Consider the following 144179-nt stretch of genomic DNA (forward strand, 5'->3'; position numbering starts at 1 on the left):
ATAGCAAGCAGAAGAGAAACTGCATGTACATTAAAAATGTCAAAAGGAAAAATTAAATTTAATATACTATGTATGCATGAACTAAGAACATGAAGTTGTATACCTTTTCTTAAAATTATTTTTATCTAAACAGATTAAGATAAATTGAATAATCCTAATAAGTATCTGTTGCTATGAGTAAATACAGGACTGTAATGTCATTAAAGCAGACAGGAAAAAAGATGCATTTAAAAGTGTCACTACCAGAAACATACTTGTAATTCTTATTCAAATATAAATGTAATCCACATTAAATATATCACTATTTACAGTAAAACATATGCTTGTAAGACTTTTTAGATAAAAAAATAATTGCTAAATGAATGAGAACATAGTTCAAATGATCATTCTTGAATCTGACTGGCTGTTAGGGTTCATTGAAGAGAAACAGGTTCAGAGGTTACACCAACTTCCTGGAAGACAGCACAGATTGTTTCTACTGAGGCTATGAGCTAAATTAAGGCTTTAGAAGCTATAGCTTGTCATACAAGTTGTCAGAATCCCATCAAAATGTAAGTAGGCGGGAATTTTCTAGTGAAGTGAAGCTTTTAAGCATTACTTGTAAAATGATGAATAATTAAAATAAAGGCTCCAAATTAGCAACCATACACATCTATAAGATATATTAGCTAAATAGAGCACATTGCATAAATTCAGTTAAGTAGTAAATGTATATATAACAATAAAATGTTTCCATTTTCTTTTTAATTACTTAACAGTAACACAGTAAGCATCACTCTCTCCTGGAGTGATTAAATACTATGACACTAGGACTATAACAAAAAGAAAAGGCACAAACATGAAGAAACAAGTATAGGATATAAAATAAATATATATATAAATATATGAAATGAGTAAGTGATTTTATACCATTTCACTACTGCTGCTTCTTTCGGCTTCTCTCAGTTATGGGTTGCAGCAGCGGATCACCTGTCCGCTTGTGATTAGCAGTGGAGTTTTTATGGTGTTGAGTTGCCAGCCCTGTGCCCAACCTTTCTTAGAAGGCACACACATGCACACACTCTTGCCTAGGGCCAACTTAGTGTGTCCAATTCACCTACAGCAGGTCTTTGGGTTGTGGGAGGAAACCGGAGCACCCGGAGGAAACCCACCTGACCACAGGGAGGACATGGAGACACCGCACAGAAGGCGCCCCAGCTGAGTAAAGAACCATAAAACCTCTTGCTATGAGGAGACAATGCTAACCACTGCACCACCGCAGCCGACCATTTCACTAGTGCTATGCCATGTATGTAAAGATATACAATTATAAAATAGTAGTTTGCAGTTGGATACAATTTTGATTTACTTGAATTTTGTGTAATATATATTATTTATAAAGTTAGCATTGCTGTGGGAAAGATAATAGGAGAGAAATAAGTTACATTACCTTCTGTGTATTGCTCCACATTATTTAGAAAGGAGAAAACAAAAACTTGCATAAAATGTGATGCTATGTATAATCATCTGTCTCTGGGTTGCTTTTTTTCTTTAATAGTCCACTCATTTTTTGAAGCCTGTCTTTTTAAGTTCATTGAAGAATCCATGGGTTCAGGTTGACTTAAAAGATTATTTTTTTGAACAAATGTGGATGCTTCTTTGAGACAGTCAAAAGTTTATTTCCTTCTGGCAGGGATAGTCTTATTCCTGCTGGGAATGTGAGTTGTGCTTTGATTCCTTCCTTTTTTAATGATTTTATTAGAGGGACACATGCTCTTTTTTTGGACATTACATGGGGTGAAAAGTCACCGTCAAAGCTGATAGTTGGGTCACCAATTTTTAATGGAACGAGGGACCAGGCAGTTCTTAAATCCAAGTCTTTGTCTTGAGTGGAGATAAATCTTACAATGACAGGTCTTGGATGGCTGTTTTTACTGGATACAGAAGTTCTATGTAATGATACTAGCACTTTTAGCCAGAAGTTAGCTACTGCATCTGGGCTTGGGGTTTTCCATTTAGGAGCTTTTCTTAATTTTGTTTCAATTTTTCTGGCTGTTAATTCATCCCATTTCATATCCTGTACATTTGAACTTCTTGTTCTTTCGTTTACTTTTTCTGTCCATTCAGCTGCATAGGGTTGCTATCTTTTCATGCCAAAAATTCTGGACATGTATATGAAAGCAAAATGCGGTACCCCCCCACGCATGCTGTACCCCCACACACACGCGCAGCCATTCCAGTGTCCCATTACTTGGCTATCTCTCCATTTCTCCCCAGTTGCCATAAATACTGTTCAAAACTCTGCGTGCATACTGTTTTCTGCTTTACTTCTATAATGATTACAGATATATGGATTTAATGTAAAACTTTAATTTCAAATTTTACAGCACAAATACTAATAGACATTTGCTAAACAAGCAATACAGTCTCTCATGAACAGACATAGCTTTAATACTTACTTGCCTTTAAAACTCACATTCACTGAAACAGCATAGGCCCCTTGCACACATTTTTAAAGCCATGCAAAAGTTATTTGATTCACCTTCCTGATTGTATTAAATTTTAATACATAACAGCTAGCAGACATGATTTAGTAGCCATCGCAGCTTTAAGACTGGTACGCTCATGCTCATGTAGAATCTCTAATGAAACAGAACTGGCATATTACTGATATACTTAAATAGCAGAATTGCTCTAATCATAATAATGTCAAGTTATATGGAACTGCCCCAGTGTAAGGAAGGAATTAATATGGGTGCCAGAAGCTGCTGAAGGGTGGGAAGGGACAGAGGGCAAAAGGAGCACTTACTGATTTAAAAAGCGTAGCAATTTTTAAGTTATTTGCTACCATAACAAAAGCCTATAAGAAGCTGTATAATGTCAGTATGAGATGAATTAACAATGACAGCAACATAGAAATTTCATGCAAAAATGCAAGTAAAGGTAGTGCTGAACCTGGTTGGTGTATTATCCAGTAGCATCAGTGATGACATTAGCACAGCATGGCATTTGAAACAATCCATTGCTTTAGCCTATATCATGGTCTGCTGCTGAAAGAGGTTTATATAGCCTTCCTCAGTAAGTTTTGAGTTTGAGTAAGCCAGTCATAATATCATAATTTACAATTTGAAATAAGGCAATTAATCCAGACAGAAATGTTTAACACAGAGTGCATCTTCGCAAAAACTAACTAAAATTCCCAGAAGCACACAACTTTGAGACCTGAATAAGCTGCAGCCTAGTGATGGAGATGAGCTAAAATTTCAGGCTGTAATATGATCATAGATATTAAAAACACTTTTTTGTTAGGCTGCCCATCACCTGAACCATTACATACTTGGTAGAAATGACTTGCAGCAAAAACACACTTTGTACTGTGCAGCTCTATATTCCTCTTATGATGTCTGTAAACAACCAGTGCCTAACTGCAGCAGCACAAGCTTTCTGAAACACTGGATTTACTAGTAAGAGTAACGATATACTCTTGGATGATGATATAAAAATGTAATGAAGACCTTTTGCAAATATATTTTGAACATTAGTCTCACCTGGCCTTGTGCGCAGATGTTAAATACTCACAGCCAGAAAACAGATACTGTGGCTTTCTGACAGGTCTTCTAAAGAAGTTTACAATAAAAAAAACAGGGAATTCAAATAGACTTTTGGGGAGACACACTTATTAATGCCATTCCAACTCCAAGTATTTGAATGCATTTCAGCTCTAAAGTACATGTCAGAACAATGTTTGCATTGGCAGATAGAGTCCAGTGCTCTCATACACACCCTGTATGCAGTAACAGTGCTCTCATACACACCCTGTATGCAGTAACAGTGCTCTCATACACACCCTGTATGCAGTAACAGTGCTCTCATACACACCCTGTATGCAGTAACAGAAATGTTGTCTTGAATGGTGAAAGAAAATTATTTTTTACTTCTGGTCTAATAAGAACTTGGTGCACATATATATTATGAATATGACTTTTGTACTGCCTTGTGAGTAATGATCACCTACCCCCCAAGTAAAAACTGGGTATATTGCCAGGCTGTGGCAACACAATCCTCTAAAATGTTGTATATGTTAACCGTATGAAAATGGCCATATGTTAGTTCCCTTAAACCAATTCACACTAAAAATCCAGAGAGTTCTAATAGGGTACTTGAGTACAAAACACCACATACATATACTGTCTCAGATGACTATGCATGCCCCTTTAGAGAGGGTACATCAGATGAGATGTGACAGTGAAGTCTTCACATAAATAAGATAGCCGTATTGCTCTTTGACAGACACTGCTGCCCAACAAGCCTCATCAGTAATCAGGCAGAAGTAATGCTATAGGTGCTCTTTTCATATATCAACTACCCCTCAAAAAATGGTAGATACTTTTGTGTATACTTCAGATTTCTCATTGATAAGCGAATGAAAAACATATGGCTAACGTTCAACTTGCAGCTTTTAGACATACACACAAACACATTGCCCTCAGCAAGCCTTATTATTTTTGACAGTGATGATGTGATGACAGTAACAGCACCACTTGTTAGACTGTTTGTTAAATGTATAGTTGTAAACATTTTGCCAATAAGCATTGAAACAAAACACATGAACCAGTAATGACAAAACTGCCCAATTCAGAACATTTCAACCATAAATGGCCACTCATACTTTTGTCACTAAAATCCACCAATATCAGTCAATATGCACAATCTCTGCAGAAATAAAACATCATCTAAATAATTCCACATTAAAGAGATCTGCAACTAATGAAAAGTTGCTGCTAGCAAACAATTTTATATTTCAGTGTTTCATCTACAAATCAATGCATGTTGCCCTTGAAGAATTGATTGCCTATGTTACGTTAAAAAATGGTAAGCTGGTAATATTGCAATAGGAAATGGATGGCAAACTGAAAACAGGTTCATAGTTACTACTAGGCATCATAGGAGGACATACTCAGGACTGCAGCACCCTGCCCCATTAAAATGCAACACAGTATGAGCTTGAGCAAACCATCTGTGTGCTGTGGGATTAGAGCCCACACCCACAGCCTTCTAGATCAATATACAAGTATGCTTTGAACAGAGGAGTCTTACCTCAGTTAAAGGTTAAAGCTGAGGGAAAACAAAAAAAAAAACAGAACTTGCATGTGCCGCAGTTGGATTAGAGAAAACTCAGAGCAAACACCAGCCGGACTCGTGCTTTGCCTGGGGCTTTTCAGCTTACAGTCCAAACATCGTCTTTATAATTCAAATTCCGCAAGTGCGGAAGACAGTAGACAGATGTAAACAACAGTGGCAAAGACACTGTTTTTGTCTTCTGCACTCGGATGCAAAGGGTGTTCTTAAAGAAGAACACCCCTAAAAAAAAAATGTAATTTTTTTAAACTAAAAGAAAATGTGCACAGTGCACCATTTTTACCGGACAACACAGGCATTTTCCATTCTTCCGGACAGTGTCCCTTAATTCTGGACAGTCCAGAAGAATTCTGGATAGTTGGCAACCCTAATTCAGCATCTTTATGTTCCACAGGATGTTCATAGATATTTTTTCCAAAACATGTCTCTTTCTCCTTTTTTTGGTGGTGTTTAAATTCCTTTTGCCTTGTTTCCCAGTTCTGAATAAAGCTTTTTTGTGTTATCAATAAATTGCTTATTTTTTACTTTCCCTTTATACTTATCTGCATGTCTTGTGAGTTTTTCTTGCCTCTGCTGATATCTTTAGTTTATTTACAATAGTGTACGACAGATCTTGATATCTTCTAATACTGTGCTTTGCGTTTATCATGTCTCTCCTTCTAAGTATTTTCCTTCATCTGTTACCTATTTCATACTCTTGTAACAGGGACACTTCTTGTCTTAATTGCTTTAAAAATGTCTCTGTTTGATACTTTCTTTATGGTATTTGATTTCTCCCCTTCTTTTCACTTACTGCCCTGTGTTTTTGCGGTAAGACTTTGTATTAATAATTTAGTTGCATAGTGATGTATCCTATTTACTTCTATTATATTCATACATTTCTATGAACAGTACTACTTACGGTGTTCAATTTTTTATCAGACTTCTAAGATTTGTGGTTTTATTGATTTTCTGTAGTCTGTTTCTTTCAATGATTTTAATATGTTTATCCATCTTTATTAAATCAAGCAAAACTCTTCCCATTATCTTGTAAACTGAGGGAACATTCTTTGTTCTGCAATTCCTGTGGGCATGCTACGGAAATTTCCAGTGCGTCTTCCTGTGCCACATTCTCTTCATTTTCGTCCTGTGTCGTCTGTTGCTCTTCCACATGGGAACTCACTATCCTATCACTCCACAACATCGACTGTATCACAGTTGCCACAGTTGCCTGTTCGTTCACTTGCAGTGCAACTCCAGCTTTTATACTGGGTTCCTGTTGAAGGCTTCAGAGTATGATTATATGCTACCTGATCAGGTGGTTCGTGCTCCACTCATTTCTACTTAATTTGGGGATGCACTGATGTATCCTGCTGTGGTGTTTTCTGAGTTAGATGGTCTACACTAAATCCGTCACCTTGCAGGTAACCCATAACCTCAGTTTCTATTTCTTTAACTTCTCCTCTTTTCTAAGTTCCTTCTTTGTTTTCTTCTTCTTATTATTTTTTTGTATTATAACATTTTCCACATTTGGGTGCCTTTGCCTCTATTTCTCTTCATTTAACTTTGGTGCTGCTCTTTTTGTATTGATTAGTTTTGCTTTCTCCTTTGCATAAATATTGCACCGTATTAAATCTCTTTTGATATCCCATGTCCATATTTCTTCTTCAGATATCTCCCGCTCCTTCTGTTTCTCCTTACTTGGGGGACCCATTGTTCAATCTTACAATGATATAACTCGCTGGACTTTCTGCACTAAATCCTTCACTTCTCATGTATTCCATAACTTTACCTTCTATTTTTCTTTTACTTCTACTTTGCTAATCTTCTCTTCTGTGTTCCCCCTTTGTGATCTTATTTTTAGTATTGTGAAATGTTTCATATCTGAGTGCCTTTGCATGTATTTCTCTGAATATCTTTGGGGCAACTTTTTTCTACTGATTAATTTGCCTTTCTCTTTTACATAAATATTGAACCGTATAAGAGGTCTTTTTTCTGTCACATGTTCATAATTTCTTTTTTTTTAACTTTTGAAAATTTCTAGATTTTTTTTCTTTATATTTTTGCACTTCATTTGCTTCTTCTTCCAAATGGCCCAAGGCTTCTTGGTCTATATAATGTTTTTCATGAACCTGTTGTACTAATTAGCACAAATTTGCATTTGAAGCTTTTGACAGTTTTTCTTATGCAAGTTTTTTTTCTTTCCTCTAATTTCTCTCTTAATCTTTTTGTATATCTTCTATCTGTAAATTCTGGGCTTCTTGCATAATAGTAACAACACCAGTGGACCAAACCGGCTCAGGAAGACCAAAGGAAAGCAACGATTCCAATTGATGTAAAGTAATCTTCTTAACGCAGAATTTATTGAAATAACAAGCCAGGCGTTTTCGCTACCACAACTGTAGTAGCTTCCTCAGAGAAGAATAAAACACCAATTCAGAGTACTAACATAAATACTAGCATTTGGCGCCACAATTGCAAATTACAATTGAGCTAATTAATTAATAAAGTTAATAAAAGAACGTCATTTCCTGCTTTTCTAGACTAACAAAAATAATTGGCATTATCTCACTAGAAAAATAACAATTAAGTATACGAACACTAAACGTCACTTACTGCAAGTGTGCCAATTAAAAGGTCAGCATAAGAGACCTTACAGGAAAAGTACGGTGTTTTTAAAATACAATTTGTTATTTAAGATACCTTGACAAATGTGAGTTACAATGTTAGATGTGCACTGAAAGGTATCTGTGCAGTAAAAATGTTCACAGGTCAACAGTAGTATCTTCAAAAATATTTAAAATACATTTAAGAATACATATAAAAGTCCTATAAAGAAAAGACTCATAAATAATAAATTGAAACATATAATGTATTGTTGACAACTACACATGATTATAATACAGATGCTAATAATAGTAACAACACATAATTTCTTTCTTATCCTCAGTAGTCCACTCTGTCGTCTTTATGGCTCTTCTTTAGCCTATCAGTTTTGGTGTTGTTTTATGTTGTACTACTTCCTTCTACAACAGGAGGGCCATCCTCCACCTGACCCTGGTGTAACCCCATTGTCGGAATGCTTCCATGTCTTGAGGATTCTATACTGTCATTTTTCCAGTCCTGGCACCAGTGTGCCTACCAGGATTGGGCACTTTTTTATCCTGGGACTTGTGCACCCAGCTGCCTTTTTATTTTTTAACCTAATTCTGTCCATGATATATGCTGTATAAAATACATACTATATATCAGAGGCATCTTTGTGAGATTTTGTAAAACTGCATCTACCTCATGAAGGTACTCATCAAGACTTGAGGATGAATTCAGTTCCAGCAATACTACTCTCCTTTGCTTGCTGATTTTATCATTTCTCCATATGGATCCCATGGACATAGTAGGATATTTCAAGCGTTAATACATATTTAAACAAGCGCATGCTAAGGACGTACAGCATAACCCTCAATCTCATAGAACAAGAACTCCGGACACAGCCAAAAATAATGGGGAAACCAAATGCCCAGAAATAGGGACACATTTTAAATATTGCTCTTATAAATTTAGTACATTGCTAGAATAAAAGGTTTTCTGTTTTCATGCATTTTTTATGAACAAAGTGAAGTCTGAAAAGCAAATGTCTATTGATATTTAGTGAATTCAATCTTTACTGATTTGGTAGAAAAACAGTTTTTATGTGGAACAGACCAAATACACGAGGCAAAATTCTGAATAGCTGACAGTAGAAGTACACAAGTGAATGAGATGCCTTCCACACAGGTAACCAAGAACTGTCTTGTGTCTTCTCTATCTAGATTTTCTATGTAGATTTTATCTAGCTCTTCTGTATCAGCATTGAATAAATCAAGACCCAGCGATCAGAAGCATTATACGATTAGTTGAAGCCACTGGTAAGCATGGAAAAAGTAGTGAGTGCAGTATTCTGTCTTGAACTGATTTTAATACTGTATATAACTGCAAGTATTTATAAAGGATGGTAGTGGAAGGCTTGCAGTACTTTCAGTACATCGCTGCAAGCAAAATATATGTCAATGTATAAACGCAATATGCTGTTATTAACTAATTTTATTAGTTAGAAGTATTTCTAAAGGGTGCTTTGAGTACAATATTCCAATCTAATGCATATCAGACACAGATATGAGATTTAATTATCATTAATATTAGTACAGTAGACTGCAAAATGTAAACCCCTCCAAGACTTGATTGCATTACACTTCTTCCCAAGTATGCATAAACACTTCCCATATCATTGTTCCCATATATGCCTAAGCACTTCCTATATCGTTGTTCCCATATATGCTTAAGCACTTCCCATAACATTGTTCCCATGACTAAGCACTTCCCATATCATTGTTCCCAGGCATGCATAAGCACTTCCCATATCATTGCTTCTGTGTATGCTTAAGCACTTCCCATATCATTGTTCCCAGGTATGCACAAGCACTTCCCATATCATTTTTCCCATGTATGCATAATCACTTCCCATGTATGCATAATTGCACTTTGTGCATTATCTTTTACTTCAGTAAAGATTTATAAAAAAAAGTATATTGATTGCTGTGTGACACTTTGTGTATTTTCTCTTTGTCTGCCCCTTTCTCTCTCTTTTTTATTTTAATTGTTCATTCCTTTGTCCTTTTTATTTTCTTTCTCTCCCATTTCTGTTGATTTTCTACAGATCAAAAATCCATAGGAGCAAACCCAGCTGTGTGCCTACCAGGTAAGGGAGCATTCACCCTCTGCCCATTCAGTGGTGTCCTCACAGGGTCAAGGCAGTGGCAGCAGTCCTTTAGTCAGACTGGCAAGCTTCATTGGATGGGTGCTCTGGGACTTGTTTGAGGATGTGATGAAGCAGGCTTTGGACAGATGCCTTCAGCCAATTGAGGCTTCTTTTCATTGGATGGAAGACTTACTCCCTCGGTCAGCACTGACCACCATGCCATCACAGGCTCTTATCCCCTGATCGTTGATGCCTTCCACTGTAACACCTTCTGGCTGTGGAACAGTTTGAGGCCTTGTGGACTGGGACACTTGCTGGACACCACTTAAAAACACCCCCTCTTTCCCATACCCTCATACCTACTTCAGACCTGAATTACCCTCTTATAAGTTTTTTTTTGTTTAAAAAATAAGGACAGCTATTCCCAACCAAAAACTTAGAACCTCTCATCTCCCACCTGCACCACCAAAACCATCTTGATGGTTTTATGCTGCCTCCCCCTTTCCATTTTATAAAGCAATGAACAGGGTGCCCATATAATATCCCTACATAAAACATAATAAACCACCTTTTTTAAATATTAATAATAACAGCCGCATGGCCCATCACTTACTTAAGTCTTTCAAGTATGATTACACATAGCCACTTCTGTTCACAATATCTGAATGCATACAAAGTCATACGATGCCTACAGCTTTCATGTAATCCTTTGTATATAATTAATGCTTATCTGTAGGTTCTTTATGCTGTTTCTGTAAGTAGGTGTATTTTTCAAAATGCCTCCACATTTCCATAGTGCAAATAGCATGCACTAGGTTTATATGCATACATGTGTAGTGGCACTGTTCGCAGAAAACCAGTAAATAGTTCCAAAATCCAGATCCATCTGAAGAAATTTATGTTTCATAAATGAAAGTGGTAATCCACCATTTTTGAACTGTTTTGCATTTTACTGCATATTCACTGGCTGTTGTAACTGTCAGAGTCTCTGTGGCCTTCTTATTTTTAATGATTCAAAATTACCACCCTTAGGATTGCAGTCTATATAATCAAGCACAATAACCTTTTTAAATTAGTACAGTGAAGTTGTATATCTGTTTAACGTGTTATTAGTGTCTCAGTTCATGTTTCTTTGCTCCTGATTACCAATAAAGGTTCTCAAATTCTCTAAGTCAGCCCTTTGTTTTCATGACATGCAGTGAACTATTTTTGTGACAAGTAATAAGAAAGACAAGAAAGGAACTATTACAGTTTAAATGTCTCTTTACTGCTACTGCTCTGTGCTTATTAGCTAAACCAGTGTAAGTAATATCTAAAACGAGCATTGAGTAACTACAACTTCCATGTTTAAACATCACTTTTTTCTTACTGGACTGTTGTGCACTGCACTGGCATTCATAGCATCATAGGTATGTACTAGGCTAGTGACTGCTAGGGCCTTTTTAAGCCTTGTTGTGCATCCGAAATCTCTTACATGCTTGGCTACCCTTGATAAGTATAAGCAAGGACTTGGGAGATGAAACAGAATATGAATGTTGGTCACTTTCTTGTACACAAATTTTGTCTCAGTGCTAATTCATTTTGACAGCATTTTATTATCTAAAATGAATTCACATTTGTTATTAGTAGTGTTCCTACAAAATCAGTGTCAGCTGCATAGGTCAAAGGCATAACCATAGCCATATAACTGCATTCTGTTACATTACACCATGTCGCAGGATCAAGCAAGGCATACTAGGACTACTACTACTAACGCTCAACACTCTAGCTTACACCACTTCCATACAATGTAACATACCAACAAACGCTACCTACCACATAACACACACACACAACCTCACACAAATATAGTAATATGCTCCACACTATTTAACAACAACTCATTACTCTACATACACAAAACAGCAACCACACTACCTCACAAAAGGCTAACAGTACCCCAAAAACACATAGATATAACCTATGCCATAAAACTCACACTATGCCTCAGAAAATGGCTAATAATCTCAGGTGACATACACACCAACCCAGGTCCAAGCAACCCAATCCTATCCCAGAAACACAAGTCAGACCTACTTATTATCAATATAAACACACGTAGCATATCCAACAAATTACATGACTTTCACGCATTCATATCCCACTACTCCCCAGACATACTAACTGTTACAGAGACCTGGCTAAAACCTCCCACACAAAACAAAGACATTCTTCCCCCAGGCTATAACATCCTAAGGCAAGATAGAGGTACCAAAAAGGGAGGTGGAGTTGCAATCTTATTTAAAAATACACTCAACCTCCAACCACTAAAAGCCCCACTTCCCAAATTCCAGAATGCAGAGACATTAGGCTCCGTTTTGTCCCTTAAAAACAGAAAGAGAATCAACATCCTCTGTAGTTATATTCCTCCAGGAAATAACTCACCTATAACAGAAGAGATACTACAATAGGCCGCAATCAACCTACCCAAGAAACCATCCTGATATCAACATCCTCTGTAGTTACATACCTCCAGAAAGTAACCCACCTATAATAGAAGGGATACTACAATGGGCCGCAATCAACCTACCCCAAGAAACCATCCTGCTATCAACATCCTTTGTAGTTACATACCTCCAGGAAATAACTCACCTATAATAGAAGAGATACTACAATAGGCCACAATCAACCTACCCCAAGAAACCATCCTGCTATCAACATCCTCTGTAGTTACATACCTCCAGGAAATAACTCACCTATAATAGAAGAGATACTACAATGGGCCGCAATCAACCTACCCCAAGAAACCATCCTGCTATCAACATCCTCTGTAGTTATATTCCTCCAGGAAATAACTCACCTATAATAGAAGAGATACTATAATGGGCCACAATCAACCTACCCCAAGAAACCATCCTGATATCAACATACTCTGTAGTTATATTCATCCAGGAAATAACTCACCTATAATAGAAGAGATACTACCATGGGCCACAATCAACCTACCCCAAGAAACCATCCTGCTATCAACATCCTCTGTAGTTATATTCCTCCAGGAAATAACTCACTTATAATAGAAGAGATACTACAATGGGCCACAATCAACCTACCCCAAGAAACCATCCTGCTATCAACATCCTCTGTAGTTATATTCCTCCAGGAAATAACTCACCTATAATAGAAGAGATACTACAATGGGCGCAATCAACCTACCCCAAGAAACCATCCTGATATCAACATCCTCTGTAGTTATATTCCTCCAGGAAATAACTCACCTATAATAGAAGAGATACTACAATAGGCCACAATCAACCTACCCCAAGAAACCATCCTGCTATCAACATCCTCTGTAGTTATATTCCTCCAGGAAATAACTCACCTATAATAGAAGAGATACTACAATGGGCCACAATCAACCTACCCCAAGAAACCATCCTGCTATCAACATCCTCTGTAGTTATATTCCTCCAGGAAATAACTCACCTATAATAGAAGAGATACTACAATGGGCCACAATCAACCTACCCCAAGAAACCATCCTGCTATCAACATCCTCTGTAGTTATATTCCTCCAGGAAATAACTCACCTATAATAGAAGAGATACTACAATGGGCCACAATCAACCTACCCCAAGAAACCATCCTGCTATCAACATCCTCTGTAGTTATATTCCTCCAGGAAATAACTCACCTATAATAGAAGAGATACTACAATGGGCCACAATCAACCTACCCCAAGAAACCATCCTGCTATCAACATCCTCTGTAGTTATATTCCTCCAGGAAATAACTCACCTATAATAGAAGAGATACTACAATGGGCCACAATCAACCTACCCCAAGAAACCATCCTGCTATCAACATCCTCTGTAGTTATATTCCTCCAGGAAATAACTCACCTATAATAGAAGAGATACTACAATGGGCCACAATCAACCTACCCCAAGAAACCATCCTGCTATCAACATCCTCTGTAGTTATATTCCTCCAGGAAATAACTCACCTATAATAGAAGAGATACTACAATGGGCCACAATCAACCTACCCCAAGAAACCATCCTGCTATCAACATCCTCTGTAGTTATATTCCTCCAGGAAATAACTCACCTATAATAGAAGAGATACTACAATGGGCCACAATCAACCTACCCCAAGAAACCATCCTGCTATCAACATCCTCTGTAGTTATATTCCTCCAGGAAATAACTCACCTATAATAGAAGAGATACTACAATGGGCCACAATCAACCTACCCCAAGAAACCATCCTGCTATCAACATCCTCTGTAGTTATATTCCTCCAGGAAATAACTCACCTATAATAGAAGAGATACTACAATGGGCCACAATCAACCTACCCCAAGAAACCATCCTGCTATCAACATCCTCTGTAGTTATATTCCTCCAGGAAATAACTCACCTATAATAGAAGAGATACTACAATGGGCCACAATCAACCTACCCCAAGAAACCATCCTGCTATCAACATCCTCTGTAGTTATATTCCTCCAGGAAATAACTCACCTATAATAGAAGAGATACTACAATGGGCCACAATCAACCTACCCCAAGAAACCATCCTGCTATCAACATCCTCTGTAGTTATATTCCTCCAGGAAATAACTCACCTATAATAGAAGAGATACTACAATGGGCCACAATCAACCTACCCCAAGAAACCATCCTGCTATCAACATCCTCTGTAGTTATATTCCTCCAGGAAATAACTCACCTATAATAGAAGAGATACTACAATGGGCCACAATCAACCTACCCCAAGAAACCATCCTGCTATCAACATCCTCTGTAGTTATATTCCTCCAGGAAATAACTCACCTATAATAGAAGAGATACTACAATGGGCCACAATCAACCTACCCCAAGAAACCATCCTGCTATCAACATCCTCTGTAGTTATATTCCTCCAGGAAATAACTCACCTATAATAGAAGAGATACTACAATGGGCCACAATCAACCTACCCAAGAAACCATCCTGCTATCAACATCCTCTGTAGTTATATTCCTCCAGGAAATAACTCACCTATAATAGAAGAGATACTACAATGGGCCACAATCAACCTACCCCAAGAAACCATCCTGCTATCAACATCCTCTGTAGTTATATTCCTCCAGGAAATAACTCACCTATAATAGAAGAGATACTACAATGGGCCACAATCAACCTACCCCAAGAAACCATCCTGCTATCAACATCCTCTGTAGTTATATTCCTCCAGGAAATAACTCACCTATAATAGAAGAGATACTACAATGGGCCACAATCAACCTACCCCAAGAAACCATCCTGCTATCAACATCCTCTGTAGTTATATTCCTCCAGGAAATAACTCACCTATAATAGAAGAGATACTACAATGGGCCACAATCAACCTACCCCAAGAAACCATCCTGCTATCAACATCCTCTGTAGTTATATTCCTCCAGGAAATAACTCACCTATAATAGAAGAGATACTACAATGGGCCACAATCAACCTACCCCAAGAAACCATCCTGCTATCAACATCCTCTGTAGTTATATTCCTCCAGGAAATAACTCACCTATAATAGAAGAGATACTACAATGGGCCACAATCAACCTACCCCAAGAAACCATCCTGCTATCAACATCCTCTGTAGTTATATTCCTCCAGGAAATAACTCACCTATAATAGAAGAGATACTACAATGGGCCACAATCAACCTACCCCAAGAAACCATCCTGCTATCAACATCCTCTGTAGTTATATTCCTCCAGGAAATAACTCACCTATAATAGAAGAGATACTACAATGGGCCACAATCAACCTACCCCAAGAAACCATCCTGCTATCAACATCCTCTGTAGTTATATTCCTCCAGGAAATAACTCACCTATAATAGAAGAGATACTACAATGGGCCAATCAACCTACCCCAAGAAACCATCCTGCTATCAACATCCTCTGTAGTTATATTCCTCCAGGAAATAACTCACCTATAATAGAAGAGATACTACAATGGGCCACAATCAACCTACCCCAAGAAACCATCCTGCTATCAACATCCTCTGTAGTTATATTCCTCCAGGAAATAACTCACCTATAATAGAAGAGATACTACAATGGGCCACAATCAACCTACCCCAAGAAACCATCCTGATATCAACATCCTCTGTAGTTATATTCCTCCAGGAAATAACTCACCTATAATAGAAGAGATACTACAATGGGCCACAATCAACCTACCCCAAGAAACCATCCTGCTATCAACATCCTCTGTAGTTATATTCCTCCAGGAAATAACTCACCTATAATAGAAGAGATACTACAATGGGCCACAATCAACCTACCCAAGAAACCATCCTGCTATCAACATCCTCTGTAGTTATATTCCTCCAGGAAATAACTCACCTATAATAGAAGAGATACTACAATGGGCCAAGATCAACCTACCCCAAGAAACCATCCTGCTATCAACATCCTCTGTAGTTATATTCCTCCAGGAAATAACTCACCTATAATAGAAGAGATACTACAATGGGCCACAATCAACCTACCAAAAGAAACCATCCTGCTATCAACATCCTCTGTAGTTATATTCCTCCAGGAAATAGCTCACCTATAATAGAAGAGATACTACAATGGGCCACAATCAACCTACCCCAAGAAACCATCCTGCTATCAACATCCTCTGCAGTTATATTCCTCCAGGAAATAACTCACCTATAATAGAAGAGATACTACAATGGGCCACAACCAACCTACCCCAAGAAACCATCCTGCTATCAACATTCTCTGTAGTTATATTCCTCCAGGAAATAACTCACCTATAATAGAAGAGATACTACAATGAGCCACAATCAACCTACCCCAAGAAACCATCCTGCTATCAACATCCTCTGTAGTTAAATTCCTTTAGGGAATAACTCACCTATAATAGAAAAGATACTACAGTGGGCCACAATCAACCTACCCCAAGAAACCATCCTGCTATCAACATCCTCTGTAGTTTTATTCCTCCAGGAAATAACTCACCTATAATAGAAGAGATACTACAATGGGCCACAATCAACCTACCCCAAGAAACCATCCTGCTGTCAACATCCTCTGTAGTTATATTCATCCAGGAAATAACTCTCCTATAATAGAAGAGGTACTACAATGGGCCACAATCAACCTACCCCAAACACCATCCTGCTATCAACATCCTCTGCAGTTATATTCCTCCAGGAAATAACTCACCTATAATAGAGGAGATGTTACAATGGGCAGCAATCAACCTGCCCCAAGAAACCATCCTGCTATGAACATCCTCTGTAGTTATATTCCTCCAGGAAATAACTTACTTATAATAGAAGAGATACTACAATGAGCCACAATCAACCTACCCCAAGAAACCATCCTGATATCAACATCCTCTGTAGTTATATTCCTCCAGGAAATAATTCACCTATAATAGACGAGATACTACAATGGGCCACAATCAACCTACCCCAAGAAACCATCCTGCTAGGTGCCCTAAACCTAGCCTGGCTAGTCTGCAACTCCAACAACCCCTCAAACCATATTAACTTATTTGGATTCTCACAACTAATCCAAGAACCCACCAGAGTAGACAAAAATTTCAATAGAACCTCCATTCTAGATTGGACACTAGTAAATATCACCACAGAAAAGTATCATGTGGGCTGCTTACCTGATGCCTTGAGTGACCACTGCCCCACATTCCTCCTTCGTAAACATGCAAAAATACCCAAACCCATGCTATTGAAAGAGACTAGGGATGAGCACAAAGTCAATCCACAAACTCTTAACAGTATGCTCCAGCAACAGGACTGGAATCCACTAAAAACTCTACCTTTAGACCACGCAGTTGATTTTTTTAATACTACTTTTATGACTATTCTAAATGTACTAGCTCCCATCAGGAAACTCAGGACTAAATTTAACTATGCCCCATGGCTAAATAGGACAACAAAAGCCTTAATAAAAGCCAGAGACAATGCCTGGAAAAACTGGAAAAAGAATAACACTATCCAAGACAGACAGAAATATCAAGAACTACGAAATAAGGCCAAAACCCAAACAAAAGTAGATAAAAAGATCTACTTCTAGACATCCAAAACAAGCACTCTAGAAACCCCCAAAAGTTCTGGCAGGCCATCAATACCCTTCTAAAACTGGGCAAAACCAACACCCCATCTCCCAACAACAATTCTGATAATGATAGCATAGCTTCAAAATTCAACCATCGCTTCACAGAATCTCTCCTCACACTATCTATCCAACTATCCAACAAGAGCACTAAAACCACCCCAACTGTAGAACAACCTAACATACCCACCTTCACACTCAGCTGTACCAACCGCTTTAGTTAAAAATCTACTGTCTAAACCAAAACCCACCACACTCGCAGCAGATGGTTTACCCACAAATTTTCTAAAATTAGGTGGAGAATCACTAGCCTACCCTGTCTCAATTCTTATAAACCACTCTATAAAAGAAACCTACGTACCCCATCTATGGAAAGTGTCACATATAATTCCCCTTCACAAATGCAGAAACTCCTATGAACTATCAAACTACCGGCCAATTGCTATCTTGTCCCCCCTTTCCAAGCTTCTGGTGAAATGTATTCACACCCAGGTAATGCACTTTTTATCCTCACATAACCTCCTCTCCCCCACACAGCATGCTTTCTGCCCAAACCATAGCACAACCACTGCGCTACTCTCCTTTACCAATCAGATTAACCATCTAAGAAATGACAACAAATTCATCTCAGCCATATTCCTAGATATATCAAAAGCATTTGATATGGTCTCCCATAACCTACTCTTAAACAGTCTGTCAACCGCATCCTTCGCCCCCTCTACTACTTCATGGTTTAGCAGCTCTCTCTCTGACAGAAAACAACCAGTTAAATGGCAAAGTACATGATCACCTCTGTTACCAACTACTATAGACACCCCACAAAGATCAATACTGGGTCCTCTACTATTCACCATTTTTACTTACAAACTACATACTTCCACCCTACATGTATCACTTATACAGTACGCAGATGACTCCACCCTAATCTGCTTAGCCCCAACCATAACCACTCTTCAAAAGCTTACCCAAGAATCCTTCTGCTCCATGGAACAATGGATTAACAATATCCAACTCAATCTAAACCCCAACAAGACCAAATTACTCCTTTTTACCCCCAAATAAATCCAAATCCACACCTCCTACCTTCACTATCACCTCCAAAAATGGGACCACAATCTCCTCCTCCCCTCACACTAAGCTGCTCGGGGTTGAAATAGATAACAATCTAAACTTTCATGTCCATATCTCACAAACCATCACAAAGGTACATTAGAAACTAGGAACCCTATGCAAACACAAACAGTTCCTATCAGATCAAGCTAGTATCTCCTTAGCCCAAACCCACCTCTTGTCTACCCTAATGTATGTGTCACCGATCCTAATTCATATCAGGAAAACAGGCCTAAACAAACTAGAGTCATGTTACAATAAAATTTCAAAATTCGCTAACAACTTCACTTTTAGAAGTCATCACTGTCTTGCCCTGAAGCAACTACAGTGGTTAAAACTCCCTCAGCTAATTAGCTATCACCAATTAGTCCTCACCTTTAACATAATAAGGAGCCATCAGAAAACCCCAGCCTTAAACGAACTTCTAAATCAATATTCTGCAAATTGCCCTCTATGCTCATCCAACAAAACCCCACTCTGCATAACCAAAGCCAATAACACTGCAGGGAAATGTCTGTTCTCCCAAACCATTGCTAGCGAATGGAATAACCTCCGCCAAAGTATCTCCTCTGCACCATCCATCTCACTTTTCAAGACATCACTAATGTCACACCTCTTGCAGTCATGGCTCTGTCCTTGTATCAGATAAAATGTTTTCTGCTCTCCTCCTAACTTGCCACACCTCATCTCCTCACTGCTTACCTCAGCTATTCTGTACTACTGAAATACTCCCTGTCAGGAACTACTATCCTACAAACTATTTCTCACGCTATGACATAGCTCCCGAATAGCATTATTTTCCAGATTCCATTCCTTCATTTTTATGCTTTGTACTACCAATACAGAATTCAAAGTTTTGCTATCTATATACCAAGCTTGCTCAAATCAAACTAAGGTACGAAAAATCTTCTTGATTATATTTATGCCACTGTATAGAAATTTTCCATGATTCGTGGATTATGTGTTGTCATATAAAGACATGGAGCTCTGACTGTATATATACCTCTGTACAGAATTTTTTTTGTCGTTTGTTGTATTTGTGCTATGTTCTGGTGCTTTTCTCCCCGGGACTCCACTGTAAATGGATCTTGTTCCAGTCGGACTTTCCCGGTAAACAAATGAAAAATAAAATAAAAAATAATATAAATAAGATGAAATTATGTTGTATTCAGTACAATTTTCCTTAAGCAAACCTGGCTAATTCTTCAGTAAGGACTGCTTATGGTTTCTTCACTTAACATACCACACAGACGTTTGCCTTCAGTTTTATAAACTTGTATTCAGGGACATGCCTGCCCTGTACCACTCGCAGCTACCATTATATATTCTAACACAGAGATGCCACATTTGTTTATCTGAGGCAGGCAGCACAGAATATATTTTACAATATTCTCATTTTTTTCATTTCTACTTGGCAAGTTGACATGAATCTGTGTAGAATGGTGTGCTGCCTGTACATGGTGTCCTTTAGTGGTGCACATATTGGGGTATCCTACAATATACAGTGTTATGAGATCCTAAGAAGTAGTATTTCTACTGTCTTGAGGTGGTCAAAGGGTTCAGGTGCTATAGGCTTACACTGTGATTCAGGAATATCTGAGTTCAGTTACAATGCAATTGCAGAACAGTGAGGGTAGTAAAATTTATCCTTAGAAACATACATGTTAGTTCTCTGTGTTTTAATATATAGTGGCAGGTGCTAGTTGTGCAGCAAGGAAGACTTGCCCCCATCTGCAAAAAAAAAAAAAAAAAAAAAAATGACTTTCGGCAGTACATGTATTTTTGCTACATTGGCTTTGAATTTTCTCTGTCTTGATGAATTGTCATTAACTCAACTCAAATACGGTGTGCGTGACAAAAATGATGGCATGATATACTTAATAAATACAGCAGTTTTAAAATACTTCAAGAAAGCTAATGAAAATAAAAGCAAAATAAAATATTTAAAAGAAATGTGAATAATGTACACATATATTGCAGAAGCAAAGATAACAGCCGTGTCTTCTCTTGATTAGAAAATGGCCTCTTTTTGGTGTAGTCTACCCTGCTGAACTAAGATCAGGTGTTTTGATACAAGATCATAGCTTCACGAACCATTATTCCCTGTTGTATATGGTGAGCACTATCCTTCACTTTCATAGCTCCTTTACACTCTCTCTGTTTCTTTCGTTCTCTCGCATTCTCGTTTATTGCCATATGTGCATGTGATTCCTTAAAGTTTTCATAGCCTCTCTAAGTACATAATTCTGGACCTACAAGTACAAACACTGGGTGTTAAACATTTTGAAAGATAACCTGCAGAACATGGGCCGGATGCATGTAACATAAACACTACAATATCTTTTAATCAAAATATCAGCACTACAAGTTTCTCAAGCGTCCTTGAATGAATCAGGCTGTGTGAGGGTCCAGTCAAGCTGATTTGGTACATGAAGTCCTGAGGATGATTTATGAATCTTGTGTTTGTATGGTTGACATAAGCTCTGACATTCATTCAAATCTTCAAGAGGGATCCCATTGTTATACTGTCCCTCAGAAACTACAGCTAAGCACCTACAAATAAAAGTGAGCTAATCACATATTCCAAATTCTTAGCGAAGGCAGAGATCTGAATCTCCAGGTATTCTTCAGAGTCTGCTGCGTTAATGTTCTCAACCAGCTGTTGCATTTGTCTACAATAAACCCATCAGTACTTAAGTGTATAGTCATTTTTCTCTTTAAATACATCCAAGCTGTTTCACACCAATGATGTGTTAACAATTTAAATGTTCTCTAGAGTAACTGGTAATTACAGAAATGTATCACAACTGGCAAGCATGCAGTTCTTAAGGGGGACATCTTTCTTCCTAAACAAGTTTAGGCAGACAAGTAAGATATGCTTGTTCTGAGGAAATCATTGCAATAAACGTAAAGGCTTTTGTAAATGCAGGAATGGCCTATTTGGTTGTTCTGCTCTATGCAATCATCTTTTGAGCTCACTACTGTATTGCAGTATTAAATTGCTACTGTTTCAGAGAAGAAGTATTTCTTTAATTTGCTGATCATTATACATTTAAATGAGCTCAAATGATTGACCAAAGCTATTACAGATAGGAGGCAAAGATAGAAAATGTAACTCTGTGGCTTATATTTAAATTATGTTTATTTGCCATAATATTTCAGTGGCTTGAATTAAGAGGAAAAAAAAAAAGGCAAAACAAAAAGATGTTGCGTGTTGTGGTATGAAGCAAAATAATACACATGTGCCAGGGAAAATTAGCAGACGAGTACTGCTGTCATTTTATCAGACAGCGAATGTAGAAATCATGAATGTGAGTGCCTTACATGACAACAGACCAAGGAGAAGCATGTGTTTATTATGTCAAATATAAGTCTGTAGTTGACAGAGACTGAAGAAAAGGCAAACCAGTATAAATGTAATGACCTAATAGTGAAAATTGCCAGATTTGGGAACGTATGTTTAAGGGAAGGAAAAAGCTTCATAAGCCTGATGCTTCTCTTTGGTAATCATACACCAGCATGTTTTGATCCTGTGAAGCATTCAAAAGTAGCCAGATTTTTTGCTCAGCCCCAGAATCAAGAACTGTAAAAATTGAATGCGAATGTTTGATTTCCTTGACATTTTTTAGTCTGCATATCATGAGTGACAGGTTGTAATGCCAGAGGTCATTTGTTAAAGTGGTTCTGCTGTAAATCATGGGGACTGCTAATCATCAAACACATGATGTGAAGTAGCACAACTTGCAGCAACTCTGAGTTTACCAAGAATTTTGAACTTAATTATATTAAAGCACATATTCATAGTCATTGTGCAAACTCATTAAGGCCACCATCCACGCTGTCTGCGACTGAGTGCAGCTAAGCTGTGATCTACAGAGGCCCCTTAAGTTAACATGCAATTGCAAAGGATAAGCATAAATAATTTTACTGATAATGAGTTGTAAATGAGAAATGACATAACCTTGCATATGCTAGTGAAGCTATCACTCACCTAATTGAGATTCAAAGTAAATTATTTGTGCCATCAGTGCAGACTTGCTCTTGGACCCCAACCCCATAATTATATACAAATGCAGAGTCCAGCCAAGTAAAGTTATCCTAAAATATCCCAAAATAATGCTTGCACTACAATGAATAGATTCACAATAGTATTTCAATAACCCCTACAACATTCTTGTAGTCATAATATTGTCAGTGACCCTCAGGAATATTCTAGTAAAGACACGTTCAGCCAACAAAACATCCTTTCCACGTCAGTGCTTCAGATTTTAATCACAGCATTTCTATCATGTATGCACATTCACTAAAAGGCACTAAAGTACATTTTCTCAGTGATCACTAATCATTAGTAATTTCTACCTCTGTAAAATCTTAGAATATATAAATTTAACTACTGCATGTGTATAAATGTAAATAGAAATAAACTACTCTGTGTTTAACTGGAACTAAGTATAATGCAATGTTAATAAATGGAGCTTTTCTCCCCGGACCTCTACGGAAAATACCCAGTCAAGCTTTTCCTGATAAACAGAGACAAATAAATTAAATTTCTGCTGCTGTTGTAATGATTTCTCATTGACAAATGACAGCTTACAATATTGTAATATGTCCATCATATGATTTAAACAAGCATTTCTTGAAGTGAATTCAGTAATCTTACCTCATTTTAAACTGTTTGATATTAATTTCAGATATTTCTATTATTTTTTTCTTACTTTAAAAATTCTGTGATTGTGTAATTAATTTTTTGCATAACTCCAGTGATCCTAAGGTAATATGTTGCTGTTTAACCTACTGTCATAAATTCAGGGTGCTTTACACATTTTGTATACAAATGATGCCTTTTTATATTTATCTTTTTAAATTGCAGTAATATGTCAACATAGCAGGTCTCCTCTTAACACTTATGTTCATGTAATGGTTTTCGCCTTATGTAGGCATGTTAATCAAAATGCCTGAGCATTTCTGTTGTCATTCTGAATAACCTCCAGTGACCCTATATGCGCACTTGTGTAGCGCCGCTATCTGAAACCCTTGACTGTGAATATTGCCCGGAGTCGCCATCCTATACATAATTTAATAAACGTTTTTTAGAAACTCACTGAAGTTGTAGAGATCAGATATGCAGTTCATGTACCATTCCTGGATCTGAGCAAGGCTTTTGACAGTAATGATAATAGTGAAGTTAAACAATCTTAATGGTCATAAGTGTAAACCCTTATGTACACAACCATTCATCAAAGTGCAAAAGTCATCAAACACAAGCTAATTAATGCTTATATTTTGATAAATGAAGTTAAGAAATCCAATGAAGTGAACATAAAGGATTACAAAAGCAAAACAGTTTCCTTGTATGATCCATAAACTAAAACCCTACTACTACAACATAACTGCATCACTACAGTCAGACCAAACCTGTCTGAACAGAGGTAGTGTTACAGAAAGGGTATCAGGGTACCGTGCAGTGCTAGAGTTAGGGACAGACACGGGATTAGGTTTAGGGTTAGGAATAGAGTTAGCATGCATTTGTAAGTTGGATAGGTTATGAACCCATGAATAGACTCAAGGTAGGGATGATAGAAGAGGGTTCCATTAAGGTATCCAAGAAGGCATGGGACAGGGGCTAGTGAAAATGAGGGCAGAAGACAGTGATAAAAAGGAAGTGGAATGTTAAATATATTAGCAAGGCAGAACAGATATGTTTTTTCTGTCTTGCTGCTACCAAATGAATTTACTACAAAAGCAATCTGTTTCAGTATTACTTCCCACCCTAGGACCGGCTATTATGATACTAAAACAGTAGGAAGGACAAGGCAAAGAAAAAAAATGGACTTCACTTTCAGCAACTACAGAGAGAATAGACCCAAGTGATCCAACAAAGCTGGTTCTGTCAGACACTAATCTCTGCCCCCGCATGCTACTTGATGAAGATTCCATGAGCATGATTTTTAAATCCTCTTAAATGGAGAATTTACATTTTCTTCTTTCATTACAAGAATTCTCCTTAATTAAAATATGTTTAAGCTTTTCATTGCTTTGTTATCAAAATATTGAGAAGATACATGACCAAGAGAAAGTAATGTCCTTTGTTTTAAAATGTTATTAAATGTAATCTCCTATGTGCTAAAAGTCTAATAAATCTCTAGTTAAAACAAGGGTCACTGGGGAGCAGCAGAGTTACAAACCATAAACCGTACCATGTGTCTTCATAATCTGAAAACCCTTTATAACAGTGTTGAGCCATAGGGAAGACAGCCTTGTAAATTAGCATGGTAAAGGTTTGTATGTTTTTACCAGGCAGTTGATGGGCTACATCATTTGTAGCCAAGCCTCTATAAATCCTGCTACTTACTATCTCTTTGCATATAAGGGACCGATGGACTAAACCAGAGGAGAGCATTCAGTTGCCTATCCATTCCTATAGATAGTGTTTGGAGGGATCTCCTTCAGAATCTTGAAGTTTCAAAACTTTGAACTTCAAATGTCTGAGACCATAAGATCAAAGTTTTGAAACTTTGAACGTTTTGAATGGAGATCACTGTACAAGGCAGAATGGAATAGTTGCCATTTTCCTCACTGTAGTGTGATCTTGTAGTTGGTATATTTATTTAACAGGAGGTGTGGGGGGGCACAGTTGTCACTGTGGAGGATGCAGACGGGCTTGCCCCCTGCAAAAACATCTTTTTTTTTTTTTTTATTATTATTTTGTTTTCGAAGTTTCAAAACTTCGATTTTCTGGTCACTGCCGTTTGAAGTTTGAAGTAGATCCATTTAGAGTGGGTTACTGTGTTTAATGTTAAGGAAAAGTCCATTCCAGAAGACAAGTATTCCTTAGAACATGTGCCTGTCCATTCAGCAAATTCTGTTGCAATATAGCCTTAGACCTTATATTGGTGCTCATGCTGTCAACATTTTTTGTACATATAGGAAATCATGCAGATGTGGGTTATCTTAAGACTTATAAGCTACATAGAAGTCATTCCTTAGTAGTCTGTATGAGATGAAAAGATATAAAAACAGGCCGGGCTTTGCTTTAAGGTATTTTGCATAGCTCACAGACCTCTGGCTTTTGATTTTCTTTGTGAAGAAATGTTGGTGTTTATCTTGCTGCAGCAGGTTGTTGAGTAGGTACATGCCAAAGGGATCATTATATTCTTCTAAGTGATATGATAATGGAGACGTCTAGAAGGATCACAATATCCTAGATCTGGAACAGAGAAATTTTAGTAATGATTCTGCAGACTTGGAGCTTCAGAGTTAACCAAAAAGTCCTCATAAAGTATCTCAGCAAGAACAATAAACCCAGCAGTAGATGTCAGTGAAAATGAGACTGATGTCATGGGGCATGTGTAACTGAAAACACTAGAAGAACACTATACTATCTGCTTGTAGCTATGGGGGACAGCAATGGACAATAAAAAAACCTTGTGGAGGCATGTCAAAAGAGGTATTGCATTCCAGGACCATATGTTGAAGAATAGTTACAGTATGCAAATGGGAAGAGAATGTATCTAGCACTAAGTGAAACTGATAAGTAACTGCATAAAGCAGAAAAACTTGTGTCCATGGGTGCAGTGAAGAAATAGGGGTGAGCTGTCCATAGCACTAAGTGCACTTGAAAATTACTCGCATAAGGAGGACCGTGGCTTTGGCCATAGTTATGTGCATCATGCAGCATACTATTCTCACATACTGGCTGATGTGATTTATTCACAGGTGTACCTGTACTGACATAATTCGGAGAAGCAAGTGCTGCTAGAGGCCATCTTCACAATTCCTGTAATTCCTGGGAAGAATGCCAGAGACAACCATTAGCTGGACCAGGTTTTGCCAGTGCCTGACATCCAAACATGAAAGGACCCTATTCTGTCCCCATCCTGGTGTTTTCCTTCCCTTAATAGTTATCTACAGCAGGTTGAGTAAAGTCACTGATAGGATATTTCATGTAAATGAATAGTTTGGGATGTTACAAGAGTCATATAAACCACAAGGAGTGACCACTCAGTAAATTAAGTGGTTCACCAAGGTTTAAGTGTTTCTGGTCTCACTCACTGGCAGAGGGAACAACCCTCCATGCATGGAGGTGGCTTGGGTGTGGGAGCTGGACAGACAGATACCACCCATTTCTTTGTAGCAGAAGAATGGGATTAGTAATGGTGATCACAGTACAGTATAAAAAACTCAACTGGATATTTGATGGGAAGGCTTGACCAAGGCCCAACTGCATATCTGTCCTTCCAGGAAGTTCTAGTCTGCAACTGCTTCAACTACATAGTAACGCATGATTATTACATGTATGTTATATCTGTAAATTAACATGTAGAAATATTCATGTGTGACGATAAGAGGTACTGCCAACCATGTTAGAAGAAGTAGGGCAGTGGATGTATGACTTGTGCCAAAATAATCTAGCTGGAATTTTGCAAATAATTATTATGTTATTTATTTGCACAGATGTTTCTGCTGAAAATGTATTTGTGAGGTGTGCTTGTGTTAAAATGTATCAACAGTGCACTCTGTTGGAATGAAGAGAAATGTACATGTATTACTGCAACTGAATTAAATGTGTATGTTTTAATAGAGGACACTAGGACAGCAAAGTTTAACCAGCTACCTTACTTTAAGAAAAATAAGGGAAATGTAAATGAGATGTGAAACCATTAAAATGGTACAACACAGTGCTGAATAGGACTGGCGATGGTGGATCTGGAAGAAGCCTTTGTTCATTAGCTCAGTAAAACGAGGGAAAGCCCTAGGCACTGACATAAACATTTTAGATGTGTATTGCAGCTGTTGGTGCTAAATTCCTGTCTCAGCTTCAAAGGGAGTTACTGTGAGAACCTAGAATCAGGTGACCAGATGAGGTCATTCTGCAAGCCATCGTGGATATTATATTTTACAGAGAGTAATCTCGGAGGATGGAGTATTCTGTTTTGGGGAACCTGACTAGAAAGACTGCTCAAGTATTTCATTGTGCCTTGCTCTATTAAGTAAGGTATTAGGGGAATAATAATTCTCCTAGATTCAGTCAGGAATATAGTGAAGTTCAGTCTAGATATTATTTTTCTTTATTTGTCTGAGTCTGTCCATCAGTGTTCTTTTCAATATTTCCTGTGATTTGAACTCTGTGGTTTACTGTGAAGATATATATATATATATTCAGTTTTTTCATGCTATTTTATTATGTATTATTAAAAATATTTAAAACTTATTGTGGCTGGTCCTTGTAGAAAGTATTTAACCTTTCAGAGTACTTATATTTATTTGGTGACTCTGGGCCACTCCAGAAGGCCTAGCTGTCTTGGTCAACTACTAACATTTGTATTAGTATTACTATTCACAATATAATTGGACACCCTTTGTTAAGGGTCTTAGAGTAGCTAATTGTGGAGTGTCTGGTGGCAGTGATACCTACCTTATACTCTGGGCATAAGGAGACACAACTGGTGCATCTGGATCAGCCATTCCTGCGTGTGTGTGCAAAATGAAATTTCTCAGTGTGTGCTATTTGGGGCAGGGGCATGAAGCACTGGGTTTACTGAGAGGGTGCTGGAGGACTTGGCTTGGACACTCGGCTGAGGATCTAACCCTACTGTACCAGTGGAGAGTTTTATTGGGGACCTGGAGGGAGACAGATATAGAGAAATCCAGACCCTGCGCTGAGTGTGGTCCCTGTGTGCTCTTAAGGGAAATCATGCTTGATGCAGAGAGGTCTCCATCTGGAAATACTGAGTGTATCTATTTGTATGCCAAGTGCACATCCCTCTCCAGTGTCAGTGGTGAGGATTTAGGTTCCTTGATTACTGGTCCACTGTGGGGACATCACCTATTGGTTGGCAGTGGTGGGGCCATCACTCATCACATATTGGTTGGCAGTAGTGGGACCATCACTTTTCACAACATTCTACAGGAGAATATAGCAATATATGTTTGGGGGCAGATGGTGGGCAATGTATTTTCTTGCTTTCACAGATTCCACTGGTAGAGAGTCCAACACAACAATATAAAAAAGTTGATATCCTCATGGGATCTATGAGTTAGGATGATGTCATTGTGCAAATGGCATGATCCAGTGACAATGTGTCACTGTCTGCAGCATTAAAGATGGGAGGACTTATCCACATCCATCATTACAGAGTCCTCCGTAGAGACATAGGTTGAGTACAAGGTGGTATTATGTATGTCTTGTATGTATCAGTCCTTTATGGGATCTACCTTTGTTCATAGCACACTCAGCATCTGAAATGTGCACTAACTCAGAGTTGTGCATACTCACCATAGGAGATAGATGCTGGGGATTAGGTGTCACTGTGACTCCAAGACCATTCTGATTTGTGACATTAGTTTATAGATGTGTAGATAAGTGTTCCAGGCACAAATGGCTGCAACCTACAGCATTTTGGAGATTGGGTGTGCTCCATGGTTTGTGGGATGACATGCACCAGTTGTGCAGTAAGATGGTTGTCCCATGGTTTGTCAGATGACATGCACCAGTTGTGCAGGAAGACACATAGTCCATTGTTTGTGTGATGACATGCACCAGTTGTGCAATAAGATGGAGGTTCCATGCTTTGTCAGATGACATGCACCCATTGTGCAGGAAAACCGATGCTCCATTGTTTGTGTGATGACATACACCAGTTGTGCAATAAGATGGAGATCACATGGTTTGTCAGATGACATGCACCAGTTGTGCAGGAAGACAGATGCTCCCTTGTTTGTGTGATGACATGCACCAGCTGTGCAGTAAGATGGAGACTCCATGGTTTGTGGCATGACATGCACCAGTTGAACAGTAAGATAGAGGCTCCATGGTTTGCAGGATGACATGCACCAGTTGTGCAGTAAGATGGAGGCTCCATGATTTGTAGGATGATATATGTCAATCTATGGCTCACAGTACTTCAGGGAGAATGATGCTGGGTTTCTCTGCTGTTGTACGCATCTGGATATGCTGTTCCACATACTGTAGCATAATCTTATAGAACTGGTTTAAGAATCATTAGGCTGACATCTCAACTATTTCTAATGTGTGCCCATAGGTTGCTGAAAGTTCCCTGTAGTTAAGATGGTTGAGGTGGCTCATATCTTAATATCCAGAGGAATGGCCGTTTTCATATATCACCCTCAGTAAAAATAAATAAATTTAAAATAAATACCTTGGCCCCTGGCTCAAAAGGTAGATTTTGATACAAAATCTGCTTCAGCTACTGCTGCACAGTGTGTCTGTAGCTTCATTTGTAGCCAGTGACCACAAAGTGTTCATGTAATTAATTTGTGTGTATGCATTTATTTATGTAGTTATGCTTTTATTTTATTAATTTCCTTTGATGACAGGCAAAGGCTGACTGATCAAATCAAGACAAATTTTCAACAACAGCTTGAAGAGAAATGCTCCAAGCACTGAAATATAGAGCAGTACTTGAAACTGAAATACAGAAACAGGATACAGTCTCATCGTGTATGCCATGAACCTTGGTGTAGACCTCAGTACAGTACAGCATTTTATGCATTTTAGATGCATTGCTTCCATATTCTGCATGGCTGATTTACATGTCATTCCTCATTTCAGTGTCATGATGCACTCCTTAAAAAGCATTGCATATTGTGTCATTTCCCTTGTGCTCTACTCTGCTGTCTGTATCTTAGAATCTTCTGCACCTCAAGTGTTATTACTTTATATGTTTTTTTATGCAGGGGATTGTGGAAGTCACCTGTCATTCCCACTCTTGATATGCAAATTTTTGACTCAAAAGTCAATTTAAAAGAAATGCACATCTCCTTGTTTAAGAGTATCTTGCTGCTTACAGTTCTTTCCTAACCTTTCCTCAGCTTATCTTTCTGAAACCTGAATTAAGCTATTGCCTTTCTACAGTAAGCCATTGTGTGATAAATGTCATGCAATCACTGAGACTGCATGATGGCCAGTGTCTCTCAAGTATGGTATCAAAGCCTGTTTTGTTAAATCATGTCTTCAGTATGTCCATATAGTATTTTACTTGACCACTGCAGGATCCGGGGCAATGAATAAACTGGAAACGAGGAATCCATTTGCGGAGCTGGGAGACAGAAATATCTAAATAAAATGTCCAGCCTAGCTGAACTGATGTCAAAAAAACATGTCAGTATAGTTTACTTTGGAAATATCAGCAACACTGATATTAATACAGAGATCTTCCATCTCAGTGTGGAGGATCTTTCATAAGAATTATTAGTGGTGCAAAATGGACGCACAGTGGTGCAGTGGTTAGCACTGGCACCTCACAGCAAGAGGTTCTTCAGTTCGATTCTTGGCCGGGGTGCCTTCTGTGTGGAGTCTGTATGTCCTTCCTGCATTTGTGTGAGTTTTCTCCCATGTTACAAAGACATGGCTTCATTCCAAGTCGGACTTTCCCAGTACACACATGTTAAATAAATAAATAATCTTCAATCCTAATTTATGGTTAGAAGAACATATTGTCTATTAAGGAAAAGCATTAAAATTAATGGAATGATATAATGCAGAAGATAATTTGTAGAAGCTCTTTATTTAGGCACAGATCAAGATCTTTGTCATGTACAGCCAACAAGTGATGCAGTCAGAGTCATATGAATGTACAAGAGACATTTATGGAAATAAAAGATGAAAATGGAAAATATTTTGAAGAAGAAATATTCTAAAGAGACGATAGTATATAATTGGAGGATGGTGTATGTCTAGTTGTAGATGAGGGTACACGTGACAGGGTCTGAGGGGATCTAAAGACGTATTACTACTACTGTAAAAAGATGGTGAGTATGTGAGACATGATGTTCAGTGCAGAATAAGTCTATTGTGGTAGAAAATGTAACAAAGGTACAAAATGTGAACTTGGGGGAGAATACAGCTGCTTAGATGCCTGTATGGGGAATATGCTTGTTCATCAAAGAATAGTCCAGTGAGGACTAATCAGGAATATGGAAAAATATTTTGGCATGTTAGAAAGGTTAACTGGCTAAGTTAACTAATTCCTACCAATGGAGCACTGTAGGTTTTCACCGTTCCAATGGGTGGAGCCTAAGCTTTTTGATAGAATCAAATTGTGTCCCCACATTTCAAGCAAATGTTCATATCTCTGGAACCATAGGGGTTTCTAAAGAATTGTAAATGGCAAACGTTTCAGCAAAAAAAGATTTTTATAGTGGTAATATTATTTAGGTTCTAGGTCTTAAACTGGATTAAGTCACTGTAAACAGAATAAGGGAGATTCAATAAACCTACATGTTCTGCTAACACTATGTGCACTTCATGGCGTGACGAGCACACGATAACACACCATTTTGGATTCTGTAAGTGGCTCTACAAGGCATGTGGAGCTGCAGAAATACTGTAAACACTGTGGTATGTTAATTACAGCATAAGTAGCTCCATTGTATGCTAATCAACCAATCCAAGATGAAGGAGCTATTCAACAAGCTATAAAGCAACTGTGTAGGCTCACTGTGGTTTTCCCTGTGAATTCCAAAACCTATTGGAATGCAGCAATGGAAAGGAGTCTACACAGAAAGAATATTAGGAGTTGCTGTTGCTTTAATTCATGTGTATGTGCAACAGGCTGAAGGATATGCTACTGCTGCTAATAAGCAATGTCCAAAAAGGAGGAGTTTTTAGACCCTGATTAACTTATCACAATCTGCATGAGGTGGAAACTGTAGAGCACTACAGGGTAGATAGAGACACACTATAGGAACTCTGCAACCACTGTTGCCCTCATCTCAATCCCAGTGTAAACTGAGGGCAGCCCATACCAGTGGAGGCAACAGTATGTGTAGCACTTCGAATTTTAGCTCCAGGAACCTTTCAAAGACCAACAGAGGACATGTCAGCAGTATCACAGACATCAGCATCCATGATCATCGATCAATTCCTGAATGCTATGCTCCAAAAGGACAGAGACTACATATATTTTCCCTATGCATGAGGACAGGGCCACAAATATTTAGGAGTTCTACCCTGTAACACACTACCCTGAACTATTGTGTGCCATAGACTGCACAAGTATAGAGATCAAAGAACCACCTGGGGCACAGGGAAGGGTATGCATAAATAGAAAGGGTTTTCACTTCATTAACTGCCAAGTTGTGTATAACACTAAGGGAATCATCTTGAATGTGTATGCTGGCAATCCAGGCAGTTAACATGACTATCTGTCACAACTCTCAACTGTATGACATGTTCACTATGGGTGATATCCCATGGAGTCATTTCCTGGGGGATTCAGGTTATGCCCATGAGAAATGCAAATACAGCAACTGAAGAACACTATAATGAGGCACACAGTCAAACCAGAAATATCATAGAGCATGTATTTGGGCTGCTGAAATAACAGATCCGGTGCCTAGATACATCTGGGGGAGCTCTGCAATACAATCCACATACATGTACTGAAATCTTCATAGCCTGTGCCATGCTCCACAACATCATCCTGAGAAAACAGAGACAAGGACACTCATCCCACCACCACTGGCAAGGTCACCACAGCCACATGCAGGCAAGGAGTCAGAGGGGGAATCAGTGAATCAGCAGCTGCTGTGAGTGAAGGCAGACAAAGGCATTCTTAGTATGCCCTTACATTGACTAAGAGGTAATGCACAGCACACTCACTCATTACCTAAGAGGCTAAAACCTTCATCCTATGAACATGCATATATTTACATTGATACCAGGCAATGCTCACAACCTTTATCTACCCATGTAATGACTGTGTACCCCCTAGTATCAGACTCAGCCCTGAACTAAAACTGTAACAACTGCTAGGTTTACAAGGTATGTGCTGAACTAGGAGTATTAAAAATGTGTAATAATACAAATGAATGGCATATCCTTGTACTGTTACATGGTAATGCAAGTAAGTCTCCCTGTTGTTCAGCCTTTGTCCCACTTTTATTTATGGCTTGGTGCAACTTTGTTGCTGTAAGAGTGTGGGAGGCATGCACACATTACAAAATTCTTTAAGAAAGCAGTACAATTTGCAAAAAAAAACCTTCACAAAAACAGTTAAACTAAACACTACGTCAGCTATGCACACTGAGCATCAAACACAAAGCTTATGTATCCCTGAATCCAAAAGATAGAAAACAAGGCTATGGCACAGTTATCATCATTTGCACGGTGTGTTGTGGGGGTGGAGGGCAGGAAGCCTGGACTGATACAAAAGGTAACTGAGTGTCTCTGAGTAAGAAAGAGAAACAGGTAGACATTTGGATAAAGTATCAGATGGCACTGAGACAGAATCCGCTTTAAGCCTCACTGTGTGTGTGTGTATGTATGTGTCTGTATGGGCATTCCAGATGAAATTGGTGTGTGAGTGTCTGCAAAAACACAGCCAAGCTCTGCAATAGCTCTACATCTTGGTATGTTGGAGAGGTGTGGGCCATACATGGTAGAGGTGGCATTTAATCATCCTTGTACCTGACCACAAGAACTGGCTCTACCAGGAGTTGCACTAGCACATCCACACCCAAGGATTCACTGCTGCTATCTGAACATAACTGATGTCTATTGGATGAGCTGTCCTCATGGGTACGAATAGGACCACGACTCCATGGCATGCCATGTCTGGATGTGGATACCTCAATCACTGATGGAGCAGTGGAAGTAGTGCGACTATGGGAGCGTGATCAGGCAAGGACACATTGGCTAACATCAGATCATGTGGCTGACTTACACTCACATGGATGCTGTCCCCCTTCAAGCAGATGTTCCATCAGACACCGCCTGTTCCATGTCATTCTTCTGACAAATTGAATTGGCAATACAATGGAAGCAATCACATGTCAACCTGTGCCACATCTACAGCTTAAGCAGTTCCTCAGAGGCCTTTTTAGAATGTGCCTGCTCCTCCATGATGGCCTTAAACATACGTTGAATGGCACGGAAAGACACACCTGGATCAGGTGAAGGATGGACAGCAGACCTCTTCCTGTGTAGCACATTGCCCAAATTTTGGCTATGGCCAGTCAACAGGCACTGAAACCACAGTAACTGCATTACCCTGATCGAGTATCTCAACCTCCACCTATCCAATACCTGAGGGCTCACTGGAATGGGTTGGCATAGGCCTACTGGATGTGTCTGATGGAATTTCAGGGAATGGCTGAACGTCAACCTCTGAGTCATCATATTCAACCTCTACACACCCTGACTGTACCTCTATTTGACCATCATCGTCATCATCATCATCAGAGTCTGCTGATACTCTGATATAAGTGGTAAGAGTCCTACACTTCCACTGTCAGGATCACCTGTGATAATATGCAACAAACACAGGAAAGAAATTAATAGGTATGCTACTACAGTTCAATATATGCTAACAAACTAACAGTGGTGCCACTATTACAGATGATACAGCAATACACACACAGTCTTGACACCCACTTCATACATATGGATAAAATAAATATTTCTGTGGACTGTTCATCAGTACTGAAGTAAAAATGGTTGGCTTACTATGTACAGATCACTTCACACTTACTAGGGAGGAGGGTCCTGGAAGAAGTTAAGCAAAATGAAAGGACACCATCATGATAACAGTAATACAGAGTGAAAAATTCCTGCCCCTTTATATGTCCTTTAACAATAAATTTAACAGAATCTTGGATGACATGTCTACCCAAGCCCATGTGTAATGAACCAGAATGTTTTGCTAACTGTATCAATCAATAACTAATCCACCCACCAAAAAAAAAAAAGATAATATTTGCTAATCATAATTATTGCTGTCAGTGTTATACTACACAATAAATATTTAACAACTGACATAGGCAAGCCTGCCTAGAAGCTCCTCCTGGGACATACTTGTCTTCCCTGAAACAGCAGCACCAACAATAATCGCATGCTCTTGTGCACTTTCCACTGAGCTCTCTGGATCTCTGACAGTGGACACAAACTCTTCATTTGGTGTCAGTGGTGGCTCTGTATGAGCCCCCATACCCATATGTAAAGAGGCCACTGCAGCTGCTCTCTTCTGGGCTGAGGAAATCATGTCAGTAGCCCTATGATGCAACTGATCCTATGTCCTGCTGCATCCCCAACAGCATTTACATAATCCACTATTTGCTGCCACGATTGCATTCTTCCAGACATACCTCCACATCCTCTCTCAAGTAGAAAGGCACCATGATGGCTAAATACTCGAGCAATTAATTTATTTTTAGGGTCACCGAATGGGGGTTTGCAGGGCTTGATACACTTGAGTGACATAGTCTTAGGTAACATAAAACACAAAAGAAGGATACTACACATAAATATAACATAAATAAAAGCCCTGTTTAGATATACCATATAAGTAGTTCAGCATCATCCACTGGAGAAGTAAAAAAAAAAATCAAAATATTCAAATGTAAAAAAAGGATTTATGTGGTTGTAACACACAAAACAAGGTTTGATCTGAAAAAGGGGAGTAACAATAGCAAAGAAAATTTCTGTACAAACAATTTTATTTGTACCAACACAGACATTAAACTTAGATCCCCACCCCAAAAACAACAGGCAAATGACATTTTGCAACCAAACAAAGCAATAAAACATCAGGAAATTGTAATAAGTGTTATCAAAGAAACTGTCCCAAAAATATGTGTACACATTTACTACAGAATATTCATTTGTATGCAATTGACAGTCACCTCTACCTGTGAACAGCACTCCCCTAGAGATGTTTATGGGGCATCCTGGAAGGTACCCCTGTGTCATTGACAATATAAACCATTTACATTTCACTGAAATAACAATAGAAGAGTGTAATGGGAAACAGTTGTAACATTAACACTTGTGATGAAAGTTAATACAGCTGTGCATCTGAGAAATAAAAATGCCATGACCAAAATGCCTATGCCATAAGTAAACTTCTAAGAAGTGCATACAAATAAAAGTAGCATTTGGTAACAAATAAGTAAAAATATTTTTTGGTGACATCTGAGCATATCCAGTATATAACTGAAACATGCAATCATAACTTGCCTTGTCAAGATCAGTAGTATGCTGTGCAAATATATCCAAAGTAATAGTAATAGCAGTCTTCTTCTGTGTTATCCACATAAGCAAGTCCTTCAGGTTCTGTAGCTACACAGAATGAATGATTACTGGAAGGGAAAGGAAAACATAACAGCAATTCAGACTTGTTTGCCTCCAGTGGGTGTGTCAGCCAGGCTAGACTTACAAAGTGTAGAATTAATTGTATCAATGTTTTAAATGTAAGCAAGCAGCACACATTTCACAATTTTTGTTCAGTAACATCTAACCTCCCATGCATTTGTTGAAAACTGTATATTATTGCCATTTAAAAATCTCACACATTTTAAGGACAATGATACAAAATGCCTTACAGACTGCATGTCTCAGATTATTGCTCAAATAATAGATTGAACACCATACAGAGATAAAACAGAGCTGCATTTCTGCAAATAATAGTAATAAATGGTTGTGTGATTACTTATTGCACTACATCTGAAATTAATACATGTACAAACAAATCAGAAGTGTACAAGTGCCAGATGTCTTGGTTGATAACTGTGGATAATTTTGGACTTCCTTTTAAGCAGAATGTTTTCTCTGCTGCAAAGCTGTTTCTGTGACAAAGAAGGATAAGACACCCTTAACGTGTTTTGAAGGTTAACTGATGTGAAAGTTCCAATCCAGACTTATGTAAAAATATTTCATGTCTACTAACATATAGCTTGCAGTGCTGTTTGTTTTATAGATTTATTATTTTAAAGCCAGCATTTGTGCGATATGTGGCTTAGCACAAACACAGAAACCTGGTAAATACAATAAATGTCATGTAATGTACTTCTTTGACAACCAATGCATCAACTACACCTATGAATTACTTGTGTTTAGCACAAATGCTAAACATATTGATCCACACAGCATGTAGTATCTGTAAATCAGGGTTCAAGCCCACATTTGTATTTTAAGACTGAAACCTAATAAGCACTACTCACAAGGCTAAAACATTTCAGCTTTGCTTGTCTTGTTTTCGCAACACTTACCATGGTGCAAATTTGGAATAATGACCCAAATGCAAAGCCAACAGAATGCCTGAAGACAGGATGCAGACATTCTTGAATTCAAAAAAGATACATTGTTGCATTTTTTGCCTTCTATCTTGCAACACCACTTAGAGACATTGCACAGCAGTTAGCAACCATTCCCAACACCTGCAGGTCCAGAAAACCTGCAGAGAGGAAACAGTCAAATATTTCAAAAAGGATGCATTCTATCAAGTATATTGTGCATCGTTGAAACATACTAAGTGGTGTCAGGCAGTTAACACACACAAGTTAATAATGAATAAGGAAATATCCAACTGTTATCTAGCTATTCCTGTGGCAGCAGGTGTAAGTGTAGATCTGCAATGCAGATGGTCCTGGCATCTAATACAGGAAATTCCAAATTTTTTTTTATTGTTGTTTCATTTCATTTTATATTAAATATCACTGAAGGAAATTAAAACTTAGTTATAAATAATGATAACTATGTGTATGAGCTCCACTGCTATTCATACTTATTGCTATAAATAACAGTAAGGATATATAGCAGTGGAGCTCATATGAATTATATGTTTGGCTGAGGGTATACTGACTACTATGTTTCTGTAATTATAATTGTGGTATCTGGCCTTTGATGGCATTCAGACTTTAACAAGACCCATACACACATGAGTATATAAACCAGGACCTTGTCAGGTCACACGCATACATGGTTAACCCCTCAATCTGTCATGTATATTTATAGGTAATTCATGACTATGTCTGAGAAACTCTTTTTCTGTGGCAAAGATGGAAAATCACTGCCGTGGAAGAAAAATGTTTTATCTCTTATGCACAGGTTTGAGTCCCACAATGTTAAAACCAGTTTTACCATTGTATAAAGCCAAACCAAACATGTGTCAAGTCATGAAATTATGCTCCAGAACATGTCTGCAAAGTGAAATCACCTAAGATTTCCAGCAGCAAACAACCCTCAAACTAATGCCAACTGTCAGGTTACCCTTCACATTAATAAAGCTGCTTTCCTCTCTGTTTGGCACTGTTGCTCTCCCCTTAACATTGCAAAAACATGACTGGCATTGTTGTTTGGGTTTCTGCACTACCAGTAAATGCAATAGAAGGAATTGGCAGGAAATCATTATTATCTTTTGCTTTTCTCTCTGGTTAGATATGTCTTGTGGTCGAAGGGAATGTGCTCAATTTAGGGTGCAGAAGTGGGGTGTTGAGTCCAGAATCCTTACTGGACTCCTTGTATTGTGCCACAGATGAAGATTTTTGCAGGAGGGCTATTCCAGCTCCCAGTACAAGTCTTAGGCTTTCAATAGTTTGGCCAAGGCTGTCTCCAGTGTGACTGGTATTCCTTGTCCTGGACAACAGTGTAGGCAGCAGTTTAATGACCTGAAAAGATGTAAGAGGGATACAATCAACCAGTGGCCAGATGAGTTTAGCACTAGTAACATCACACAGTTGTGTAAGTATACTAATAAAGGCAATTTATAATAGAAAGCTAAATATAGGCTAGACTGATATGTATAATACTCATCTATTCTCTTCACTCCACAGCTAATGCAGAGATTACTGAATAAAGAAGCCCATGCTGAGCATCTAGAGAGACTGAAGGAAGCAAGGGATATGTATGCAGCACAAGAGAAGCAATATTGTAGCTTTTAAATTAAACATTTTCTTTTCTATACAGTCGTAGAAAAGTAAGCATGCATATCCTAACTGTAAAAGCAAACATGCTTTCTTCAGTCTGTAGCGCAAACCAACTGTAGGATTCCATTTGCTGTCAAAATGCTGCTAATCTCCTCATTGAGTCATTATTTACCTGAACCAAATGAGCAAAAATGACATCCATTGAGTCCTCACACTACAGAACGCTGTAAGGTCGATAATGTTGACTTCGACATTATCAACATTACTCAACTTACTTTTATGACTAGATATGCCCTACACACGTTTTTCCGGGGTACAAGCCATCCTGCACCCCACATGTGGGAGGTTGTGCCCCCACATCCCCTGCTTATTATATATTCCAACTCAGGTCACACTACAGTGAGGAAAAGGGTAATTTTTCCTGATCACCACTGTAGAGCAATCCAGTTGTAAACAGCAACACTCATGATGACAAATGCAAGCTGTGTTTCAAAGTTCTGGAGGTGGCATGATTTCGAAACAGGATTTTCAAATTTTGCACCTTTACTCTCAACCATCTGAACAATGGTAAATTACCTTTCTAACTTTTGATAGTAAAGCTAGGAGTTAAGTGTAAAACTGTAGTCAGATGTTGTGGGTTCAAATACCATAAGTAACAAGTATAAAATAGTATAATCCTTCAAAAATATTACATTAATGTCTACACAAGTGGCATAAATGCCCTGCTGCTAACATAATCAGTATATTTGGACCAAGCATATGTGCAATATCGGCACATTGCAAGGATTATTTTGAGCAATCCTTAATTATAGTTTTTAGTTAAGAAATATACTTAAATGTAAAATTTCAGATAAAATACTTTTATTATTCTGATAATGCATTGGATGTGACATATGATGGTACTAATCTTTTCCCTTTTTTTTCTCTCACCCTACCCCTTAACTGTCTTTTTTTCTATGTGTTATCAAAACTTTTCCATGTCATCCACCTCTAACAAATCAAACTTTACACCAGAGGGAAGAAGGCCAACCCCAGTGGCTCAGCCTGCCCCCACTGCACTGGCTGCAGAACTGACACCCAGCAACTCTAGGACTCAACTTGGCAGTACTGCCTCTACTGCCCATTCACTACCTGTGCCCTGGGGTAGCACTACCCCAGCAGCTGGTGCTGTGGTATCCTCCAGGAGTACTGGTGGAGGTGGAGATTTTATTACCCACCAGGAGATGCCATGGTTGGTGTGTCATGCACACCACCACTGGTACATGTCTACACTGGAGAGAAAGGCTGCTGTCCTTCATGGTTTGCAGGAGAAGACATCAAGCACTCGGGCAGCCAGTGGGTAAGGGGGTGGTGATAACAGTCCAGTGGATGAGGACTAGATTCTCACTGTCCCTGTGTTTGAAGGGCATGGTCATCTGTTGTCCTCTCCCTAACCCCGATCACTGTGTGCCCCAACTTTTTGTGTTCCTCACTGTCCCTCTGTCTTGTCTTGTTTTTTTTTTTTCTGTTTCTTTGCATCTGCTTCCTTACCCTACCTTACATACCTGACCCAGAAATACCTACATCCCTTAACCAACATTCTTCTCTTACTGAAGTTAAAAAAAATGGGCACCTGTCCCCAGAAAAAAAGAATATTGTGCCATACATAGCTTTCAGTTTTGCACACGTGTCTTCTTGACACACTTGATTTTATCCAACTGACTGTACAACATGATTGTATTGTTACCACCCTTCTTTGTTTTGGTGAGAGGCCAAATTCAACTAATATTCTGTACCATATTTTCATTTTACACTGCTGAAGAAGGGGATAGCTATGGTTCATTCCAACCTCCCTTCTGCACATCCCTGTATTACTTTCCTTTTGTTCTTCCCCCTGCTTGCCACCTATTTCACCACTTTCCTATCTACCCCTTTTAACATTTTTAATCTTGTCAAAAAATAGAATCATGCACCTGAGTAAAAAAAAAAAAAGCAATCTAGCCATCAACTTTTTGGCCTCTATGTTTGTGCAGAATTTGGCATCAAACACCAATTCCAAGTGACAGTGAACAGCTCTTCCTTGGTGCAGTTACCTTCACACAATGCCATTGAAGCATGCTGGACTAAGGTAACACAAAATAACACACAATGAATTTAATATAAATATTTATTTCATTATATTATCAATACTTATTTAAAACTATTCCATACACTTGGATTTGAACCCTATAACATCTGAGCCCCCAAAGAAATGTGTCAATGCATTTACACATGCTGCCACAGTGTCAGCTGAGCAGCGGGTGTATTTCTTGCACTCAGAACTGAAAACTCACATAATTGTAGCAATGAGGCTCATATTTAATCATTGCTTAACAATGCACAAACTGGGAAAGCAGTAGAAATGTATATCCTGCATGAGCACGCACTTTGCCATCATCCGTTCTAACCCTCTGCTTGGTGGTGCACTGTGGAAAGTGAACAATAGCTTGTTTTACTTGTGTTTACTATTCCTTTAGTCTACATCCTATAAAGGTGCACATAGAACACAAAAAGAAGGTGCTTTCTTTTAAGAAAAGAGCACATATTTACATTGCAGCAATCTTCTACCTTTCCCAATGCACTTCAAATTTGGTATCTCAGTACTTGTTCACAGATATATGAACTACACTATAGAAATATATAACAAATGCTTTCTTATATACCATACACATGTTTATAATGATGAGACACAAATCAGATTTTCCAGTACTTGTAGTAATGTGGATAGCTGTTTGCATATAGTTTGTAAAGCCATATTTTTAAGGTGTGCCTGTGCATTGGAATACAGCAGCAAATACTACACTTTGTACACTTATCAATCTGGTAACATGCAGATCTTTAGCAGTCTTGATCTTGGCAGTCATACATGGTTAGACATCCATTTCATACAGGTCTCCCAATATCTTCTGTCCAACATCCACTGCTGATGTCATCCACCATAAATTGTCCTGTACCCTTGTAAATTAAACTGCTGCTATTAACAGTTCAAATTAATGGAACCTTGAGTTAACAACACACAAGCAATAGAAACCAAAATGGGGGGGGGGGGGGGGAAGAAAGTTTCAACAGAGATGTGAGGAATCAGAGTGCAAATTATAAACCAAATAAATATATACTGATCTCTGTATATTTGAGAACACTAAGACAAAAGATACCTAAGCAACAATTTAGCTCTATAATACAGAATAAAACAGAAAAATATACTCGGCTCTATATATTTGCAGATAGTCTTGTAACGCTGTCTCTCAACACACAGGTTCCACTTTAAAGCACAATCCAGGCATTCTTTAAAGTATTCAATTGTATTTATTACTGCTTGGTAGTAACTTGATTAAAGTGTAGCTATCATTCTAAGTCTTTTGGATTAAGCACTTGGGCTTCAGACCAGTTGTTTTACATTAGGAAGGTTTGTGGCCTGCACTGTGGTGGCAGGACAGGTAGCTTACATCCTTCTAAGTTGTGAACTGCTGATTGATGGCTCAGTGTCTGTTATTCTAAAAGTGTATTAGTTCTGGTTTAAGCATTTGGGCTTCAGGCCAGTTATATTACATTAAGAAGGTTCGTGGTCTGCACAATTGTGGGAGGAGAGGCTGGACTCTGCCCTTCTGAGCTGGGAATTTCTGGTTAAAGGCTTATAGTGCCTGCATATTTGAACTTTTTCTTACTGAAATTGGTACACCTTGTTTGCTGTAGCATAGACAAGATCCAGGCCTGCTGAATCTAACTTTATTTGTATGCTTGTTGTTTGTTTGCTTGTTATTTCCCTGAAACACTAATTCGACCTAAAACATGGCTTTTCAGTGCTTCTCTGGATCCCTAGTGATATCTGCATTGCTTACTGTACTTATTTCCTCGTTTCACTTGAAAGAAAGTTACTGTTTGTTGTTTTTGCATTTAAGTTACCTGTAACACATTGCATTTAAGTTACCTGGCACTTGCTCACTAAAGCAATTATATAAGTCAGCACTAAAATATTAAAAGCACTAGACCCTCACAAACTCCCCTTGAGTACCTCGTTCCCCATTGGCCCTTTTTTTTCAATTATAAAGGAATTCCCAATACTATTCTAGCATATCCAAAGGTCAGTTGTCAATCTCCTCTCCGGTCCAGCTGGTGAATCTGGGAATCTTGAGGCAATGTTACAACTGCCTCATGTACACAGACAACCCTCTCCTCCTCCCAACAAATTCCAACACGTGAGAGAGGCAACCATATAGCCATACTGGAAGCTAAGCTCTCTCAACTCAGTACTGGTGAAACCAGTCAGGAGGAGAAGGAAACCACACTCACTACAATTCCAGTCTCACATAGACCTACCATGACAGCAAACAAAACACATAAAGACACAAAAACATACTCGGAGGCTCTAAATAAAAATCTGCCTAAGCAGCAGAGACCTCCAAAGCAGACACCCAAGCAACTGCTACCCCAAAACAAAACACGTGCAACACATAGCTCACAAAGACAGTGTGCCGAACAGTCAGAGCCCTTAAGACTAAACAACACACCTGATACACTTGTAATAGGTGACTCTATCGTCAGGCACACTGACGTCCCGCTCACCAGGCTGAACAAGGAGAAGGTCATGGTGAGCTGCCTGTCTGGCGCTAGGATCCGCCACATAACACAAGCACTCAGGTCACTCCAAGGCAAGTACAAATATGACTCAGTCATTGTCCATGCTGGTGTGAATGACCTGAGATGTACCTCCCTGGACTACATGAAAAGAGACATAGAGGAGCTCTCTGAGCATGTAGCCCAGGCCGGTATGACCCTGACCTTGAGTAGCATCTTACCCTCACCAAGAATGATGCCACAATATGAAGACAAGATGATCAATTTCAACAATTGGCTTAAGTATTGGTGTAATTCAAAGGGGATCCAATGCCATTCAGCCTGGGATGACATGCTCGACAAGCCACGATGCTTCACTAAGGACGGCTTGCACCTGTCACCCCTGGGCTTTCAGATATTGGCAAAGGCTCTTGCTACCCCCATAGTGCCTTTTTTAGGCAAGGCTCAAAAGACAAACCCACCTCCATAGGTATCACAAGGGATAAGAAACTAAGAGGTAATGCTACTCAATGCCAGAAGTCTAAACCTCAAGATGCATGCAATCGAAACTCTCCTTAGCATGGAGAACATCAATATCTGTGCAGTAATAGAAACCTGGTTCAAGGCTCCTGAGAGCACACCTGCACTACCAGGTTATACCTCATATCATGCTTTTCGGCCCCAAAACTTGGACCGTAACACAAAAGGAGGGGGAATATCAATATTTATCAAAGATACCCACACCTCCAGGTTGGTGGCACAGCACAAAGCATCAGAGACTATCCATGTGCAACTAACAGTGGGTAAAACTGCCTTCCAGTTTATAGGCTGCTACAGACCACCCTCCCAAACCCAGGAACCCCACTCGGCCTTCCTGAGAACACTGGAAAATATGAAGGTCTCTCCAAACACCATTATATTGGGCGACTTCAACTACCCAAACATAGACTGGGAGCATTACTCTAGCTCCAACACCCTAGCCCAAAGGTTCCTAGAATTTATAAACTCAATTACTATGGAACAACTTGTTACCACTCCCACAAGAGGGGAAAACATACTGGACCTGATCATCAACAACATGAGGACTCTATGCTCCAGACCAGAAGTGTATCCCTCACTGGTAAGATCAGACCATAAACTAATCTCACTGGATATTCACATCCCGACTCCACCCCCTGCCCTGAAAACCACAGTGAAAAACTTCTCTAAAGCAAATTTCACACTCCTCAAAACCAAGGTGGAATCCTTCAAAGCCCCCCGGCCTGTGGAAAATACGGCCCAGACCACGGAATCCTTTATAAAGGCATTCTATGAACACCTTCAGGAATGCATGGATCATGCAATCCCAAATAAAACCAAGACCCAATCCTCCAAAGGCAGATGTCCTGTCTGATGGACCCCAGCCATAAACAAACTGTACAATAGAAGGAGGAAGCTACTATATGATAGAGCAAAATCACAAAAAGGGAAGGCATCTCTGATCAGTATTAGCAAAAAACTACAGGCACTCATAAAATCGTCTAAGGCCAGCTTCGAGAGAAAAATTGCACAGGACACTAAGGATAATCACAAGGCTTTCTTTAGTTATGTTAGGAACCTGGGTGGGAATTCCCAGATATGCTCAGAATTAGTCCAAAATGACAAAAAATACACCGAACCCACAGACATTGCCAACATCCTAGCTGACAGGTTCAGCGCAAACTTCTCCCCCCCACCAAAAGGACAGATATCTATCCCAGCAGAGTGCTGCCCCCCTGACATCTCAGATGCTCAGGTAAGAGCTGCCCTCTCTAAAGCAAAAAGCACTGCATCAATGGGACCTGACGGTGTCCCGGGCTGCTTCCTACATGAACTCCAAGAAGAGCTAAACCCAAACATAAAACTACTGTTCAATCTCAGCCTTACTACAGGATATGTACCCAAAGAGTGGCATACAGCAACAGTGGTCCCTCTCCACAAAGGTGGTGCCTCAACGGATCCTGGAAACTATCGCCCCATAAGCCTGACTAGCTTGGTCTGCAAAGCTATGGAAAGGATCATCATGGACCTCATAAATAAAGTTATTGGGGACCTACAGACACTGGATCCTACCCAGTTCGGCTTTGTTAAGGGCAGATCCTGCCTCTTAAACCTGGTCGATTTCTTTGAAACAGTCATCAAGGCCATTAACGAGGGGAAGGTGGTCCACACAGCCTGCCTGGACCTTGCAAAAGCCTTCGATACAATACCCCACTCGGGCATTATAGATAGGCTCACCAGCTTAAATATAAACCCCTATGTCACTAGATAGGTTGCAAACTGGCTCAAGGACAGAACCCACATGGTTAGAATTGCTGGAGCCATGTCAGACTCCAAACCAGTTACAAGTGGCGTCCCACAAGGCTCAGTCCTGGGATCTCTCTTGTTCGGTATATATTTCTCGGAGGTAGAGGCCAACACGGAAGGACTGTAGCTGACCAAGTTCGCAGATGACTGCAAACTGGGCTCCATAATCGACTCTCCAGCCAACATAAGCTTCCTCCAAAAGGGCCTCATAGAAACATGCAACTGGTGCCAGAGCCATGGCCTCAAGCTAAACGCCAAAAAGTGTATAGTCATCCCCTTTGGCAAAAACAAAGTGCCCTCAAATTACCACATAGGTGGTAATCCATTAAGTACAGAAGAAGTAATTAGGGACCTGGGGACCCAAGTTGATAGCAATCTTTCATTTGACAACCACGTGGCCAAAGTGGTTAGAAAACCATTTTATATAGCCCACCTAATCATGAAGGGATTCACATCTAGATCAGGGGAGGTCATCGTGCCTCTTTACTCATCCCTCATCAGGCCCATCATTGAGTACAATGCCCCTTTTGGGATGTACCTTACCAGACACCTGCAGCACCTGGAAAGACCCCAAAAGTACCTCACCAAGAGGATCAAAGGGCTCAAACAGATGCCATATGCTGCCCGGTTAAAGAAACTCCAGCTCTACTCAGTGGCATACCACCTGCTCAGAGGGAATCTATGCCTGACGTATAAAGCCATGTCCAACCCAGAATTAATGGACATGCTGCACCTCAGAAAATCCAAATCCCATCAAGCTACGCGCTCAGGAGACTTGAACCTCAGCACTGAAATAAATAGGACATGCTGGAGGGACAGATTCATAACCCAGAGGCTCCCTTCACTCTGGAATAAAATCCCAGTCCAGGTTAGGCAGAGTCCCTCATTTACTCTCTTCAAGAGGAATCTTGATGAGTGGATGGGAGATTGTAAGTTTACCCCGGGTATCACTTCTGCGTCACTGTTAGACAGAGGCACAGTATACTAACCTCGAAAAAGGGCATAGCAAAATTAATTTAAAATGGGTGGCGAAAGCCAAACACACTCTGGCTAGGCTTATAAATGCCTTAGGGCAGATAGCCTAGTATGAACCTATGAACCTAAAAGGCAGACTTGTGCAGTGGCCCTTACGTAAAATGAGTTCTGTAGTCCATGTACCTAGATAGGTAGAGGTTCTGTTTTCACTGCAGTCAACTGCTGTGTGTGTGTGTCTAGTCAGAAGATCATAAATGAGTATCCTGCTACAATTCCATGGAGTACCACTATTTTGACAGTTGAACATGCCTACAAATCCATTTCATGCAGGCCTCCCAACATCTAGTGCTGATGACATCCACTATAAATTGTCCTGCAGCCTGGTAAAAGTCAGACTTGTGCTGTGACACTTGCAAAAAGTACTGAGTTCTCTAGTCATTGTACTTAGGTGGGGGTTCAGTTCTCACAGCAATTAACTGATATGTGTGTGTGTTTGCACACTTCCTTGACAATAGAGAGAACACTTTACACCAACATGTTGGACACTGCTATTACCATCTTCCTCTCACCAGACACTACTGATGTCACACTTATAAAATGTTGTCCAGTGCTCTCCAGGTCAGATTTGTGCTGCGGTGCTTGTGTCAAATACAGAGGTCTCTAGTTGGTGTACTTAGGTAGGGGGTCTGTTCTCACTGCAGTCAACTGTTTTTGTGTGAGTGTGTGTGTGTGTGTGTCTGTCAGTGTTTGTGGTTGTGCACTTGCTTGTTGTGACAGCATTTTACAACAGCATGTTGGACACTGCTATTTCCATCTTCCTTTCACCAGACACTGCTGATGTCATCAGCTATGACTGTCTATCAAGCATGTTCTGTTAATGTCAAAGGCTAGATTGAGATCCCTAGAGTGAGTGACTCTTATGCCATTAGATTTTCAGATGTGCAGTATTTCCATCAGGGCAGAGTCAGAGAATGGCATGTAGGTCAAGCACACGTCATAGAGTTAGTACAGTTAGTCTATCCACTTACGTCATGGCATGGTTTTTAGGCCCTGTATTTTCTTGTTGAGAAAACCCTGTGGTCACACCAGCTTCTGCAGGTACATGCAGAAGGGAGCATTGTACCCTATTAGTGTTCTGATGAGGTCAAGTAGAGTGTTGTTATAACATCCTCAGACCTGGATAAACTTGCTTGACTTATGAGGTGTATGAGGTGCATGACTTAGAAGGCTTTCCTTACAACTGGGCAAACTTGGTCAAAATTCAGATTGCTATCTACCTGTGTTCCCAGGTCTTGCACCACTGGGTTTGAGCTTGGGGGTGGTGTTGTCAATGCTTTAATTAGTACGGAATTCTACTTTACAAAATCCTAAAATAATGACACTTTTCTTCATTTATTTTCAGACCATGTGGCTTTAGCATCAATCATTTGTCTGTGTTAGCCCATCCTGTAATATCTTTACATTGTTGGTGGACTCATTTATTGGACCAAGTTTGAAATCATTAGCAAACCTGGTATGCCAAAGGTTGCATACTTTAGCATGGACTTCCAAAACATAGATTCCAAACAGTAAAGGGCCCAGTACAGATCATTGTGGTACAACACTGGTGATGGCTGTGCTGGTACAGGTTGAGTCACCAACTCTGACAGTATGTGTTCTGCTGGTGAGCCAATTGGCTAACCATCTAGTGATGTAAGGGATAATCCCCAGCTGGGAGAGTTTCTCAGTGGTAGCTGAGTGGGGGATTGTGTCAAACCCCGTGACCAGATAAAGATACACGCTATTCACTGTCTTACCTGCATCTAGGGCTTTGGTGACTTTCTTGAAGAAGTCTACTAGGTTAAATAGCACAATCTACTATTAACAAAGCCAAACTGGGTTGGGTCTAGAGTGTGAAGGTTACACCTTTCCTTGTTGATAAGGTCCATGATGATTTTTTCCATTGCCTTGCAGATGAGACTGGTTAGACTTATAGGTCTATAGTTCCCAGAGTTGGTTGATGACCTCACTTTGTACAAGGGGATTACTGCTGCTGTTTTCCACTACACTAGAATAAAGCCAATTCTCAGTCTATAGTTAAAGAGGACACTCATTTGGTTCACTATAGCCTGTTTCACATTTCTTAGTAAGCATGCTGGGATGTTATCTGGTACCATTGAGTTTTTTAGCCTAGGAGAGTGCAGATATGACATCATGTCTACAGATACTATGCAGGAGAAGTGTGTTAGGTATGCTTTGGGGTATGTCCAGTGAGTCGAAGTTTGTACCAAAACTGACAGCTAGAAGGTTGGCCATTTCCTCTGGTGCAGCTTAATATGTAGAATCCTAGCATTAAGCATCAAAACTTTGATTTTGCCTACAGTGGATGTTATTACATCAGAACTTTTGTTGCTTTCATATTGCCTAAAAAAGGCACTATGGTACAGGCAAGTGCTTTTCCCAGTATCAGACAGCCTAGAGGACACAGGTTCAGGCCATCTTCGGCAAAGCAGAATGATTTGTCATCCATGCAAGTCCAGGCTGAGAGAGAATGGATCCCCATGGATTGACATCAGAAGCTAAGCCAGTTATAGAAGTCCATCATCGATTTTGTTTATATTGTGGCATCATCCTGGGTGAAGGTAGAGTGCTGCTTAGGGATAGGGTCATGTTTGCCTAGGATACATAATCTGACAGTTCAGTCATGTGTCTCTTTATATGATCCAGAGAGGTATGTTATGAAAACAAATGCACAACTCAATGATAATTTATATATCACATCCCTATGAGAAGATTAAGTGGTATGTGACGTGTTCTGAGGTAGATGGTATGCAGAATGTCCACTAGCATGTGCCCACAGTGGTGACCACTCCCTTGTATGTAACATATCTCCTGCGTATGTGCAGTACATCTACAACAAAGGCCATATACTTCACAGTTCACAGACTTTATTACACCAGTAACTGAGTATAATGTACCCTTTTTTGTGTATCTTCCTAAACATTTTCCAGGGATGCGTAACTCATGTCTACAACCTTTGCTACAGTAAGCGCCCACACATCCTATTGGCCATACCTATGTATTCTTTTGTTGCATGCCCTTTACTGTCTGATGGTGCAGAACCCCCATCAAAGCGTTATCTCAGATGCATGTGTGATACTTGTTTGGGTGATGCACACAGCACATACATAGCTGTTTGACAACATTGATGGAAAGGGTTACATCCCTGGCAGTGTGGATTGTGCCATATATATGCCATGCTCAGGTGTTAAGTAGTTTGGATTGATCATAATGTTATATACAATTATAATAGTGTCCCTCCTAACTTCACCAGCAGATGTTACAGTATCAGGACAGTGTGCTTCATTACCCTCATAGATTGCTTATATCTCATAATAGTTGTACAGGTGTGTTTGCACAGAACCATCTTTGATCACTCACAATCATATTTGTTATGTCATAGACATGGGATTACTGGTGGTATTAATCTGATATTGTCCATGATTGTGCATATTTCTTTTTACTGTTGTCCATGAGCCTGTGACTATGTGACCTACTTGGTAGAGACCTATGCTGACATTACATTCATATTCAGACAACTCATTTTGTGCAGCTTTACAGTATGCAGCTAACCCCTGTTGTATATAACATCCCTGATAGATGTCCCCTCCATTGTTTATGTCAGGATGCTTCTATCACAAAGGCATCTTCTCCATTGTTATGTCACCTTGTGTGAAAGTCACATAATATGCATTTTCACTGTGCAGTCCATACTGTATTATGTTGATAAGTGATCAGTGCTCCTGCTACAACTGTCTTCATTTACATGTCCACATCTGTTGTACATTGTGTTTCACCTGTCCTCTTTCCCTTTGTTTATTCCTACAATTTATCTGTGTGTCCATATTCACTACAAACACTTCCCCTGACTGTTTATTTTAAATGGCAGTACATGTACAGTTACGGATTTTTTGCACAACTTTTACACAGAATGCCTGAAATGGGATTCCACAATACTCCGTACTGTATACACTGTCCTGTAATGAGTATGACCCATATACATTGCTATATTATTAAGCCTTGTAATTACTGTAGCATTCCATGCAATCCTGCAGACCTAGTTTGCCTGTAGGTAAACAGTTCTACATATCTGCTGCTTTCTGTGCTGTGTTACACGGTTTCCTGGCTGGCAACACTGTTGCTAGCCACGAAACCATGCCTGTTTATGTTTAAAAGCAGTGGACGGCATGATTATGTAATTAGCTCTGCTGCTCACCACGTATACATGTAAACTCTGAATCCTCAGGAGTAACTTTTATGTTTGTAATACTTTGGAAACAACTTACAATAACTCAGCAGCCACTCAAATTGCACACACACTGTCAGTAGCATTTGCTTACTCAGCTGCAAGCTTTTATATGAGGCTAAGCAGTACTGTCTGTGCTACTTGATTGTTGAGATATTTAGATAAACATGACCTTTATGACAATATAAATAAATATATAAACAAAAATTAAAATTGTTTACCTGCACGAGACAGTGGTCAATTATCATTAGAGCTGTGTTTGCTGTTGTGATGCTTTAAGATGAAATATTTTAATACTTTGCATGTTATGTGGTTTAGGAATTATTAATGCAATTATGATCAAGCAGCATTTGATGCCTAGAGATGTTAGTAGGATATAACCTCAGAAACACCTGGAGGCATCCCTTGACCAAAATGGGTTAAAAGACTTAAGTGGCAGGACAGCAGTCTTTTTTTCCTACTGTGGTCTAAAATACAGGATCATTCTTTTATTGATGTAAAACTCACCAAGACTGAGGGGCAGATTTTTGTAAACATGTTGGTGGTGTGATACATAGATGTTGCCGTTCAAGAAAAACAAAAACTGAGACATTGCCTTAAATCCTTTTTGTGCAGGACAGTAACTGTGGTAAGATCTCTGCTTCAGATCTCTGGGACACTACGTTCATCCCATACTTCTGTTCATTGTTTTTGTAAAGCTTTACATCTTCTTTCAATGTATATGAAAATTTCCTGTGGAAACACCAGTGACCACCCAGAAGCATGCTAGTTGATTAGGTACACTTAATTGTTTATATACACACACACACACACACACACACACACATATATATATATATGTATATGTATATGGATCTACTACTTTTGATCAACAGCACATTTGATCGAAACACATTTAATCGACAGCACATTTGATCGAAAACCAGTATTCATGGCAATTAACAGGGATTTGTCCCCCTCCCCAAAGTCATGCAACCCTGGAGTTGATATATAAAGGTAGGGGGGTGTGGGGGGGTGAAGCCTCCCACCTAATTTCCTTTAAAAGAAGAAAATAAAAGAAAATAGGTGGGAGGCTTCACCCCCCCCTCATCCCCCCAATGTGCTGTTGATCAAAAGTAGTAGATCTATATATATATATATATATATATATATATATATATATATATATATATATGTATATGTTGCTATTGCTCTTCGTTTTAGACAGGCCAGGAATGAATGGAGTTTGAAAAAGATCAGTTAACTTACTATATTAACAAATAAATAAATTAAGCTAAAAATCATTCAATTCATTTTAATATATAGTTTTTGAAATTGATAGAAAGCTAATTTGCGGAAAACCAGTGATAATTCTACCACAGAGTCAGATTAAAAGTAGTGTGTGGTTCATATTCAAGATTTGGGATTTTGAAAAAAAGCTTAAACAGAAATATTAGTATCAATTCTGTTGACAAGTATGGATAATTCCTTGACTTTGTCTAAGATAAATAAGGGTAAGTTATCCGGTCTTGTCTATGGAATTGCTTACTGAGTTGGGTGGAATCTGAGGTGGCTGTGGTAAGTCTCCTCGTAGGGCTCAACAAATGCACCTGTACAGAGTTTATCCTACATTCAAGGGATGCATGTACCCCCCCCCCAAAAAAAAAGCTGATATTAGCATAACTGGAGGAGTTCTGAGGAACGGACCATTCCCATCAGAATGACAGCCCATGTACACAGCCAGTTCTCACCCCCACTGAAGAATGAATGGGCCTAAAATTTCTCCCCCAGACCATGGAATTGAATGGGACATGATAGACATGAATGGATCTATTACTATGTCACAGTGAACAAATGGACTGATTAGGTCAAGACATTAGGGCATTTAAGAAAAAGAGAAAAAAACTGTACTGGCATTACACAAACATGTCTTACCGATACAGTGCAGACTTAATATCTTGCAACATTTACAGAAAATGATCATCCATATGGCGTTATAGAGCCTCTCATTTAAAATTACTCATCACTACAGCCTAATACAAGTATAATTCGGTGCAACTCAATAAAGGACTTAATTCAAATGTTTCATTAAGTTGGGATACTACAGTATTTGCAGCTTAAAAATGTAACAACTTTCTTTTATTTAACAGCAAAATGAACATCAACATTGGAATTTAAAATGAAGTAAACAGCAGCAGTGAAACCAGTTTAACACAAGTTACCCTAATATGCTACAACAAGGCATCACTGTCCCATTAGCTTGAATATTTAAAATGTGTTTTGTATTGTATGAAATGTAATTGTATAACCTCCCTCATGAAATGAAAGAGCAAACATTCCAATATACCACAAAGTATACAGTCAAATTCTGTTCCCTTATGGAGGAACTTAATAGCTATTCACCTTTGCACCTGCTGAATTACTGGTAGCCAACCTTAAACACAATGACTATACCACCATCAGAGTAGTAGCCATATACATCTCACAAGGTGACAACATTCCCCTACTGGAAAATATACTCTCTTACCTCTGTCTAAACTTCCCCAGTGAAACTATCCTTCTTGGGGACGTCAACATTAATTGGCTAAACCTCAACAATCTAAACTCACCACAACACATAAATCTCTATGGATTTACACAACTAATCACTAAACCTGCCCATTCTAATTATTCCCATTCTCAAAGGTCCCTGACAGATTGGATACTTATATAAAATCCTAGCAAATATCATAACCCTGAAACTCTACCTGACTCCTTGAGTGAAAGGAGGTAAATCCACAGAAATCTCTAACTTCAGACCTATCGCTATCCTCTCCCGTCTCTTTAAAGTCCTAGAGAAATTTATACACAAACAAGTTATGCATTATCTCACCCAGGAAAATCTACTCACCCCCACACAGCATGGCTTCTGCCCCAAGCACAGCACAACCACAGCTCTACTATCCTTTCTCAGCACTATAACTCTAGCCAAAGACAACCATAAGCTCATCTCCTGCCTATTCCTTGACCTCTCAAAGGCTTTTGACACTGTCTCCCATGCTCTCCTTCTAAAAAAAACTTACAGACCTATACTTCTCCCTTGATACAGTCACATGGTTCTCTAGCTATCTCACTGAAAGACATTACTCAGTAAGATGGGAGTCTGTGCTATCCAACCCTCTATCAATTAAAACCGTTGTCCCCAAGGATCTATTCTTGGGCCTCTGCTTTTTAATATTTTCATTAACTTACTTCATACCTCTTGTTCTCAGTCTACCCTCATACAATATGCTGATGACTCCACAGTCATCACCATTTCTGACTCACCCTCTGCTACGCAAACATCCTTCAATGCTGTAGAGACATGGCTGACTAATAACCATCTCATCCTCAACCTCCAAAAAAACAAAACTGCTACTCTTCCTGCCAAAATCTGCAAACCATATCTAATCTTCCTTCTCTATAACTTCCCTACGCAATACCCATATAGAAGGCAAAACTAGCACAAAACTACTTGGCATTACCATCAATGACCAACTAAAATTTGATCAACACATTAACTATTGTGTCAAAAAAACCCCACCAAAAGCTAGGTTTCTTGTATTGAAACAAAAATACCTCACCCCTAAAGCTAGAATCTCTCTTACTCATTTCTACCTTCTACTCTGCCTAACATATTGTTCCCAAATACTAACAAATTTGAACACTAGCCTACTAACCAAATTAGAATCAACCTACCATAAGATTGCTCGATTCGCAACACAACCATATAAATCCCACCACTGTCTCACTTTAAAACACCTGAACTACCTCATATGTTACTACAATCTCAGCTCCAGATCATACACTCCATTCTATAGCAGCCTGAATTCTTCCCAAGTCTATCACCCCTCATCTCCCACTATTCCCCTACCAGACATCACTGAAGTGCTTCCCAAGACATATTAAATGTCCACAAACCAAAATCCAGGACATGATGCAACTTATATAGCTACCACCCCTTTACTGCATGGAACAAACTTCCACTCAAAATAAAAAACCTAACCCACCCCAAGCAATTCAAATTAGCCACCAAATACTACCATAAAAAACACTGAATCTGCCAATGTATGCATCCTCCCTGACCTCCACCTACCCACAGAGCCACAGAAGTGATCCCCGGGGTTAATTTCCTAGTAGGTAGTTTGTTCCAGAGTATGGGAAGTCTCTGAGACAGGAATCTATCCCTCCAGCATGTTCTGTTTATTGTGGTGACAAGGTTTAGGTCCCTAGAGCGTGTAACTTGGAGGGATTGGGATTTCTTTATGTTGAGCATGTCCAACAGCTCTGGGTTTGACATAGCTTTGTATGTTAGGCAGAGATCGCCTCTGAGAGGGCGATATGTGACAGAGTAAAGCTGGAGTTTTTTGAGACGGTCTGTGTGGGGCATCTGTTTGAGGCCAGTAATCCTCTTTGTGAGGTATTTCTGTGGCCTTTCCAGTTGTTGTAGATGTCTTGTGAGGTACATACCAAAATGGGCGTTGTACTCTATAATGGGTCTAATGAGAGATGAGTAGAGGGGAACAATGACCTCTTTTTTTCCTGGATGAGAAACCTTTTGTGATGAGGTGTGCCACGTAGAAGGATTTCCTGACTACTGTGGCGATGTGATTATCAAAGGAGAGACTACTGTTCACCTGTGTCCCAAGGTCTCTCATCACACTTTCAGTGTTAAGTAGACTGCTGCCTATGTGGTAGTTCATGGGTACAGAGTTTTTACCAAAAGGGATGACAATGCACTTTTTGGCACTGAGCTTGAGGCCATGGCTTTGACACCAGGCATCTGTCTCAGTGAGGCCCTTTTGTAGGATGTCCACATCGTTAGGAGATTTGATTATGCCTCCTAGTTTGCAGTCATCTGTGAACTTTGTTAGCCAAAGACCTTCTGTGTTAGCCTGTACTTCAGAGAAGTAGATACCAAACAGGAGAGGACCAAGGACTGAACCCTGTGGTACTCCACTTGTCACTGGTCTGCAGTTGGATTTAGAGTCTGCTACTTTCACAGTGTGGGTTTGGTCAGTGAGCCATTTGGCAACCCATCTTGTAACATAGGCATTTATACCTAGTTTGGTGAGTTTGTCTATAATTCCAGAGTGGGGGATGGTGTCAAAAGCCTTGGCGAGATCTAGATAGACTGTTTGTACCACCTTACCCTCATCTACAGCTTTGGTGACCGCTAAAAAGTAGTACATCAGGTTTAGGAGACATGATCTGCCTTTTACAAACCCGAACTGGGTAGGGTCCAGAGTTTGGAGATTACCAATGTCATTGTTTATAAGTTCCATGATGATACGCTCCATAACCTTGCAGACCAGGCTCGTCAGGCTAATGGGGCAGTAGATCCCGGGGTCCGTGGTGGCTCCCCCTTTGTGGAGTGGGATAACTGTTGCTGTGCACCATTCAGTGGGCACAAAGCCTGAGGTGAGGCTATGATTGAACATGGTACTTAGATGGGGTGCCAGTTCATTCTGTAGTTCATGTAGAACTCAGCTGGGATGTTGTCAGGTCCCATGGATTCTGTGTTCTTGGCTTTGGAGAGTGTGTTTTTTACCTGTGCAGCCATGATTATAGGTAGTTTGCATTATTCCGTTATAGAGATGGGCCCTTTAGGGGATGAGAGAGGGGTAAAGTTTGCACTGAACCTATCTGCCAGGATGTTGGCAATATCAGTTGGTTCTATATATTTAGTGCCATTGTGCTGTAACTCAGAGCAAAGTGTTGCCAATGAGATTCTTAACATAGCTATAGAATGCTTTGTGGTTGTCTTTAGAATCAGTGGCGATTTTGTTTTCGTAACTAGCTTTGGAGGATTTTATGAGGGATCTCAGCTTCTTACTGAGGGACCACCAGATTGGCTTCCTTTTTTTGGAGGATAGCATCTTGGTTCTGTTGGGGATTGCCCGATCCATGCAAGTAAGTGCTTATAAAGTGCGATTGTATAGGATTCAGCAGTCGTATCTCTACTGTCCTTCAGCATGAGTTTCGTGAAGTTTGCCACTGATTAGAATTTATGAATTCTAGAAAACGTCCGGAGGTAAGTATGTTTTAACTCCCTTGTACTCTTTCCTCATCAGACCAGTAATAGAGTACAATGCTCTCTTCTATATGTAATTCACTAGACACCTGCAGCAGCTGGAAAGATGTCAGAGGTTTCTCACCAAGAAAATTCAGGGCCTTAACGCATGACCTACATGGACAGACTGAAGGCCCTGTCACTGTACTCTATATCTTATAGGCTGCTGACAGGCAACTTATCCCTGGCCTACAGAGCAGTCACAGATCCTGCCTAATGGAAATGCTGCACATCCACAAGTCAAATGGGACAAGATTCACTCATTCTAGGGATCTTAACCTAGCCTGTGATATTAACAGGACATGCTGGAGAGACAGATATGTCTCCCAGAGATTGCCGCCCCTCTGGAACAAACTCTCAATTCACATAAAACAGAGCTCTTCAATGACCATATTTAAGTGTAACTTGGACACCTGGATGGGAGACTGTAAATTTCCCTTGTGGGTGTCAAATATGTCCCTCTTGGATAAGGGCAGTAGGTGCTGATCATAGACTCACATGGCAAATATAGACCATACAGTTTGGTCAACAAAGGAACAAGTGTATGACATGGCTAGGCTTATAAAGACCTTTGGGCCAAAAGCCTGGTAACCTCCTATGAACAAGATTGAAACATTTCTGTCAGCTCAGATTAAAATCAAAGAAAGTTTTGTCTCAGTGGTAGGAATTTAGAGGCCATCTAGTTTTGAGAGAAGCGATTTGGATGAATTAATATGATTTATCTGTTTACTCCTTAAATTCTTGTAAGATGAAATGACCAAGGATAACCAACAGAACTCGTGCACAGGAAAAAATAAAAACTGTTTATTCCAATCAAGGTTTAGCGCTTTCAACTAGGTGTACTAGTCTTCATCAGAACCATTGAACAACATACCAAACGGATTTAAATAGCAGAAGTAGTTCAAAAAAGGCGCCAAAACATTTAAAGGTATAATACACAAAAAATAATTTTGACTCACTAATCAACACTAAACAACACATAACACATATAAATATATCAAACCTTGTCATTTAAAATACATATAAATCACATAAAAACCCATAAAAGATTGTATTTTGCATTTGATTATGTACAAATGTACTTATAAAAATAAATGTAATGATAATGATTAATAATAATAATAATAATTAATAATCAACCCATGCATAATGTAATGGTGAATAACTTGAACCACCACAGACAATATCACATGGAGAATATAGCTTCAACTTTACTGGGACAATATTAAAAATGGTTTTATACTAATTGACTCATTTAGTCCAGGTGCCCTAGTGGCATCCAACAAAATCTGCCACTTGCTCTCTAATGCTGATAACTGCATTTTCCAATTGCCACCAAAAACGGAGCTTTGCAAATGATCTATAATGGCAAAACGGAATATGTGTTCCTCGCCAAATTCAAGCATATGCCTGTATAGGGCATTCTTGCTGTCTTTTTTCTGAATACGATAATAATGTTCGTAAATACGTTTCTTAAGATTCCTTTCCGTTTTGCCCACATAATAGGCAGAACAGATCATACACGTAGCCAGATAAACCACTTTGGTGGTGTTACAATTCCCTGTCCTAAACTTAATAAATGTATTATTGGTATCCCTTAAACAGGTGTGTTTGGCCTCATTAATGTGTCTACACTGTTTGCAAGTGCCACATTTGGTGGTACCCCTAAAAATATCTTTTTTGTCACTTTCCTTATTATTATTTTCCAAAATTCTCTTTAAATTGGCTCCTGTCTTGTAAACAACTCTTGGCAAGGACCCCACTATATGTTCAAGCTTGGAAGCTAGAATAATATCCCAGTGTTCCCTTAATATATCCAAAATAAAATGTGTGTGAGGGGTATAGGTTAATACACACACTCTCCCGAATGTTTGATCATCCTTTACCTCATTTTCTGAAGCAACAATGTATTTTCCCAGCAAAGGGGGATATTTCTTCCCCCATTCTTTTTGCACATATTCAATAACATTGCTCACCAAATGGACTGGATAGCCTCTATTCAAAAACAAATTTTTGATGGTATCTATTTCAGATCTCATAACACTTTCAGTAGATGACATCCTCGCAGCACGGATGCATTGTCCCTTAACTATGTTTTTGAAAATGTGTGGTGGATGATTGCTTGAAAAATACAAGTAATCATTTGAAAATGTAGGTTTTCGGTAAAGCTTAGATGTAAATCCACTAGGGCCCAAACCAATAACAACATCCAAATAAGGAATATGAATATCACTGATGTTGTGGGTGAATTTTAATTTTAATTCACATAAAACAGAGCTCTTCAATGACCATATTTAAGTGTAACTTGGACACCTGGATGGGAGACTGTAAATTTCCCTTGTGGGTGTCAAATATGTCCCTCTTGGATAAGGGCAGTAGGTGCTGATCATAGACTCACATGGCAAATATAGACCATACAGTTTGGTCAACAAAGGAACAAGTGTATAACATGGCTAGGCTTATAAAGACCATTGGGCCAAAAGCCTGGTAACCTCCTATGAACAAGATTGAAACATTTCTGTCAGCTCAGCTTAAAATCAAAAAAAGTTTTGTCTCAGTGGTAGGAATTTAGAGGCCATCTAGTTTTGAGAGAAGCGATTTGGATGAATTAATATGATTTATCTGTTTACTCCTTCTTAAATTCTTAAATGCAGAATAATGCTATGCGATTAGAATTTACCAGGACCTAATTGGGAACAAGAGATTGTACTTATGTCAATTTTACTAGTTTTATTGGAGAATAACCTTAGGCAGATTGTTGAGAAGCCAACGAGACAAGAAACCCTTTCTATTTTTTTTTTTATTTTTATTTTTACACCACCAGAAGTTAAGATTATTATTTATTTATTTTTTTTTTGTAATGAGTAATAGTGATTGTGTCATAATAATTTTTTTGGACCTACCAGTTAAGATAAGGGAAAGGAATGAATGAAAAAAGGTAGATAAAGATCACTAAATATAGAGAAATCAGTATATATAAAATATTGCATGAGAAATTATTTTTACTGGTAAAGGCAGTGAAAAAATGTGTAATTATATAAAAGGCAATCTAAGCTGATTTAGAATAGTTGGCCAATGTTCCACTACTGGGAAAAGACTTTTTCATATAGTCAAACCTTCACAGGTAAATACTAGACTATCATTGTATAGACTACTACTACAAGGCTGGCCAATAACCAGAGGTCAGAATCACACCCTGCACCTTCTGATTGTGAGTTAAAGATCTTAACCATTGTGCTATGGAATATATTCAACAAAGAGCAATAAAAATGACATGGGGCATTGAGGAGATGACTATACAAGTAGTCTGAAGAGTTTCAAAGAGGACAACAAACTTTCAAGTGTATAAGGAATTAAGGGGATGCCTTGGTTTATATAAGTAGGCCAGAAATATATAGGACATTTGCAAAAAATAGTACAATAACAGCTCGGATCCACGGTGGTGGTGCTGCGGTAGCATTGTTGCCTCACAGTAAGACGCTGTCCAGTTCGATTCTCAGCTAGAGCATCTTCTGCGTGGAGACATACATGAATGGGCGTACCTTCGTTGAAGGTTGTGCGTCAGGCCTGGCAAGCCGGTACGTAAAAATCAACTGCCAGTCATTAGCAGACCAGAGTTCCGCTGTGGTGACCCCTAACCGGGAAAAGCCGAAAGACACAAACAAACAAGTACAATAACAGCTCAGATTAGTGAGAAAAGTCTGAATGTTGATTTACCGAGGTCAGTGTGATAACTGCAGGTTATGAAACAATTTAAAGCGACTTTAGATAAAGTGTTTTGATGATCAATATTTTGGCTAATATATAGATTACATAAAGCATTTTACCCATGTCTGACCAATTTTAAATCTAAGCATCTAAAAGTGCAGCATGCACAAAGTTATTTGAAACATATTTCCTTATAGGTATTTAACGTTTGTGATTATTGCAAATTCCTCATTAGGTACAGCTGTCAGTTTTCTCTAGTATCTGGACATAACATTAATGTGGTTCTAACTCAGAATGTTACATCTTTCATACATGTTTTTGCCATGCCTATATGCAAATATAAAAGCCTTAGAGTACCAGTCTTTAGGTCTACTTATAATTTCAGTAAATCCCATTAACTTTCTAGAGTATACATATGCCTAATTCACAGGTCATTACTGGTTTTGCCCCTACTAGAATTCACCTCCTTCTAACATTCAATCTCTGCCTGTTATAGAGACATAAAGAGTATATTGATGCCCTACTGTCTGGCGTATATTTTCAAGGCAAAAATCTTGCATCTTTCCTTTATTATTAGATACAGTCTGCTTTAATGCTCAGAACCAGATTTAGTTCTGCAATCTCAGCATTGTATAGATGAATCCCCAAAATGTGTGCCTTATGTGATTCATTGAATGGTACCATAAACATAAAATTATGAGAAGAGGCCAACAGAAAGCATGCTGTGAATATAAGACAAACATCTAAAGTGTAGTAAATTTGGAAAATAATAACTATTCCATGCACAAATCATTAAATCATGTGTGCAGGAGCTGCTGTTTAAGAGTAAAGGAAAACATTATCAGAGAACTGAAAGAATAAGGCATTTTTTTATTGTATTGTTTCTACCTCAGTCTCTGACGACTATCAATCCTGAGGGCTATCATCTAGGCACCCATGATGATGCATTGTGCTGTCACTGGCAACCTGCCAATGAGAGTATTTTCACATAGCCCATACCCCCAGGGAGTGATGTGGCCCCTTGTACTACTATGAGTGCTGCCTACATACCATAGTCTGTACACATATGCTCCTCTTCCTGCCCTGACAGAGGATACTATTAAAGGCATAAGTGCTCATGCCCACATCTTCCCAACCTAATCCTCACTGTTTGACAAAATTCTTCTTACTAGCAGGACATGGTCAGGATGGGAGCTGCACAAGCCAGTTGAGATCCATTCTCCTTTATCTCAGGATTTGAGACACTCATTCTCCCTGCATGTATCTATTACAAAAGCCACTAGTCAAAACTGGGTTACCAGGGCTGCAGTTAGGGCTTTGTCCACCTATACCGTAAGTGCAAGCAAATGATTAGTAATGTGCATATTGCACAGTAATAATAATACAATACTTCAATAAATGGTGATAATTGGTGGAATGGTTAAGGTCATTGTCTCTCAAGCTCAAAGTGCATTGTTCAGTCCTGTCCTCCTGCCAGTTCCTCTGTGGAGTCTGTATGTTTTCCCTTTGTATCTGCAATTCATCCCACCTCTCCAAAACATGCTAAGTGTTTCCATCACAAACTTCCCTAAGAATCAAATTGGGGCAACAGCACAGACTCTAGATGGTGGCCTAGAGAAGGAAAAGTTTTATAGACCTAACACTTTGCATATCCACTGTGCCATGGTAGAGCTAGCTAATTAACAGTTTAAAAATAATAGGCTGTAGGTGATTCAACCATGTTGTGTAATGTCACCAAATTGACATGAGTATTTACTGTTGATAAGTGGATTGAGGACACATCCTATTCTGACCTATTCTAGGGGCCTATGCTAACAGGAGGAGGGGTGTATGTGCACTTATTGGCCAGCATGTACCTGCTATAGTGCCCAGTAGCCTGGGTTAATAAGCTACTTGCCAATCAGTGTCCAGTTGCCCAGCTTGAGCTATCTGACATATCTCTGTTGAGTAGAAGCTGGACATAAATCCAGTCAATTTGCCAAATATAAACTAACAATTGCTAAACTTAATGCAGTTTCACTGACAGGATGGCGCTTGGAAGTGGATGACATCATGTGTCCAGGAGACTAGATAGAAGGGTAGTGCAGCAAAGTTACTTGACTTGGAATCTAGAATTTACTACTCAGGAGGAGAACAAACAGTGTGGGGATTATGGAGAGGGAGAGACTTCAGATTCATACCTTTCAACTGTTCATATTTTTGCAGAATGTGCAGATTTTGTATGCATATTTTTAGTCTGTTCATTATAAAATTTGTGAGTTTCTGGTCAATCACTGAGAATTGACATCATTAAATAATGACATACATTGGAGTTTCAGACTTTATATCCTTCAGAAGATGCATGCTACCAGAAATCATGTTGTTCCAGCAACTTCCTAAGTATATAAGAAAACTATTTCAAATCTGTCCCTATTTTTGGCCTTCGTCACCCCCCCCCACCCCATTATCTTAGGCTCTGTCCAGATTTTTTATACAAAGCAGTTCAGAGGCATGTTCTGAAGATAGTGAGGTATGTCATTAGACTTAGTAACAGATTCATGGCAATCAGACTCCAGTGTAATGATAGGGCAGCATTCATAATCTCAGCCTATGCCCCACAGCTGCAGTGTGATAGTGAGGAAAAGAAGCCATTCAGGCAGTTATTGCTGGACCTGCTAGATAAAGCAGGGCAACAGGAATTGGTGTTGAGACTGGGTGACCTGAATGTACATATTGGGACAGAAAGAAATATAGTTCTCAACCTTCCATTTCCAGAATGAGAAACACTAGCTCTCATGGATTCCTTTCACGAGCTCAAAGTTTCCAAACTCCGAACTGCAGATGGTCAAGACCGTAAGATTAATGTTTTGATACTTTGAACAGCCTGGAAAGGGAAATTTACTGTTTTCCTCACTGTAGTGCGATCTTGGAATTTAGCAGGGGGTCTGGAGGGTGCAGGGAGCCCCTCCCCTTACAAAAACAACAAAAAAAAATGTTTGAGCTTGTAAAGTAGATTGACTCTCATAATATGGAACAAATGGACAAAATGTGGAACACATACTACTGGCACATTAACAACCAACTAGGAAGCTCATAGTATGGTTAAAATATACTGGTTTTACTTACAAAAATGATCTTTTAATGAATTAAAATGATTCAGTTCTATTTACCATGGATGTCAGTTAAAAAAAGTTCTAACACCGAATGTGTAACTGACCCTTTCAACGTGGAACATAGAGGAACATGAAACTTTTACGACTCCAAATGAGGTACATTCCTCATAATTAGGTACACTTGAGAGGACAGAACAGGATATGATGAATACATGGGTCCACATGGCTGGGGCAACAGAAATAAAGGATATGCCATTGTAGACTTCTGTCTGGAAAATGGCTTGATGTTGGTGACCTGCACATGTTTTAGCAAGACAGAAAGTCACAAGATCACATGCAAGTGTGGCCATCATGCAGTTCAGTTAGACTTTCTCTTGTAGGAAAGGGCAGTGGAGTAGAATTGATGATTGCAAAGTCATCTCCAGTGAAACAGTCAGACCACAGCATAAACCACTGCTTGCAAAACTCAGCTGCAAACAGTGGTCAGAGAAGGTTCTAAGGTCAACAGAGACCAGGATGAAGGCCTGGAAGTTGACTGGAGAGAAAGATCAACAGTTCAAGCAATTGCTCAGAGCTCTAACACCTCAAGTAGGAGACAAAATAGGTGGAGTTGAAGAAGAAAAAGAGTGGCAGCAACTCAAAATAGCACGTGTTTGGACTACAGAATAAATATGCAGTTGAGCCAGGTATGGAGATAAAGTACATAATGAAAGCTGGTGGTGGAAGATCAGGAAGTCATCAAAAGAAAGAAGGAATGCAGGAAAAAGTGAGAGATTGATATATTTCCTCATCTTCCTCGTACTTATAATAACTCCATGGTTCAGACCACTACCTCTGTGAAGATTTGAGGGCTGACTATGTTTATTGTCAGAAGAGCACAACTGCATGCACAGTGTTAGCCTTCTGTTCAGAAACAAAAGGAGAGAAAGGTAACAAAATACTTATTCATACCCAGAAGGTCATGGAGCCAGGAGACAAGTGTGATCCCTGCCAAACGATAAGCAAGAGCTTCTAACAATTATATATAATCAGAGACCAGCGTTCAATAACAGTCATTCAAAAATGGCATCAGTCTCTTGAAGGCAGACCAGAAGAATGGCTAAACCAAAGGTGCCTTGAAATTTTGAATTTATGATAATATAATTTGTAGCAGGCTGTACCTGTCTGTGCATGTGTAGTCCTGTCTGCACACATGTAATTTTTACTGTTCTGCTTATCTGGATGTTTACATAACATGCACTATATAACATTTATATTGTAAGTACAGCATTCCATAAAGGATAAATGACTTAGGATTTATTTAGCATTGTATTTGCATGGATGCTAATTATGTTAGTCATTTTTTTATGAAACCAAAGGTTTAATCACTGTGGAACCGCAACCTTAGTGCCTTGCAATAAGGAAGAATTTTATCTGGTTACCTTACTGGTACTAGCTCTGAGTAATATCAGTATTCATACTGTGATACCCATTAGAGTTTCTTCAGATTTTGGGATTTAAGATTGCTACAGTTTTGTCAAGGGTTATCCTGAAATTTTGATTCATGCTTGGATTACAAAGTTGACTTTACTCATCTCTGGGAAGAGCTGATACCAACAAAATAATCTCTCCAGCTCTCGGAAACCTGAAAAGCCATCAAGCCCTAAATTGAAATTTTGAATTTATGATAATATGAGACTGTCACAGCTGACAGAAATTATCTTGCATTTGTGAGCAGGAAGTTCAACTTAATCTATTAGTGTAGGTTAGCTTTGTACTTTAATAAAAAGGCTCTAAAGATTAGTGTTACTTTCCACTGCTCTGCACACCACTAGGAACTGCAGTTTAACTCTGTTGTTTAACCTGTACTTAGTTTAGACCAACTTAGCATGTGTCCTTCAGAAAAGTAACTTACGCACATTACTTTATTTCTAATTTAATAAGCTACCTGTTTATCCTGCCTAACAGTGTGCTAGATTAATATTTACAGAAATCTCTCTGGTTGGTTATAAACAATTTGTAACTAGGTTTTCACAAACCTCAGGGTTCAGCGTTTCTGATTGTTTTTTGGTTTTGAACTTGCCACGACCAGGCTCTACAGGCACATTTATTAAATGCTCTCATATCTATTTATATAATTCCTTCCCCTGCCCTGTAAAGTCTGATGCAAGGTTATTTGAACTTCCTGAGTAAGGGGCACTGTTTTTAAATACCTATTTCTGCTATCTGGTCCTTTAGCAGTGTGTGCTTAAGCTGTATGTGCTTTTTCTCAAGCATTGTGTTGTTTTTTTGTTAAACAGTACTACACTTCTAATCTTTATATCTATTAATGCTTCAGTATTGACTTGGATGTAATTATTTTTGTATTTATCTATGTTATAACTGGAAGACATGCTGGCCTCTTTCAGAAGTTAACCATTGGAAAGGCCTTACTTGTTCAATATGTTTGGTTAACTAGAAACAGCTGGCATAGTAAATGCTAGCGTAATAGTTTACTATTAAGACTAAGTTAGATTCTGTAACTTTGTTGTTTTTTTTTTCATCAATTACCAGCATAACTGTAAATGTTAAGATAGTTCATTAGACTATGCTATGTAAATCTGCTGAAATTATATGTACTTATCTAGGAAGTGAATTTTTCAGTTATTTTAGCTCCTGTGAATATATTAGCAACTGTAGCTGAACCCAATAGTGTAGACTACCATTAAAACTTTATACTTTCCCACTATCTTTTTTAGTCTCTTCAACTCTCAGAAACCTGAAAAGCCATCAAGCCTGAAATAAAAACTAACTTACGTTGGACACTATCACAGCTGACAGAAATTGTCTTGCATTTCCAAGTGGGAAGCTAGACTTGTTCTATTAGTCTAGTTTAGCTTAGTACTTGAATAAAAAAGACTCTAAAAATTAGTGTTGCTTTCCATTGCTGTGCACAACTCTAGGAATGGCAGTTTAACTCCACAATTTCATATGTACTTGGTATAGCCTAACTTAACATCAGTGTCCTTCAGAATAGTAACTTATGCACACTATTTTATTTTTTTAGTTAATAAGCTACCTGTTTATCCTGACTAACAGTGTATTAGATTAATATTTACTAAACTCTCTCTGCTTGGTTACAAATAATTTCTGACTAGGTTTTCACAAATCTCAGGGTCCAGGGTTGCTGACTGTTTTTTTTTTTTTTTGAACTCATTACAGCCAGGCTGTATTCTCTTCCTGCTTCATTTACCCTCCCTGTGCTCAGGCTCCCTCCCCCACTCCCACCCACCCCAGATAATTCAGATTTTTTCAAACCCTAATCAAACCCACTGACATCTCCCAACAATCCAATTACCTTCAATTAACTACCATAGATATATAATCACATACAACACATTATCAACTATAGCACCCACCCTCATAACAAACCTATCATATATCCTCAGTTGTCCACCTCTACTGTTTCCCACCACACTTTCACAGTCCCAACCACAGCCCCCACAAAAAGTAAATTCTATCTAACTAAATTTCATTCCCTCCTCCCATCACTTAGAACATAACCCAGCTGTCTACCCCACTATAATATTTTCACTGCACAACTGACCCCATCAATCCCAAACTCTACACACCAAACAAAGCCTCCTATCTATATACCACTACAATGCTACCACTTTATTGTATAATTCTCACTCCATGTTCAGCAGCTCAATTGACAAACTACCATTTTAAACTAGATTCTCCCCACACTATTCAAACAGCAACAGCTATCTACCCACTAAAAGTTTATACTACTTTCTTAATTTCACCCATCATCTTAATAATTGCAAATATTTACCACATAACATACAGATTTCACCACATTAAACATAACTCAAAAAGCTGCCACATCAAAATCCAACAATACATATCAAAACAATTGCAAACGTTAGTAACTATTGTAGCTAGACTAACTATAAGTATGAATATTCACCTAACCCAGGACCCAAAAACAACTATATATCTTCTCAAGGATAAAATGTATTTAATCTACCAAGAAAAGGCTCTGACCTCCTATCTCTAAACTTAAACCTCAGAAGTATACTTAATAAAGTCCAGGAACTTCATGCCACCCTATCCCTATACAATCCACATATTAGTATCCTAACTGAAACTTGGCTAAAAGAACACATATTTGATAATGAGATCACCCCAACAGGTTACAACATAATTAGGGCAAACTGAAAGGAGAAAAAAAGGTGGAAGTATACCCATTCTTTTCAGGAGTGCTGTCATTCTCTTATCACTGCACCTTAAGAGACCTTACCTAAATAATATAGATATCCTATCCACTAAGCTACAGGTTAACCAACATAACTCCATAACAATTATAGCTATCTATTCCCTTCTAGGCAATAATATCCCCACAACAGAACACATTCTCCACTCTATATCAGAATCTGTAGCTCAAGAGACTATCATAATGGGTGGTTTTTAATATAGACTGGGCAACCTGTAATTCACATACCTCTTGCACTACATAAATCTATTCGGCTTCTCACAACTCACTGAATCTCCAACCAGGATTGATAAAAAATACAACAACAAATGTATACTAGACTGGACATTGATGTACAAATCGCACCACTGCCAGCACTGAGGCTGTCTGCCAGACAGTCTCAGTGACCATATGCCAACCTACTTTTTAAGGAAACATGTCAAATCTGTTAAACTTACCACTTATTGACAAATCCACAGTAAGAAAAACTTCAATGCCCAGTAACTAATTAGCACCCTAAAGAAATGTAACTGGTCTTCACTAAAGGTCATGCCTCCTGATACAGCAGTAGACTACTTCAACAATACATTTCTTGAAATTCTAAACAGACTGCCCCCTCCCCCCAACCAGATTAGTTCATACTAAAGCTATATACACACTGTGGCTTACAAATGAAACAAGAAACCTCCTTAGGAAAAGAGACAAGGCTTGGCAAATATGGCATTCCTGTAAAACCCAAATCAATTGCATAGCATAGCAACAAATTAGAAATAAGGTAAGTACCAAATCAACCTCGAAAAAAAAACAATACAGTAACTTACAGTGGACACACCAACATAATTCCCAAAAATTTGGAGCCCTATTTATTCCATTCTTCATCCAGGACAAACCACAACCCCTTCCCCCAGCATACTATACTGTCCTGATACCATTGCAGATGAATTTAACAAATACTTCACAGAAAGCATATTATCCCTGGTTAAACTTTTCAACACTGATCATCCTATAACTCCAAAATCTGCCATCCTTAATAGCCCATCCTTCTCTTTCCAGCCCATTCCCACAGCTAGCACAGAAAAACTTATCAAGAAACTCAAACCCACCACCCCATCAGCTGATACCTTGCCAAATGAATATTTAAAGCTAATAGCTGAAGCCATATCCTTTCCTGTTTCAATTCTTATGAATAAGTCCATAACAGAACAATATATCCCACAAACATGGAAAATTGCTCGCATAATCCCTCTAAACAGAGGGTAATTCCACAGAGCTCACCAACTATAGACCCATTCCCATACTATACTATTAAAAATTCTTGAAAGATGTATCCACTCTCATCTACTTCAATACCTTATCACCAAAAACCTCCTATTACAGATCCAACATGGTTTCAGGCCCACCACAGCAGCACTGCTCAGCTTCACAAATATCATCAACCAGCTCATACATGATGGTAAATACATCTCTGCAGATTTCCTAGACATGTCCCAGATCTGTGATACTGCTTCCCATCTCAAATGACCTTCTCCTCTTTCCAGTCCGAACCTCAACCCTTCTGCTCCCCTATGGTTTCACCGCTATCTAGATGGTCACCAACAATCAGTAAAATGGAAAAACACCCTTTCACCCCCAACTCTCAGTCACGCCAGGACTTCCACAAGACTCCATTCTTGGGCCACTACTCTTTAGTATCTTTAGAAAGAACCTGAGTACCACCACCCTACTAGCCTCAATTATACAATACACTGACAATTCAACACTTATTTGTACAGCATCCACCTTAGATCACCTCCAGAAGATAACACAGACATCCTTCTCAGAAACTGAACTAGTGTATCAAACCACCAGCTCATACTTAATGGAACACTCCCAAAACTTATGATCTTCCAACCCACAAGATCCTCTCTTCCTACTACCTCCTCCTCCTTCACTGCCAACAACAGTACTATAACCTATCCTGATTTACAGACAAAACTACTAGGAGTCATAATCAATAACAACCTAAGATTTGACCTACACATATCACAGACTATTAAAAAAGTTCACAAAAACTGGGCACCTTGTATAGAAACAAAACTTATCTAACTGACACCGCTAGGCTAGCTATTAGGTTCATAGGTAGATACTAGGCTATCTGCTCGAGGGCATTTATAAGCCTAGCCAGAGTGTGTTGGCTTTCGCCACCCTATTGATTAATTAACTGATGCTCTGTCAAGCAGAGCCAATGAAGTGATCCCAGAGGTGTATTTTCTGTTACCCATCCACTCATCAAGTTTTCTCTTGAAGAGTGTTAGTGAGGGTCTCTGCCTGATGTAATTTGGAATTTTATTCCAAAGCATGGGGAGTCTCTGTGATAGGAATCTATCCCTCCAGCATGTTCTATTTATTGCTGTGGTGAGGTTTAGCTCACTAGAGCGCGTGGCTCGCAGTGACTTGAATTTCTTTAGGTGGAGCATGTCCATCAGTTCTGAGTTGGACATGGTTTTGTAGGTCAGGCAAAGATCACCTCTGAGTAAGCGATATGCCACTGAGTACAGCCGGAGTTTTTTCCATTGGGCTGCATAGGACATATGTTTAAGACCAGTAATTCTCTTGGTGAGGTACTTTTGTGGTCTTTCCAGCTGTTGGAAGTGTCTTGTGAGGTACATCCCAAATGGGGCATTGTACTCTATGATGGGTCTAATGAGTGACAAGTAAAGGGGCACTATAACCTCTTTATTTCTAGATGTGAACCCTTTAGTAATTAGATGGGCCACATAGAAGGATTTCCTAACTACTTTAGCAATATGATTGTCAAAGGAGAGATTATTATCTACCTGAGTCCCCAGATCTCTTATTACCTCTTCTGTATTAAGGGGGCTGCCACCTATGTGGTAAATTTGTGGGTGTTTTGTTTTTCCCAAATGGGATGACTATGCATTTTTTGGCATTTAGCTTGAGGCCATGACTTTGACACCAGGTGTCCATCTCAGTAAGACTCTTTTGGAGAATGCCCGTGTCAGCCAGAGAGTCAATTATGGCTCCCAGTTTGCAGTCATCTGCAAACTTGGTTAGCCATAGTCCTCCTGTGTTTGCCCTTACTTCTGAGAAGTATATACCGAACAGTAGGGGTCCCAGGACCAAGCCTTGTGGGACACCACTTGTGACTGGTTTAGAGTCGGATCTGGAGCCCACTATTCTTACTGTGTGAGTTCTGTCTGTAAGCCAGTTGGCAACCCATCTCGTGACGTAGGGGTTTATTTTCAGGCTGGTGTGTTTTTCTGTAATACTGAGTGGGGAATGGTGTCGAAAGCCTTGGAAGGTCAAGGTAGGCTGTGTGAACCACCTTTCCCTCGTCTATGGCCTCGGTGACTGTCTCGAAGAAGTCAACCAGGTTTAGTAGGCATGATCTGCCCTTAACAAAGCCGAACTGCGTCGGGTCAAGTGTTTGGAGGTTCCCAATGTCTTTGTTAATGAGTTCCATGATGATGCGCTCCATAGCCTTACAGACCAGGCTAGTCAGACTTATGGGGCGATAGTTTCCAGGGTCAGTTGTGGCCCCTCCTTTGTGGAGAGGAATAACCATTGTTGTGCGCCATTCTATGGGCACATAGCCTGTGGAGAGGCTGAGGTTGAACAGCGTGTTTAGTTGGGGGGTTAGTTTGTTCTGTAGTTTGTGCAAGATGTAGCCCGGGACACCATCTGGTCCCATTGACCCGGTGTTTTTGGCTTTTGAAAGGGCTGTTTTCACCTGTGCGTCTGTGATTTTTGGGACACTACACATTTCTGGTATTGTTGTGGGCCCTTTTGGAGGTGAGAGGGAGGTGAAGTTTGCACTGAATCTATATGCCAGGATGTTGGCAATATCAGTAGGTTCAGTATTTTTTGTGCTATTTTGCACTATTTCAGTGCATATCTGCGAGTTGCCACTTAGATTCTTAACATAGCTAAAGAAGGCTTTGTGGTTATCTTTTGAATTCTTGGCTATTTTTCTTTCGAAGTTAGCCTTGGATGATTTCATGAGGGACCTCAGTTTCTTACTGATACTGATCAGGGATTTCTTTCCTTCTTGGGATTTGCTTTTTTTCTGAACTAGTTTCCTCCTTCTATTGTATAGCCTGTTTATTGCAGGGGTCCACCAAACTGGTTTCCTTCTCTTAGGGGAGTGAGTCTTGGTTTTGACAGGGATGGCACGATCCATGCATCCTTGTAGGTGCTCATAGAGTGCATTTGTAAATGTTTCTGCATCTTGGGCAGCGTTATCCTTTAGCGTGGGGGCTGTAAAACTTACCACCTCTGTCTTAAGTAAGGTGAAGTTTGCTTTAGAAAAGTTTTTTTTTTACTGTTATTACATTGTTATTACAATTACAAGAACCCACCTCCTATCGACACTACTTTACACCTCCCCAATTTTCATTAGCCTTAAAAAGACAGGCCCAAAAATCTGGAAACATGCTATAATAAAATAGCTAAATTTAACAGTGTTGTCCATACTACAGCCATCATTGTCATACCTTAAAAAACTTTTCTTGTTACAACTGCCTCAGCTACTATCCTACAACCAACTATAGCACACAAACTTGTTTACCCGCCCGAAAAAAAACTGCCCTACTAAACATCCTTCAACCTCATGCCACCAACCGTAGCTTCCGTTCAGCAAATAAATCTCTACTACAAGTGTCCAAATCCAATATAACTGCAGGCAACTACCTATTCTCACACCAAAAAGCAAAAACTTGAAACTCACTCCCTCATTCCGTTAGATCCACATTCAACTTCAACCACTTCAAACATGCTCTAAAACAGTTCCTAAATGACTCTTGGTTTTGTTCCTACACCAGTCCAGGTGGAGTGGCTACATAAATACCTGCTAAGACTTATACATCTCCCTTGACTAATTCTAACCTTTCAGCTCTCTATCTTGCCCATGTATTATACAACTGCTGCTAGCTAAGCTCCTAACTTTCTGTTTTCATCTGCCTCAATATATTATACTATAGCTATACTGTCTTCACATAATTACTCTTTGTACCATAGAAATAGATTTGTTATAATTAAGTGTAAAAAACTAACAAGCTCTGATATCAAAACTGTATGTAAAGAATTGTCAACTTTTAGTGCTAGACTTTGTTATTGTTGTATGTGGAGCTTTTCTCTCCAGGCTTCTGTTGAAAATGGGTTTGTATCCCAGTTGGACTTTCCTGGTAAGCAAATGTAAAATGAATAAAATAAAATAGAAAAGATGGGCCAGGATAGGAAGAAATAATGGCTGAACAAGAAAGAAGCTAAGGCAGAAGTTCTAATTACAAAGAACAGGGCATCAGAGGCAATCTACCATCTTCTGGAAAGTGACTCAGTTGATGGCACAAAAACTCTGTCGGATTGCAAGGCAAAGATAGAAAGATAAAGAAGGTAGCTTGACACCTTTCATAATTTATCCCAGCAACAACTTGCTCAGCAATCCACAGGACATCAACGGCAGATAGGAGTACCTCCATGAGCTTCTGAATGAAGAAAACCCTACAGAAGCTGCACTGCACCAGACACAGTCTACAGTTAATGAAGAGGAGGAGGAGACAACCACAGAAGAAGTAAGAAAGAAAGAAATGATATCACACTAAGGAAAATGAAGTCAGGGAAAGCAACATGCTCAGATGAGGTCACAGAAGATATGATCAAGATGTTAGGTGAGAAAGAGGAGAAATGGCTCCTGCAGGTACAGCAGTATAGAGAGAAGGGCATATCCCACATAGGTTTATAGAGGTTTATAGATTAGTACTAAGCTAACTGCCCTTGTGAGCCATTTTTAAGCCTAGCCAATTATCCCTTGTGAGACTCAAACCCTGCACCTTGTGTTTGTAAGGCAAACACTTTAACCATTAGGCCACCCTCCCAACCCTGACTAGAGAATAAGTATGCTAGTGCCAGTGTTCAAGAACAAAGGGGGAATTCGCAATTGTGGGCAGTGCAGAAGTAGCAAACTCTTGTCACACTGCATGAAAGCTCTGGAGAGGGTGACAGCATAGCGGAAAGTAAGAAAGAGATGAGCAGTTCAGCTTCAGATCAGAATCAAGCACAACTGCTCCAGTGTTTGCAGTGAGACAGTTACTTGAGAAGACGTTAGAGATGAGGTAAGAGTCTGACTGGGCATTTTTAGACTTGGAGAAAGCATATGGCAAGGTCCCAAAAAAGCAGATTTGTTTAGTCCTGCATTGGTTCGATGTCTCACAGGCATTAGTAGAATTAGTGCAGGTTTTGTACAATGACCTAATAACTTAAGTACGGACAGTGGCTGGTCTCAAAAGGGGTTTCCAGTGGGAGTGGGTGTGCATCAGGGTTTAGCTCTGAGCCCACTGCTGTTCGTACTGGTGATAGACATCATTAGCAATCAGTTTGGAGGGGCCAGATCAAAAACGTTGCGGTACGCAAATGATGTGGCATTACAGGCAGACTCTGTTCAAGAACTTTAGTAATGGATAGGGGAATGGATTGCAAAACTGAAGGGACATGGGATGAACCTGAGTAAGACTGTTGTATTGGCAACAAATGAGGAAATCAAAAGAAGCTGAGGATTGAGATAGAAGGGAAATAATCGAACAGGTCAGCAGCTTTAAGCATCTGAGAGGGGTGGTGGAAAAGGGAAGTCTGAATATGGAGGTTAAAGCTAGAATCAGAGGGATGCAGCTAAAGGGCAGAGAGTGTCACGGGTAGTGTATGACCAAAAAATGCCAAAGAAGATGAAAAATAAGTTGAGTAGCCAGTACTACTGTATGGTACAGAAACCTGGGCAGTAAGGGCAGACCAGTTGGGGAAACTAGAGGTGATGGAGATGAAGTGCCTGAGATGTCTGGTAGGATGGACACTGTGGAACAGAGGATGAAATGAATATATATGAGCAGAAGCCAAAGTAACTCAAATTTCAGAAAAGGTCAAAGACAACAGGTTGTAGTAGTTCAGGCACATCTGCAGAAAAGCAAGAGAAAATTTGTTGAGGATTATTTGGGAAACACAGGAAGAAGGAAAGGGAAAATAAGGACATCCAGCAAAGAGGAGGATGGATTGGAGGAACGAAGACCTGTGATAGTAAGGCATGAGAGTCAAAGAAGGTAAGACACTGGCATTGAATAAAGAGAGATAGGGACAGTTGACATGACACCTCATCCCCATGTAGGAAATTGGAAAAATGGGCCTATTGATAATGATGATATCAGTAAATATATCTCCTGTGAATATCTGCACAAAGAGGCATGTGTGCATGAAATGCAGATATAAAGAAACACGCACTGGCACATACGTACATGCACATGCACACAGAGAGAAAGATACACACACACACACACACATATATATATATATATATATATATATATAGATATATATATATATATATATATCGAGAGAGAGAGAGAGACACACACACAAGCATGCATGCACATTCAAACTTCAGCTTCAAAGAGAAATGACAAGTCAGAAGTAAGAAAGCTGAGATAACAAATAAAATGGAAGCATCACCATTTCTGAGACCTCTCCCATTTAGTTAATGAGGTAATAAACATATGCAAATGCAGCATTACATGGTTTTGTAAATCATAAGAGTTCAACAGGGAAGCGTTACCCATGTGAAATTGATATCAAGCACAAATATTTAAAACGCATGTAAGTTAATCTGTACATCACAGATACACATCGCTTTATAATCAGCATTGTGCCATAGAAGCATGCATTGAGAGTGAACTAAACAAGTCTGCAGCAATGGCTCAGTGACACAACAGGAGACTGTTAGGCTGCACATCTAGCCAATGAAAGTGCATGCAAAATTCAGCAACTGTGCAGAGGAAGACCACACAAGCAGAGTGCCTACCTCATGCAGGCAAAGCACACACTGTCAAAACAAGATGCTGTGTACAAATTAACATTAACACTTAACATCCTATATATTTTTATTGCTAAGCCCTGATTACCCTTCATGATAGCAGAAAGTCACAGTGTTGTATGAATGACAGTGCATACTCAGCATACCCAAGTTTGGTAAAGGGTAGAATGCAGAGCTGTGTACTGTGGAAGGAGGATACTTGTCTGAGTCAATAAAACTTACAGCATTACAGAGAAAAGTTTGTCTGCAAGTTGTGAGCTGGAAACCTTATCCTTATCATGTCAACAACAGGGAGTGGTATGGTGAAGGTTATAGGGCCAGTACATTGGTGCAGTCGAAAGCATTCCTCACGAAAATGTACAAAGAAAAATTGTTCCTTGGATGACGCTTATGCCTCCAAAATATCAGTGAAAGGGAAGATATGCTTAGTGATCTTAGGAGGTAGACAGGAACCTTTAGAATAGGAACTCAGGTCACACTTCACCATGATATTTGTCATGCTGGCATGACATAAAGAAGACATGGCACACACTGTTTGTATTACAGAAGTTCTTATCTGACTTTTATCTCCAACATACAACAAAAACATAAGGTCAGAAATCGTACCCAAAAGCATGGAAAAAGATGTGTGAAGTCCGTATCCGACACACACTGGCACAACACCCTGAGAGGCATCATTTTCCAAAGCTGTTAACATGGAACAACTGCTTTAAAATATAGACACCTAAACTAAATGCTATGGCAAGTTCATGGATCAATTAGCTGATATCCCAGTAACAATGTATATCCTGGGCTGCAGATATAACAGGGTATATGAAATGTACCTGAATCACGTTTTCCATTTTCCTAGAAACATCCTGTTTTGCCTGCAACCTTCACTGCTCATTGTGGGATTCCTTTTGAATCCAATAGATCATCTCAACTACATCTCATCTCTGCATATTGATTCTTTGCAGTTGTCAGTAATCAGCAAAGCAAAAAGCTTGCTGGCCGTTGATAAGAAAACTGGTACATATAACAGTGTCACAAATATGAATAATACAAAAATAACAGTAATGCATGTACTTTTTTATTGGTCAGGTAAAGCTTGGTTAATGGATTGCTCATGTATGATGCTGGTTATCTTGCTGTAAGATGCTACACATTGTAGCAATGTGTGTTTTCTCTCAGTATCACTGTTGCTTGTTTCTTTTGAATCATGCCATCTTCGAGAATAGCAAGCAAAATTGTAACTTCTTTTCTTACATGATACGATTTCTTTAATTTAATAACCTCTGAATTAGATTTACAAAAAAATAGAGGTGTGCATGATGAATCCCCAAACATGGGCCATGCTGATAGGCTGTCAGTCTTACAAAAACACTTGCTTTCATATTTGCCAGTTGCATATTTGCTTGAGGTAGCTGTTTCACTGAGTACATATATTGTGGAGTGATCTTTTATGTACTTATGAAAATCAATTTTTCTTAATGGATATGCGATATTGTGTACATCAAGGGGGGACTAGATTTAAAATTATATGGTAGACCCTACTGTTCAGATGTAGTTACGCAGATATAAGACATGCGATTTTGAATCACTGGGAAGAAACCTGCTTCATGCAGACTGTCAAAGAGGCACTAACACTTTTCTGTATCTAAACCTTCTTAGCCACATTTATGTTTATAGCCCAGCCAAGAGGCCAGAGTGTTGAGAAGTAAAAGTCGAGATGGAAAATGTTACAACTGTACCCCTGACTCAAACATGTTTCAAATGGCATGGCAGGATGTACTGTTCCTGATGAAAGATAGAGTAACATAGCCTTATACTTTACCTTCTACATCATGTGGAAAAAGGTACAGATAGGTACTTGAAAGTCATATATTTGTGCCTTTCTTCATATAATAAAATTACTGCTTTTTTTTTTTCTAGTTAGCAAAAATCTACTTTAAAATGAACAATTTGTATAGGCACTTTAGACATTTTAATGGGATAAGAAATGGCACTGCACTCACACAACGTTTTGTTTTTGGAAGCAATGCAAATGACAGGAAAGATGCAATATTTGGTAGTGGAAAGATAAACACCTAAAGAATTAATTCTGAGGTATTTGATAAACGGGGCCAGGTCATGACATTACAGAGTGAGGCTGATACAGATTAAAATAAGTTTACTTAGCCATTAGCTAGAAGAGGATCAGTATATGTACAGGCTGAAGTGGTAAGCTAGAAAGAATAACAACCTAGTATAAGGGTTAATCATGCTTTAAAAATAACATCCAGGTTTCATTACACTAGACATTGAGTCTAAGGTGAAGCTAGCCATTTGGTCTAAGTAGGAAATAAAATTTGATATTCTTTTGCATAACAACTGATTATAAATATAATTGTTTAATGATATTCATTTTAGGGTCATCCAAAGTGAAGGAGATACTTTGCATGAGACTCTAGACGTCCAAGCCAAGTGTCAACATATAAGGTAAACACATTTATGAAATGGAAAGGGTATCTTCACTGTATGATTTTTATGTGGAAAAGCATTGGCCAAGCACAACTAAAGAAGGTTATGGTCTTCCAGTCAGGTAAAAAGACAGTTAATATAGTTTGGTAAAGTAATAAAGTTATGTCTTTGTGACACCCTTGCACTGGCCCAGTAATCATGGAGCCTCAGTCCTCACCACTGGCAACAGTGAGGGATGTACACAATGGGAGGATGATAAGTACACATACAGTAAAGTACAATTTCCCTTAAGAGCACACAGAGATCACAATCAGTCTGGGGCTGGTTTCTGCCTCTTTCTCCTGGTCCCCAATAAGACTCTCCACTGGCACAGCTATAGGGTTAAGATCTCAGCTGACTGGTCAAGCCAAAACCTATAGCACCCTCTCTGTCCAACCAGTGTTCAAATAACACACACACACACACACACACACACACACACACACTCACACTCACACACTTCTTGCCTTGTACTGCAAATACATAGCACACGGGCCTCCCTGCCATGGTAAGGTTTCAGCATGTTACAATGGTACAGTTTGTGCCCCTGCCTAGCAGTTCTACCATGTAGTTAATACCATTGACCTTCCTTACCACTTTGTAGGGTCCCTCCCAAGATGCCTGCAGCTTGTTGTGCCTGACAGGAATGAGAACCATTACCTGTTGCCCTAGAGCATACTCTCTAGCACGAGCATTCCTGTCATACCAGACCTTTTCTGCTGTTTGGCTTTTGTCAGGTTCTTCTGGGCTAAGCCCATCAGTTCCCTGAGCCTTGTCCTGAGGGTTAGGACATATGTCACAACGGACTCCTTGTGGGATTCACACAACCTCCCACTCATCTTGAATCAAATCTAGATGTCCCCTCACCCTATACCCATACAACAACTGAAAGGGTGAAAAACCTCTGGATTCCTGGGGAATTTATCTGTAAGCAAACAACAGATGGGGCAGATATTTGTCCCATTCCCTCTTAAACTGGTCTGCAAATCCCTGTAGCATTGTCTTGAGTGTAGAATTTAATCTCTCAACAACACTGTTAGTCTGGGGATGGTAGGGGGTGGTCTTTAGGTGCTTCACCCCACAGTACTTCCACAGACAAGCCAGCAGGCCTGACATGAAATTGTCACCTCTGTCAGTCAGTATTTCTTTTGGGAAACCTACCCTGCTGAAAATCTCTAACAAAGCATTTACCACCTATTCTGCCTCAATAGAGAACAGAGCCAGTGCCTCATGATATCTGGTAGCATAATCTACTACTACTATGGTATACTTTTTCCCTGTGGACCTTGAGGTACTCGGAGGCCCCACAGTATCAATAGCTACCCTCTGAAATGGCTCCTCAGTCATAGGCAAAGGCATCAAAGGAACTTTCACCTTGTCTCCTGCTTTGTCTTCCTTTTGACACTGCTCACAGGTCCTGCAGTACCCTGTCACATCTCTGAAAATTCCAGGCCAATAGAAGTTCTGCATAATACATATCTTGGTATATTTTATGCCCATATGAGGTGAAAAGGGAATATCATGGGCTATGACTAGAAGTGCCAAATGGTAGGCTCTGGACACTACCTACTGCTGTATTCTCTCACTCTCTAGCCCTCCCTCAGGGGTCCATTCTCTATACAGTAACCCTCTGTCCCAGTATACAGATTTCCCCTTCCCTTGAGAATCAGGTGCCTCACAAGCTACCTCTCTCAGGCCTTGTAATGTAGGGTCTAAGAGCTGAGCCTGTCTTATCTTTCTCTTAGTAACCATTCCCAGCTCCCTTTCCACAGGAAGTCTGATGATCTCTGAAAGTAGTGCCTCACTGTCAGCCCGGTTACTACCACTCACCTCTGTCCTTGCCGTCTCTCTTTCCAAGGGAACATCAGTCCCACAAGCAGCTTTGGTGAACATTCAGTCTCACTGCTACAGGGTAGCTTTCTCCCTAAAGTAACCACCTCACCATTCCTGGCTGGAAGTGTGCGGTCTGTCTGGGTCTCCCCCCAGGCTACCAGACCCACATGCTTGTCTCCAGGCCTGACTGCATGTAACTGCATGCACACAGGGTACTGCATTATCAAAATCATTCCCTATCAGGACATATAAAGGAATATCCTCAAACACACCTACTTGTTTGCTTCCTTTTCCATTCTCCCAGTCAAGGTAAACCCTAGCCAAAGGTATTTGGACTGGGGTCCCACCTAAACCTTTGACTGGAGTAGACTGCCCAGGCAAGTAGTGCTCCTCTGTAACCATTGCAGGCTTTACAGTGATTAGGTCAGAGGCCATGTCCCTAAGCCATGGCCTCTTTCCATTCATTATAATAGGATATAATCTCTTGTGGTAGTTTGGTACCCTTGTTGTCATATGACAACTTACTGCTGGCATTTTGTCATTCCCACTCACTGGATCTCCTGCCTTTTGTTCCCCACTTTGCCTTCATGGACATCAGTATACTACATGGCACCACTGGTTGCATTTAAAACATTTAACCCTTGAATTCTGTATGTGTACCTTGACTAGTGGCTTCCTCTGCTACTGGTGGACTCTGTTGGGGCAGTCTGGGCTGCCCACAATGGGTCACCTTAGCTCCATGAGCAGCACTGGGTGTTCCTTTCCTGTGCAGTGATGCCGTACTTGCTAGGTATAGGTCACACTTCTTCCCCAATTCATCTACAGTATTGCATTGTCTATCAGCTAATCAGATTCTCATGTCCTCAGGCAAAGTGCTAAGGGCTTGTTCCTTCACAAAAAGGTCTGCCAGCCCTTCAAAAGTGGTGACCTGACATCCACTCACTCACCTATGAAAATAATAATTAGTTCAGCAACATATTCACACATTTTCATCTGCCTTGTGTCCATGCTTGCAAAACATTCTCCTATAAGCTTCAGGTGTTAACTTAAAACATTCTAGCAAACACATTTTGATTGTATTATAATTAAAACAACTGGAATCAGACAGTTTAGAAATTGCAGTTACAGCTTTGCCATAGCATAAGCGCATCAGGAACCATACCAAGAGCCCTTGGTCAACATTATACTGTTTACATACCTTCTCAAACATATGAATAAAACTATCAAAATTATCCCCCTCTATAAACTGTAGAAGATATTTACTGAACATTGTTGCTTCTGGGGCTCTGTTACTCCCTTCCCCATTATCCCCATGACTCTGATGAAGAGTCAGCATTTCCTTTTCATGTTGCCTCTGCCTCTCATTCTCCTCAGCCTCCAGATGTCTCAGTCTCTCTGCTACTTCTATTTCCAAATGTTTGTCCTCCAACTCAAGTCTCTTTGACTCCAGATAGATTTGAAGTGCTCTGTGGAAAGGTTGAGCTGACCATTTTCTGAAAGTTGTACATCTCCACAGCCAGTCTTATTGTTCTGGCTGCTATTATGTGATGCAGCTGTGACTAAAGCTGCAATCATGTGTGCCTTAGTCAGGTTGGCATGCACCAGTCCTTTAGCCTGGCACAACTCATCCAACTGGCTCCTTGTCAGCTTGCCATACTCCCCTGCAGACATGCTTCTCCCTGACTAAGCTAACACAAAAAAAAATAAAACAATTGTAACATGAACTCTGAATGTTAACTGCATGGCTGATTGAGAGTATAAACGCCTTCAGTGACCACTCTACATAGGCTACAGGAATTGAATATCCACACCACTACAAGCCAATTAATATGTCATGTGGCTAACTCACCAGTGGCAATGAATTAATATGTGATGTGGATATTCCACCACCGCCACCAATTAATAGGTGACACCCCTGCACTGGACCAGTAATCAGGGAGACTCAGTCCTCACCTCTAGCACCAGTGAGGGATGTACACATTGGGAGGATAACAAGTACACACACAGTAAAGTACAATTTCTCTTAAGAGCACACAGAGATCATAGTCATTCTTGGGCTGGCTTTTGCCTCTTTCTCCAGATCCCCAATAAGACTCCCCACTGGCACAACTATAGGGTTAAGATCTCAGCTGAGTAGTCAAGCCAAAACTTCTAGCACACACTCTGTCCAACCAGTGCTTCATGTCCATGTTCAAGTAGCTGACACACACACATGCACACACACACACACACACACACACACACTTTGATATTTTATTTATATACAAACAGACACTCCTGGGAAAGGCTGGCCCAGGTTTACTAGCTATGTCTCCTTCTGTCCAGACTATAAGGTAGTTATCAATGCCACCGACCACTACTTATCAACTATTCTCAGGCCCTTACAAAGGATGCCCAATCCTAATGTGTAATGTTACTATTATCCTAATGTGTGACCAAGACCAAGGCTATTTAGGAGTGGCCTATACAGTGTCACCAGATACATATGCAAGTACTCTCAGAGCTTAAATATCTCTAAACAAACCAGCCACAATTAAAAGGTTTAAATATATTTAATAATAAATAAAAGAAAAAGACAATACTCAAACAACACAGTAACTAGAGAGTTTAGAATCACAGGAACTATTTTAAAACAGGACAGTCTCAAATAAATACAGAAAACATCTAAACTAATCTTTACTATATTCCTAACTATATCTAAAATAACTTGCTGTACCCTAGACTTACTTACAGATCAAGGCAAATGCTGAATGGATGTTTCTATGTCCAAGACAAGATATGAAAATGCACAGACTTTCTATGAGATAGTTCTTAAAATAATAATCAACATTACTACTGGGTTAGCTCGGATGACATCACTCTTTGTCACCTGACTTCATTTCCCAGGCTAAACAGATACTTAGAATTTAACACCTCTGTGTCAAAAGTACATATCTATCAGAAGTGTGCAGCTGCTAGGAAGTCATAGAGCAAAAAAAACCTAGTAATTATTTCCGTTTCAAGACAATAGGAAAACCGCCTGCTCTAGACATTGTAACTGCTTGCTGTACTGAAACTGAGATAAAACAATCGTAAAACAATTTCCACTTATTTTCTTTAAGTTTTGCAAGTTAACTCTGCATGTTCCAGCTTCTACTATTAAAGCATAAATTTGCACAGGTATATAGTTTATATACATTTCGGTTATTTTCTAGTAGGGTACAATGTGGACACATTCTTGAAGCTCAATACATAACATACAGATCAACACACACTTCTACACCAGTAGTTTAATATACACATAATGTATAGTTCTCTTACATTTGTAAGACAAGCATATGAATCATATTAATATTCACAAATGATACACAGCTATCCACAAAATTCCAGTTAGCTGGACTGGCAGTGTCACAGTCTTCTTCTGCAAATCAAAAGTACTATAGAGGGAGGTGATTATGAATTTCACCACAAATTATATAGTTTCTCAGAAACTGGTGATATGTTTATCCGATCCAGTTTCTATACAATAAGGAGATATGGTTGAAAGGCATGGATAAATGAGAAATGACTGAATGACTCCAGCCCTTTATGTAATTTACCTAAGAGACATCCATTTAGTGTCAAAATGTACTATAGTTCTCTTTTCTGCACTCATAGGATTGGACAATGTGCCACATGCTAACTTTGTTACCAGTAAAAACATTTGAAGTGAGGGATGGCCTACAAACATGGGAAACATTTCAGGTCTTCTGAAAATATTTGAGGCAGAAAGCTCTGCAAGGAAAATGTGACACATTCATAGAGTTTGCTATAGTGGCACTGCATACTTCATAAATGGCAGACATTATTTTTTTTTCCAAACATTTTGTTTTTTGACATGTAGATGTCTTGTGTTGAAAAATTAGAATAACTTTATCTAAGCAAAAATGATCGCAAGGAAAGAATATATAGGGGCAATTGATTTTAGAGGTGAAACTCGGCAATATCACCGTTTTCGAACCAAAGAATGAATGAGTTCTTTGATCCATGTCCAAGACAAAGGTACATGGAGCACTGCTATTATCCCTGAATGCAGGTGAGTCTGGCCTAATAGTTAGGTGTGGTATCTCATCCTTTGCTTTCTACAAGATGCATAATGACATAAGACATATGAAAAGCTGATGGGTAATTCATAAATTTGAAGAAACACATAGCCGACATAATGCACCCTTGAGTAATTCTGGAATAAAAAATACTGGTGGTCATACATGTAGGTGCAGAGAGAATCATTAAGGTGTGAGATTACGTAAATAGTTATCTCATTGGTAAGGCAGCTATGAAATTCAGAGTGGGGAATGGCAAATTATTTTTGTTGTTTTGGATTAGAAAAAAAGAATTTATGAAAAAAATAACCACATTTAAAATAAATAGTTTATACATCATTTTAGTACTGTGCCTTTTTCTATGTATACATTTCCACTGTATATATATATATTTATTAATGTATGTATGTATTTATTTCAAGTTTGATGACCGGGGAGGTCCACTGGGCTCAGGGAGCCCATTTTCAGTGGAGTCCCGTGGAGAAAAGCTCCGCATTACATAGTTTAGTTACAGATACAATCATAGTAAAGAAGATACAATTACAATTTAATTTCATGTTAGAGAACAGGAATACATTCTTTGGTTACATAGTGTCTAAATATTTAGGACAGCAGAGGTAACTTAATTGAGAGTGAGAATAAAGACTTAGCTGGAAAAGAAAGAAAAGGGTGGGGTGAGTTATTTACAATACGTAAATTTATGTTATTTACAATATGTACATTTAAGTTAGGTTAGCTTGTATTCAGAGTTAGCCAGGAGTTTAGTCTAATATATTTGTTTGGTGTTCTTATTTAAATGTATGCTTAATTATCCTGCAAAAACTACTAATTATTAATATATATGTTTTAAAGCATTTAAATATAACTATTCATTTCAGACCTTAAATAGCATCAAAGTTCCTAGAGCAAGAGATTGTGTCATCACTGTTCATTTTAATTTACACCTTAGAGAAAATCTGTGAATGTGTTTGCTACTGATAATTAGGCCAAATTTAGAGTCAGATAACAGAATACATAACATCCTGGGTGTACCTTCAAAATCAGTGCCATATAATTAATGAGTTACATGACTAATTCCCTGTGGTTACTGTGAGCAATGATTTCACAGTTTGTTTAGATAATCATGTGAAACTATTACTAAAATGTTTCTGTTTATAGCAGTGCAGTCATAGCACTAAAAGGATAGATACATGACATTGTATGAGCATAGATGATTTGTGCAATTTCAATAATAATAAGTTGTTAGAATTAGTCTATTTTGTCTTTACTGCAAAAATATATCATCTAATAACTGACACTAGTTTCTTATTTTTGAAATTTCATAAAATACATTGCATTACCATGATACCCTGTCTGATGTGATGATTTCAGAAAGCAGTTTCACATCCCTGTAGTCACAATGAGTGATATACATTTCACAGCATGCATGAGCATTTTGAATGCAACTCATGTATGACTAAAAATAGGATTTCAAGTCCCCACTATCTTTTTGTTATATTGATCATAGGAAATACAATTATTTTTTTGTTACAAGATTGTCAGAATTCTTCTCTGGGAAAGTTAAAACAGTGCTGTATATATCTTATTCTGTTAAATTATTTTTACGATGCAATACCTATCCCATCAATATTATTTATTTTATTTTATGTATTTTACATTTGTTAACCGGGGGTGTCTGACTGAGCCGAAAAGACCCTTTTTCAGCAGAGGCCCAGGGAGAAAAGCTACACAAAGAAAAATTACAGACACATTTAGTTATTTAGACATGATCAGTATACACACAAAGTACAAGAGACATGTTTTTACAGTGGTATGTGGCACATAAACAGTTACAGTGGAGAGAACAAACAAAACATATTAATTTTAAAAATAAAGGTAATTAATAGATTTGTGGTGTATAGCTGAAATTTGGAACATAGGTAGAACACATACATAGTACACAGGCACAGAACATACATTGTAGATTAGCCAGTGTTTGTGAGTAAGACTGAAAACTGTTATCAAGTGCTCTAGATTTAGTATGTATATGTTATCCACTTTCACTAGCCTGGGGAGCAATCATGGCACTGCCAGCTTTGCTTGAGATGTTGCCTGATGAGGTCTTTAAAGGAGGCTTTGGATGATGTGTTTTGAATGCTAGTAGGGAAAGAGCTCCATTTTTTAGCCACTGAACGCCTATATAGTGCATCTCCAAAGCTATTGTAGCTGTTGGTGACTTCTAGTAGTAGTTTGTTTGATGATCTAAGAGGCCTTTTGGCTGAGTGATGTTGTACTAGGTATTTGAGGGCAGGACACTTATTGGGAAGGTAATAGATAGAATGACAGAGGCAGAGCTGATTGTAGGTTAGGAGGTTGGGCAGTTCAAGCCAGTGGAGCTGTCTCAAAGCAGTACAGTGATGAGTTCTATATGAGCAATTTGCAGCAAAGTGGGCAATTCTGTTATAGCAGGCTTCCATTTTGCTTAGTTCAGTTTTGTTGAGATTAGTCAGAATGGGAGATGCATAGAGTAGGGTGGATAGAAGTTGGGAGCGAGCAATGGCTGATCTTGTGTTGTTGGTAAGAAATGGTTTGATACGGTAGAGTGACCCCAGTTTGGCATGTACTTTTTTAATAGTTAAGTTGAGATGACTATCAAATTTTAGGTGGTTGTCTATGGTTATTCCCAATAGCTTAGCCTGTGCCACTGGGGCAATTGTAGTAGCATTTGTGGAGTAGATAGTGAATTGACTGTTAGTGTTTTTGTTAGTACTGGTTATAATCATAAGCTGAGTTTTCTTTGGATTGAGGATACGTTGGGCTTTGGTAAGATAGTTTTCAATGTCAGAGAATGCTAGTTGATTTGTTTGCAGGAGGGTGGGAATGTTTTGTGCAGCACAGATTAAGGTAGTGTCATCTGCATACTGAATTATAGATGCATGATGTGTGGAGGTATGGAGGTGATTTGTGAAGACTGTGAATAGTAGTGGTCCTAAGATAGAACCCTGTGGGACTCCTATAGTTATGGGCAGCTGAGGAGAGAGAGAATTTTCCCATTTCACAGCTTGGTACCTTTCAGTTAAGTAGCTTTGGAACCAGGTAAGAGTGGAATTTGATAGATTATATTGGTTTAGTTTGTTTAGCAGGATTTGGTGTGAGACTGTGTCAAACGCTTTGGACATATCCAAAAAAAGAGTTGACACCTGTAGTCCTTCATTTTTGAGACGGTTTACTGTGTCTGTGAAGCAGAGGAGGGCTGTAGTGGTACTATGGGCAGGTCTGAAACCATGCTGAGTAGGTGATAGGATGTTGCTGTCTAGGAGATAGTTTAGCATCTGAGTACGGATGCATTTTTCTAGGATTCTGGCCAGGGGGGAGAGAAAAACAATGGGTCTGTAGTTATTAAGTTCAGTGGAGGTCCCGCCTTTATGTGTGGGTGGGTGGCCTAATAGGTGTGGTTAATCTTACAACACACAAGCAGGTGGGGGTTTGAGTCTCACAAGGGATAATTGGCTAGGCTTAAAATGGCTCATAAGGGCAGTTAGCTTAATACTAATCTATGAACTAATCTATGAACATAGGATATTTTCCAGAGTTTGGGCACATAGTTTTCAACAATTGATCTGTTTATGAGAGTGGAGACTGGGATAGCAATAGCATCTGCTGTGAGTTTCAAGAAATAGCTGGGGAGTAGGTCAACTGCTGTTAATGAGGTTTTTAGTTTGGAGAGCATGCTTTTGATTGAAGTGGTGGAAACTGTTTTGAGGGTAAAGCTTGTATTAGTGTTATTTGTGTTGGGGGGATAGTGAGGAAGGAACTCTCCTGTGATACTAAGGATAGAATTGAGTTCACAAAGTGGGAGTTGAATTGTGTTTCGATGGGAACTTTAGTGTCAGTGGTGGTTGGTTTGGGGGTAGCCTTTTGGGTGGATTTTAGTAGCTGGTTTACATTTTTCTAAAATCTTTGCGGGTTGTGTTGGTATTTAGTTTGTAATATTGTGTAGTAGGATTTTTTCTGCTGCCTAATGCATTTCTTTGCACGGTTGCACAGTTCTTGGTACTTAGTTAGGCTTTGTGTTTCTTTGTTTTTTTGATAGTAAAGCCAGGCAGTGTCTCTGAACTTGAGGATTTGTTTGGTTTCTTTACTGAGCCAGGGGTTTGTAGAGGTTCTAACCTTGAGTTTGCACAATGGAGCGACAGTGTCTAGGTGTTGTAGAAATGTTTTGTTGAAATATGCTACAGCCTGGTCAAGTGGGAGGGTTTTTAGGGGGGGGTGCAGTCACAGTTACAGAGTAAAGTGTTGAGAACCTCAGGAGATAATTTTTTTGTGTTTCTACTGGATATATATTTAGTGGTTTTGCATATGCTTGTTCTGCTATGTATAAAGTATATTATGCTGTGGTCACTTAAGGTGTCTGGGAGACTGCCTGTGTGAGGGTACAGTGTGGGGTTGTTAGTTAAGACCCAGTCCAGGATGGATTCCCTTTTAGATTTTTTATCACATCTAGTTGGAATTTGGACTAGCTGCTGGTAGCCATGGTGATTTATTAGATTACTTGGTGGTTCTGATATACAGGTGAACCAATCTAGGTTGATGTCCCCCAGAATAAGGGTTTCTTGTGAGTATGTGGAAGAACACCAGGATAAGAAGTCTTCAAGGCTAGCAGGTGTATTACCAGGTGGAATATAGATCACAATTGTGGTGATGACCTGTTTAGGGTGAAGTTGAAGTTGTGAGATAAGTACGTCCCAATTATTGGGGGAGGGGTAGGAGTTTGGCAATTGACGGACAGTTAAGTTGGACTTGTACAGTAAGGCAGTTCCACCCCCTTTACGAAGTGGTCTGTCTTGTCTAATGATATTGTAGCTGGTAGGGAGGACTTCTGAGTTAGCTACATTTTTATTTAGCCAGGTTTCTGTTAAAGCAAATATGTCTGGGGAGTAGTGTGCTATTGTGGTCTGGAGTTCAGGTATTTTATTTTTGATACTTCTAATATTAATATTTAGCATTAAAAGATGATTGATTTTGCTGCTGTTGTTTATTTGCCCAGGGATGAAGAAAGTGGGGGTGTTATGTTCTGACATTTGTGTTGGAGCAGTTTGTGTTGGACAGGATGGATTTGGGCCTGGGTTGGGGTGGATATCCCCACTTATGGTGAGCCTGGAGTTAAAATGGTTATACAGATGCTGGAGTTTGGTGAGGAGTGTGAGAATTTATTGTGTTTTTTGGAGTAGGAATGAGAGCATATGTGCTTAGTTCTGAATTGGTCCATTATGTAGTTCTTGAATAATTGTGGGCAGATATTATTATAATGTGTGGTGTCTGTATACGAGAGTGCATAATGTAGTGTTGTGCTACTAAGTTTAGGGATATTGCTAGAGTGATAACTTGTGGTGTTGTAAAGAATTATGAGAAGACAGACTAGACTTAGTTGTGTGATAGTCATGGTTATAAAGTTTAAGTTGTTTCTAGGTGGGGGGTCTGAATAGGAATTATAGGGTTGTACTACATGTGGATGGGGAAGTAGTGTGGGTGATGTAAAAAATGCCTAGTGGGAATGAGAGTGATTGGGCGTATTTTGTGTGGAGCAAGTTGGTGTGATATAATGTGATATGACTTGAGGAGCTGTGATTGGTGGAGGTGATGTGAGGGTGAGCTGTGGGTGTGGCTGTGATTACTATAAATGTAGAGTTAGTGGGGGCGGGAGGAAATAGGGGGCAGGGCAGGGGAGAGGAGAGAGCCCGAGCATTAGCAAGGGGGAATAGAGCGGGGCAGAGCCAACCAAGACAAGAGAAAAAAGTATTACTTTACAATTCTGAACACTTTAAAACAAATTCCTGAGGTCTAATGGCTTACCGGCAAGCAGAATGTAATTGCTGAAGAGCACTTGTGTCCTGGTGGGAGATTAGAAATTTAAAGATGGCTCCATGCTCAGCAGGATTCTAATATAGACTTTATATTTGGGGAGAGAGATAGCACAAGGGGTATAAACCAGGTGGAATGCAAAGAAACCAGAGAGGCAATCAGTGGAAATCAATGAAGGCCTCAGAGAGGGTAAGTAATAATTCAAACTACCTGTAAAGTGAAGGAGAGAAGAGACAGCAAAGTTTATTAAGGTTGGGAGGGTGTCTTCACATTGACTTGCTCATTAGTAACCAGTTTGTGCACAGATTAGAGTAGGGAGATACATTAGCAATGAAGGGGAATGTATAGAGATGCAAATAAACAGGTGGGCCTCCAAGTGATACAAACTAAGGCAGAAAGCAGTGAGAGGGCTGCTTGATGGTTAATTTAGTCATAGGGATGTGAATTAAATGAATACTGTCTATTGGACAGTTAGGATTACTGTACTAGTGGGGGGGTGGGGAGGACACAAGGCTGCAACAGTCAGTTTTATTAGCAAGATGAGAACTACTAAGAAATACTGCTAATGTAATAGCTTCACTCTCATAAAACATACAAGTAGAATGCCTGGGTGGACTGACCCTGCTCTTGAGGCTCAAAATGTGCATCCTTGTTTAGTTTGCAGTACTGATTCCTTCTTATACTGTATGGGTGGAGTGGTAGCCGCAGACTGCAGATTTGCTTGAGTGTGCTCCTGCTCTTGAGGCTCAAAATGTATATCCTCGTTTAGTTTGCAGTACTGATTCCTTCTTATACTGTATGGGTGGAGTGGTAGCCGCAGACTGCAGATTTGCTTGAGTGTGCTCCTGCTCTTGAGGCTCAAAATGTATATCCTTGTTTAGTTTGCAGTACTGATTCCTTCTTATACTGTATGGGTGGAGTGGTAGCCGCAGACTGCAGATTTGCTTGAGTGTGCTCCTGCTCTTGAGGCTCAAAATGTATATCTTTGTTTAGTTTGCAGTACTGATTAGACAAACGTATTACCTTGCAATTCCTGAGACTTGTGTTATTACTATTTTAAAAATAAGTCTTTGAGCCTACCTTTTTACCCTTTATCCATTCACATAATATAATCTTTTATTCTTTTAGCTCTGTGTTTATTTTCTTGTGAAGTATCTTATGCCTTTTACTTTCCTACTGGGGCTTTCATTTGAATTTCCTGTATAGTACCCCATGCATGTAAGTAAAGCTATATATAACATGGAGTATATGTATATTGGTTCATAAAAGATGTTCTCCAGTCCACACAGAATCTGTTCATCTGCCCCCCCCCCCATAAAAAAACTGTTATATTAATAGGTAAGTCCTGCTTAAAAATCAAGAGTCTGGAAGACACTTTAGGGTACACAGTCCATGTGCATGCCTGTGTACATAAAATACTTGTACATTGCTTCTTTTTAATGCAGCCTGTACTACTTTTTATGGAAAGAATAGCACAACACTTGAAGTGTGCAAGTTTGCACGTATCCAGCTGTCTACATAAATTAATAAAATAAAAATGATAACACTCCATGTATATGGCATCTTTATGGCATCTATTTATTTTCAATACATATTGTTGGAGGTTCATTGGTATGTATATATATGTATGAGGTGGTGGAACTCAATTTTCTTGTATTTCTTTTTAGGTTACTTAGCAGCATGCAGAAAATTGTGGGCATAACATTTTCTTTCTCATAGCTGCATGGGTCTGTGATTCAGAATGGTAGTATATACAGCTACCTCACTTCATTCTGTGGTGTAGTGGTCATTGTAATAGTTCATGTATGTGTCAAGGCAAAATATGACTTTCCTTTTTGGTTTTCGTCTTATGTTATGAATTAGTATGCTATTTATCCAGTCACTCACCCAAAGACAACCTTTTAGTAATGACCTAACCTTTGCCAAAAACTACAGAAATAATCTGCACACAACCATTTATAAACACAGTAAACCAGTTTTTTCTAACCACCCACTCATAAACATCAATCCAGGTAAAAAAATCAGCAAACAATGTCCTACTATCTTTAGAATAGCCTCCAAATCCAGAGTAAAACTCTTGGCCCAGATATTTAATCTGTCATTATCCACTAGTATATTTCACAATCTTTTTAACACTCAGTCATCATTCATCTTCCAAAGATATCTTCCCCCAAAGAATGCAAGGATTAGAGACCTATTGTCTGTCTTTGTCCCTTAACAAAGGTTTTTGGGACAAAAAAAAAAAAAAAAACATTTACAAACCACGCTTGGAATGCACAAATAAATATGCCTTATCCTGATCCCATGTGCAAAATGGAGAAAAATGGGTTGATGGATTGATGTGATAAAAAACATTGGTTCCACAATTACTTTAGCACTGTAATAGCTTTATACACTGGCACTATCAGTAGCTTAAATAATATGAGTGATAACTTAATAACTGGTGGCCTCTTTGTTAAAACGAGAAAGTCTTTAAATTGTAGAATACCATGTCCTTCTTAATAAAACAATTCAAACTTATTTTTGGGACTAATTGTTTCAAATATGCATACAGAACAGAAACTTCTATGTATATATCACCAACAGGATGTCTGAACCGGGTCATCTTAGTAAATGTGACCTTCAAGTATCTCTTTTGGGCTGCCTTCACTTTTCTCTGTTTATTAATGACTTAAACTGTGACCTTGCAAATTTTCAGATAATTATGTAGATGGATGACCTTCTACTTCTTGAAGCCAACAAATCTCTTGTGATCTGGAACAGAGTTTACAAAGATATTTTACCACAATCTGTAACTGGATATATAACAACAAACACGTAGTGAACCAAGACAGGTCTAGTGTAATGATGTATTTGTATGAGTGTAGACATAGAAATAAACATACCAGTGTACATTTCAAATTTGGATCCTTCGGTTCCATGAGCCATCATTGTACCTGTTTTGCTTTGTAAGTAGTTTAAATCAAGGCAATAACAAGTTTGAAAACCAAACTTATGTAGTGGGCTTCATATTTAATGGTTATATACTAGAAATTTATTACTTACATGACCTTTATACAATTATCAGGACATGTATGCACACTGATTTAATAACCACATAAGCAACTGTCTCTTAGACAACACTTTGGATATACCTCTGAACACATCTTTCAGTACCACGGTGCTGTCTCATTGTTTCAGATATCATTTTTGGCCATATTTGTTTTAAGTCTGTATCACCCTTTCTGTCTCACCATTCTGACTTCATCATTTTGGGATGCTCATGTTTCCTTAAAACAACTTTTGGTTGTTTCTCTTTGGACCTCATTTCCTTCCTTGAACTGAAAACGCAGATTAACATGTTCTTCTTAGACCAAAGTAAAATTGTTAAAGACAGAATCTCTACTTTCATGACACTAATTTTGATATTCAGCAGTTAATGGATATGTACAGGAAGGAATTCTTTATTTAATCTGTAATTAGAAATTCTCCTATCATGAGCCTGATTACTTTCAGGCATCAACAGATATGCTCATGTCAGAATTCTTTCTTCAATCTGTGACATGTAAGTATCTGATTGGTTTATATGCTGACACACTGCATTGGAATATTGCAGATTACAAAAATGGCCACGTAAATATCCACATGGTGGTTGTTAGTGGTTTGTGACTTCATTATAGCTCTATAGTCTGTGCAGACTTCTTGACTTGATCAGAATAAGGTCTAAACATAACACATTGATATTTCCGTAAGGTGTATTTTTCCAAAATTCTTATGAGCATTTTGCTTGCTTACTCCATAATACATATCATTATCTGACACAATTATGTCTGGTGTACCTTGTTTTTAGAATGTACTTTTATTTTATTGACTACACCTAAAGTTTCTGTATATGTTAACTTTGTTACCTTGGGAAAATTTGATTAGTTGTCAAAAGACAGAGCTATACAACATCCTTACAGTAAGTCATATTTACTTAGTTTTATTCCATGGTCGGACTGGAGCTGAATAATGTATAATAAGTTATTTACATTATTATTGTTATGATAAGGATTAAGCAACACAGTTTTGAGCTTCTTGTCCAATTTGCACATCATTTTCTTTTTAACAATTGAAGATCTTTCCTTGCACATGGCCAGGATTCTAGCTAATATTTCTTTCTGCAACTTATTTAGCAGAATCAGTTTACCCGTTTTGCATATAACAGCTGCATTCTTTCTGTGAAATGCTAGGCTGTATTTCTTTTTTATATCGATGTCATTTTCTTCCTCTGTATTGTTGCCTGTCTCGTTAGTACCATTGGTAGTACATGTTGACTAATCATATATCTTGGTACTGCATAAAAAACAAACATTGACCATTAGTCATGACGTCTTAGAATGACATAAATGCACAGACAAATTTCACATTAAATTAGTACAACACTCACTAACATACAGTAGAAAACAACATTATCTTGTTGGTTGACCAGGGTAGAATGGTCACTCTTTCCCTCCATATCTGGAAAAGCATTTCTCAAAAGAAACACTCCGCTTTTAAAAAGTGGATTTCTACTTTCAAATCCCTTCCTCAGTTCAAATCTTAAGGAAGTGAATCTTTTTTCCATGGTCCAAAGAAAATAAAGCTGTTCCTCTTCTACGCTACGTTTTGTACAGCAATGCTTACTTTTAAAAAATTGATTTGTTCCGGTCTTTTCTATAATTTAATGAGCTAGTTGGCAACGGTTGATAATATACAGAATCTTTTGTCTGTCCTGCTACTGTTAAATGCCACTGAAGTGATATCAAGTCATGATGACACAATGGATGGTCATTCTGAACTCTGCTGTCTTCAGTCAAGCATGTCGCTATCCAAAGTAGTGCCACGCAGTAACAGGACCCGGAACTCACTGACAAAAATATTGTAAGTAAAACCACCTTTAATGGAGTAAAAAACCATGAACAGTACTTTAAAAACAAGCGCTTTCGCTCGGTCAATACCGAGCTTCTTCAAAGTCAAACAGTTCTGCGTTAAATTAACCTAGATTAAATAGTGTATCAGAAAGTCACATGACTCATTCCAATTAAATTAAACCAATCTATTAGTCATTAAAAGGTCAAAATACCTGTTTAAAAACATTGTTGTACCTAAAAATGAAATATATGTATATGATGTGTAACAACATAAATCATCACAAATTAAACACCTTAAAACCTGACTCAAACCATTGTTATAGCAATTCATCTAAAGGTGTTCTTACTTAGGTAAATTTCTAACAATACATTAATTAATCAAAACAAAAAGTGCACAAATAATTCAGTGTATGTTGCAAGTGTGAACCCTAAAAATATAGTACTCATGACATAATAAAATTAAATTATAAACGGGCCATTCTTCGTTTAAGGACACTACCTATATTAATATAGTCATTTTTGTTTAAACCAGGTGATTTACCTGCATCTAGCTTAAGCTGCCAATTTTGTCAGTGAGTTCCGGGTCCTGTTACTGCGTGGCACTACTTTGGATTATTGGTTTGTCCTACTTGCTTCTCTTTTTTTGTGGTTTAAGCATGTCGTTATATTAAATTTGTAAAATGAACAGCATTAGAATCACTAGACCCAAGGATTTAAACTTTGCCTGAGACATAAATAGAACATGTTGAGAAAACCAGTACTTGTCTTAAATGATCCCTGCACTATAGAATAGTCTCCCCATCCATGTGAAGCAGAATTCATCCCTGCACATATTTAAATGTAACATTAACCATTGGATAAGAAATTTTAAATTCACCCCCAGAATTGGCCCATGTTCTTAATGGACAGAGGTAGACAGTATGTAATGTATTACCTAACTAATCCCCTGCCCCAAAAAGCCTTTAGTCTCCTACAAACTAACATACCACTCTTTATATTCACCCAATGTACATGGGGACACAATTGGATTAAGTTGGGCTGGGTTGTACAGCTAGGCTTATAAAGGCCCTGATGGTTTCTAGTCTAGTCTATATCTATGAACCTATCATAACTTTAGGTATTATATCAATATAGTGCATTGTCAGTCTTCCTCTTTTACATTGCCCTTTGTCAACCTTTCCTAAAGGAACTACACACCTTTTATGAACTCAGAACTGGGTTTATGAACTATGTCATCATTCCTGTAGAGCAATATCCTGAAAGCTTAATGTTCAAACTGCATCACAGACCGTACAAACCCCAGAATATTTAAAGATATAACACTACTTTCTCAGGGCTATCCTATAATGGCCACTTGATTGCAACCAGCTTCAGCAGTATCTGTGTGAAATGACTTTTTTTCTGTAATCCTTGGCCATTGCATACATACATTTTTTTGTTTGTTTTTGTTAAACCTCTTGCTTTTCAGTTTTGACTTGCGTCTCTCTAATCCCCTATATCAGCTGATTCACCATCCTGTAAACTGCCAGCTTTCTTGTGACCATCTTGAAACTTTGCCTTGTACCCTTGTAACAGCAGTCCTGATACAACAACCCCTGCCTTTAGAATGACATCCACCAGTATCATCAGTTCAGTAAGTTCATCAGACTGTCAGGATCTTCTACAAGTTTCCTATCTTATTTTGTTTTATTGTGCTTATTTTTTGTTCATTTGTTTGCTAACTTGGTACAAATGGGTTGTTACTGAGAACCTATGCATCCTGACCTGTGCCCAAGACACAACAATGCAGTGTAGAAACAGGCTGCACCTAAAACCAGACTTCGGTATTATAGTCAATAACAGTAGCTGATGTGAAACAAAAAAACTCAGTTGAAAAGGCGTTCCATGTTGAATCAAATGATATTAAATGAATATGAAACATAAAGATATAAATACAGCAAATACTGTAGATAAAAACTCTGAAACAAAAATAAAAATAAATAATTTGAAAAGCATTCAGATTAATATATGAAGCTAGCTAAAATACAGCCAATAGAGAGTCACAACATTCACCCAACCAATAACGGATGCAAAGAGCTATCTGAGTCCACCTTGCTGTATATTCATAGGAAAGTACTAGGCACTCTGTCTGGAAGCCATTACAAGTCCAGTCAAATCCTTTACCCTCAATGAGGGCAAAACAAGACAGATCGGGGTATAATTTGAGGCTTTCCATCCAGTCACATAGGCTTACCCTAGAGTTGACAAGGGTGCTACTCTGCTTGAAATATGGTGGAAGTTTGTTGCAGAGGTGGGGGTATGTTGGGGATTGGCTCTGTCACTCCAAAGCATGTTATGTGTCTTATGATGAAGGATTAATTCCTTCAACCTCCTATTTAACTTACCGTTTATTTTTCAAAGGAATAGAAGGTAAAAGAAAGCTGAATCTTTCATGGTTGAAAAGGCTAGACACATATCTCCATGATGGGAGTGTATAACAAACTGAGTAGAGACAGACAGGACTGCCAGTTTGTCATGATAAGTTAAGATTTTTGCAACTACGAATCTTTTTAGTTTTGAATACTGGAAGTCTATTAAGTTGAGTGATATGTTTTGACAAATACATACCGAAATATGCATTATATTCAATAATGGATCAGATGAGATGCACATAAGAGGGGATTAAGACTTCTTTGGCTCTAGTGGAGATGCCTTTAGAAAACAGATGAGCCAGATAGAAAGGTTTCTGACCTACTGTGGAGACACAATCAATAAATAAGGAATTACCAACAACAGTGCCTAAAACTATCAATACAGCGTCTGACTGGAAGGGTGTACTAAATGTATGGTATCTGAAAAAGGTCTATTTTTGAAAATGAGCTATGATACACTACTTCACATTTAATCTGATGCCATTGTCCTTGCATCAGTTGTTAACATAGTATAATCCATGTTGGAGCAGCTTTGAGTCAGTATATGATTGAAAAATATCCAATTTACAGTGGTCTGCAAGCTTTGAAAACAATAGGCAAGGAGTGACGGCATGAAGACCTGAGAAATAGATGACAAATAGGATATGGCCCAGTACTGACCCTTATTGTATACACTAGTAACTGTTTTACTTTCATAAATGACACTGCTACTCTATCAGATGATAGTTAGCTATCCAGCAAACAACTTAAAAACTTATATTCATATTTACACATCAGCTAATAATAACTGCATGGGAATAGTTTAAAAGTCCTTGGCCTGGACCAGATATGCTGCATGCATTTCTGCATTTGTTGAAATTAATAAAATTAAACTGGTAAGACCTTCATTTGGTAATGCCAAATTGAGAAGGGTCCATGGCTAAGACATTTGTAACGTCCATATTAATGAAGACTGAGATAAAATATTCCATAGCTTTAGAAATGAGGCTGGATAAACAAATGCATCTATAATTACCAGATTCTCTGGATGGTCACCCTTGTGTAATGACAATAGAATGGATATTTCAGTGCTTTAGGTATGTAACAAGTGGAGAAGCTTACATTAAAGAGGTTACGTAGATGTTCCGATTGTCTCATAGTAATTGAAGGTGGTGGCTGGGATTGTGGAATCTGTGGAATAGGTATAACTGTAAGTGGAATAAAACGTTAACTAAATTTGCCAGCAAGGACATTGGCTATTTCATTTGAGTCAAAGTTTGCAGTAGTATTATCCACTAGCTCCAAACATTGTTGGTGTTAGTTCTTAACTTCCTGGCACAGTTAAAGATTTATATTTATGTCTTGATTTTACTGGGTGTTTTAAGGTCATACTCATCTGTGAACTTCCTAATGGCTCCCTTAAGCTCTTTACTATTTTAAGTATGCTCTTAAGATAAGTAAAATGAGACTTCTTATAAGCATTAAACAATTTATTTCTCTTGTTTTGTAATTTGTTTCTATGAGTATTCCACCATATAGGTTTATTTTTAAATTTCTAATTGTACTTAGTGTCAATAGGGACTTCCTTATCAATACAACTGTTTATGTTGGAGTAGAACTTTAAGACATAAGCAGCAGCTTTAGCAATACGGTACCTCATGGGAGGATTACTGCAGAATTTATTTAGGACATCAAGTAAATGAAGAAGGTTTACTGCTGAGAAGTCACTAAACACAAAAGTATTTATAGGGAAAAGTACAAGTTTAAAGGAAAGGTCACTAATTTATGGTCTGATTTAACAAGGCAGGATGACCCATATGGAGATATGTAAGAAGTGGACACTTTTGTGAGGACTATATGAAAGGTATTTTATCCTCTAGTAAGATGGCTAACTGCGTTAATATTTATAATGCCCAGTAAGTGCTGGCACTGCCAAACCACTGTCAGTATAGTTCATTCAATTTATTGAGTGATAGTTGAAGTTTCCCAGGTTCAGGTTTTAAACGGCGATTTCAGCTAAGGTGATAAGATAGTTATCATGTTCAGAAGGGACTATAAAGGGTGTTATATAGCTAGGTGTGAACTGGTAATTAGTCTCACTTATGGTGATTTGAACTTCTAGGAGATCAAATGTGGCATCCTGAGAAATTAGTCATGAGATGATATAGACTCATAGGTACTTTCTAAGCTGTTCCTCTGTAAGGAACTTAAGAAGCCAAGCCTTACAGTGTCATGTTAAAGTTTGGCCTTTGTATTTTTGTATGAGTAATCCAGAGGTGGGCACATCATTGATATGTTAGAATAGATCTGCTTCTAATACTTGAATGACCATATCTTTGAATTTCACTTTTGCAAAGATGAAAATTGCGAAAACAGAATACCTGAATGGCAAAATTTTCCCAGGGCAAGTAAACACTTGCCCAAACTTCAACAAAACACACACCAGAGTAAATAAAATCCTCCTAGGTGGAGGGGGGGGGCTACGCACCCCACACCCCCTATAACTATATATACCAACTCTGGGATCACACTACAGTGTAGAAAAGGACAAGTTGGGCAAGTGTTTACTTGCCCTGGGGAAAAATTCACTGTTTGGGTATTTCCTTTTCATGATTTTCGTCTCATGAAAATGAAATTTGAGGATATGGCCATTTGAGTATTAGAAGGGGATCCATTAGAACATGTATTTGTTGCCCTATCCATCCAGTAGAAGAGGTATTCTATTTGGTGAATACCTAGCTGTCCAACATGTCCTACTTATGTTGCAAAAGAGGTTGGGATCCTTTTAGCTCATGCTACCACTAGACTTGTAAATGTGAAATTGGTCAGAAAAGATAATGTTAGCAATGGCTTTATAATCAAGACAGAGCTGTCCTCTTAGCAGCTTGTCTGATACCAGGAAGTGGGACAAGACTTGAGCGGGTCTGCATAGTTTTTATGATTTAGGCCTCTGATTATTTTTTTGTGAGAAAGTATTGCAATCTTACCAGTTGTGATACGTGTTTGGACAGGCACATCCCACAATAGGTATTCTACTCAATGATTGTCCTAATGATAACCAAGTACATTTGCTTGATAACATCCTTTCACCTTAATGCCATAGCTTTAAATCTGAGCTGTGCAATGGAAAAGGACTTCCTTACAATACGGGATACTTGATGATCAAAGGACAGTACTGTTTTTCAACCGCCGGATTTGCTGACCAGCTCCAGTCTGGCAAAAATTTCCTGCCAGTCTGTGAAATCAGAGACTTATTGACAAATTAAAAAGGTAATTTTTTTTTTAATTATGTTATTCTTTAAAAAGAACTCCCTTTCCATCCGTTCGAACAACACCTGAACACCTGCCACATCTGTGCAACCAGCTGTTTACATCTTCATCTTTCATGTGTGGAATTTGGATGCAGAAGGTATTTCAAATGCAGACCACAACCAGACATGTGAGAGGGTGTGTGTGTGTGTGTGTGTGTGTGTGTGTGTGTGTGTGTCTGTGTCTGTGTCTGTGTCTGTGTCTGTGTGTTAAAGTGGTAGGTACATAGGTATGGTGTGTGTATGTAAGAAGTAGGTAGGTAGGTGTGTATGAGTGTGTGTGTGTAAGAAGTAGGTAGGGATGGATGTGTGTGTGTGTGTGTGAGTGTGCATGTGCGTGTACGTGTGCGGGTGCGTGTGTGTGTGTGTGTGTGTGTGTGTGTGTGTGTGTGTGTGTGTGTGTGTGTATGTGTGCTCGTGTGCATCAACTGTCCAGATTTTTGCCTCATATTTTTGGTTTGTTCCTCATAAAATGTGTGGTTTTCTAGCAAATTACTGAGGACTGAATTCATTAAATAATGGCATACATTTGAGTTGCAAACTTAATATCCTTCAGGAAATGCATGCTAACACAAATCTTGTTATTATAGCAACTTTCTAAGTTTATAAGAGTAGAAATACATTAATATTTTGTTTCTTGTATGTTGCATTCAAGGACCTATAATTTAATGTGTAATATGTGTGACTAATCATCTTTAGTGCATTATTTGTGTTACTGTTTTGTTTTTTTTTTCATTTCAATTGAATTGAATCATTGTTTACTAAGTAACCTATTGATATTTTTTTTAATTCTGTGGTAGCACTGTTTACTATGTAACTTGGAACTTTTTCCCCCAGGCCTCTTCTGAAAATGAGCCTTTTGGGGCTCATTTGGACATTCCCAGTAAACAAATGTAAAATCAAAATAAATAAATAATTATTTAAAATGTGTCCCTATTTTTTAAACTTTGTCCTCCCGTTATTTTATTCTTTGTCCAGGTTTCTTGAGGGTGTGTGTGTGCGTGTGCGTGCATGTGCGTGTGTGTGTGTGTGTGTGTGTGTGTGTGTGTGTGTGTGTGTGTATATATATATATATATATATATATATATATATATATACAAAAGAAGGAGGGAGGTGTCTCTCAAGTGTCCAGATTTTCACCTCATACTTTTAGTCAGTTCTTCATAAAATTTGTGTTTTTTTAGAGTTTATTGTGGCAAATCCATGAAGGCAGAATTCACTAAATAATGACAGGCATTTGAGTTTCAGACTTCATATCCTTTATAAAATTCACAATATCACACTCATTTTTATTTTAGTAACTTTATAAGTTTGTAAGAGGAATATTTAAAGTTTGTCCCTATTTTTGGGTCTTTCTCCCACCATTATGTTTGGCTTTGCCCAGATGTTTTGTGCTAAGAGACAACAAACGACACACTCCAAAACAAATAAAAACAAACCACTGACAGAGATGCAAAATGTAGTTTATTCTCTAGCACCTCGGTAAAAGACCTTCAAGGTATAATAAAATCCATCACAAAACCAGTTCCTTATATAAAAACTTAATAAGACAATTATTCCATTAAACAATTAAATAAAATACTTCCAATTAACCTCACAGTTCAAACCTGTGGGTACTATACATTAAAATAAAAACAGACTATTTGTAGAGATGATGTTCTTTAAGTTATCTTTTAAAGTTTATTTTTTCCAAAATGCTGCCCTGCAACTTTAGAAAAATCACTTTTATGCTTTTCTTTAAGGTGAGAAGCCACAATTTTATCTTTTTTCTGATTTTTTCTTCTTCTTCTTTCGGCTTTTCCCGGTTAGGGGTCACCACAGCGGATCACTTGTCCACTCATGAATGGCAGTAGAGTTTTACGGTGTCGATTTGCCAGCCTGGTGCCCAACCTTCAACTGAAGGCACACACACACACTCATACCTAGGGTCAATTTAGAGTGCCCAATCCACCTTTGGGATGGGGGAGGAAACCGGAGCACCCAGAGAAAACTCACATGACCACAGGGAGGACATGCAGACTCCACACAGAAGGCACCCCAGCCGAGGATTGAACTGGAGAACCTCTTGCTGTGAAGCAACAATGCTAACCGCTACACCACCTTGGCCGCCCATCTTCTTTCTGATTTTTAATATCCCTAATATGCTCCAGCAGTCTTACTTTAAATGGTCTTTTCATTTCCCATATATAGAAAAGGTTACACGGACATTTTAGCTCATAAATAACCCCATTACTATTACAAGAAAACAGTCCCTTAGGTGTAAATCTAATTTTGTTAATAAACTTGAAGGAACACACCACATGTTTGCAAACAGTACAATTATTACAACAAAAAGTTCCAAAAGTGACAGGTAGATTAGTAATACTAAGACTCAGTAAGACAAAATTGCCATTGACTAACATATCTTTAAGATTTCTTCCACATCTATATGATCTACAACACAGTCTGCCCAACTACCTACATAAATCTCTATCCCCCAAAAGAAAATTCCTGTAGCATTTCAACAAAACACAAATCTTCTCACTTTTGATATAAGTTGTAACAAAATATATTTATTCTCTCTTATAATTTCAAGCTGTTATCATAAACTCTGTTGCTCTTAATATTATCTACTCTAATTGTTTCTTGCCTTACCCCAGATTGTAAAACCTTCAGAACAGCTTCAGTTATTATTTCTACCTTATATCCCCTTTTCAGACTTCTTTTACTTTAGAAAAATGCATGTTCACTTATGTTTTGTTAGTTTGTCAATGTCTCAAGTTAATAATACTAATATAGGAAGAGTGTCCCTGATTATTTCTGAATTTGTCCCTGATTTTGTTGGGATTTGTCCCTTTTGGTTGATAGCTATGCATAGGTGTGTGTGTGTGTGTGTGTGTGTGTGTGTGTGTGTGTGTGTGTGTGTGTGTGTGTGTGTGTGTGTGTAAGAGGTAGGTAGGTAGCATACCTCTCAACTGTATACATTTTTGAAGAATGTCCAGGTTTTTGCCCCATATATTATCTGTTCCTCATAAAATGGGCTGAAGTTTCAGACTTCATTCCCTGGCAATGATTTAGTAACATTTCTTACTTAGTATACTCGATTTATATGGTCACACTGTGTATTTATATCCTTCTCAACTGGTGAGCTTCATATGTTGGCATACAATGCTCAAACAGCGATTGTTTTTAATGATTCTTATAAATATTTTTTTTTTATTTCTGCCTTAGTGTTCTCCAGAATAATTATCCTATTTTTACTAGTCCCCAAGTGTAAAAAGGTTGAAAACCACTGCACTATCTTACACAGGTTCATAGATCCCTGACTACATGATCAACTTTTGGGGGGGGGGGCTGTTATAAGGAAGTCATGCTTGTTGAAGGATACTATTAAACATTTAATGGCATTTAGTTTTTGTTTTGTATATATGTACATATATGTACAATATATATATATATAATATATTGTACATGGGATTTGTCTCTTTTGGTTGAGAGCTATGCGTAGAGGTGTGTGTGTGTGTGTGTGTGTGTAAGAGGTAAGTAGGTAGCATACCTCTCAACTGTATACATTTTTGAAGAACCTAATCCAGTTGTTGAAGTCAATCACCTTTTGTTTGTATTGCGGCATCATTCTTGGTGATGTAGGTTGCTGTTCAAGGCTAGGTTCATACCTGCCTAGGACACACATGTTGTGAGTTCCATCATGTCTCTCTTCATATAGAACAGAGAGATTTGTCTCAAGTCATGTGCCTTGTGCATTATAACTGTGTTATATGTGTGCTTATGGTGCAGTGACTTGTGTACATGTGTGATGTAGCAAATTCTGGTATCTGTTAGGCAACATACAGTCTCCTTGCACAGTTTGGTGAGTGGGGCATTGGAGTGACTTACTATGGAGTCATCTGCAACTAGGATATTGGAATTTGCTGATATTTGTGTTATTGTTTTTTGTCTTATAAGACAACGTGCCTTTTTGACCTGTTTCATGGTGGATGCTGCCTGTGCTGTTTGTTTGTAATGTTGCTGTGGGTGCTTGTTTTTTAGGGTACATTTAGGAGGCCATTGTGGTTTAGTTTCGTTATTTTTAACTCATTCCATCCAATGGAGCTCTTTTTCATTTGTACTTTAAGTTCCAGCTGGTGTGGACTGAGCAGTAAAAAAATGAAGTTCACCCCCCTTAGTTCAAACAAACATTCATATCTATAGAACCAAATGTGTTTATAGAATACCGTAAATGACAAACTTTTCAGCACAAAACAGTATTTACAGTGACTACAGTCATTCAGTTCTAGGTCTTAAACTGGATTTTATAAGTCTCAATAACCACAACGAATACTCATTTTTGTAATATTGCATAAAAGGCTTATGATACCTCAGGAATTTCAAGCAACTCACAGTTGCGAACTTCATATGAGGGTAAGCAGTACCGTCTGTGTCACCTGATTGTTGAGGTATTTAGAGAAATCTGAAAATCATCACAGTATAAATCAATAATGCACAAATAATAACCAGTCTCTATTCAGCTGCATTAGACAGAGATCAAATACTTATACAGTTGTGTTTGTCTTCAAGCAAGCTTTAAGATGACATTTGCTAATAACCTATATGTATCTTGGTTTTGGAATTAATAATTCCAAATGGAATTCAAGTACCTTTTAGCTGTACTTTTTTCAAATAATACAGCATTTTAATTGATTTATTTGTGTTGCATTGAATATTAACTGAACTGGAAGTTTTGACTCTGTTTTTTCAGTTAATTCCCCACCCACCTCCTTGTTTTTGTTTTGGTGTTAATCTTAGTGGCTTTGAAACTGCCCGTCCCTCTTGTAAATTTGTGTTTGGATACTCCTTCTGGGCTCATCTCATTTGCTCACTCAACTGAGTGCAGTGAGATCATATTCTGATTTCAAGTACTCCTACTGTGTACAAAGAGAGCATCTGGGAAAGAAAAAAATGCTTAAGCTTGTTTCCTGCCTTTCCTGTAAGTGGTCTAGACTGTTTGTAGGCTTCTGAGCCCCCAAGCCTTTCTGTGGTGGAGGGAAGCCTTCTATCTTAATTTTCTTTCTTAGAACTAGCCAGATTTCTAGTTTCAGTACTCAAATCTGTTTCTTTGAACTCAGCACTTGTTCATAACTCGGTGTAAGCACTAAATAAGTTGCAAATTACTACAACACTTAACTTTCCTCACTTGTCTAGAGGAAAGCAGTTTTTAATAAATAAGCACCTATCCAGGCATGTCTAAGGGTCAGCTCCTGGTGATTTCTCCTGTCTACCTGATGAATCTGGGCATCTTGGGGCAATAAAGCAATTGCCTCATGTACACAGACAACCCTCTCCTCCTACCACCCAACACTACAGCCTGTGAGAGATGCACTTATATAGCCAAACTGGAAGCAAAGCTCTCTTCACTCAAGACTGGACTAGACAGTCAAGAGGAGAAGGTAAACACTTGCACCACACTACACTCATCACATAGTCCCTCAAAACCTACACCACCAAAACACACACATAGAAACACAAAACACACACCTACATTCATGGACCTCTCAATAAAAGCCTGCACAAGCATCAGGGACCTCCAAAGCAGAAACGCAAGCAAACTCCACCACCCAACATAACCCAAATGACACATAGCCCACAAACTCAGTGTGCCACTCAACCACAGCCCATAAGGCATAACAACGTACCCAACACTCTAGTCATAGGTGATTCTATGGTCAGGCACACTGATGTTCCACTCACCAGGCTAAACAAGGAGAAAGTTACTGTCAGCTGCCTGTCAGGTGCCAGGATCTGCCACATAATGCATGCACTCAGGTCACTCCACAAAAAGTACAAATATGACACTGTCATTGTCCATGTTGGTGTAAATGACCTGAGACGTACCTCCCTGGACTACATAAAAAGAGACATGGAGGAGATCCGATCTTGTAGCCCAGAGAGGAATGCCCTAGCCCTGAGTAGCATCCTGCCATCACCCAGAATTAAACCACAGTACAAGGACAAAGTGATTAACTTCAACAATTGGCTAAGCTTCTGGTGTCATTCTAAGGGGGTCCAGTATTTGTCTGCCTGGGATGACATGATCGACAGACCACGATGCTTTGCCAGAGATGGCCTGCACCTGTCACCCTTGGGATTCTGGATACTGGCTAAGGCTCTTGCCACCCCTATAGTGCCTTTTTTAGGCAAGGTTCAAATGACAAATTCACCACTGTAACAGGTACAGGCAAGCAAAATCTGAGGGTAATGCTACTCAATGCTAGAAGTCTAAACCTCAAAATGCACTCACTCGAGGCACTCCTTAAAATGGAGAACATTGACATTTGTGCAGTGACAGAGACCTGGTTCAAAGCTTGAGAGAGCACCCCTGCATTACCAGGCTATAATTCATACCACGCCTTTCGACCACCTAACCCGGAATGAAGCACTAAAGGTGGAGGCCTGTCCATAATCATTAAGGATATCCACACCTCCAAGCTAGTTGCACAGCATAATGCATCCGAAATTATCCAAGTGCAACTAACTCTGGGCAAGACCGCAATCCAAATTATAGCTTGCTACAGACCCCCCACCATGCCCCAGGATTCCCACTTCTCATTTCTTGATACACTAGAAATTATTAGGGTACAACCCAACACCCTAATAATGGGCGATTTCAACTACTCCACCATTAACTGGGAAAACTACTCATGTTCCAACTCTTTTGCTCAACATTTTCTGGAATTCATAAATTCCAAAAACTTCGATCAACTTATTCACACCCCCACCAGGGGCAGCAATATCCTAGACCTGGTCATTACCAGCATGGGCAACCGGTGTTCCACACCAGAGGTCAATTCCTCGTTGGTCAGATCCGACCACAAGCTAATCACCCTAGACATCCACATCCTGCCCCCACCCCCAATTAGGGAAACCACTGTAAAAAACTTCTCCAAAGCCAACTTTACACTTCTTAAGACAGAAGTGGCAAACTTCATGACAACCATGCAGATGTAGAATAGAGGTACGACTGCTGAATCCTACACAAATGCACTTTATAAGCACTTACACGAGTGCATGGATCATGCTATTCCTAATAGAACCAAGATGCTATCCTCCAAAAAAAGAAGCCAATCTGGTGATCCTCTGCCATAAACAAACTCTACAACAGAAAAAAGAAACTGTTGCAAAAAAGAGTAAAATCCCATGACTGGAGGAACTCCCTGGTCAACCTCAGTAATAAGCTGAGATCCCTCATAAAATCCTCCAAAGCTAGTTACGAAAACAAAATTGCCACTGACTCTAAAGACAACCACAAAGCATTCTATAGCTATGTCAAGAATCTAAATGGGAACACTCAGATCTGCTCTGAGTTACAGCACAATGGCACTAATTATACATAACCAACTGATATTGCCAACATCCTGGCAGATAGGTTTAGTGCTAACTTTACCCCCCTCTCACCCCCTAGAGGGCCCATCTCTATACCAGACAAATGCAAAGTTCCTGTAATCATGGCTGCAAAGGTAAAAAACACACTCTCCAAAGCCAAGAACACAGCATCCATGGGACCTGATAATATCCCAGGTTGTGTTCTACACGAACTACAGAATGAACTGGCACCCTGCCTAAGTACCATGTTCAGTCATAGTCTCACCTCAGGCTTTGTGCCCACTGAATGGCACACCACAACGTTTATCCCACTCCACAAAGATGGAGCCATGACGGACCCCAGGAACTACTGCCCCATTAGCCTGATGAGCCTGGTCTGCAAGGCCATGGAATGTATCATCATGGAACTTATAAACAAAGACATTGGTAATATCCAAACTCTGGATCCTACCCAGTTCAGATTTGTAAAAGACAGATCATGTCTCCTAAACCTGATTGACTTCTTTGAATCAGTCATCAAAGCCATAGATGAGGGTAAGGTGGTTCACACAGTTTATGTAGATCTCACCAAAGCTTTCAACACCATCCCCCTCTCTGGAATTATAGATAAGCTCACTAAACTAGGTATAAATCCCTATGTCACAAGATGGGTTGCCAACTGGCTCATGGGCAGAACCCACACTGTGAAAGTAGCAGACTCCAAATCCGACTTCAGACCAGTGACAAGTGGAGTACCACAGGTTTCAGTCCTGGGTCCTCTCCTGTTTGGTATCTACTTCTCTGAAGTACAGGCTAACACAGAAGGTATTTGGCTAACAAAGTTTGCAGATGACTGCAAACTAGGAGCCATAATCGAAACTCCTAACGATGTGGACATACTACAAAAGGGTCTCACTGAGACAGATACCTGGTGTCAAAGCCATGACCTGAAGCTCAATGCCAAAAAGTGTATTTTCATCCCCTTTGGTAAAAACTCTGTACCCATGAACTACCACATAGCTGGTAGTCTACTTAATGTCGAAGATGTGATAAGAGACCTTGGGACACAGGTGGACAGTAGTCTCTCCTTTGATAATCACATCGCCACAGTGGTCAGGAAATCCTTCTACATGGCTCACCTCATCACAAAAGGTTTTTCATCCAGAAAAAAAGAGGTCATTGTTCCCCTCTACTCATCACTCATTAGACCCATTATAGAGTACAATGCCCCTTTTGGTATGTACCTCACAAGACATCTACAACAACTGGAAAGGCCACCTCACAAAGAAGATTACTGACCTCAAACAGATGCCCTATGCAGACCGTCTCAAAAAACTCCAGCTTTACTCCGTCGCATATTGCCTACTCAGAGGCGATCTCCGCCTAACATACAAAGCTATATCAAACCCAGAGCTGTTGGACATGCTCCACTTAATGAAATCCCAATCCCTTCGAGCTACATGCTCTAGAGACCAAAACCTTGTCACCACAATAAACAGAACATGCTGGAGGGATAGATTCCTGTCCCAGAGACTTCCCATACTCTGGAACAGACTACCTATCTATGTCAAACAGTGGTCCTCATTAGCACTCTTCAAGAAAAATCTTGATGATTGGATGGGAAATAGGAAATTCACCCCAGGGATCACTTATGTGGCTCTGCTCGACAGGGGCACAGGAAAATAATTTTCTTGGGTGGCGAAAGCCAGGGTACATTTTTGGCTAGGCTTATATAGGCCCTAGGGCCAATAGCCTATTACCTACCTATGAACCTATGAATCTATAATACAGATATGAACAAGCAGTATTTGACACCTAGTGCCATCAATAGTGTGGACCTGATGAAACAACTATAGGGGTCAACTGTAAGCTCTAATTAGTTAATTAGTTAAGAGCCTCAACAAATGTACGTCTGTGTATTTTAGTCAGAACTGTGTGTGATTGGCATAATGTGATGTTGTGTTGGTCTGAAAACCTTCTTGTTTTTTTTTTTAGTGGCTGTGTGTGAGCGTTTTGGGTCTATTAATATTATATAACATCATCTCTCCCACTTTGTGTTAGTTTGTTTAAGTAGGAGGTGGTTTTCAGGAAACATGAGATTATTGCTACATTGTCTCAGGATGCTTGCTACATCTAAGATGGCTTTACAAATTGTTGAAAAGTGCACATCTATAGTTCCATTTGCTTATTGAGAACAACAGGAGAGAGAAAGCATTTCAATAGCTAGAAGGGAATGACTTCACAAAATTATACCTTTGTAATTAATCACAACAGCCATTGAAAGTGGTGAGAGATGGACTTTCATGCTCAAATTAACATAAGAGGCAGAGAACAAGAGAGACATTGGATGTGAGACCCCAAGAAGGAGAAAGGTGGGAGGCTGATGATTTTCAGCTACTCTGGCAAAAACAGAAGTTGAAGAATTAACAAAAAAAAGTCCTTGGTCTTAAAGAACAAAAGCAATTAACTGAGAGTCTACTTTGCCTGGAAGCATTCGGAATGTATGCAACTCAATCTGAGCCTATGTCCTACTCACTAAAGGACAACCAAGATGAAATTTCAAAAGTTAGATCATGTAAAAGGCAGAAACAATGCGGCAGTGGAAGCAGTCAGAGATGATGCAATTTAAACTGATTCTCTGCTTCTTTCACAAACAATCCTTTACAAATACCGATACACCCCCCCCCCCCTCAATTGGCAGTAGTTCTGAAGATGTGATTGGCACTACAAATAGGAATAGAGGGCACACCTTCATTGCTCTGAAACAATGCCTGTGGTGACTGTCGAGTTTGGCCTTTTTTTTTTTTTTTGTTACAAATCCTTAAGGCCAAAGACATTTACAGACTGAAGTCAGGTGATCTGTTTTTATTAAGTAAGACGGTGGAATGATTGTGAATCTAGCTATTGCTGGAAAATGGTTCCAACACACCTGAGAAGTCTTGGAGAAAAACTCTTCTCCAATTGTGAATCAGAATCAAGGGCCCATCTTCGATACGGCTGCCTCCTCTTGAAATATACATGAGAGTTTTCTCTGTTTAGTACAAGTTTATTAGCTGTGGTGGCAGAGAAAAAAAGATACTGAGCAGAAGTGTAAGTGTTTTATTTGTAAAATAAGTATGTAATAAGTGTGTCAGTGCTGGAAACCAACATACTGTTTTATGTAGCAAGCAATACATTCCATTACCTGCTGCGAATAAAACTGGCAAATGTTATATACACTTCCTACAAAATCTTGATGTTACTAAAGGAAGCTAAAGTGTGTGGCAACAAGTAGATATCCAAGTTTAGTAGTTCTCCTGTTTTTTGTAATGAGACAGACTTTCATAAAATGACTGGTAAGTATTATGCCATATTATTCAGGATTTTATTGCATCTGAATGACTTTCTCATCTATTAGTTTGCTCTCTTGTCATCACCTATGGGATGCCCCAATTCTATCCTTTAAGTGAGACAGAGCTCCTTAATGCCCTCTGGAGAAGTGATGGAGTTTCTACTATGTCCTTACCAGACAGTGGCTAATAATTATTATTCCCATCTTGAATATCCTTTGAAAGTGGCCATATGTTCAGTGGCATGAACCAGTTAAAGTAAGTGAATACACTTATTCTACTGTTAAGAGTAAAAAAAGCATACAAAAAATAAATAAAATCAAATGGGTTTCTAAAAATAAGTTTAAAACATTACTAAAGGGGCACTATGTAGGAGAATTTGCCTGAATTTCATAGATAGTCATGCATAAACAGAAATGTTTCACACTAAATGATGCTTATGATGCTTATTTGTTGTGAAGCTTTTCGGGTATTTTTAATGAGAAACATTAAACTAGCACAAATCCTTATCATAACAGTTGTATGCTGTGCTACTCTGGAATTGAATCTTTCTTACACAGTTCTTTTTTACTTTTACAGTCTTTAATAGATTACAAAATAGTATAAAGATATACTATACATTTAATATAATAGTATAAACACCACCACAGGTCTCCCCTGAAAAGAGGGTACTAGCCTAATGGGTCTAACCCGGTCAACAAAAGGATAAATAAAAATAAAATAAATGATTGAAATACGATGTGTGATGCTTCTGTGAAGAAAAGTGAGGTATTTCTGATTAAGTTAATATGCAGTAGTTTCCTGCTCAATTTTTCCCTTCTTTTCACACTGACATAAATATGTTGACATCGTATGAACAGTGCATGTAAGTTCCTAGAGCTAAAGGCTGGCTATAGTGCATTTTTTCTGATAATGTCAATAATTATTCAAAGCTGCCATACACACACACACACACACACACACACACACACAAATAAATGCCAATGGTTAGAGAAATGCTTCCCTTTCTTCTCGACTCCTCCGGACAATAGTTTCAAAATATTTAATTTATAGCGGACATATGGGTTAATACACAAGTAAGCTGTTAAACTGACAGACTGCTAGAATTCATTAATAAATTGTAATAATTCTTGGTTTCAGTCCAATGAGTTTTCTGTGTGATAAGAAAGGCAGCCTATTCTCTGCAGTGCTCTATTTATCTTGTGACATATGTACTGCGGCAATCTCATCTCCTTTAAATGAATTACCATTCCCCAAATCTCAAAGACGAATAACCCATTGACTCACGTTTACCAGCAAACCAAATAAACCTGCTGATCTAGATAAGAGTGATAAGCTAGTGCAATACACAGGGTTGTTTTATATGTCATGGACATTCAGAGGTGGTATCAGGAAAAGAAATGCAGGATTTGTGCCCCTGTCAAAAAGCAGTACTTGGCTGTCTGATAATACGTCATTTACTGTAGTGATGTAGCTTCCAGCTTCTGGAATATTATTACTCATTTGTACTCATGGCCTGAAGCAAAGTATGCATTTTCTTTCTTTGTAAAGCTTTTTGCAACACTTGTGCTATTTTACCTAAGGAAGACAACGCAGTGACACCAATTAGTATGGTTTAAATATCTAAAGCAAACAAAAAAGTGAAAATAATATAGAATTTAAGCATCCTAAAATGTCATTAACACTAGAGTACTTGTTTTATCAGTTTGTGGGGATTAGAACCTACAGAGAGTGAAAAATGGAGCTGTGAAACTTGTTTTCTCAGCAGGATAGGTTGTAGGTGGTGTGGTCAGCAGCTGAATGCAGCCAATGGTTCTTAAACAAGGAAGCACATCTAATTATCATCAGCCTATAAATCAGGGAATGATAAACTGTACTGTAGAAAAATAGTAGAAACATTTCTATTACATGTTTATTTCCCTTTTCATCAGAATGAAGGTTACATGGGGGTTGGGGGTTGACATAATGGTCAAGGTGTTTACCTCACAGACACAAGGTAACAGATTTAATTATCACCTTTAAAAGGAAATTGGCTATGGTTAAAATGGCCTAAAAGGGCAGCTAACCTGTATTTACTTATGAACCTATCAACACACTATTCACTAAGGCTGATAATCTAACTAATGTGATTTTAAGTCATTCGCTCTAATGGAGCTCTGCAAGTTTGTGCTGTAACTTTTAATGGCAAGCTTAACCGTTTTTATTTTGTTTAAATAATTTTTATTGAATTTTAACAAGCTAATAATCAATGACAAAAACAAAACTGCAATGTAGAAATGTAAATAACAATACAAAAGAGAAAAAACAATCAACAACTAAAGTATTTACAAAAGTGTCTACTAATGAAGAATTACAAAAGTCCTTTATATATATACATATATATATATATATATATATATATATATATATATATATATATATATATATATCAATTAATATTGAATGTTTGGTAGCAGTTTGTCTAATAGTTCTTTGAGCTTAGTCCAGAGGTTGCAAGATGAAGTAATTCTGATGGATCTTGATTTAATGGTAATCACTTCTAAATGACAAAGTTCAGCTTCAATGCTTTTGAATTCTGTAAAAGAAGGTGAAGTCTCACTCTTCCATTTTCTAGTTATAACATTCCTGGCAACAGCCAAAATGGACCATAACAAAGGATATTTTATTTTTTAACACAGCCAGGAACCGGTGTTTTAAATAGGATCAGTGATTTGGTTAAAACAAAATTATCAGAAAATAATGTCTGTAAGAACAGATTAATATTGTACCAGTAGGTTTTAAGAGCTACACAGTCAAAAACCATATGTGACCAATCCACCCTAGTCTCCAATTTACACCTCCAACAAACCACCTTTTTCTTGCTGATTAGCTCAGTTTTATGTGATACAAAAAGGGACCTGTACATAAATTTCCAAGAAAAAAAATCTCCATTTAAGGGAAGAAGTAGTCAGTTTAGATGAAGCCAGAATTGTTCTTTTATCATTTTCATTAGGTGGGGAGCCTAAGCCTTCTGATAGAATCAGATTATCTTCACATTTCAAACAAATGCTCATATCTCTGGAACCATAGGGATTATGAAACAAGTATAAATGCCAAAGTCTTCAGCACAAACCATTTTTTAGTGGCAGTATTCTTTAGGATCTAGGTGTTAAACTAAATTTTATAAGTCACAGTGAACAGTATTATGTTTACTTTGTAAACAACTTACAATGTCTTAGCAACCTCTCAAGTTACACACATACTGTCAGCAACATCTTATTCGTCTACTGAGAGCTTTCATATGAGCCTAAGGAATTATATCTGTGTTACTTGGTTGTTGAGATATTTAGAAAAAATTGAAAAGTATATCTATGTAAAATAATATCATAAAAACAAAAGTTAACATCTCTTTACCTGCACTAGACAGAGGTCAAATATTAATGCAATTGAGTTTACCATTATGTAAGCTTTAAGATAAAACCTTTTAAAAACTTGTACGTAGCATGGTTTTGGTATTACTGATGAAAATATGAACAAGCAATATTTGACACCTAGAGGTGTCAGTAGGATGTAACTGCATATGCACCTGGAAGCGTCACTCAGATGTAATGAGTTAAGAGAACCTGCATTTCTTCCATATCTCATTTTTAAGATCATATTGTAATGTTGCTATTAAAATGATGAATTTTATTTAAACCAACATGTAAAAAAATAATCATAACATGTACAACAAAGAATTCAAACAATATTTTTTGCAAGGGAGATGTTGCTTGCACCACCCCCATGCAAGATGTTTAGCTTCACATCTCCTTTACTTAATTATCCTAACAATGCATACCCACAGGGGAAATAAAATATCTCTGCAATTGGTTGAGAGGGTGGCCTAATTGTTAAGGTGTTTGCCTTACAAACACAAGGTGCAGGGTTTGAGTCTCACAAGGGATAACTGGCTAGGCTTAAAATGACTTGCAAGGGCAGTTAGCTTAGTACGAACCTATGAATCTTAAAGTCACTATTACTGCTGACATTTCAATAATGAACTGCTTTTCTTTTTCTTTTTTTTTTTGGTCCATGTACCTATTTTCCTTCTACTCATGCTCCTCTTAACTACCTTGCATACCCAGCTATATCTCATAACCCCTTTTGCTCCTCACCAGTTCCTTAACCCTTGCTCTAAGCTATGATTCCTTTATCTTCTTACCTATGTCATCATCAGCCTTCCAATATACCTTTACTATAGCATATCTCTTACTTCTGTACTTTAACACCTCTTCTTTTTACTATTCCAATGTCTGTAGTCAACATTAATCTTATAAGACTTAAAATCCCTCTCTTGCACTGTTATCTATTATTGCAACCTCTAATTCCATTTCTGACTCTTGCTTCTTCCACTATTTATATCTATGCTTGCAGCCTCTATTTCCACTTTTGACTCTCTATGCAGCTTTACTCCTTCTAAATGTATATATTATCTCATTTACTATGATTATTGATTTCCGAATTTCTGCTATTAAATTTTTGTAATAATACATTACGCCTTGTCTGCATATATTCCACATATATTTTGCTCACTATATTCCTGTATTGCTAATCTTAATTATTTGAAATTTCACATCAGTTTCAGTGATTTTTATCTTCTTTTCATATAGCTTACTTTTTTTTTCTTTTCCCCTCAAGTCTTTATCTCAGTCAGATTTTCCCAGTTGAAAAATGCAACTAAATAAGTGTGTCTCTATATAACTGATATTTTAATCAATATCTCACTGAATGTTTCCAACTGCCAGTTTACTATTATACTTCCTCTGACACAGTGTATGGCTTGTACTCTCCAGAAAAAACTCTTACGATTAAGAAGCTGTTAATGAGCTAGCTGTTTTCTGCTGTCCAGTTGTACAGGGTTTGATTCCTCTCAGCCACCACTGCCTACCTCAATGATTCTGAGCAAGTCATGTAACCAGACACTGCTCCCAAGTGAATTTCAAAAAGGTCCATGGAGATCAGTGCTATATCCCAGCAAACAAACAAATAAATAAAGTACCAGTTAAAAAGAATAATTTATATGACAACAAAACACTATCATGATACGTTTACTAATAATTTATTTTCACATACATTCAGTCAGTGATTTTAATTAACTAAAAGTTGCAACAGAGTTGATGTGTACCCAGATACTTGGTGAGACCAAAACGTTAATCTCAGACATTGCATAAGCCCCCCACGGAGCATACGTGCAGACTCTAACACATCATGTTTATCTACTGAAAGTTGGAGTATCATCTGTTCACCTATAGCATGTATTTGGAATGTGGAAGGAATTTTAGCATCTGCAAAAACTCTCTGATGGATATAGGGAAGATGTACTGACTCCACCAAAAGGAACCCTGTAGAGAATCAAACTGGGGAACCAAGTGCTGCAAGGCGGCTGTACTAACTACTGTACCTCTGTGCTATCCATCTTCATCCTCTTTCATGAGAGCTGTTGATATGTTTGGTTTAATTAATTTATTTATTTTTAAGATGTGGCACGTTCACCTGCTACCGTACTCTACTTTTTTAACTCATGGCCTAATTGCATTAAAGTAATCTACCTCTCAATTTGTTCTACATAGCACACCTACATATCTCATTGTATGTTAATATGGTAGTACATCATACTTTATTCTCAATCTCTGTTAGCTTGGCTTTATTTTTTCTTGTCTTCACTTATTTGCCAAGAAAAAGCAAGGTCAAATATAATCATTTTAACTTTCAATTAACAGAAATCATACACACATAATTTTATATATAAGGCTGCATAAAATGATGATTGGAATTCAATAAAGTCTGTGTAGGCTTCGGACAGAGCCTACATGGAATGTTACCATGAATGTGATGTTGCCTATCACATGGCATTGTGCCATGCATATTAATGAGGTGCAGTGCACATAAGCAAGGTTTCACAGCTTGCAGCAGTCTTGCTGGCCAAAAGACATCTTATGTGAATGCAGATAATATTTCCATGTAGGGTTGCTGGCATCTCACTTACGTCTTTTTGAGTCTTAAACAGTTCATGTTGTATGAAGTTTCACATTACTGTAAGATGTTAGTAAGCCATAGTATGTTTTCCACATATTGCCCATTTCTTTGACATCATGAAGGCTACTGTTCTTCTTTATGGAGATGGAATGCTGAAAGCTATGACACAGATAGCAGTGATTCTGCCCAAGGATAGTATGAAATTTGCTTTTCCCTTTCTGCAATTTTCTTCATATAAATTTTTTTGTCACTGTTTGCTTGATGCACCACATAGCGCAAACACTGAAAGCAGAGAACCCATGCACCATTGTGCAACATTTTCAAACACTTTGTGCACACACAGTAAGCACATGATAAGTGGATATGGTGGCAAAACATTAAGATATAAAGTGAATTTGGTGAGAAAACCTCATTCTACATTGAGCTAGATCTCTGGTAGTCATGTCTGGTGTTTCTGGTGAGGGAGTGCACTTTCGAGTGCACAGGTGGGCTGTCCAGGAGTCCAACGTCTTTGTTAGACTCCTAGTTCAGCATCATAGGCCCCAGTTACTGCAGATGGACTATTCAGTCTCAGAATACAAGTCTGAAGCATGGAATAGTGTTGCCAGGACTTTGACCAGTGCTACAGATGTCCCCCACACTGGTGAACAATATTAACACCACTTTGATGATCTCAGGAAGAGGAAGAGGAAGAGGGATACCCTTAACTTTGGATAGGGGAATTTAGGACCAATAACACCAATAACACCAAGTCATCCCCTTTGGCAAAAACAAAGTGCCCACAAATTACCACATAGGTGGTAATCCATTAAGTACAGAAGAAGTAATTAGGGACCTGGGGACCCAAGTTGATAGCAATCTCTCATATGAAAACCACGTGGCCAAAGTGGTTAGAAAAACATTTTATATAGCCCACCTAATCATGAAGGGATTCACATCTAGATCAGGGGTGGTCATTGTGCCTCTTTACTCATCCCTCATCAGGCCCATAATTGAGTACAATGCCACTTTTGGGATGTACCTTACCAGACACCTGCAGCAACTGGAAAGACCCCAAAAGTACCTCAGCAAGAGGATCAAAGGGCTCAAACAGATGCCATATGCTGCCCGGTTAAAGAAACTCCAGCTCTACTCAGTGGCATACTGCCTGCTCAGAGGCGATCTGTGCCTGACGTATAAAGCAATGTCCAACCTGGAATTAATGGACATGCTGCACCTCAGAAAATCCAAATCCCATCGAGCCACATGCTTGAGAGACTTGAACCTCAGCACTGAAATAAATAGGACATGCTGGAGGGACAGATTCATAACCCAGAGGCTCCCTTCACTCTGGAATAAAATCCCAGTCCAGGTTAGGCAGATTCCCTCATTGACTGTCTTCAAGAGGAATCTTGATGAGTGGATGGGAGATCATAGGTTTACCCCGGGTATCACTTCTGTGTCACTGTTAGACAGAGGCACAGTATACTAACCTCAAAAAAGGGCATAGCAAAATTAATTTAAAATGGGTGGCAAAAGCCAAACACACTCTGGTTAGGCTTATAAATGCCCTAGGGCAGATAGCCTAGTATGAACCTATGAACCTATGAAACATACAGATGTGTAAGTGTCAATTACAGTGACTACCTGTAAGTTAATAGCTGAATAAAGTCAAGACTGGTTCATAGGTTGATAGGAGGTTACTAGGCTATTGGTCATAGGGCCTTTATACGCCTAGTTATGTTATACCCTTGTTTTATTATTGACCAAGTTGTATAATCTATGTTTGCAGAGTGAATCTATCATCAGCATCAACTACCCTTATCCAGGAGGGACATAGGTGACACCTCTGGGATAAATTTGCAGTCTCCTATCCAGTTGTCTAAGTTACACTTAAATAGTGTAATTGAGGAGCATGTTTTAAGTGAATTTGGAGTTTGTTCCAGAGGAGTGTTATTCATAATGGTATTCTGTTCTGTTTTGTTCTACAACTGCCACGGAGACAGATGTTAACGTGAGGACCCATGCTGCAAGATTTTCAAGGGTGCGAGAAGCTCATGGTATGTATACATCAGAAGGGTACTGTTATTTTAGCATTAAAAGGTGAAGACAGCTTATTTGGTATTTAATAGAGTTGTATCAAACTGAACATGCATATAGCAAGTGTAAAAGAAAGTAAGCATGTCTTAGTCTGTAGCACAAAGCAACAGTTCCATATTCTCAAATAACAGTGAGTTTGCATCTGCCAACTATAAAAGGAAGCTATGCATGCATTCATCTGTAGGACAAAATAACAATACAGCATTAGAGAGTACTCCAAAGTTGTGGGTTCAAAAACAACACTTCCCAAATATGCAGTACTGTTACATTTTCATAATTCTTCAATGTAACTTAAGACCTTTAAACCAGTGGCACAAATGGCCTTCTGTAAACTGTAATCAGTATAATGTGGACACACGTGTGCAATATATGCACACATCAAGGATTGCTTACTGCAATCTATACTATAGTGTGCATCTGTTATGAACTGTGTAGTTTGTAGTCTTAAAAGTAAAGGTAACAGAATAAAGTCAAATAACTGTATCAATGCTTTTTTATGTCACATATAAAGTTACTAATGCTATCCTTTTTTCCCCAACCTTTATATTATCTCACTTTTTTTAATGTTTTCTTTCGTTTTTTTTCCCCACAGCATAGTGGGGTAGGCCTGCCCCAAAGGATCCTCCTGTCCCCACTCCACTGGCTACACCATGGCTGCCAAGCACATTTGGAATGAAACCTGGCAGCAACCCCTCTGCTGCCCCTGCACTACCTGGGCCATCAGGAAGTCATGCCCTGGAGGATAGGCCAGTGGCTCCCTCCTGGAGCAGTGGGTGAGGTGGTGAATTTATCATCTTTGATGAACTGCAATGGTCAGTTTGTAGGACTGTGCACCACACTGTTGGTGCACGCTTACAACAGATGGAGCACCTGCTCTCCATCCTTGTACAACATACCAAGAGGAGATACAGATGTGCACTGCAGCCAGTGATGCAGTGAGGTGACAGTGATGGCAGTCCTGTGGGTGAGAACTCGATTCTCACTGTCACCCTGCTTGATGTTCATGGGTCCTTGATGCCCCCACTCTCACCTCAGCCATGGTGTTCACCCACCTCCTGTGTCCTTCACCATCCCTGTGTTTTGTCTTGTATGTCCTATTTGTTGGCAGTTGCTTCCTCACTTACCCAACCTATCTGACCCAGACATACAGACATGCCTACATCCCTTCCCCAACATTCCTCTCTCTTTCAAAAAGGGAACCTGTCCCACAAAAAAAAAAATCATCCCATACACAGCTCTCCATTTCACAAATGTGTGTTCTTGACACACGTGATTTGGTTCAATTGGCTATACAGTTTTATTGTGTTGTGGTCACCCCTCTCTCTGTAGCTGCCAATCCAAATTCAGCTAATATTCTGCATATATGATCAGTTTTTTACTGTTGAAGAAATGTTTAGCTATGGTTCTTTTCTACATCCCTTCTGCACATTCCTGCCCTGCTTTCACTTTGTTTTTCCCCCTACTTGCTACCCATTTCATCATTTTCGTATCTTTTCAGAGGGAGGGGTGACCACAACACAGTCAGGTTGTATAGCCAATTATACCAAATGAAGTTTATCAAGAAGACGCGTGCGAAATGGAGAGCTATGCAATGGGATGGATCTTATTTTTTATGAGAGGATCCCTTTTTTGTTTTTTATGAGAAAGAGAGAGAAGAATGTTGGGGAAGGGGATAGGTATGTCTGGGTCAGGTAGTTTGGGTAGGTCAGGAAGCAATAACAGATAGACAACACATAAAAGACAAGACACAGGGATGGTGAAGGACACAAGATATGGGTGAACACCATGGTTGGGGTGAGGGTAGGGACATCTCGAACCCATGGACATCAAGTTGGGTGACAGTGAGAATCGATTCATTACCCACTGGACTATCATCACTGTCACCTCATTGCAACAATGACTACTGTGGCTGACATCTGTATCTCCTTCTTGTGTTATTAAGTACAGTGATGGAGAGCAGTGTCTCCATCCAGAGAAGACATGAACCAACTGTGTGGTGCAGAATCCTGTGCACCAACTCTGGCAGTTCATCATATGTGATAAAATCACCACTTCTGCCACTGCTTCCAGACGTCCGGAGGTAAGCACTGGTGTATCTTGTGGGGCAGAACAACTTGAGGGCCCAGGTAGTGCAGGGGCAGCAGAAAGGGTGCTGCCAGGTTGTGCCCCTGATGTGCTGGGCCTCTGTGCCATAGTCAGTGGAGTGGGGACAGGTGGATCCTGTGGGGCAGGCCTACCCTGCTGTGATGTGGGGGAAAAACAGAAGATAAGGGCTGGAGTGACAGAAAAAAGGGAGAATAGTAGCAACTTCATATGTGACATACAATGCATTTATACAATTATTTGACTCTATTCTGTTGCTGTTATTAAGACTACCAACACCTAACAAATAACTTTTTTACTTTTAAGACTAACCATCTCATAACAGATCCACACTATACTACAGATTGTGACAATCAATACTTGATGGGTGCATATATTGCATGTGTGAGCTCCAATTATACACTTTACAGTTTACGGCAGGCCATTTGTACCACTGATATAAAGGTTTGAATGTAACATACAATACTGATGACAAATTAACAGTATTGCATAGCTAGTACATGTGGTATGTGAACCTACAACCTCTGACTTCTGTCTAACACTGTATGGTTGGTTTGGCCTACAGACTAATGCAGGCGTACTTGCTGTTACAGTTGAGATATGCATGCTCACTTTGATAAAACAGAAGAAGATACCCCCAAAAAATATCTTAAACTTGTAATGCTAGAGCAATAGTACTGTTCCACGTCATACATACCACATGCTTCACTCATCTGTGCCAATATAGTGGCATAGGTTTTTTACATTCATTTCCCGGTCTGTAACAGCAGCAGAAAATAACAGATCAGAATACCATTATGAATACCAGTCCTGGCTATATTCAGCTTTTAACTCTTACAAGTAGTCTCTGTAATTGATACTTCCACATCTTTGGAGTTCCCCCAGTCCTACATTCCTCCAACAAGAGATTGAGGGTATCTCTTTTCCTCCTCCAGAGGTCGCTGTAGTGATCTCTACATTGCTCACAAGTCTGGGGGTTACCAGTAGCATTGGTCAAAGCCTGGGAAAGACTATTCCATGCCTCTGACTTGTAATCTGAGCCACAATAGTCCCTCTGCAATACCCTGGGCCCATGTTCATTCACTAGGCATCCAACAAGCACTTTGGACTCCTGGACACTGCATCTTTGAGCTCAGAATCTCCACAAACACACTCCATGCCTACTACAGAGTAAGACTAGTGTAGTATGACATTTTCCCACCAATTGCAGGTATCATGATTACTGTGAGTGCATATATTTTTTGTTTTGCAACATTTTAAACCGTTGAACATTGCTTTCCATCGTGCAAACAGAATGCTCGAGGGTGCCCACTGCCAGGCAACGTGTTTAGTATTAATTAAATGCATTCAGTTTCTGTTTGTGGCTGTCTGGGTCCTGTCTGCTATCTGGATGGTCCATTTGTCCAGTTTGTGCATTTCCATGTTTCACGCAGACTAGATAAGCACACCCAAACCCATTTATGCTAAGTAGTACATTGTGCAAACACTGGCCCTAAAGAAATTTATTAAAAGAAAGGGAGAGAAATTGAAATGAGGAAAATTGGTCTATGACATACACAGTAGAAAATGTTAGTACACATGAAATATGTTTACATAGGTCAGGACTTCAACTCTCACTCCAATGCACCTTCAGAAAACAGGATGAGTGCCTTATCCTTCATTACCACACAAACAGCTTTACAGCAGGGAACTGAAATCATTCCTCATACAACCAAGTGCAAGTGGATATACCATGATATCAAGGCATAAAGTGTTATTTGTACATTTATTATATTTAGTATATTTTGATGTAGTGCACTTAGTGATCACACAACATGTTGCAATTATTGCTTGCAAATATGCAGCTCTGTCTTACCTTTCCATGTTTCTTGGTCATTCATCAGTTATCTGACCAGTACTCTGAGACATACAATGTGTACATTAGTCTATATCATTGATCTTAAAATGTGTGAAGATATTAACTGAGAATAATATGATAAGTAGTTGCCAGCAACTGAGAGACAGGTTGGATGGCACAAACAAGCATAGACTGTTCTTTTTTGGGGGGAGCAAAGCTGAGTTCCTGTTATGGCACATGCAAAGGTACACTCTTCTTTTGAGGGGGGGGTCAAAGCTGAGTTACACCACAAACAAGCACAGAATGTTCCTTTGGGGTGAGCAAAGGTGAGTTACTGCTATGGCATGAACAAGGATATGTTGCTCTTATTAGTGTCCTTGTTTTTCATCCTGCCTGTTGTTTGATCTTGTGAGGGTTATGAAATCAGAAACTGCAATGTGTCTCATAACTTTCTAAGTTCTCTGTTTAATGATTTTTCATTTCAGATATATATTGCTAAGTTAAGGCATGAGTTATCATCAGTACTTTTGAAAGGTATGACTCTGTGATTCTTTGATGCATTAGGCCTACTACTTGCTAATGGACACATAAAAGTCAAAAAAGTATCTGTTGTCATATGTTAAGCTAGTGTCTGTACAAATCTCCCACCTTTGACTTGCTTACTGTACTAAGTTATAAATGCAAGGATATGTCATAATATTATTAAACAATATAATCCAAGTTTAGGACTTACCATGTAAATGCAGCAGTTGCCACTTAGATCAGGGCTGACACAAGCAGTACACAGCCAATACATGCGAAGACAAAGATTGTGTGAGTTTCCTGGCAGCAATGTTACTCTGTGTATGCGAGTAGGAGGAAGTTTTAGGCCTCTAGGTGGTGAGTGAATCTGTTATGCATTCTCACTTAGCCAATGCAAGGGCATACTGAGCATGCCTATGTCTGCCTAAACCCACAGCAGCTGGTGGATACCCAGAGGCACCTAAAGCTGTTGAAGACTGGGGGGGAGGCGGAGGGTGACAGGGGCACTTAGGGATCTAAAAAGGGCAATTTTTTAAAACTATTTCCTACCACAACATTGATTAGTTTAGCCAATTTCCATTTTGGTACTTGAATTAACATTCCCTGATTGGTATTACCTATCCCATGGCTGATAATTGTACATTACCTTAGTGAGAATAAATGTGATCACACTATAGATAATTTGAGGGGAACCATATAAGGGATGCAGCATTTAAGGACTGCCTCTATCCATTAGTGGCATGAGGAGCAGTCCTGGAGTACATATTCTATTACCCATCCTTAGATCAAAGTTGCATTTGAATATGGAAAGGGATGACCTTTGTTTTACTTTAATGGATAGTCTGTTCTAGATATAGATCCTTCACTTTACAACATTGAGTTTAGATACCTGGACTCAATATTTCTGATGCCATTTGACTTGCTGATGTTCAGTAGGTCCATCTGTATTAAGTCAGAGGATGCCTTGTATGCCAGATATTTCACCTCTAAGCACTCTGTAGGATACTGAGTATAGTGATAAATCTTTGAGGTGGTCCATGCAAGACCTATTGTTTAGTACTTGTATCCTTTTAGTAAGGTATCTCAGTGGGTATTGCAATTGTTGCATGAGTCTGGACAGATGCATGCCAAAGTGGGCATCATACAAAATGATTGACCTAATGAGGGCTTTGTAAATGGGGACAATAACATTTCTAGATCTAGTCACAATCAATTTGTTTATAAGCTTTGCAATATCAAAAGACTTTCTTATGAATCTGGGCACATGTTGATCACAAATTAGGTCACTGTACACACATGTTCCCAAATGTCAAACAACTGGGTCAGTTATTAGAGGGCATTGTCAATTTGACAATTCCCTGGAGTAGATGACTTCTCAAAGGATACAATAATATATTTCTTGGAGTTTAGTTTCAATTCATGATTCTGGCACCAGTTATTGTTTGGGATAAACCTTCCTGCATGATGGTTAAGTCATTTGAGGATTCAATAGCTGCTTCTAGCTTGCAGTCATCTCAAACTTAGTCATCCAAAGTCCTTTGGTATTTCCTTTTACTTTTGAGACGTATATGCCAGACAGAAAAATGCTCAGCACCAACCCTGGGGGACTCCATTGGTGACTGGTCTCTTCCCCTATGTTGATCTCCTACATCCTGTAAACAAGTATACATGTATACATTCTTTGATTCACCTTCCTTATTGTATTAACCTGATTGTATTAAATTATATTCCTTGTATAATACAGCATCACTTGTTAGAATGTGTTTTAAATTTATAGTTTGGAACAGTCTTCTAGTAAGTAATGAACAAAATATATGAACCAATAATGACAAAAATACCAATTTCAGAAAATTTCAACCATAAAAGGCCACTCAAACTTCAGTCATTACAATCCACCAATATCAGTAAATATGCAAAATCTCTGCAGAAGTAAGTCATCTAAATAATTCCACATTAAAGGGATGTGTAACTAATGAAGAGGTTGCTGCTAGCAAACAACTTTATATTTCATTGTTTCATCTACAAATAAAGTGCCTGTTGCCCTTGAAGAATAAATTGCCTATGCTACATTAAAAAATGATAAACTAGTAATTTTGCAAAGGGGAATGGATGGCAAACTGATAGTGGGTTCATAGTTACTCAGTAACTCATCCAGAGGAGGATATGCATAGGACTGCAGCATCCACTCCCATTAAAGTACAATCCAGTGAAGTATTAGCAATCCATCTACATACTGTGGGAGTAGAACCCTCAGCCTTCTGCATCAAAAGCAAGTATACTACCTGTTGTGCTACTAAAATTGCAAGTCACTTAGCATAAGTAGCACTAAACTTCACTTCCCTGAAGCTCTTAGCTGCTTGTAAAATCCACTTGACACTCAGCTAAATCTGTCAACATTGCAGCACAAGAAATCTGGAAAAAGCCAAAATTTATTTGTGGGGACAAAGGCCCAAAACCAGGGACACATTTTAAATATTGCTTGCATAATCTTAGACAGTTGCTAAAATAAAGTGTTTTGTTTTACCATGTCTTTCCTGAAAGATAGGAAGACTGAGCTATCATTATTTAGTGAATTCAGTTCTCACTGATTTGCCAGAAAAACACAATTTTTAAGAGGAACAGACCTAAAGTATGAGCCAAATATTCTGTGAGAATCTGGACAGTGGAGAGCTATGGACTCAACTCCCTGAATCACAAGTGGTGGTATGGATAGAACATTTAGGCTCTTGTTTAAGCCTGAGTAACACTAACCACCAGGTATACCTAAATGGGGCATTTTATACACACACACACACACACACACACACACACACACACACACACACATGGGAGCAGCATAACTCATGCAAATAAAAGAACAAAACTATCCTTACTGGCATGATTCTGGTAGCACCATCAGAACAGCGGCAGCATAACTCCTGTAACGCAGAGCAATAAGAGAACAATAACAACTAGTTTAGTTAGTTTAACTTCTGTGTACGAATCCACGTTAGCATGAAAACTCCACTTCATTAATTTTTCCTGACAGGTCTTGCAGCTGTAAAAGTGTGTGGGGGGGGCTCCCCCTCCCCATGGCTCTATGGTTCCGGCACCCATGTGGATCCCCCATAACACAAACAGTGGCAACAAATAAAAACTTTAAATGAAGAACACTAAGGAAAGGGAAAAGAAAAGTCCGTGCTGTCATACAGTCTTAAGATCAGAACAGCATGGCATGACCTGTGATATACAGACTTAAAATCGGAACAGCATGGCATGACCTGTGATATACAGTCTTAAGAGCAAAACAGCATGGCATGACCTGTGATATACAGTCTTAAAATCGGAATAGAATGGCATGACTTGTGATATACAGTTTTAAGATCGGAATAGCATGGCATGACCTGTGATATACAGTCTTAAGATCGGAATAGCATGGTATGACCTGTGATACACAGTCTTAAGATCGGAATAGCATGGCATGACCTGTGATATACAGTCTTAAGATCGGAATAGCATGGCATGACCTGTGATATACAGTCTTAAGATCGGAATAGCATGGCATGACCTGTGATATACAGTCTTAAGGTCGGAATACCATGGCATGACCTGTGATATACAGTCTTAAGATTGGAATAGCACGGCATGACCTGTGATGTGCACTGTATATTTGGACTTGAAAATCCTGTAAGGGACATGTCAGAAAGAAATTATACACATTGCAGTTTAATTTATTTATTGTATTTATTTAACATTTGTTTGCTGGGAAAGTTCAACTTGAAGCAAAGTCAATTTTCAGCGGAGGCCAGGGGTAAAATGCTCCAAACACATATCTTTGTAAGATGGGAGGAAACCGGAGCACTTGGTGAAAACTGATACGAATGCAGGTAGGACTTGCAGACTACACACAGAAGGCACTTCAGCCGAGAATCAAACCACAGAACCTCTTGCTGTGAGTTGACAATACTACTACTGCTACGCTGCCAAAACTGTGAAGTTTCTTACTTCATAACCCTCACACAGCATCCACTATAACATTTTGCCATTTTGATGCTATCAACAGTAGAACTTTCCAAGGCTAATATATGTTAAATATACAATAACCAGTTAAACATCACAAATGCAGATATACTAAGCAGTAAGTTAGCTATGCACCCTGAGCATCAGGTAGAAATCATCTCCCTAAATCCAAAATATAGAAAATGGGATATGGCCAATACAAGTCACAGGTACAATGAACATTGCTACAACAGCAATGGATATATAGTAAGCAGTGAGTTAGCTATGCACCCTGAGCATCAGACACAGATTTTGTATCCCTGAATCCGAAAGGTAGAACATAGGGATATGGCACAGTTATCATCAGCTGCAAAGGGTGTTGTGTGGAGGGGCAGGAAGCCTAGGCTGGCACAAGAGTTTAGTGTGTGTGTGTGTGTGTGTGTGTGTGTGTGTGAGTACAAAGGAGAAGAAGGCAGACATTTGGACAAAAAAATGGGCAATGAGACAAAATATGTAAATGTTGTGTGCATGTGTCTGTAGGGGTCTCCAGGTGAAATTAGTGTGTGTATGCAAATGAACCCAGCCAAGCTGGGTGCTAGATCTGCATCATGATGTTCATCGTGTTTCACTGTTGCAGTCATGACTGTAGGGTTCTCCCCTGCCGGCAGGCAGCCCTCAGTCGGCCAGAATCCCAAAGTCTGGGTCTGGCGTCGGCTGTTCAGCCATGCTCCCTGATGTCAGAACGCCAGGAGTACAAAGCTGACAGCCGACGCCATCTTCTCCAGTCTTTCTTGCCGTGCGGTGATAGCAGTTCGCAAGTGCCGGTCAGCTGACTCCTGACGGATTTTACTGATATACTTCAATCCGAAGATTTTTTTCTTCTCCACTCAAAGCTAAGCACCCCGTTGGGGAAACTTTTTTCTTGCTCCACTCCGATGTCAGAAAAAGTTAATAATTGTATTTCATGTGGGAAGCAAATACCTCATAAGGATTTTCATTCTTACTGTATTCCTTGCTTGGGCCCAGACCACGACGTATCTAGTTGTCGGTTTTGTGCCAGATTCAATCAACATACTATTAAGCGAAGGTACGATTTTGCCTTTCATTACTTCGGTAGGTGCTTTAATTACAAAATGTCGTCGGATACGGTTCCGGCTACCGGAGTTCACAAACATCGCAAGGATAAAGACAGGCCTCCGTGGCCAAATCTGATGATAGCGCACAACCGGAGCCAGCTTCAGGTTCGGCCGTCGTCAGTGAGGTGCTTTTGCAGCCCCTGTCGTCGGCCATTTCAGAACCAACGGCCGAAACGGACTCTCATGAGGAGCCAACCAGGCCTTTAAATATTCCTGTTGCAGGACCTTCGGACAATGCTTCTTCGGATGGGTCTGGAGCCGCTGTGCAGGTACCGGCTTCCGAAGGAGTTTTCAGGCCTACTCAGCTACTAATAAAGGCAAAGACAAAGGCAAAGACTCCTACTAAATCAAAGACTTCTACACAGGCCTCTTCTGAACCAGCTCCCAAGTCACAGAAAAAGTTACTCAAGATGGCGGAGGATATACTTTCTATGATTAGGGGTTCTCATCCCCCTCCAGACAAAAGGCCTAGGCAGGATATCTCTTATGATTCCTCTGATCAGGCTTCTGTTTGCTCTATTTCTTCTTCCGATCAGGAATATTCTTTCCCTCCTTATGAGGATTCTGACGCTGAAGAATCCATTCCTTCAGCTTCTCCCCCTGAGGATTTTTCTTTTGGGGAAACTTTGCATGAAATGAGGGAACATTTCCACTGGGAAGGACAGGAGTTTTCAGAATCCAAGAAAAGACTGAGGGAATTTCTTCTTCTTCCCCAACATAGGCCCCTGGCTATTCCTCCTGTTTTGGATATTGTGGATGATGCCTTTTCGGAGGCTAACTTAACCCCTGACTCTTTCCCTCCTGCTCCTGTTAAGCCTGATAGATATTACAGGGTTCCTGATTCCCATCAGTTTTTATACAAGAACCCTTCTGCTGACCCTGAAACTATTTCTCAGGGTCCTAAGGGAGCTAAGGCCGCTTCTGCCAAAAATCCTATTCCTACTGAAAAGGATTCCCGATCCTTAGAAAGATGGGGCAAAAAGTTGTACACTTCTGCTACTTTGTCCATTATGGCTTTAAACTGTCAGTTTCATATGTTTAAATACCAGCAATTTCTACTGTCTGTCTTAAAACAAAAGCTTACTTCCATTTCTGCCTGTGCAGATGATAAGGAATTACATGACTTATTGCATGCTTCTGAACAGGTTGGGAAGCATGGTTTACACTGTGGATTTGATGCTTTGGAGGCTTCTTGTAGGGCTGTGGCCTCTGGCACAGTCATTAGAAGGCATGCATGGCTAAAGGAACAAAATTTACCTGAACAAGTTAAGGCTAAATTATTGGATGCTCCTGTTCAGCACAATGTTTTGTTTGGATCAAAAGCTGAAGAGGAAATTAAAAAGATGGATGATAAAGCGAAATCCATGCAAACGGTTAAGGATTTTTTACTGGTACAGCCTCCTAGATTTAGCAGGAATTGGCCTTCTAAAAATCGGTCCTTTCCCTCTTCAGACAGGCCTCAGAGGGTTAGATATAGACGTTCCAGAGGGAGGCCCCAAACGCAAGCTGCTTATAGACCAAGACAGTGGACCACTTCCACTCCTAGGGGAGGAGAGGACAGGTCACAATCTCAAAGAAAACAAATTCAATGACTCCCTCTGTTGGGCTACAGGAACTTCTTGCCTGGAAGCCCCTCTCGGAGGGAAACTCTCTCTTTTTTATCAAAATTGGACTCAAATAACCCAAGACAAATGGGTTTTGGATGTGGTTTTAAGAGGTTACAAATTCCATTTTCACTCCTTGCCAAGGCCAAGCGGATGGCCAGACCTTCCAAAACATCAATGGAAGGAGGCCTTAAACCAGGTGGAAGCTCTTTTGGCTATGAATGCCATAGAACTGGTTCCTCTTTCAGAAATGGGAAAAGGTTTTTATTCAAGGCTCTTTCTAGTCCCGAGGAAGCAAAACTCATGGAGACCCATTCTAGATCTGTCGGTCTTGAACACTTTTCTAGAGATTCCAAAATTCAAAATGCTTACTCTACAGCAGCTACTTCCAATGCTGTCCAAAAATGCATGGATGGTAACTTTGGATTTAAAGGAGGCATATTTACACATTCCCATCAGGCAGGATCGCAAAAAATACCTCAGGTTCAAAGCCGGATCGAGGCACTTTCAATTCTCTGCGCTGCCCTTTGGATTATCTACTGCACCCAGGGTCTTCACCAAATGCCTGGCTTCAGTAGTAGCTTACTGCAGACTCAAGGGAATTCAAATTTACCCTTATCTGGACGATTGTCTAATTCAGGCAGACAGCAAGGATGTCATACTCCAGCATCTAGAATTTGTACAGAACCTCCTTAAGTTCCTGGGATTCTCTGTAAACATAAAAAAGTCAAATTTGACACCATCACAACAGATAACTTTTCTGGGTGCACTTCTAAACAACACAACCCAGATGGCATTTCTGACATCCGAAAAACAGTTACAGCTGGCTTCAACTTTCAAAACCTTGGCAACTTTAACTCATCTATCTGCAAGGAAATTCCTGCAGGCTTTGGGTTACATGGCCTCCTGCATCCTTCTCGTGCCATATACAAGACTACACATGAGGAAAATACAGTGGTACCTAAAAAGTGTATGGTCTCAGCATTGCCACAGTTTAGACATACTGATCTCCGTCCTTCCCTGCCTTCAAAAGGAATTTCTTTGGTGGTCCAGGGCATGTGCTCTAAACAAAGGGAAGCCCTTCCGTCTGCCTCCTGCCTCTCAGATTCCAACCGCGGACACATCGGATTATGCTTAGGGAGCCCATTTTCAGGGCAATTGTTTGCAGGGCCTTTGGACAAAGGATCAGAAGCACCTGCATATCAATTTAAAGGAAATGTTAGCCATTCAGAAAGCACTATTGGCCTTCAGGAATCTTTTACAACCAGGGCAACTGTTAATACGGACAGACAACACCACAGTTATGTGGTACATAAACAAGCAAGGGGAATCTCATTCCTACCCCCTTTGCAGACTAGCCATGGATCTATGGAACACAGCTCTAGCTTGCAATCTGGATCTTCAAGCCCAGTTTCTACCAGGAAAACAAAACTTCCTGGCAGACGGTCTGAGCAGAAATCTTTCGGATCCACACGAGTGGATGTTGGACACCAAAATATTCAGGATGATAACAGCAGTCTGGGGATGTCCTCACATAGATCTCTTTGCATCCCATCTCAATCATCAACTACAGACTTTTTGCACCAGGACTTTCCACAGAGAGGCTTGGAAAGTGGACGCTCTGTCATTCAGTTGGAGGAACCTCTCGGGATATGCCTTTCTGCCTCTTCCTCTTCTTCCACGGGTTTTATTGAAGATAAAACAGGACAAGCCCAAGATGATTATCTTGCTGGCTCCAAATTGGCCTCGGCAGTTTTGGTATCCAACTTTAAAAAACCTATGCCTGGACCCCCCTTGGGTTTTACCTCAGTCTCCGAACCTTCTGTCCCAACATCAGGGTCAGGTCCTACACTCTCATGTCAGAACTCCCAACCTGGCGGCCTGGTTAATCCAGGGCCTTTGATTTCTTCTTTACTGCCCAAGCAGGTTATAGATGTCATTTTAGAAGCCAGACGTCCTAGTACTAGAAAATCTTATGCAGGCAAATGGAAAAGATTTTGTTCCTGGATGCAGACCCAGGATTCTGATCCTCTTTATTTTATTTATTTTTATTTTACATTTGTTAACCGGGCTAGTCTGGCTGGATACATGTCCATTTTCAGCAGAGGCCCGAGGAGAAAAGCTCCACTATCAGAACTAATACACTACAGTTAATAAAGTCACTAGTAATACTAACTATACAAATAAAACTAAAACTAACATAGTATAATACGGCAAAATACAAATACAAATACGTTTTTCATGTACAAATCTGACTAGATGACAATCAAAATACAGACAGGGACTGAGGAGAAAAGCTTCAGTATCCACAAAACAATTTAAAGTAGAAAAATATCCATAGTAGCTAGTCATGACAACAAGTAGGTATTAGTTGTAAGTATGAAAGTGGTTAATATATAGTGTTAAACATGCAGGTTAGTAGTGTAAAAGATTTTAAAAGGTTAAAGAAAGTATAAAGGAAGAAATGACGTAAAGAGAAAGGAATAATAAAGTACAGCTACTGTTAGTTACAGGAATTCTGGACTTAGTGAGGTTAAGGAACAAGTAGTAGGAAAAGGAGAGGGGGAAAAAAGTTAGTGAGGAAATGTAAGAGGTAACAGGATTATAGGAGGTCAGCTAAAAGAAGCAAGAGACAGAAAATCAGAGTGGTCAGAGGGGAGTCAAACAGAACTAAGAACAGAAGAATGGAGGTAAATAAAGGGACTGTGGAAGTCAGTTTAAGTTAGAACAGAAGAGCAAAAGTGCACAAACATTCTTCTTCTTCCAAACATTACTTTAATTTTACTTTACTTGACAGATCTCTTACATAAGGGTCTCTCTTTTTCTTCCATTAAGATACATGCCTCTGCTATTTCTGCTCATTATAATACAGAGCCTCCCATCTTTTCCCACCAGCTCATGCGACAGTTTCTCAGAGGAGCTAAGAACTTAAGACCTCCTAGATCTCCTCCTATTCCTGCTTGGGACCTCAACTATGTTTTGGAAAAACTAACTTTGCCTCCTTTTGAGCCTGCGGCCTCTTCTGACATCAAGTTTTTATCTTGGAAGACAGCCATCCTGTTAGCCCTAACCTCTGCCAGGAGAGTTTCAGAGTTACAAGCCCTTATGGCTGTGGAACCTTATATTATTTTTCATCAAGACAGGGTATCCTTGAGGACTAATCCTACATTCATGCCTAAGGTGGTTTCCAAAGTGGCTTTAAATCAAACTATACACTTGCCAACCTTTTTCCCCACTCCTCAAAATAAAGGGGAAAGGATCTTACATTCCTTGGATATACACAGACAGCTACGTTTTTACCTGAACAGAACCAAGGATATCAGAAAATCAGAACAATTGTTTGTTTCTTATGCTTCAAGTTCCCAAGGTAAAGCCATTTCAAAACAGACCATTTCTAAATGGATTGCTCATGGAATCAGATTTTGTTATTCTCACCATGGAAAGCAAATCCCAGGAAGTATACGGACTCATTCCACCAGAGCTGCTGCCACTTCTGCGGCCTTCCTCAGGGGAGTTCCTACCAAGGACATTTTGGAAGCTGCAACTTGGAGTTCAGTGCATACTTTTTCAAAGCACTACAATTTACCTCTTTATTCTAAGTCTAGGGCTGGCTTTGCCTCTGCAGTCTTGCAGGGCCTTTTAGCCGCCCCTTCTTCATTATGACCACCTCCCTTTCTTTCAGCTTTGGGATTCTACCCTACAGTCATGACTGCAACAGTGAAACACGATGAACATAGTACAGTTGTGTACACCTACCATAAATGTAGATGTTCGAGTGTCTTCACTGTTGCAGTCTGGGTTTCCCTCCCTCCAGTCCCCTCTTATTTTTTCCTTTGTGTATTTCCCTTTTTCACCATTATTCTGAGGTGTATTTGCAATGGTTATGGGACTTTTTCATTTTGGGACTCCTGACATCTGGGGCAAGAAAACCTGGAGAAGATGGCGTCGGCTGTCAGCTTTGTACTCCTGGCGCTCTGACGTCAGGGAGCATGGCTGAACAGCCGACACCGGACCCAGACTTTGGGATTCTGGCCGACTGAGGGCTGCCTGCTGGCAGGGGAGAACCCTACAGTCATGACTGCAACAGTGAAGACACTCGAACATCTACATTTATGGTAGGTGTACACAACTGTACTTTGTGTTGACAGGTGTGAACCCTGCATGGTAGAGGTGGCATTTCATCATCACTCATGAGGATGACGTTCCCCTCTCAGCTGATGTTCCATCACAGAAACTGTTCATTCCATGACAGGCACCCCTTGTTCCAATGTGTCATTCATCCGATCCAGTGAATTGGCAATATGATGGAGGCAGTCACGCATGTCAGCCTGAACTGCATCCACAACCCTAAGCATTTGTTTGGACCACCCATGGGAACATGCCTGTGTCTCCCTGACAGCCCAAAAAATACATAGAGTGGTACGGAAAATGACACATGCACTAGATGGAGGAGGAATAAAAGGCCCCCTCTGAGTATCCCTATCAATCCTCCTTTGTGTCACCTCACCCACACTTTGGCTATGGCCAGACACAATGGGCACTGAAGCTGCAGTAGTCAGACTTCCTTGATCAGTGTCCCTGCTTTCCACCTGCCCAATATCTGTGGGCTCAGTGGACTGGGTACGTGTAGGCCTATTGACTGTGTACAGTGTAAATGCAGGCGATGGTGGTATCTCAACCTCTGTGACAGATTTAACTTCTGCATCATCTGACTGTGCCTCAGGTTGGCCACCATCATCTTCAGAGTCTGCTGAGAGACTGACATCAGGTGGCACAGGGCCCACAATTCTACTGTCAGACTCACTTGTGATAAAAAATAAGAAACACAGGAAAACATTAATACCAGCACTACTATCATGCAATATAAGTTAACAAACTAACAATGCTCTCACTATTGGAGACACTCCAGCAATACACACAACATGCCTGAGATCAATATTGTACACTACAATATTTGTTTAAATTGATAATCAGTAATGATATCAAACTAATTGGCTTACCAGCTGTAGAGGAAAAAAGCAACAACATCACACTCAACAATAACACAGTTGTTAATAGGTTTGCCCATTTATAACTGGAGTAAACAATTGTTTAAACAAGAATGTGGCAACTCCAAGCAAGCATATACCTGTAGCAATCTTCATTCCCCCACTAGTCGAATGAATACATGTGACACAGATTTAACTCATTCATTTAAATTCTTTAACTATACAACAGAATTCAGCTGTTCGATAACAAAGCCTACCTGGAAGTTCCTTTTGGGATGTGGTTGGTATATCCGAAATGCTGAATCCATAACCCAGCAGGTGTGGTACGGCAGTGTCCTGGGAGCTGTATAAGTCCCTTAGGTTGGCTAAGAGGGTCTATATTATACTCTCGAAAGCCGACAATGTTGAATCTGACATTGCCAACATGAGAATATCGAACGTTCAGAATCTTGAGCGTGTAAATCGAAATTTCCGTAAGGGAGATTTCCATTTACTGCAATGTGCGGTCTCAGAGTTGGTATATTTAAGTAGTGGGGGGTGTGGGGGTGCAGGGGACTTGCCCCCCTGCTTAAACCTGTTAGGGTACTTTTTTCTTTTTTGTCTTTTTATAAGGTCGACGTTTGAAGACATCGACCATATGGTGTCGACCATATGTTGTTCGATGTTTTCAACTGTTGACTTTATAATATAGACCCGGCTAAGAACTGCTCAGTGAGGGTCAGTGATGGATCCCTAGTATGAGCTCCACCCGTAACGAAGAGGTTATGGCCTACTGCAGCTGTTCTTCTTCTTTCAGAGGTGATCATATCAGTGGCCCTGAGGTGCATCTCTTCATAGCTTCATCCATGGCCACTCATAGAGTTGAGATCTGAAACAATGTGCTGCCATATTTAGAGATGAAGGGACATCTTTCACCTTCCCCAGTGAAGTAGGAAGGCATCATGTTGGCATAAACCATCAATGATAACCTGTTTTTGACATTTGTAGATGGTCTTTGGCATGGATTGAGTCATCTTCCTGCCCTTATTGTAGGTGTTCTAAAAGAAAACAGACATATAATACAGATAAGTATCACATAACTACAAAATAATTGTTTACAGATGCAACATAAAAGGTCGCCAGTCACTATTACCCACTGGAGAAACCTTAAACAATCTACAGATTTGCTATACTAACAACAGACAGGAGGCAAAACAAGGAGAGTAAGAAGAGCAACATAACTTTCTTAGTGCCATAAGAGTAACTCAGCTTAGCCTCCACCCCCATAAAATGGGCAAATGATCCTTTGGCTAACAAAACCTCTTTGAAATGCTATAAATTCTGTCAAAGGACCTGTCCCTGAAACATTTGTACATATTTCTAACAAAGCATTCCTTTCCCTGTGTTTACATGTAATGTCAGTAACGTGTATGTCTGAAATGGCTTGACAAAAATGGCCATGCCATCAGTACACTTCTAAGTAATGCATACAAATAACGTTGTAAAAGCTTGTGCTTCACATTATTGTTAAACACATTCCAGCATATACAGTATGTAGGTGACTAAATGGAAACATACCTTCTGAGATGCAATAGACCTCTGTACAGATGCCCTTTAGTAAAGCTTGCAATCACTTTTCTAAACATGTAGAACTCTCCTCAGTGTCAGTATTCCTAGCTATAAGGTAGCTTTTTTATAAGGAATAGATTAATAATGGGTTGCAGCTGTGGGTGATTATTGTTTGGGAGGAGAAATTCCCAACAGCACAGCAGACTGCCTTACTTCCACTGGGTGGGTCAGCTTAGATCTAGAAAGTGTCTCTGAAGAGCCCAGAGGCCTTTCTCATTAACATAACACAGATGCTACTAAACATGCCATGATGATTATGCATACATTAAAAGCCAAGTCATTGTAACCTGTCTGCTATAGGATGAGGTCACATCTGCCTGGCCTCCAGACCACTGTCTGACCATGCCCTGGTCAGATTACTGCATATATCCATAACTAACATATAGCTGATGACATCAGCAGAGTCTGTTGAGGCCAGACTACGTTTCCCACATGCTGGTCTAAAATTCTGTCTGTAATGTCAAGCAACAGCTCACACACACACCCAGTTCACTGCAGTGAGAGTAGAACCCCTACCTCTTTAAATACACAGACTACAGAAGCCACGGCACAAGTCTGATTTTTACAAGAGTATAGATGAACTTTCAGTAGATGACATCAGCAGGCCTTATGGGAAACAATAGCTGCAGTGAAAGGGATGTGTAGGCATGAGCAATTATAAAAAAACAGACCACCCATGCCATTGGAGATATAACTGTAGGATACCATGTCTACTCAACCGATTAGACACACATGCACACACACAATTGACTGCAGTGAGAATAGCACCCCTACCTATGTAGGTGCACAGACTACAGAACAGAATACATAATGCAAGTGCCAGTCACTATTGCCCACTGGAGAAACAGGCATGCAGGTGAACTTATAGTAGATGACATCAGCAGGTGATTTGAGAGACAAAAGTTTGTAAGACCTGTATGGAAGATATGTGTAGGGATGAGCAACTATCCAAAAAACAGGCCATCCATGTCACTGGAGATGCAACTGTAGGATACCACATCTACTCTGCTAACTAGACACACTTACACACACACACACACGCTCGCATGCACATGAACACTCACACAGACACACACACACACACACACACACACACACAGACACACATACCTGGACTGAGTATTTTTGATGCCATTTGACTTGTTGATGTTCAGTAGGTCCATCTGTATAAGGTCAGAGGATGCCTTGTATGCCAGACATTTCACCTCCAAGCATTCTTAGGATACTGAGTGTAGTAATAAATCTTTGAGGTGGTCCATGTGAGAATTATTGTTTAGGACTTGTATCCTTTTAGTAAGGTATCTCTGTGGGTATTGCAATTGTTACATGAGTCTGGACAGATGCATGCCAAAGTGGGCATTATACAAAATGATTGACCTAATGAGGGCTTTGTAAAGGGGGACAATAACACCTCTAGATCTAGTCACAATCAATTTGTTTATATGCTGTGCAATATCAAAAGACTTTCTTATGACTCTGGGCACATGTTGGTCAAAAGTTAGGTCACTGTACACACAGGTTCCCAAATGTAAAACAACTGGGTCAGTTCTTAGGGGGAATTGTCAATTTGGCAATTCCCTGGAGTAGATGAATTCTCAAAGGATACAATAATATATTTCTTGGAGTTTAGTTTCAATTCATAATTCTGGCACCAGTTATTATTTGAGATAAACATTCCTGCATGATGGTTAAGTCATTTGAGGACTCAATAGCTGCTTCTAGCTTGCAGTCATCTCAAACTTAGTCAGCCAAAGTCCTTTGGTAATTCCTTTTACTTTTGAGATGTATATGCCAGACAGAAAAATGCTCAGCACCAACCCTGGAGTACTCCATTGGTGACTGGTCTCTTCCCCTATGTTGATCTCCTACATCCTGTAAGCACGCATACATGTATACATTCTTTGATTCACCTTCCTTATTGTATTAACCTGATTGTATTAAATTATATTCCTTGTATAATACAGCATCACTTGTTAGAATGTGTTTTAAATTTATAGTTTGGAACAGTCTTCTAGTAAGTAATGAAACAAAATATATGACCCAATAATGACAAAACTACCCATTTCAGAATATTTCAACCATAAAAGGCCACTCAAACTTTTGTCATTACAATCCACCAATATCAGTAAATATGCAAAATCTCTGCAGAAGTAAGTCATCTAAATAATTCCACATTAAAGGGATCTGTAACTAATGAGGAGGTTGCTGCTAGCAAACAACTTTATATTTCATTGTTTCATCTACAAATAAAGTGCCTGTTGCCCTTGAAGAATAAATTGCCTATACTACATTAAAAAATGATAAGATAGTTATTTTGCAAAGGGGAATGGATGGCAAACTGATAGCGGGTTCATAGTTACTCGGTAACTCATCCAAAGGAGGACATTCATAGGACTGCAGCATCCACTCCCATTAAAGTACAATAAATTGAAGTATCAGCAATCCATCTACATACTGTGGGAGTAAAACCCACAGCCTTCTGCATCAAAAGCAAGTATACACCTATTGTGCTACTAACAATGCAAGTGACTTAGCATAAGTAGCACTAAACTTCACTTCCCTGAAGCTCTTAGTTGCTTGTAAAATCCACTTGACGCTCAACTAAATTTCTCAACATTGCAGCACAAGAAATCTGGAAAAACACAAAATTTATTTGTGGAGACAAAGGCCCAAAACAGGACACATTTTAAATATTGCTTGTATAATCTTAGTTGCTAAAATAAAGTGTTTTGTTTTACCATGTTTTTCCTGAAAGATAGGAAGACTGAACCTTAAAGAGCTATCATTATTTAGTGAATTCAGTTCTCACTGATTTGCCATAAAAGCACAATATTTAAGAACAGACCAAAAGTATGAGCCAAATATTTTGTGAGAATCTGGACAGTGGAGAGCTATGGACTCAACTCCCTGAATCACAAGTGGTGGTATGGGTAGAACATTTAGGCTCTTGTTTAAGCCTGAGTAACACTAACCACCAGGTATACCTAAATGGGGCATTTTATACACACACACACACACACACACACACACACACACACACAGTTGACTGCAGTTAGAATAGAACCCCTACCTATCCAGGTGCACAGACTACAGAACTTAATACTTAATGCAAGTGCCCTTTTACAAGTTTGATTTATACAAAAGTGCAGGTGCACTTGCAGTAGATGGCATCAGCAAGCCATGTGGTGCACAACAGCTTTGGAGGCCTGCCGAGGCACATAGCTTCATAGCATTATATAAGGTGAGAAGCCTAATAACAGTAATAGCACTAGGTGTTTAGAAGTGTAGTTGTGCAGCATTATTTTATTGAGCATAGATGGATGTTTGAATTTAGCAGAGTGAGGTTGTGAGCACCAGCATCTGGCCCTGTCTATGATGGAGCACACAATATTATATACTACACTTTGTAGTGTGGTTGATATATGTGTGGAAAATGTACTGGGACCACAGTGTTGCACTGCTTGGTGGTGGTGGTGTGTGTGTGTGGGTGTGTGGGGGTTGACACATGAATGCATTGTCAGTGTATGATGTATAGTTAGATAGGGCCCTTGGTTTGTAATGTCTCCACATGTAGTTTTATGTCAGACAAAGGAAATGGAGAATAAACACCAGTAATGAAGTATAGCTTCATAGGTTCATAGGTAAGTACTAGCTATCTGCCCGAGGGCATCTGTAAGCCTAGCCAGAATGTGTTGGCTTTTGCCACTTCCTTAGATTTGTTCCCTGTGCCTCTGTTCAGCAGAGCCATTAGTTCCCTGTGCCTCTGTCCAGCAGAGCCACTGCAGTGATCCCCGGGGTAAATTTTCTGTTTCCCATCCACTCGTCAAGGATTCTCTTAAAGAGTGTTAGTGAGGGGCTCTGCCTAATGTAGATTGGAATCCTGTTCCAAAGCATGGGGAGTCTCTGGGACAGGGCTCTATCCCTCCAGCAAGTCCTATTTATCATTGTGATGAGGTTTAGATTGCTAGAGCATGTGGCTCTCGGAGGTTTTTTTTTTAGGTCTTTTTTAATCAGTTCTGGTTTGGACATGGCCTTGTATGTCAGGCAGAGATCACCTCTGAGTAAGTGGTATGCAACCGAGTACAGCTGGAGTTTTTTCAATCGGGCTGCATAGGGCATCTGTTTGAGGCCAGTAATCCTCTTGATGAGGTAATTCTGTGGTCTTTCCAGCTGTTGTAGGTGTCTTCTAAGGTACATCCCAAATGGGGCGTTGTACTCTATAATGGGTCTGATGAGTGATGAGTAGAGGGGCATAATAACCTCTTTTGTTCTAGATGCGAACCCTTTTGTGATTAGGTGGGCCACATAGAAGTATTTTCTAACCACCTTGGCAATATGTTTATCAAAGGAGAGATTACTATCTACTTGGGTCCCCAGATCCCTTATTACATTTTCTGTATTTATGGGACTACCACGTATGCGGTAGTTCGCGGGTACTTTGTATAATATATACAGTCCCATAGCACAGTGAGTAGCTGGTTTGCAGGATTGTGAACAAAGTGTACATACATGTGAGATACATATGTAAGCACTGGGCAAACTTGAGCTGCATTGCAAACATCTTATAGCTCCATCTGTACTCCAGGCCTGGTTTTTGCAATTCCCAAGCGCATTAATTCAATATATCTGGTTTATATTTGTGGCTGTCTACTTGTTAGGTGGTCTGGTTTGTCCTGTTTTCACAATGCCGTGCTTCGTGCAAACCAAATGAGCACAGCCAAATCTCTAATTTACTTGTTATCTGGTAAAATGAATAGGAATATGGAATTGAAAAAAAAAGGAAAAATATATGAAATGAGGAAAACCAATGTGTGATATACACAGTAAAACATAATAGTGCACATGAGATATTTCTACATAGCTCGGAATTTGAACTCTCACACCAATGCATCTTCAGAAAACAGGATGGATGCTTTATTCCTCTTTGCCACAGAAACAGCTTTGCAGCAAAGAACTGGTGTCAATCTTCACACAACCAACTGCATCAGGATGTACTATCAAAACATTAGCTGTGATTTGTACATTTAGTTCTCTGTTATATTTGGACATAGTGCACTTAGTGATCACACAACCTATTATGATTATAATTGCAAATATACAGCTCTGTCTTGCATGTCTGTTATGTGACCAGTAGTGTGAGACATGCAGTGTGTAAGCCATTATATATCATTGGCCTTAAAATGTATGAGGATATTAACTTTGAGTTATATATTATGCAATTGCCAGCAACTGAACGTCAGGATGGATGGCACAAACAGGCATATACTGTTCTTTTGGAGGGAGCATAGCTGAGTTACTGTTATGTCACCAGCAATGGCAAACTGCTCTTTTGGGTGGGGGGGGGGTCAAAGGGTCAAAACTCAGTTACTGTTATTGCACAACCAAGCATAGCCTGCTCTTTTCTGGGGGAGCAAAGGTGTTTCTGCTATGGCACAAACAAATATATCATGCTCTTGTTACTCTCTTTTTTTCTGCATCGTGCCTGTTATTTGATCAAGAGAAGGGCTGTGAAGTCAGAAACTGCAATGTGTTTCATTACTTTTTAACTTCTCTCTTTAATGATTTACCAGTACAAAGGTGTGGTTCTGGACTGAAACCACTCAGTGATCATCTTTATTCTTGAAAGGTATGAGTGTGTGAATCTTTGATGTCTGAGGCCTACTACTTACTACGGGACACCTATACGTCAAATAAGCCTCTGCTGTCACATGTTAAAGTTCTTTTTGTACAAATCCACCACTATTTACTTGATAATGGTACCAAGTTACGAAATACAAGGATTTGACATAATATTATTCAAGAATACAGTTTAAGTTCAGGACTTAATTGCAAGCAGAGCACCTCATTGACCCTCTTCAAGAGAAATATTGACAGGTGGATGAGAAATAAAATGTTCACCCCAGTGATCACTCCATTGGCCACAGGCACTGGTAACTAATGGGTGACACAACCAATGCAAGGGAGGTAAAGCTTGTGTGAGTTGCCCGGCTTCAATTTTACTATATGCATGTGATTAGTAGAAAGGTATTAGGCACCTATGTATTCAGTGAATGTGCTATGCATTGACTC

Source organism: Protopterus annectens, chromosome 9.part0 (genome assembly GCF_019279795.1).
Source record: "Protopterus annectens isolate FY-2018-M chromosome 9.part0, PAN1.0, whole genome shotgun sequence".
Lineage (NCBI taxonomy): Eukaryota > Metazoa > Chordata > Ceratodontiformes > Protopteridae > Protopterus > Protopterus annectens.